We start from the raw sequence: 111,885 nt of genomic DNA, 5'->3' as shown, positions 1-111,885 counted from the left end.
TTGTATGCATAAATAAATAAATTTTTAAAAAATAAAATAAAGTCATCAAGCTATCACCAGCTACTGCGGCCTGAAACCCATCCCCAGCCAGGGAGGTGACCCACATGGCGCAGCAGACCTCTCCTGTCTCACCTGCTGCTCCCCTCAGCAGTGTATTTCAGTAGGTTTGCCTGTTCTGCTGCCCACTCTGTCTCTGGTGAATCCTCTCACACGCCCCCCCCCAACGCCCCCCCGGCTCAGGCCTACACCCCAGCTGTTGCATGAATAAAATAAATCTTAAAAACAAACAAACAAAAAACCCAAAACAAACCCCTGGTCCAGGAGATCCGATTAGGCAACAGAAAAACCTGAATTTTTATCATCAAATTCTGGGTCAGTATTTCCAGGGATAACATGTGACATAACACAGCAGCATCTGCTGATAACATCTCATTTCTACTAACATGGAAATGTGCTAAGGGCTTGACGCCAATTTGTTCCTGACACCCTGTGAGTCAACACCCATGCTGGAGATGGGCAAAGAGGCTCAAGGTCAGGAGCGTAACAGCTGGTGGAACTGGAGAGAACCAGTTTAATAGATCCCAGAGTTAGGACTCTAACAGACAACAAATCTGGAGATAAAATGACCATGCTAGGGCCTCCACGGTGGCGCAGCTGGGTTGCGAAGCCGGGTTGAGCGCTGGGTTGCGAAGCTGCCCGCAGCCTCTGCAGCTCCGGTTCGATCCCCGGCTGCTCCCCGGCCACTGGAGGAGGGTCCCACATGGCGTGCAGACCTCTCCTGCCGCCCGCTGCTCCCCTCAGCAGTGTACTTCGGTACTTCTGCCTGCTCTGCTCCCTGCTCTGGCTCTGGTGAATTCTCTCACCCTCCTGCGCTTCTGACTGTACCCAGTGCATGTATAAACAAAACAACAAACAAACAAACAAATAAATAAATAAAACATGCCTCTATTAAAAAAAAAATTAAAAAAAAAAATGACCATGCTACATCAGAGAGAAAGTTTCCCTGGGCCCTTGGGCTAAGCCCTGCTTTAATGGTTTTCTAAAAAAGGGGTAAGGGGCCTGGTGGCCTAGGTGTTTAGTCTCAGCACTACCACTGCTACAGCCTGATACCCCCATTAATCCCTTGCCAGTGAGCTACCCACATGGCGCCACAGACCTCTCCTGTCTCGCCTGTTGCTCCCTTCAGCAGTGTATTTCAGTAGATCTGCCTGTTCTGCTTCCTACTCTGTCTCTGGTGAATCCTCTCAGCCCCCGCACCCCTGGCCTACACCCCACTTGTTCTACACAGAAACAAACAAATAATATCTTTAAAAATAAGATACAAAAGGGGCAAGACAGGTCAGATCAGTGCTCCTGCTGCCAAACAAAGGAGCCAGGCAGATTTCCACACCAAGTCCAAACAAAAAGGCATTTTTCTTTTTCTTTTTTTTAAAAGATTTATTTATTTATACAAGAATTGGGGTACAATCAGAGGAGCAGGAGGGCGAGAGAATTCACCAGAGAGCGGGGAGCAGAACAGGCAGACGGACCAGAGACACTGCTGAGGGAAGCAGCGGGTGTGGCAGGAGATGTCTGCTATGCCATGTGGGATTCTCGCTGGCCAGCCAGGATCGAACCCACACTACAGAGACTGCAGACAGATTCATAGTGTGGCGCTCAACCCACTGCGTCACTGGGAAGCCCGGCATTTTCTTTTTTAAAATCTGTTTATTTATTTATGCATACAAGAGCTGGGCTGTAGGCCACAGGTGTTGTGTGTGTGGGGAGGGTTAGTGAGAGGATTCACCAGAGACAGAATGGGGGCAGAACAGGTAGACTGGCTGAAATACACTGCTGAAGAGAAATACACTCTTCAAACAAAAGAGGTCTGCTGCGCCATGTGAGTCAACTCCCTAGCGGGGATCGAACTCATGCTGCAGTGACTGCCAACAGCGTCATAGTGCTGAGACTTAACCCCCTGCACCACCAGTGAGGCCCACAAAAGGCATTTTCATGGAGAATAATCTCACACTTTCCCCAAAATTTCAAAGTAATAATTTCTTTCTACAACCTTAGCAAAGGAGAAATAGATTCTGGCCTAGCTAGATCTGGAGCGAGGAAGGGGGCGGGAGAGTGATGGGGAACAGGACATCACTAATTCCAGACTGGTAAACAGAAAGATGCTCACATGTTTGAGATGCACCACTGAGACAAGAAGGGAATGCCAGCAGATGTGTTAAGCCCACAGTAGGCTCTTTGAAATCAGTACCAGCCATGGCCATTACCCTCACATCTACTATCTACCTGGCCCCAAACAGCCTGGAGTACGGTAGCAGGGAAGGACTCCTTCAAGGAGGGGATTCACAGGCAACCTTGGCTTAAACCTTTCGGTCCCAGAACACAGGTGTGTATTATGTGGAGCAGGGACATGGTGGCTACAAGCAGACATGAAGTCACTGCAGGATGCCCATGCTCCAGGAACAAAATGCCCTTCTGATTTCATGGTCTGCGGGGCACTGTGTATCCTGGACTACAGTCCTCCGATGACTTCGCTTCTCATTCTCCACTGACGTATCAGCCATTGATCCTGCCTTTAAGGCTTTAGGTGACCTGTCCTCACTCCTCTCCTGACATCAATGTCCTGCCCTTCAGCATTTTCTGATTCTGAACCTGTTCTCACCTGAGGTCTTTGGATCATTCACCTCTGTATATGTGTGTGTCTGGCCCCTTGTCATGTATATGTCAGCTCAAATATCACATCCTAATGGACACCCAGTCTGAACACTCACTCTAGCCACCCAGTTACTCATTTTACTATCTATCTTGTTTCCTCAGTACTTGTCACTGCACGATACTGTCACACTTACATGTTTGTGTATGGCCCATCTCCATGACCAGAGCACCTGTTCCCGTGGCGCCTGGCCCACCCTCAGTATCAATCTGTTGCCTATATATATATATATATATATATATATATATATATATATATATATATAGGAGCCTGGGCTAAGAGGTTAGCTCTCTTCCTCTGGAGACGTGAGCGCTGCACAAATTCCAGCCATCTAAGGCATGTGGCAAGTGGTATTAGGTCCCAAACCCCTCTCTCACTCCTGAGAGTCACTTTGGTGCAGCTGTGGCTGAATAGCAGGCACACAAGCACACCTTCCAAAGCCTGGCCTCTTGCCTGCTCCCTTTCCTATGCTATGTCCCTGACTATCTCATCAGTATGGCAGTCCCATTTATTGGCGGTGGCTATGTTCTAAAAACCGCAAGGGACACCTGCAACAGCAGAAAGTAAGAAAACTATATATACACTGTTTTTTCCCTATACATACAAGAAAGTCTGATCTATAAATCAGACACAGTAAGATATCAGTAACTAATAATAAGACAATTGGGCCTCCCTGGTGGTGCAGGGGTTAAAGTCTCAGTACTATGAAGCTACTGGCAGCCACTGGAGCATAAGTTAGGTCCCCGGCCAGAGAGGTGACCCACATGGTGCAGCAGACCTCTCCTGCCTCGCCCACTGCTCCCCTCAGCAGTGTATTTCAGGAGATCCGTCTGTTCTGCTCCCCACTCTGTCTCTGGTGAATCCTCTTACCCCCTGTACCTCTGGCCCAGTTCTTGTATGCATAAATAAATCTTTTTTTAAAAAGGACAATTGCAATGAAATAGATATGCAATAAAAGATATATGAATGTGGTACTGCTCTCTCAAAAACCATATTGTACACAATATTTTCAGATTTCTGTTGACCAGGGATAACTAAAAACATGGAAAGTGAGACCACAGATAAGAAGGCAACCACTGTAAATGTGGGGATGTTAGGGATAACCAACTAGGGGTATAAATGGAAGGAGTCATGGTCAAGTCCCAGGTGAACCATAGGTCAAGAGCTAGAAGGAGGTGGGTAACTTAACCTCCTTGCAGGGACACACCATGGAGCAGCCTCCACCCAGGAACTGCAATTGCCTAGTCTACCACTCCCCTGCCTGATGTCTGGTGCGAATTTGGTCAAGGTCTGCAGCCTGAACAGATGGCCAGGACAGAACCCTTTCCTGGGGCAGATCCCTGAGGTCTAGGTGCCCCCAGCACCCTGAGGACCTTTTCTTTCTCTTCAGTCTGGAGAGAGGGGTCCAGAGTCTTCTGGGCGCATTGCCTGGCCCAGAAGCTGAACCATGAGACCCGAGTTCTGGTCTCCCTGTGATGCTCTAACTCAGGCTCCTGAGAAGTCTCCTTTCCCAGGCGGCTCAGTGATCCCTGGGATCCCTAGAGGGGCCTCATTCATGAACTGAGGCCATGAACTTGCTTGTAGATACAAGTGGACTTGGTGCCCTCAGTGGGCCTGAAAGCCTAAGTGACCACTCCTGTGGCCTGCCATAGTCACGCCTGGTTCATACCACCAGGACACTCAGAGGTAAGCAGGGGGATAAAGGAATGAAATTTTTTTTAGATTTATTTTTATTTATTTATGCACACAAAATCTGGGGTGTAGGCCAGAGGTGCAGGGGGTGCTGAGGGGAGCAGCGGAAGAGACGGGAGAGGTCTGCTGCACTAGGTGGGTCAGTGCCCTGGCCGGGGACTTGAACTCCGGCCTCAGTAGCTGGTGATAGCCTGATAGCGCCTGGACTTTAACCCCTGCGCCACCAGGGAGGCTAAGCGGATGAATGTTAAGGCCCCCAGGAGGAGAAGGGAATGCCTCCTATAAGCAAGCAGTTACCGCGTCTCTCATTTGAGCCTGACAGCCCTATAAAGCTGGTATGATTACCATCAACTTATAAATGAAGAAATCATGAAATAAAATATTAAAAAATAAATAAATGAAGAAATCCAAGACTCTAAAAGGTTGAAAAAGAATCCAAGCCTACATAAGGCCGCTGGCATAGCCAGCAATAAAACTGCCATGAAACGGGCTTGGACTGTAAGAACTGAGAACCAATATCAAGTAGCAAAAAAGAATATAGGTGGCAAAATGAGGTGAAGAACAGAGCCCAGGCCTTTTCTTTTCCTTCGGTATTAGCAAGCGCCATGCCCCTGAGGACAAAGAGCACCCACCTGCGCACATTCAGCAGGTCAAAACAAGCTTACACCATGGGGACAACTAAGAACTTGCATTTGCCCTCCCAAGTCACAGTGAAATGCCCCAGTCTCAGCCAGACCTGAACAAAGGATTCTTACAACAGGACACATTCCAACTGGAGCGTGAGAAGGGAGAAGAGGCTGTAAGGATCTGTGACCATGGTTATCATCCATGTTATCACATGGATGTGAATTCCTGCCACATACGGTCAAAGCAAGAGAGCTGCAGAATCTCAAAGCCAAGGGAGGGGTAACTGATTCAAATACAACCATAAACACAAATGGCCCAAGGGGGGTGGGGGGGGAAGTCCATCAGGTTCAACCCAAATCCATAGAAATCCTGACCAGCTTTCAACACCCATCCTGTGGGTAACTTTTTGGATTCTCTCTCTCTCCAAAAGGACTATTTCCTTCTCCGCCTGGGGACTGCTTCTTGGTCTCCCCCAGGAAGATGTCCTGACAGGTCCCACTCTAGGAGCAACTACTGGGTACTTAACAAAGGCGACCATGACGGGCTCAGTGAAAGGCTACAAGCCCAGGACAGGAAAGGGAAAGGCGGGCCACAAAATGCTGGTACGAGTCCCAGACACTGAGAAAAGAGCCAGCAGAGACCCCTACAGGAAGACAAAGAGCAGGTCATAGAAACCTGCAGCTATAGCCAACAGCAATGGTGATACGGAAGGGTGACAGCTTGACAGCATGACACACACACACATACACACACACACCCCACCCCTGCATCTCTGCTCAAAGGATCCCAGGCCTCCTTGGGCTCTCTAGCTGGAGGTACACCTTGCTCTGGGGTTCTTGCCAAGCACTGGAAAAGAGCAGACTCAAAGTCCATTCACAGTCTTTCCTCTTTGGTGCCCCAATCATTCAGGGGTTCTTGGTCCCTCTTCTGTACAGTCAAGAGCCCATATAGCCCCCTTAACTTAGCCTTCAAGCACAAAACTGCAATTGCATCCCAAGTGTTTTCTCCCTCTCTCTTGCTCACTACTGTGACCTGATTTCCCCAGCACCAGGAATGGGTGGAATTCATTTTGCTACCTCCAGCCTCAGCCCAGAGCCTGACATACAGAAAGTGTCCAAAGAATGCTTGCCGAATAAAAGGGGTCACTGGTGAGAAAGGAGGAAAAAATAATTTCAGCCAAGATTCTAATGCCTTAGCAAGAGAATCCTAGAATTTAAAAAAATTATTTATTTATTTATTTATACATACAAGCACTGGGTACAGTCAGAAGCGCGGGAGGGTAAGAAGAATTCACCAGAGCCAGAGCAGGGAGCAGAACCGGCAGACCGACGAAATCCGCTGCTGAGGGGAGCAGCGAACGTGGCAGGAGAGGTCTGTGCAACATGTGGGAACCTCGCCGGCCGGGGATCAAACTGGCGCTACAGAGGCTGTGGGCAGCTTCACAGCCCAGCGCGCAACCGCTGCGCCACCAGGGAGACCCGAGAATCCTAGAATTTTTTTTTTTTTTTAAATAGAGGCATGTTTTATTTATTTATTTGTTTGTTTGTTTGTTTGTTTATACAAGCACTGGGTACAGTCAGAAGCACGGGAGGGTGAGAGAATTCACCAGAGCCAGAGCGGGGAGCAGAGCAGGCAGAAGGACCGAAGTACACTGCTGAGGGGAGCAGCAGGCAGCAGGAGAGGTCTGCGTGCCATGTGGGACCCTCCTCTGGTGGCCGGGGAGTAGCCGGGGATCGAACCGGCGCCGCAGAGGCCGCAGGCAGCTTTGCAACCCAGCGCTCAACCGCTGCGCCACCGGGGAGGCCCAATCCTAGAATTTTTGATACAAGGTGCCTTACAGGTCCAGTAAGAATTCTGTCTCAATTTTAAGCTATTCATTTGATTTCAACTCACCAGCTGTAAAGACAGAAGAATAAAGTGTAATGTGGTTCAAAGAGGAGGGGTTCCTCCCTGGTGGCGTAAGGGGTTAAGTTACAGCACTATGAAACTATCCGAAGTCACTACAGCATGATTTTGATCCCTGGCCAGGGAGGTGACCCACATGGCCAGCAGACCTCTCCTGTCTCCCTGCTGCCCCGCTCCCCTCGGCAGTGTATTTCAGTAAATCTGCCTGTTCTGCTCCCCACTCTCTCTGGTGAGTCCTCTCTCTCTCTCTCTCTCTCTCTCTCTCTCACACACACACACACACACACACACACACCCTGCACCTCTGGCCTGCACATAACTCTTGTATGCATAAATAAATAAATCTTAAAAAAAAAAAAAAAGAGGAAAGCGGGGGAATGGTTGGGAACCCAGGAATCTTCCAACCCTGCCCCCATTCTTGTGCAGCCCCATCCCAACTCCTCTATGTCCGGCTCCATGTCCCACGTCAGCCACACATGAATAAAAGACGCTGGTGAACCTCAGGTTCTCCTCTTATCTCTGACACCCACACAGGCTGCCAAGTTCTAAAGAGGTCAAGAACTTCTGAGAATCAGAATGCCTAGCAATGGCTAGCAAACACCAGACAGAGAAGTTAAAGAGAACATCCAAATGGACTGGGATGAGAGGGAGAGACCTAAAACTCCTTCTACTCCTGAGTAACTGTTGAGAAGGAACAGTGTATTTTTGACCTTGAAGAAAAACTCTTGTGGTCAAACTACCTAGTATCTTGGAAGGTGCAAACTAATCCATAGCCATAAGCCTAGCTCACCTGAAACCTGTATCCTAGAAAGAACCAATCAGACCAGAGGACCCTGAAAAGCAACTGCTTCCAGCATTAAGAGACTTCATTACACGGATTCTATGTGTGCCCCATGGGGAGTCCTCCCTTCTTGCCCACCCCCATCAACAAACCTTGCGTCTACTTTAGAAACACGACTTCCATGAGCTTGGGGATTGGAACTAGGGTTGCATCCAGAGAGATCTCTGGGTCTGGGAGATCTGGAAAGATCCTTGTCTGTCCTTCTTCACCAGGGAGAATGACAGAGCAATTGAACTGCAGGAAAACTTCCAAGACAAGAGGCCAATGATCAGAAAAACATCACCTGGGCAAATAGTCAAGCGGAAAAGACTCCAGGGGTGGCAGCTTTCTGCATCATGGGCCTAATTCAACTCTTTTAAGAGACCTGACACCCTGCTTGCTGCTGGGGCCGGGTCTGCTGAGACTGAGCTGCTTCTGTTGTCCCTGCAAGAACTATAGCTAAGAAGATGCATTGGGTGAGAGAAATCATGGCATGGCAAGCTCCCTCTTCCCCATGTCCTGTGGTCTTTGGATTGGTGCCTTAATTTATCATCACTTACTCAGTAAGAACCTTTAAAAATCCTACAAGAGGAGTCCTCTCCTACCATATACACCCCTTCTCCCAGAACTCAATGCAGCCCACGGAGCCATCATCAAGGGCAACTTCCCAAGGCCCAACCAGCTCATATTCCTGGCTGCAGCTGTTGGGAAGTGAACAAGCAAGGGGGCGCCTGACTCTGGGGCCTACAGAGTCTGCATCTGAGTCCCACTTCCCAAATGTGTATTACCCCCGATTCACTTCCAGCCCAGGATCTTATTTGGCACTCTACTTCCCCTCCGTTAAACCTCACCTAACACCACCATTCTTAAGGAGTCATCCTGTCCAGCAGGGCAGTTCTCTGACTCGGGGAGGGGGCGGATGGGAGGATCAGGCTATGTCTCAACAGTCTGATAATGTGTTGCAGGCTCACACATCCAGCCTCACCTCCGCAGGTCCGGCCCTTCCTTCCTCCACCAACTGGGCCCGCCAACCCAACCAAAGGTGGGGCTGGTCACTGATAGAGAAGGGCGGGGTCTGAGCCTACGGTTCCTCCGCATCTCAGGCCCAGATCCTTCCAGGCTGGCCAGAGGTAAAGCCCCGCGTGGAACCCCCTCCGGATTCCCGGACCCAGCCCTCCACGAAGAAGAGAGAAGCCGTGCACGGGTTCCACAGAGTGGGGGTTAGGATTCGCACACTCCCCGCGGGCAGAGAAGCCAGGGAGCGTTCACCTACATCTCAGCCGGGCTCTGCTCCAGAATCAGGTGAGGAGCCTAAGCCTGGGCTGCGGAAGGCGGGCGGCCTTACCCAGTGCAGACTCCGGAGAGGTCCGGGCGGCGCCTGCCCATCCCCGGGTCCGTGCAGGCGGGCGGCAGAGCGAACGCGAGCGGGGCGGGCCCCAGCCAGCCCGCGGAGCTGGTGGAACGCGGGCAGCCCCGGCTAGGCCAGACGGGGCGGAGCCCGGGAGCGCCATCCGGGTGGTCCCGATCCGAGAAAAGAGCCCGGCCGCGGCGCAGCCCGGTGCACCCGCCCCGGGCCAGGGGCAGCCCCGCCGGGCGGCGGCAGCGTCTCTCGGGTTCCCCGCGGCCGCCGCCTCAGAGGACCGGCGGGAGGCGGAGCCGCGCGCGACACATGGCCCCGGCCCCGCGCGGCTTCTGGCCGCCGAGGGGGGGAGGGGAGGGGCCGCCCGGGGACCCACGGCGGAGGCTCCAGGCGGCCCGGAGCGCGGCTCCCGCGGCCCGGCCCCCTCCCCGGAGCGCTGGCCCCGACACTCACCCGAGGGGCTGGCACGATGGCGGCAGCAGCGGCGGCAACCCAGCGCGGTCTGCGACCGACTGTCCCTTCCCCCCTGCCTTCCTCGCCACCCCGTTGCACCCTGGGAAATGCAGTCTCACCTCACCCCTCTTTGGCTTAGGAAGCGAGGAGGAAACTACAGTTCCCGGCGTGCCACGCGCCGAGGCCCAGACTCGGCCCGCTGCGCGGGAGGTGAGGCTAACTAAGCCAGGGAGGCTGCCGGGGCGAGCCCCTGAGAATTGTGGTCTAGCGGAAGCCTCTGGAACACCCGAGGTTGGCGCCAGGCGAGGGTCAGGGCTCAGTTGTCACTAGGTCTCGACTGGTCCTGCCCCGCCCAGGCCGCGCAGCCGACCCGGACTGACCGCGCCCTCCTGGCAGCCGGATCTCGCCCCAGTGGCCGAGCGGCCCCTCCTCGGGCCCCTGGGGCTGCTTCCGCTCGCGAAGCCCCCTCCCACTGTGATTTCTGGCCGCCCCTCTGACTCCTACGAACCTTGTAAGGCCAGCCAGAGCGGTACCCACAGATTCTGCTGTCCTAACATTCCTGCGCCCTGCCGGGTACCGGTCGGGCCCAAAGCAAGTTCCGAGCAGGTGAGGCTTTTCCTTGGGCCAGAGACACACATGCTCAAGTAGGGCGCAGATGAAAATGAGATTATTGTAACACTGACATAGCTGGGGTCCCCAAAGCATTCCCTGACGTTTTGGGGTTTTGTTGTTGTTTTTACAGCAGGCAGGGCAGTTAGGAGCTGCATTTTTACTGCCAATGTTTTGGTTCACCGAAACTTTCCCTGTGATTTAAGTGACCAGGTTGTCAGTAATCTGCCTCCCACCATCCATTGCCCTTTCCCTTCAGTGCCCATTTCTCATCCTTGGCAACGCAAACATTTGCTGCCAGGCCTATCTAGGGCAAATACAACTTACTCAAGTAAATTTAAACAGTTAAAAGGCTTCATTCGGTAACTTCTTGCCTTCCCTCCTGGCCAGAGATCTCTCAGTACTTGTGTTCTTCCACAAGAGTTTTTGCTTTTTCACCAACTACCACCCCTATGACCCCACTGGATCTGGCTTGTAAGATCAGGCCAAATTTTTATTAAATGCCAGGTTGGTGTTACTTTGCCTGACTAGATGCTTCTCATTATGTAGGCGTTTAGGATCTCCCTTACCCTTTGCTGTCCTCCTCCCTCCAGAAAGCTAAAACACAGGTAGCCTGTGCAAACATAACCTCCAGATAACAGGTGAATCCTGGCCAGGGCCTGATCCTCACTCTACCCTAAGAACATTGCTGAGAGGTTCAAGTGAGCCAAAGCAAAAACAGTTCAAGTTCTTTCAACAAATGGGAGCTAAAGGATAAACTAATGAGCATGGCCTGGCTAGGAAACCCCTCAATCTCAGAAAAGAATAGTGGGAAAGACTGGGCCAATGGCTGCCAGCAAAGGGCTTCCTTTAGTCCTAGCTGATCTGGAAGGACATTGTTTTGCTTCCACTGACTGGTCAAAGCTAAGCCTAGAGAGGCAGTGATCCAGTCCCATTCCCAAGCAGGTACCTGCACAACCTGTGTTCCACTCCCCTCTTCCTTGTTCCTTAGTGCCAAGAGATCAGGAGGGAAGCAGAGACAAGGGGAAAGTTTTAGAGCCATTTCAGCTTGCTGCCCCTGGGGAAGTCCCCAAACTAATTCCTTAAGTGACAGAGGAGGAAGAGATAATTTATAAGCCCAGGAAGCGTCCATTTGCACTGTGACCCTATAGTCACAAGGATAGCTTTAAAGGCATTTGCCTCTCCCCATCAGCTGTGAGTTAAATTTCTGGGAGCTATAAATAAAAATGTCACCCTCATCCCTAAAATATCCAAACTAAAAGATAATACAGGCCCTCCCTGGTGGCGCAAGGGGTTAAGCACAGCCCTGTGAAGTTATCCGCAGCCTTTGCAGCACCAATTTGATCCCCAGCCGGAGCAACCCACATGGCGCAGCAGACTTCTGTCTCGCCCTCTGCTCCCCTCAGCAGTGTATTTCAGTCAGTCTGCCTGTTCTGTTCCCCACTCTGTTACTGGTGAATCATCTTAACTCCCCTCCCCCGCACCTCTGGCCTGTACCCAGTTCTTGTATGCATAAATAAATCTTCAAAAAAAAAAAAAGATAATGCAGTCAAGAAATGAGCTAAGGTTGTCACGAATTCCAACATCTACTCCTTAAAGCTCTCTGTGGACTCAGCTACTTGACACTGAAAGTGCCAAAAGTATCTGGTGAAAGAGTCTTTGTTACTGCAGGAGCCATGGCTCAAGTCTTTACTGATTTAAGCACTTGCCCATGTGTGCCCCCCAACACTGTCCTGGACCTTAGGGCTATATAATTAGCAAAATTCAACCACAGCTAAAAAATTCAAGAACAAATTAAAAACTCAAAGAGAAAAGGGTTGTCACAATTTAGTCTCGTTCTCAGTTGCTTCTTTTCCCTGTTGAAAGGATACAGGTAGATAGCCCATGGACAAACAGACCATTTAGTGCCATTTCCAAACTCTTGAGTTGATCTGGCCAGTGAGGACCTTAAGAGGTCAGAGCTGATGTTGTTTATGGGCATTTTCTGGAGAAATCTAGGCATTGAGGCAGGGTCAAACTAATCCTTGAGACCTGAGGCCAAGGCCTATTTCTCCACCTGCATGGACACTTAGCCGAATTTTTATAAAAATAAAATGCGAAACCCAAATAAAAACCTTACTTTCTGTTTAATTCGTTTTGTCAAACAAACACAGTGAAAACTTTAGTCTGACTAGTTGTACAGAAAATAGAATTTGTAACCAGTAGCAAACATAACAGGATAAACCTAAGTCTCTGGCAAGCTGGATTTTCGTCAGCATGTCACCTATATGCCGTCATAGACGGCTTCCTAGGGAGGGAGGTCCTAGGTGGCAGAGTCACAGACCTGTCAGTCCCCATCAGAATCACAGGCTGCACCTAGGAAGGAAAAGCATGAAAAGGAGGAGAACTGATATCACTTGGAGCTCATTACTACACACGAAAGAGTTTGTTTCTGATTGCTGGCCAACCTCAAGGTGTTATCCTCCCAAACCCATAGTCTTTGGGCATCCCACAGGGGAAATTTCAAGTTCAGAGGATCTGAGGCCTCTGCTTTACCAGAATCTGCAACATAAACTGGAGATGAGGGTGGGAAGGGGGTAGACAAAGTCATAATTGCTGGTGTCACCAGTGCAGAGTCGGAGGTCCCAGACCTCTGCTTCAAGAGGAAACGAGAGAGGGTGCCAGGTCACCAGCAAAAGAATCCAGCTGCCCTAAGCCTCAGTACTGTCAACCAGTGCCCCAGGAATAGAGGGGAGTTCAATCGCAGAGGCGGGAGTTGCCCCTAGGCTGAAAAGCGTGGGGGAGTCCCGCAACCACGGGGACCACCCATTCACATTCCGTGCTTCTTGCGGATAACAGCCATGGCCAGCAGCCGATCCTTCTCGCGGAGTTCTTCGCGTAGCTTGGCCTCAGTGAGACGAAGGTGGCGGATGCTACCCTTCATCTCCTTCATCTTCACCTCCATCAGCGCCAGGATGTCCCGCTGCTCGTTCAGCTTGCGCAGGAGCTCCTCCTCCGTGGTGCCTGACGACAAGGAGTATGAGTGGTCGGAGCCAGTATCAGGGAAGCCCTCTTCCCCCACCACCACCAACTGGGGGCCCATAGGGCACTCGGCGGCCTCCAGCCCGGCGGTAGCAGCCTCCAACTCCGAAGCGGCGGCCGCGGCTGCGCCCTCTGCGGCCGCGAACTCCACCTGCACCGTCAGGTCGATGGGCTTCACGTCTTCTCCAGTGGGAGTGGTGGGTGCCGGAGGCACGGATCCTGGCGCCTGGCTGCTGTCAACCGCGGCCTGAAGGGTGAGGAGCACCGCCGCAGAGGCAGACACCAGGTTCGGCTGCAGCTGGGCAGTCTGGGCAGTGGAAGCTGCCGGCGAAGCCTGCTGCTGCTGCTGCTGCTGCTGCTGTTGCTGCTGCTGTTGCCTGCGGCGAGCGGCTGCGGCCCCCGCGGGTCTGCGCGCTACTTTGCGCTCGTTGACGCCACGCAGTGGGAAGATGGTGGGGACGCGCACCGTGTAGGTCTTGCGGCCGCCCTGGAAGTGGACGCTGCAGAGACGGTGACCCGTGGTGGGCTGGAAAGTGGAGAAGCACCCACTGACGCCAGCACGGGACACGTTCTTGAGCCAGAGGCGCCGCAGCTCAGCGTCCTTGGGGAACGTGTAGAAGTGCAGTGCCTTGTCCCGATGCGAGTTGTTGTAGCAGCCCGGCACGCAGCATGTGAAGCCAGGCATGGCTGCGACGCGCGGCCCGGCACGGCCCACCGGCCTCCTGAGCCCTTCGACGGCCCGGTCGGTCAGCCGCCGCCCGCCCCTCGACGGGCGGCGCCGCGCGAGGCCTTGGGCGGCCTCCCACTCCTGCTGCCCAGCACTGCCGGCCTGGTCCGGCGCCCCGTGCCCAGAATACGCTTCCCACCAGCCCGCGCCGCACCACCGCCCGGCCGCCCGCCTGCGCTCGGGAGTCGGCCCGGGGGACGCCGCCAAGGACCGCCTGGGAAGGAGGACTACGCCCCCCACAATGCACCGCGCCAGAAGCCGCTCACTTCCGGAGCAGGGGCGTGCTTATTCCGGCCACTTTAAAGGGCACCGTGACGGTCTACGCAAAACTGATTCTTACGCCCACCCGGCTCATTCGTTGTGGATTAGAGAGGAGTATTCGGCTGGAACGCCGTCGCCTGGGCCGCCCTCCACAGGCACCCAGAATCCTGGGGAGTGGCGGGCGCGCCTCTCCAGTGCGCAAGCGCCGAGGTGCTCGCGGAAACTGCAAGTCCCATCATGCCTCGCGGCGGGCTCCGCGGCTCTGGCTTTTAGCGCCGCCTAAGGGAATGGCCGCGTTACTGCGGGCCGGGATCCGGGCGAGGTTTTGCCGCTTGCCGGAAGCGGTACCCCGGCCCCGAGCGGCGCCCAGGCGACTGCGTTCTGCGAAGGTGGGATGGAGGAGCTGAACCTCAGTACCCCGAAGGACCTTAGGAGCCCTTTGCTGTCTGTTGGCGACTCTCTCCTGACTCAGCAGCTACTTGCGTTGACTCATTTATTGACCTGAACTTAGTCACCAGCAGGCACCTCTGCTGTGTGCCGGGAGGGGCGCAGGGAGTTTGGAATCTTGCTGAAGCCAGACCTAGCCAGCCTCTCTCCTGGAGCCCGACTGACTGTACAGGGACAAGAGTTAGTCTTTGGAACAGTAGATGTGAATACACACGAATAGATATAAACCCTCCAATGAGAAAATGGAAGGGAGAGGCCTGAGAAGAACCAAAAAAAAAAAAAAAAAAGGCAAAAAAGACTGGGTTAGGGCCTCCCTGGTGGCGCAGGGGTTAAAGGCACAGCACTATCAAGCTACTGCCAGTCACTGCAGCACGAGTTTGATCCCCAGCCAGGGCACTGACCCACATGGCACATCAGACCTCTCCTGTCTCGCCTGCTGTTCCCCTCAGCAGTGTATTTCAGTCAGTATGCCTGTTTTGCTTCCCACAATGTCTGGTGAATCCTCTCCCCCCGCCCCACGCGCCTCCCGCACCTCTGGCCTGTACCCCAGTTCTTGTATGCATAAATAAATAAATCTTAAAAAAAAAAAAAAAAAAAAGCTTGGGTAGGGAGAAGTAGCCATTCTTGTCTTGGAACCAAGCTAAGACAGAAAGAGCTAGCAAGAGCCTGGAAGGGGAGGCCTGGGTAGTGGGATTTCTGAGGGATACCAAGCTGACCCCAGTTAAAATAAATGCGATTTTGCTCTGCAGGCAATTGGAAGCTGTTTGAAGAACCTTAAGTGAGAGGAGGGTTAACAGAAACCCTCTCCTTTCCCTCCACTTGCTCCAGGGGAATTACTTGCAAGCTAAGCCTCCTTTGCTCAGTTTCCCCTTTCTCCCATTTCTTCCTTCCACTTCATCCTTTTTCCTGACTTTCCCTCTTCCCTTTTATTCTTTCCAGATCCAGATCACTGGCTACAGGTATGAAATTGAAGCCTAGTATTTATTATTTCTAATTATTTCCTATAAAAACAAAATGGACCAGGGTATTTAAAAGCTTGCAAAAGAAATTAGACTCCAAGTTAACTGTTACTTTTTTTAGTTTGTTTTTTATTTAAAAGAGACCCATACTTAAAATATTTTAGAAAAACAACCACGAGGTGAACTAAAAGAAAGAAAGAAAGAAAAAAAAAAGAACTCTTTTTCTGGTCTTAATATCCAGACACTACCATTGTATTTCTGTTTATAACCAATGTGATCCTTATTTGTGTGGGGTTCAGAGAGTCATAACAGGAAAAGTTTTACTTCTGCTTGCCTGTGCAGATGAGGTCCACAACTTGAATCTCTTCAAATTCAGAAATGCATTCTCTAGTGTGTATAGCCCATGGTGAATGATGTGCATTCATTTGGTGAATCATTTATACAATGACATTTTATTTATACAATAACATTTTGTTAAATGTTTAAATTTTTATAAAATGTGTGCAGTAGAAATAAAATTCTGCAAAAGATCATTGTATCTTTTATATAATTTTCATTGTTATACAATTACTGGTATGTGTCTACTACTACCTGTCTTAAGATTTACTTTACTTGGAGCCTCCTTAGTGGTGCAGGGATTAAGTCTCAGCACTTTGATGCTATTGGCAGCCACTGTAGCTCCGGTTCAATCCCCTCCCTGGGAGCTAACCCACATGGAACCACAGACCTCTCCTGCCTCGCCCACAGTTCCCCTCAGTAGTATATTTCAGTACATCTGCCTGTTCTGCTCCCCACTCTGTCTCTGATGAATCTTCTCACCTCTCTGCACCTCTGGCCTACACCCCAGCTCTTGTGTGCATAAATAAATAAATCTTTAAAAAAAAATTGGAATACCTCACTTTCTCCCAGGTGCCATTGTCTTGCCCACCCTTTATCTTTACCTTGGGTGAAAGGCAAGAACCTTATCACATGTCTCCCTACACCCAATCTGGCCTCCATATACTCTGTTCTACACATTATTGCCAAGGAAAATATGATTATATAACACCTCTGCTTAAGTCTCTTCAGTGGTCTTTTATTACATTTAGAGTAATGCGCCCAAACTCTTCCACGCCCTGCGTGATCCCACATGGTCTCTTATGAGCCCTGTGCTTTGTTTGAAAATAGTTAAGTATCGGGCCTCCCCGGTGGCGCAGCGGTTGAGCGCCGGGTTGCGAAGCTGCCGCAGCTGGTTCGATCCCCTGCTGCTCCCCGGCCACTGGAGGAGGGTCCCACATGGCACGCAGACCTCTCTTGCCGCCCGCTGCTCCCCTCAGCAGTGTACTTCGCTCCTTCTGCCTGTTCTGCTCCCTGCTCTGGCTCTGGTGAATTCTCTCACCCTCCCGCGCTTCTGACTGTACCCAGTGCTTGTGTAAATAAATAAATAAATAAATAAATAAATAAATCTTAAAAAAAAAATAGTTAAGTATCTACTTTAACCAACTATTCTATGCAAATACAAAATAACACTGTGAACAAGTAAGCTCATGTCTCAGTTTTTGAAAGGATTTTTATGTTTTCTCCATGTTTTGCAGCCCAACACTTTACAAATAAATAAAACACAGTGCAGTATGTGGATAGTGACCATGGAAATGTGCCTGCAAAGGGCTAACAAGATAAATTACACGGAGGTCAGATCTATATGAAAAGGAATATTGATGGGCTTTTCTTCTGCAGTTTTCTTATTTTCAGAAACAAGGTCCAACTTTTTCTTTGCTCTATTTTTAAGCACAAGCATAAATATGCCCATGCCTGTTTGAGTTTCTGATTCTTTACACCCCATCTAGGAGCAGATTCTGGCAAAAGGACCCAGGTTCTAATTCTGTGCTGCTGAAAACATATGGGGTGGGGCTGGGAAAAATGAAAAATATAATGCAGTCTCCAGCATTAATAGAACCTTTAAGAGTCAGTGCCTCCCTGGTGGCGCAGCGGGTTGAGCACCATGTTGTGAAGCTGTCTGGAGCCTCTGCAGCGCGGGTTCAATTCCTGGACGGCTAGGGAGAAACCCACATGGCGTGCAAACCTCTTCTGCCTCGCCTGCTGCTCCCCTCAGCCGTGTCTTGGGTCCATCTGCCTGTTCCGCTCCCCGCTCGTCTCTGGTGAATTCTCTCACCCTCTCGCACCTCTGACTGTACCCCCGTTCTTGTATAAATAAATAAATCTTAAAAAAAAAAAAAAGAAGAACTTTTAAGAGCCAGAATTCATCTGCAATGTTTAGAGGTCTTAAGTTTTCTGCCCACCAGCTTCTGAACCTGTCAACTGGTCTCTTCTGAGAGATATAGACCCTACAGACAGAGCGGTCTTTGCAAATGGCAAACCTGAGTAGGTCACATAGAGGATAAAATTATGTTTTCCTGCCTGTGTGTCTCATCTTCAGAGAGGCAGATGGAAATGAAAGCCATTCTAATAATGGTGACTCTTATTTTATTGATGTTTTGGCTTACGATGTGTCAGGCCGTCAGCTGGGCATTATCTCATTGAATGTGGGTGTCCTCAATTTAACACGTGAGGCAATTAAGGCTTCCATTAGCTGCCCAAATTTGTTCGGGCTCACCCCCACGTAAGGATGCCTCCAAAGCCAGGTAGCAACTACCACAGCACTGCAGGACGCGATCTCCCTGCGCGGCGGGTGGGTGGGGGGCTAGAACTACAATTCCCGTGGGGCTGTGCGGCCGTCTCGCGAGAGTTGCTCAAACGCGACGGCGGGAAGGCGGAGGGCCGGAGCTACCCAAGCGGTTGAGTGGACGGGCGGCCGAGGCCATGGCGGACAGCTACGGCTCTGACAGCGAGCCCACGACGCGCACCCTGCTGCGCCACGTGCTGGATACAGCGGACCCACGCACCCCGCGGCTACGCCGGAGTGCTCGGGCTCGGTATGTGAGGAACTGGGGCGGGGGGCGGGGGGGGGCGGTGTTCTCTCTCCCACGTCCGTCGCCGGCGCTGTTTGGAAAGGGAGACAGGCCTGGAGAGGCGCAGACCCCAGGGCCCCGCGAGCTAGTTCCAGTAGTCTAGCCGTGCTCGGGTCGGCCCTCTGTGTCCTCACTCGGTACCGGGATGCTAAGACTCTTGGGTGAAGAGACTAGAGGTGAAAAATAGGCGCTCAGGAACCGGTCCCTTTGTCCCCAAACCAGAGTGTGTCCAGGTGTCTTCTGCCAAACACCTCCTTGGTGGTCCCACCTTGCCCTGCAGTGGCACCTTCTGTAGCTCCCAGCTGGAGAGCACAGCCTGGGAAGAAGTTGCGAGGCAGGGACTTGGAAATATGCTTTGCTGGAAGCAGGGAATTAATTTGGCGTGTCAGTGGGTGAGGACTGTGATGAGCTCATCGTGCAGATGCTGTGGAAGCTGGCATCTGCCGGAATGGGGCTGTATAGTTCTTTTATACTAGTGGGCAGCCATTCACTATACTTTTTTTTTTTTTTAAGATTTATTTATGTATACAAGAGCTGGAGTGTAGGCCAGAGGTGCGTGTGTGTGTGTGTGTGTGTGTGAGAGAGGGGGGGGGGGGAGGATTCACCAGAAACAGACTTGGGAACAGAACAGGCGGATCTACTGAAATACACTGCTGAGGGGAGCAGCCAGCGAGACAGAAGAGGTCTGCTGTGCCATGTGGGTCAGCTCCCTGGCTGGGGAATCGAACTCATGCTGCAGTGACTTCCTATAGCTTCATGCCGCTGAGTCTTAACCCCTTGTGCCACCAGGGAGGCCCCTCACTATGCTTGTAGACCTAGAAGTGATGAGGTGGTAGCTGTGCCCTGGGAACATTTATGTAGTTCTGGAATCTAAGAGGTATCGGACTCAAGAGTCTAGGACTGGGGTGAACCTTGTGGAGATTGCTGTCAGGCTCTGGTGGATACTTAAAAGATTTAGAAATACTTGGGCCTCCCTGGTGGCACAGCATGTTGAGCTCCGCACTATGAGGCTGTCCGCAGCCTCTGCAGCGCCTGTTAGATTCCCGGCCAGCCAGGGAGAATCCCACATGGCATGGCAGACCTCTCCTGTCTCGCCCACTGCTCCCCTCAGCAGTGCTTTTGGTGTCTGCCTGTTCTGCTCCCCACTCTATCTCTGGTGAATCCTCTCACTCTCCCGCACTTCTGGCCTATACCCCAGTTCTTGTATAAATAAAAATAAAATCTTTAAAAACAAAGATTTAGAAATACTTAAAGATCCTTCTAGATTGTTGTTCTAAAGTTGGGAATGGTACTCTTCCAGTCGCTCTTCTTGTTTGTGAGACTAACCTTAAAGTCACCGCTGCCAAAGTCAGCCTTCTTCAGCTCCTTTCTCTGGTTGGGTCATCATATTCCCTCTCTTTTCCTGTATTCCTTGGTCTTCCTTCATCTGCAGCATAGATCTGGGATGAGGGACTATGGGAGTGGCAAGTAGTTTCTGATCCTATAGTAAAAAGACTTCAGGCCAAGATCCTTGATGAAGGGACTCCTCTGCATCCTCTAGTTTCCCCTTTCTACATAATTCTCAGAGGCACTTGTGTTTACACAGTGCCCATGGAGCTCCACCTGAAACACCCTCCTTCAGGAGGTGGAGCAGCCAAACAAAGATGACTGCCAGGCAGAGTTCCCGGAGAACCAGGGTAAGTGTCCAGCCCAATGACTGTTTAAGGGATCTCGCTGCCTTTTGGCCGTATGGTCTAATCTTGCTCTGGAACCCACCTTGAGGGAATCTCAAGGCAAAACAGCACACTGATTGCTTGATGCTTTTACCCAAAGTCTGCTGGCAGATTGACACGTACTCAAGCCAGTGAGCACCTGGAGGAGCAGACACCACGAACTCTCCTGAAGAACATCCTGCTGACAGGTAAGTGAGCCCTGGTCTGATACTCAGAATGAGGGATACCACCAGTCATAGTATCCCTCATTTGGGGCAGTCTCCCTGCCAGCCTCACCCTCTCCTTGCTATTTCTGCAGCCCCAGAATCTTCCATTGTGATACCAGAACCAAAGGTGAAGCCAGTTCCAGCACCACAGATTGTTCAGCCCTCAAGACTAGAAAGTAGTCGGGACAGGTACAGAGTAAATTCCCTCTTTGGGCTGGGTTGTTGGGCAGCTCTTATCAGAGATCCTCTTGGGAGTCCCCAAACCCAGAAATTCCTGGCCTATCTGAGATCAGCTCTATCCTTGTAGCCTGGAACTGCAACTTCCTGAGCTTGAGCCCACCACAGTCCTAGCTCCAGGTCTGCTAGCTCCTGGCAGGAAGAAGCAGAGACTGAGATTATCAGTGTTTCAACAGGGAATGGACCAGGAAATGCCTCTCTCCCAAGGTGAAGTTCTATATAAATTCTGGGATCCCCTTCACCTGTCCTCTGAAGAGAAAGAGAAGACCAGAGGGAAGGTTCTTCTGGGCCTGGGTAATTCATCATGGTTTCTTTTTTTTGCATCCTCTTGCAGAGCCTCGTGGGAATGCAAATGCCTCCTCCCTCACCAGGTACTGTTGCCTATTCTAGGGGTTGATGGAGCGAAGGTGCTGACTGGGATGGAATCTGGTCATATAGTCAGTTATAACCTGGCAGCATGATGGCTGTGTTATAAGAGATGAGAACCCCGGGGCCGGTGGGGGGACTCTAGGAAGGTTGGAGGACAGGGTCTTAGGCACCTGACTTCCATTGTGCTTTCTCCTCCCACCAGCTCCCTCAACCTGACCTTTGCCACACCTCTCCAGCCGCAGTCAGTACAGAGGCCTGGTTTGGCCCGCAGACCTCTCACCCGTCGAGCTGTAGATGTGGGTGCATTTTTGCAGGATCTGAGAGATACTTCCTTCGCCTTGGCTCCTTCAGGTAAGGTTAAGATTTTCCTCTTCTGGCCTGTGAAGAAAGCTGTGCCCCCATTGCTCAGTGTATGGAGTCAAGGGCAATGAATAGGTCTGGTCTGTAGGTCTGTGAGGAGTTCTTTCCACAGGTTGTCCCTTGTCTGGGTAGAGCCCAGTCTTAGTTTCAGTGTCTTTTAGAACCCCATACCCTTGAGGAGATATAGGGCTGAGGGTAGGAGAAGTAAATGGTGTGATGATTAGATTTTTGGGAGGTTGAAAGAGACTAGCTTTCCTGGCAGAGCTGGAATCAGAGAGCCTGATTCCAGAAGATAAGTCAGGTTCACCAGAGTAAAGGAAGGGCTTCAAGGAGGAGAGGAGAATGAGAAGTGGAAAAAAGGCACAGGTGAGTGGTTTGGATGGGGCAAGCTGTGGAACCTGGGAATGCTCAGAAGCAGGCTAGGGAGCAGGAGCAGAAGCAAAGAGCTATGGAAGGGAGATAAGGCTTAAAGTGTTAGGTATTGTCTTTCCACTTGTGGAGGGGACTCATGGGTTCTAATACCCAGGGCCTAGTGACAGGGTACCAGCAGGGGTACAGAGTTCCAACTGGCCCTTGACTTCTAGGTGACAGCCTCAGAACTCCTGTTGCTGTTGCTGCCCTGCCAACGGACATGGTATTGGAGGACACCCAGCCCTTCTCCCAGCCTTTGGTTGGCCTTTCCCCCAGAGTGCCCCACTCCTTGCCGTGCCCCTCTCACCTGGGAGCTAAAGATGCTGAGAAGCCCGTTAGTCCCGGAACATCATGCAGCAGGCCTGGGCTGCAGAACAACAGTGAGTATGTGGGGCAGGTGACCTGGAGCCAAGCCTCACTGGGACGAGAGTTGGCACTGGTGGTTTGCCCTCTTTTTTTTTCTTTAAGATTTATTTATGCACGCAAGAACTGGGGTGTAGGCCAGAGGTGCAGGAGTGTGTGTGTGAGCGGACTCACCAGAGCAGAACAGACAGAACTACTGAAATACACTGAGAGCAGCAGGCGGGACAGGAGAGGTCTGCTGCACCATGTGGGTTGCTCCCTGGCTGGCTGGGGATCGAACCTGGCTGGTGATAGCTTGATAGCACTGAGACTTTAACCCCTGTGCCACTCAGGAGACTCCTGGTTTTGCCCTCTTTTTTTAAGATTTATTTATGTATATAAGAGCTGGATTATAGGCCAGACATGCCGGGTGGGGGGGTGGTGAGAGGATACACCAGAGATAGAGCAGGGAACAGAACAGGCAGATTGACTGAAATACACTGCTGAGGGGAGCAGCGGGTGAGACAGGAGAGGTCTGCCTTGCCATATGGGTTTCTTCCTGGCCGGCCCGGGATTGAACTCATGCTGCAGAGGCTGTGGATTGCTTTATAGTGCAGTGCTTAACCCCTTGCGCCACCAGGGAGGCCCTGGTTTTGCCCTTTTTAAGCCCATATGTGTGTAATCCCAGAACTTCCTCACTATTCGTTCCTTCTCCGTCAAACTTCAGAATCAGTATTGTGCTAAGAGGCCCCACACCAGTACCCTGGCACTGACTCTGGTCTTCTCTGCTCATTGGATGAGACTGAGTTTGATGACTTCATCTTCCCTTTCCAGAGCTACAGCCTCGGACTACTACTTCTCAAGCTTAAATTTTCTCCTTTGATTCAGCCCAGCTTCTGGCAGGAAAGGCAGAGGAGGCTGATGCCCTTGCTGTGAACTTCCCAAATACCAGCAATAGTGTCTCTGATGAAGATGGAGTAGAGCCTTTACAGGATGGAGTTGGTAAGGAGGCAGAAGAAAGGATGGGAGAAGGCTTAAGCCTGAGCAAAGTGAAGGAGGCCACAGTAGCACAAGAATCTCCTGGGGCAGAAGAACATGAGGGAGACACAGATATGACAGAACTGGAGGGATCCTGGGAGGCTGTTGAGGCCAAAGTGCCAGAAGAATGCCCAGGGAAGGAGGACACCACTGGCCGGACAGGTAAGGGACCCAGCGCAGGGCTGGGGGAAGGACCTGAGGAGTGAATGAAGGATAGCTGTGTTCAGTGTCTGACCTTGGAGGAGGGGCTTTTCTGAGTTCTGTCTCTTGGCACAGGGCCTGTTGAGCAATGAGGAGTCTCAGGGGTCTCTCACTGGGCTGGGTTAGCGAGAGCTTGGTGGGGGCCCTCAAGGAACAGGACAAAGAAGCTGTGAGCTTGTAGGGTTGGGTCAGATGGTCAGGCCTGAGCTCTCTAGTGAACTCTGACCTTCTTCTGCAGCGAGTCCAGAGTTGGTCTCCGGTATCATCCCCGAGTTTCTTCAGACCAGACAATGTCAGCTTCTTGAGCAAGCCGCACCGCCTAGCCCTGCAGTGTAAGATCTCACAATTTTGTTCCTCATGGGCCTCTTGGGGAGGGGCAGGCACTGCGGTTGTTATCACGCACCACAGCGTTTTGCCCCTTCAAAGCATGTACAGGTGATTTCTCAGTGGAGCTAGGCTAGGTGGGTCTCATTGAGAGCACATTTGTCGTCCCAGATACCTGCTTCCAAGGGCTTAGAGGAGCCTGGGTAAGGGGATATGCCTGGATTAATGTGTGCTCTGAGAAGGCTTCCTGAAGGAAGATACTAGAATGTGACAGGAAGCGATGGGTGGAGGGGAGGGCATGTCCATGCCAATCCTGAGCGTCATGGGTGAGCATGTACCAGTTTGTATGATGAGCTTAGACCAGGCCTGTAGTCTCACATGAAGAACCAGGGCCCTAGGGAAAGACCCCCGTCCCGGCTTCCCCCCAGCAGGTGGTCAGAGCTGTTAGGCTGGCCAAGTAGCATGTGTGCCCCAGTATTGGCAGGAGCCAGTGTCTTTGATTAGGGGTCTCTTAAGGCTGCAGTTCAGCTAACTGTCCACTCCTGCACCAGTTCATCTTCAGAGCCTCAGAAACCTCTGTCAGCCAAGCTTCCTCCCAGAGCCCGCGTCCCCAGGATCCGCAAAGATCCCCACAAGACTGGGTTGAGCCACTATGCAAAACTCTTTAGCTTCTATGCTAAGATGCCCATGGAGAAGAAGGCTTTTGAGATGGTGGAAAAATGGTGAGTCCTGGTACTTGGGGTGGGGAGAGGAGCTACCGAGATCATGAGCAGATAGTTCAGTCTGTTCTACCTGCCTTTTCGGCAGTCTGGACAAGTATTTCGAGCATCTCTGTGATGACCTGGAGGTATTTGCTGCTCATGCTGGCCGCAAGACTGTGAGGCCAGAGGACCTGGAGCTGCTGATGAGACGGTAAGTGGGCAAAAGCAGGGCGGTGTGGGGTAGGAGTGCGGCGCTGATTCTGTATCCTCTGCTGCAGGCAGGGCCTGGTCACCAACCAAGTCTCCCTGCATGTGCTCGTGGAGCGGCACCTGCCCCTGGAGTACCGGCAGCTCCTCATCCCTTGCGCCTTCAGTGGCAACGCTGTCTTCCCTGCCCAGTAGTGGCCGGACCTCAGTGCCTGTGCTGTCGCCACTTGGGACCATTTGGCCCCACATACCCTTCTGGGTGCCCTCCCCATCCCCCAGCATCAATAAATGTCACAAACAGAATATGCTGAGTTTGGTGTATATCCTGGGGCCCGCCGGGCAGAAGCCACCACTTCTCCCCTTGACTCCCAGCATAACCTGGAGAACAGCCTGGATTCAGACCAACAGTTTTATGCTAGAAGTCAGGGGTTAGCAGCATGTAGCACTCAGGCTACTCTCAGGGGCCCTAGCTCGCAGGGTCCTGTTCTCGAGGGCCCACGCGCCTGATGTCTGCCATGTGAAGCTGTTCCAGTGCAGTCTTGACATTGACCACAATGCCCTTCTCCTTCTCGCCCTCTTCTGGCAGTTCTGTCACAGGGATCTGCATGGCCTCGCTCAAATAGCTGTTCAGGGTCTGCTTGTCCAAGCTGGGATCAATGTTCATTAGGGCCTCACGGAGGCGGAACAGGGTCACATCCTCACGGCTGCCCCACAGGATAGAAAAAGAAAGGGCTTGACCCTTCCTCTCTGTACCCTACACCCCACGAGACCGCCAGACTTGAGCAGCATGTAGTGTCCGGCAGCGTGCCCAGAGCACAGGGGAGACCCAGGAGCCGGCCATGCCACCCTGTGGCCCAGCCTAGGTCTCGCCTCTGGCTGAGCGGGCTTGAGGGCCCCAGGTCACTCACAATTCCAGGCCCAGCTCCTGCTTCAGCTCCTGTAAGTACTCATCCTTTTCATCTAAGTACTGTTCCCGCAGCTTCTGCACAAAGAGTGTGCTCTGGCCTTCCTCGTCCTGGGAAGGGCCACAAGACAGTGGTTAGGGTTCAGCAGAAGTTAGGGTAGGGCTGGGCCGCCTCTGACACCCCCACACACCTCCATAAACAATGAGCGGTACTTGAGCAATTCTGTGTTGCTGCTGTCGGGTTGCCAGTCCCCTGCCTCCATCAACTGCTGAATTTTCTCGTCCTTCTTGAAGGGGAAGGTGCTCTTGAGGACAGTGCTGGGGGGTGACGTGAGTGCCAACATGGGCCTGGCCAAGTCCTGCCCACCCATCTCCCTGCACACCCCTGCCAGCCCCAGGAGCGCTCTGAAGGGTAGCCAACAATGAGGCTGTGACCCTTCCGCCAGGCTCCCCTTTTCTCTGCATACCTGGGTTCCTGGCCAAAGGCGATGCTGGCAGGATTTTGGGATGGGCAGGCCGACTTCTTACCTTAACTGCTCCATGGTTATTACTCCCTCGTTCTGACTGTCAATATTCGTCATCTCCTTCAGCAGCTGTGCTGTGATCTCCTTCTGCCTGATGTACACACTCTCTCGGTTCTACAGGGAGGGGAGCAATCACTGGCTTCCGCTCCCTAGAGTGGGGACAGAGCTGGCCTATGCTGGGGACACAGGGTGAAAGGCCAGGCCCACTCTTACCTTTCCCATCAAGACCTCATAGAACTGACTCATGATATCATTGGTGCGGAAAAGCTTGATATTTTCAAAAATAGTGTAGGCCCAGGCCATGGCATCACCAGGCCCAAAGCGACGCTCCAAGAAATTGTAGAAGAAATCTGAGAATTTCTGTTTCTGCAGGGTCTGGGGAAAGACTGGTCGGTCAACCTGCCCCATGGTCAGTTGACCTTCCTTGCCTCACCCTAGCACCTCGGACCGAAACGCCAGATGAGATCTGACCTGCTCCTCACTAAGACGTTCCTTCCAGACTTCCTTGATGAGGTTGACCACAGCCTTCCTGGTTGGCTTCATGTTTGTCACATTGCCTTCAAACCGAAGGAAAGGGGGGATGCTTTCCTCGTAGCCCTAGAAGGAAGAGTGCCAGCTCCTCTCTGGGACCCACCCTCAAACAGGGCAGAACCCCAGGGATTCTCAGCAGCCAGGCTTGGCTGTTCTGACTCTGACCCCAAACCTTCCCTCAAACTCTACCCCCCAGCCCAGGGACACCCCTACCAGACCAGAGAAGAAGTCTTTCTCCCGAAGCAGCCCCTCGCCTATCTCCTCCAAGAGTACGTCCACCAGCTGGTCACTGTTCTTGCCCTCCGCTAGCATGGTCCAGCGCTCCGTGCCTCCAGTCACCACCTCTGCAGGTGGGGAAAGAGAACTGGAGTCCAGATCACACATTTGAACAGTCCCTGGGCCCCCAGTGGCCACAGCTACCTTCACATTTGGTCCAGTCGGGCCGTGGCGTGGAGGTGCGCTGGATCTCCTGCAGCTCTGCATAAAACTGATCCCGCTCCTTCAGTGTGCTCATATGCAGCTGCAGCAGCATCTCATGCTCCTTGCAGACCTCTTCATAGTCCGCTCTCAGGCTGTCCAGCTGTGGGCAAGGAGGTTGGTCCTTGCTACTTACCGCACAACCCCGCCTGACCCTGCCTGCCCACCAGCACCTGCTCCTGCAGATCCTTATTGGTCTTCTCCTGCATTTCAAAGTCCCTCCTGGGCACCACATCTCCAAAGTTAGCCTTCATGGTGTTGAGTTCCATCTGCGTGCGGGTCAGGTCTTGCCGAGTCATCTTCAGAGCCAGTGTTAACTTCGTGGGGTCCTCTCCCCAGACGCCTGCCAGGGGGCCCGAGCAGCTGGCATCACCCTGGCTCTGGGGCCTGTAGCCCAGGGCAGGGTTAGAGCATCCCTTGGGGCATGTCCCAGGTCCTTCTGCTGTCCCTGCTTAGGAACCCCTGGTTCTGTCCCACAGCACTACCAGCTTAAAGTTTCAGGCTTCAACAGAGAAGCCCAGGGCGTGGGGTCCCAGTCCTGTCCTGCCCTCGGGGAATCTACGCTGCTGCCGCTGCCAGCAATGGTTTCCTACTTAAACAGTGGTTCTACGATCCCCAGTCCAGCTCAGAAGATCCATATCTCCCGTCATGGCTAGCTGAGAACTGAGCAGATGTTAGGAGAGATGAATGAATTGGGGTGAGTGGTGAGAGCCAGACTCCTCTCCAGTGCCCCCTGGGGAAAGGAAGCCTCTGGGGCTTACTTGGGGATTGGGCTAGTGACATGTCCTCCCGCTGGTATCGTAACTCATTCAGGTCTGCAATGAGGATCTTGCGGGCATCGCGCTCAGTGAGGTAGTGCAGGTACTCCTGAGCCAAGCTCTTCCTCAGTTTGGTCACCTGTTGGGAAAGGTGGCTGTGTGGTCAGGGGTTGCCTCTGGGGTTCATATGCAGCCAGTCACCACAGGGAACGGGACAGGTGCTGCGTGGCCTCATGAGGACATGAGAACAGGAAAAGGAGGAGGAGACTGGTTGGCCATTCTTGAGACTCCAGCAAAGTGCCAGCACTGCCACCCATGGAGAGGGGCCACTGAGGAGCAGGACTCTGGCGCACAGAGCCAGTGCTAAGCTGAGGAGGCGGCCAGAATGTGGAGGCAGCAGGGGTCTGCGGGGAAGTGGTGTCTCAGTGTTATTCCACGCAGAAGGGTGGAGGGAGTTAAGGGGTCACTTCAGTGCCAAAGGCCTTAGGTCCCTCCTAGGGTGGGGTGGCAGGAATACAGGGGTTTGGTCACCAGACTGCTCCCATTTACCTCACTCTGTAGTGCCATCTTCTCCTCATTTTTTCTGTCAACGAGTTTTAGCAAATTCATCTTCTCTCTCTTCAGCATGGAGATTTCGTATCTCTCTTCAGCCCTCATGGCCAGGATCCTCTCGTTGCAGTCCTCATTCATGGTGACCAGCTTGGCCTTCAGGGGCTCCAGAGTCCGAATCTTCTCCCTCTGTTGGGCTAGACAGGGACACGTGGCAGAGTTCCTCTGGGGTCATGGATGACAAACAGCCAGGAGACACTGATCCCAAGGTCAGTGAGTAGCTATGGCTCTTGCACACCCCAGGCGTCTGTGCATGCCTTGCACACAGTACGGCCCTTGCTTAAGGCCCCCTGCGCTTGCACATAAACCGGGGTTGGAGTCCAGATGAGGACCAGGGTCTCACCTGAGCCCTTCCCCCCTGCAGCCTTCAGTCCTGCTGCTGCCCCATGCCTGGCCCTGCCTAAGCCCTGGTGGGGGAGCCTCTTCACTTCTCAGAGGTACCCCCTCCCTCTTGAGTGTCACTCTCAATAGGAAAGGTGCTCTATTTCCTGCAGGTCCTGCCCCACCTGTGTCCTAAGGGCAAGCAGTGGTCGAGTGCCCCGTCACAGGACACCTATCACAGGACAGTGTACGTCAAAAGACTGAGTAGGGCTTGACGTCAAGGCCTGGTGTAGAGCTACTCCAGTTCTGCTGCTGAGTGCCCAGGTGAGGGAGCTACAGTCTTACCCAGCATCACCTCATAGGCATTCTTGATGGAGGAGAGCAATGGCTTGTATGTTTTGAAGTCCTCAATGAAGAACTCAAAGATCTCTCTGTAAGGCTGGCAAGAAAAGGGAACCCATCAGCTACTGGCCCATAGTTGCCAGCCTCAGTGGGACCTGAGTTTGCCTTTGCTTGACTTCAGTGTCCCAGCATGTGGCTACCAGGTGACCCACATTCAGATGAATGCCCCAGGCACCAGCTGGGCCCCTCAGTGCCATGGAACTGAGGGGCAGTTCTGTCCCTCTCAGCTGCTTCCCAGAGGTTTCTCCTGCTGCCATCTCTGAGGACTGGCAGATCCCAGGGTCAGCACCTCCCTCTCTGTGTGCAGGCACCGAGCTGTCTCTGGCTCTCCAGGCAGCCAGTCTCTTCTATGTGTTGCATCTCAGCTGGTCTCTCGCCAACACCCCTCACCATCTTATAGCCCTGTGAGAGCAGGAGGAGAGTGAAGGTTCTAGCTCCACATTCTGCCTACCAAGTAGAGGTGTGATTTCCTGTCTCACTTGCACACATGGGAAGTTCTCGTTGCCCTTGGCCCTCTCTGAGCTTCTATTCCTGGTGGGGGAGGTACCAGCGGCTGTGAGATGGTGTGTAAGGCCCATCCAAGTCCTGGCACACAGGTACTCAGCAAACATCAGGGATTCCCCCTCCTCACCCATGTTTGAGCAGGGAATTAGTGACTCCTTCCTCAATAGCTACTAGAATTTAGGCTGCATCTAGATCTCGATCTCTCTCTTTCTGGGATAATTGTCCAAGCTTGGGCTATTGTCCCTTGGATTGTGGGTACTCTGTGACCCTTGCTTGCCCAGCTGCCAAGATTCAGGCTCCCTTTGCTGATGCCCAGCAGCCCCAATGAGCGCTGAGGAGCACAGAACTGAAGGGGCAGAGACAGCATCCAGTCCTGGCCCGGGTAAGGAATATTGAACATCAGGAGAAGATCGGTTCCACATAGCCGGCTCACTGGCTATGTCATACTTCATGTTTCTCTTAAGTTTGAAGAGGAAGGGGAACTCAAAAGAGTCAGAGCTGGGCAAGGCTGGTCTCCTGAGTATCTGAAGTGCTCAGAACTGGTGAATAGCTTCCCCCCCACCGCCCCCCTCCCCTTCCCACAGTTATTCTGACCTGCAGCCTCAGCTCTTGGGCAGAATCCTTGCCCAGGTCCAGCAGGAGGAGCTCCTTGCGTAGGTAGTTCTCTAGCTGCTCCAGGTACCTGGGCTTGGCAGTGTTCAGGGGCTGTTGCTGCCAGCTACTGCAGGGAGAGTGGGCTGAGGTGTAATGGGCACCCCACAGTGTCCTAGCACCTGGGCCTGGGGCAGCACACCCCTGTTCAGCTTCGGGCCCACCGCAGCTTACCCTGCTCGCTTCCGGTAGTCCTCTGAACAGGGCTTCCGATTACACAGAATGGTCTGGCCACTGGTGTGTGTGGGCCATGGGGAGAGATCACCAGCGGAGAACTGATAGGACTGCAGAAAGGGACCGATGGGGTTACCATGGCAACATTGCTCCCCTTCCTGATGTTCCTGTCTATCCCCCCCCCCACTTCCTGATTTTATTTTTTTTATACAATTTCTATTTTTTTTTTTTTTAAAGATTTATCCATTCATGCATACAAGGGCTGGAGTAGAGGCCAGAGGTGTGGAGGGTGAGAGGACTCACCAGAGACAGAGTGGGGAACAGAACAGGCAGATCTGCTGAAATACACTGCTGAGGGGAGCAGAGGGCGAGTCAGGAGAGGTCTGCTGCGCCATGTGGGTAGCTCCCTGGCCAGGGATCGAACTCATACTGCAGAGGCTGTGAACAGCTTCATAGGCTGCGTCCCAACCCCCTGTACCCCCAGGCAGGCCCTATACAATTTCTTAATATGTTTCATAATTAAGACAGTGGGTCTTAGAGCGGTTTGGGTTAAATCCCAGATCTTATTAGATATGTGACCAGAGCTTTAACTTCTATTCAACCTTGAGATCTCAGGGGTCCTCCCTGTTGTTCTTTCCCGAGTGTGACACCCTGCACTTCCAATCATCACACTCCTAGCTTCTCTAAGTGATGGAGACTAGGTCTGTCTGGTTTGGTTTTTTTTAAAGATCTATTTTACTTATACATACAAGAACTGGGGTGTAGGCCAGAGGTGTGTGTGGTGGGTGAGAGGATTCACCAGAGACAGAGTGGGGAGCAGAACAGGTGGATTGACCGGCGTACACTGCTGAGGGTTGTAGCGGGTGAGACAGGAGAGGTCTGCGCCATGTGGGTCACTTCCCTGGCCGGGGATTGAACTCATGCTGCGGTGGCTGGCGATAGCTTGATAGTGTTCAGACTTAATCCTTTGCGCCATGAGGGAGGCCCCTAGGTCTGTCTTGTTTACCACTCCTTCCCCGGTGCCAGGCATGGAGTGGAAATCGGCAAATATTTGTTGAATAAATGAAAACATGGAGGATGGGGCATCAGAATTGTAGTAAAGAATTTAAAGCTCTTGGACCTCCCTCGTGGTGTAGCGGTTGTTGCGCTGCGAAGCTGTGCGCAGCCTCTGCAGTGCTGGTTCGATTCCCCGCCGACCAGGGAGAACCCCACACGGCGCAGCAGACCTTTCCTGTCTGGCCCGCTGCTCCCCTCAGCAGTGTATTTCAGTCAGTCTGCCTGTTCTGTTCCCCACTGTCTCTGGTGAATCCTCTCACCCCCTGCATCTCTGGCCTGTACCCCAGCTCTTGTATGCATAAATAAATAAATCTTAAAAAAAAAAAAATAGAAGTACCTCACCCTGGGGAATAAATGACAGGTTTTCCAAATAGCATGTCATCGGGTTCACTCTGCCGGGGGGGGGGGGGGGGGGGAGGAGGCGGTCACCCTGCTTTGTACTCTGCTCCTCCGCCTGGCTCTTAACAGCTGGGAAGGCCCCAGCCCAGGCTGGCTAGGGGTGCCTGAGAGCTGGGTTCTCTCTGCACTCCCCTGCAGGTAAAAACGGGACGGCTGCCTAAGCATGGACATTGCAGGGGAACAACGCCCCCTGGTGGTTCTGCCGCCACTGCATGAAAGAAAGAAGAGCCAGATCTCAGATGCAGGGACTAGGAGGCACCTGAGGGGGACCGGAGCAGGGCTCCCAAGTCATTGGATTTGGGGCTGGGGATGAGCTCAGTCTCCACAGAGCCCACACTTCTCCCCCTTCTTGCTCCCTGGAGTTAGGGTGCATATGTTGGGAGTTTGTAGCCTCACAAAGTGTGTGGCACATGTGGCCCCCAATTCTCCAGGGTGACATTCACACAAGGGAAACCACTAACCCAGCCAGCCCACAGTGCTCCACTGTGAGCTGGAGTTACAAATATGTTCACGTGTGCCCTTCCATTTTTGAGATTTGGACAATGACTGTCTATTGATTAAATAATAACAATCCTATGAGCATGTCAATAAAAGTACTTACTGAAACAACATTCATTTTTATAGAAACATTTTAAAAAACAGGAATGGAGAAAAGACCTTTCCTCGGGCTGGTGAAGAATCTCTACTCCCAGCCCAGTCAAGCCTGAACGCAGAGTATTTATGGAGCTGTTAACTTAGGGCAGCGATTCAAGTACCCTATCAAGCACTTAGTCCATAAAAACAAAAAGATCCAGCCACAGCCCTGGAGGATATTGGCAGATCTGCTGTGACAATCCTAGATCCTAGCTGGCATGTGGCAGTCTGTCTGGCTCATGGCAGGCTTGATGAAGAAATGAGGTCCAGAAAGTTGAGCTGCAGGGGAAGGGGCTGGTTGAGTCACACTCTGTCCAGGGATATCTGGGAAGACTTTCTATTTTTTTTTAAAGATTTATTTATTGATGCATACAAGAGCTGGGGTACAGGCCAGAGATGTGAGAGGTGAGAAGATTCACCAGAGACAGAGTGGGGAGCAGAACAGGCAGACTGACTGAAATACACTGCTGAGGGGAGCAGCAGGCCAGACACGAGAGGTCTGCTGCGCCATGTGGGTTGCTCCCTGGCTGGCTGGGGATCGAACTTGTGCTGCAGAGGCTTTGGATTGCTTCATAGTGCAGTGCTTAACCCATTGTGTCACCAGGGAGGCCCTTGGGAAGACTTTCTAGATCCCTTGTAGCCAGTGTATACCTCCCACCCCAGAGTCTGGTGGTCTGGCCTCTGGGCCAAATTACCTGACTGGGGAGAAAGTGCTCTGGGGGGCATGTTTCAAGTGATTGGTGTTTTGGGGTTGCAGAGAAGGGGGCAGATAGGGTCTGGGAGCTGATATTTGGGGTCCCAACAGGACAAAACCACTAACCAGCCCTTCCCGTTTCTGAGAAGTCTTGCGTTTTTGGAAGCTCTTGTGTCTTGGGAAGCTGGGGTCATCTCTGGTGACTCCGGAAGGCCACATCTGTGTTCTGCACAAGGAAGGGAAAGGCAGAGTTAGGGGCAGAGCTTTCCACCCTTCTCACTGCCACAAGAAATGGTGTTGTCTCCCCTGAGAGCCAGACTTTGGGCATTCCTAGCCCTGCCTCTAGATTCCCAGAGATCCTGTCAACCAGCTCATGGTCCTGGGCCTGAGCCATTTTCCTACATCATGAGTCTCACCCACTGCTGCTCCAGGAGGCTGGAGGACTCAGTGGGCCCACACTGCTACTCAGTGTGCAGCTGAAGCTACCATGTCAGTTTGGTGTGCGTGACTGACACATGTTGCAGCAGTCATACCGAAGGCAAGAAGCATAAGGTCTGGGGCTCGAGGGGCAGGGTGTGGTTCTCCAGTTTCAACTTACTGCCTGATAGGGTTGCAGAGGTTGACATCTTTCTAACAGGACCCCCCTTGGGCAAGTCATTAAATTTCTCAGCCTAGTCTCCACATAGGGAAATGGAGATGATCTTGCTTTTCCTATCTCAGAGTCGTCGTGAAGCTTAAATAAGAGTAAAAGAGATCATGCAAAAATAGTCTATAAACTGCAAAGAGCTGCACAGATGTGTTTTTTTTTAAGATTTATTTATTTATATATAGAAGAACTGGGGTACAGGCCAGAGTTGCAGGGGAGGGTGAGAGGATTCACCAGAGACAGAACGGGGAACAGAACAGGCAGACTGACTGAAATACACTGCTGAGGGGAGCAGCAGGCGAGTCAGGAGAGGTCCGCTGCGCCATGTGGGTAGCTCCCTGGCTGGCAATCGAACCTGTGCTGCAGCAGCTGTGGATATCTTCATAGGCTGTGTCTTAACCTCTTGTGCCACCAGGGAGGCTCTGCACAGATGTTTTTGATGACAGCAGGATGGGAAAGAAATGGATCCTATGGAGATTTTTAACACCTAGGTCTCTTGTGGGGGTGGGGGGGGCGATCCTTGCTCAGACTAGGATGGCACTTAGGGGCCACTGGAGAGGGATGCATATGGGGGCACAGATCCAGGTAGAATAAAAGGAGGAAGTAATTCCCGTAATGTGGTACAGGTGGCCCAGTGATTTATGCTGCCAGACAGCTGTGCCTTCATTCCCCTTGCTAGCTGGTGACCTTGGGCATATTTAACCTCCTGATCCTGTGTCTTTGTCCATAAAAATGCAAACAGGTCTACTCAAGCTCCAGGGAAGTTGAGAGCCACAACCAGAACCCTTATCCAGTTGGGAAATCTGTCCTTCAGGGCTCCTCAGTCCTCCTCCATGAAGCAGTGACACCCTAAACTCCCGTCTTCTATTGTCTCTCAATTGAACAAGTGTGAGCAAGCCATGTGGAATAAGTAGACAGTGTGGAAAAGGAAGGGGTTCTGTCCAGACAGTCATGAGTTTGAGACAGGATACAAAAGATGAATCCATCTGCTTCTGGAGTACCTTCTGTTAAGACCAATCAATTTTCTAAACTCTGTTCTTCTCCAATTCTGCTGGAACGACCACAAAGACAAGACAAGCAAGAAAACTATGGGAGGTCTCCCTGGTGGCCTAGGGGTTAAGTCTCAGCTTTACCACTGCAAAGGCCCACCACAGTGGTCTGAGTTCGATCCCCGGACAGGGAGCTAGCCCATATGGCACAGCAGACCTCTCCTGTCTTGCCCGCTGCTCCCCTTAGCAGTGCATTTCAGTAGATCTGCCTGTTCTCCCCACTCTGTCTCTGGTGAATCCTCTCATGCTCACTGCACCTCTGGCCTGCACCCTAGGTCTTCTACGCAAAAATAAATAAAATCTTCAAAAGAAAACTGTGGGGATCTCCGCAAATTCTGAGGGGTTGCCAAGTGGAAAAGCTCAGTAGGCAGTGGACATTAGTTCTGAATATCAAAGGGGGCAATAGTGAAAAACAGACTTGCAAATAACAATCATAATCTTTACTGTTATATTAGATATGTTACACCAATCCCCAGAGAGGAATGGGAACAGTGATTTAAATGTCTACTTCAAAAGTGGAGAAAGTTAAAAAAAAAAAGTGGAGAAAGTTTAAAAAAAAAAGTGGAGAAAGTTATTTAACTCATGACAAGTCAGTGCGTTTGTCAGGGGTTTGCCCTGGTATTGAGTGGATTCAAGTTGCTGAGTTCCAACTACTGTGCTAGGGCTGAGAGGCTGATAGAAAGCCGAGGAGGAAAAACCTGCCCCAGAGAAACACACATTAAAGGCTCCTTTTAAAGCGTCCTGCTAACATACCTGTAGAGCCTTCCCAACTGTTTCAGGGCAACCCCAATGTGAAATGGGATGGCCTGAGTGTGGGTCCTCACCCACGCGCTTATAACAAGACTCAACTGCAGGCACACACAAAAAAATTTAATAAAGGGTTTATTTACAAAAAAGGGAAATGAAAAAAGGAATAACTCAGGGAAAAAGAGATATAAATTGGGGAATGTGTGCTACCAGTTCTGCTGAGCTGAAAGCTGGTGAAAAACCAAGGGACCCCCCCAAGGCCCACATGTCTGGTCATATACCAAGCCTGACTGCTTAACTCCACCCTCAGTTTCCAGCAATCCTCCCTTCGGTGGTGGTGACACTGTGGGATTTGCAGTCTTTGGTGTCTTGGGTCTTTTTGGTCTGGGGTGGGGGTGGGGTTCATAAAACCTGTTCAGGTCATCCTTTCCCTCAACAGAATGATATTTTGTACTGCCACCAAATTCCACTTCAGCCATTATGTAATGTTTCCTTAAACTGTCTCTCAGAGTCTGCTTTATGTTTCTTCCAAATATTACTAGTTTCATAAAATCAATCCTGCTCTGGGTAGCTACATTCATTCTCAAGACTGCTTGGCTGGTTGTTTAGACTCACTTTAGGTCTGGATAAAATAATCAAATTGGCATTTAATTTAATTTCCTGACTTTTGTAGGCTTTTTTTTTTTTTAAGATTTACTTATTTTTGCATAGAAGAACTGGGGTGTAGGCCAGAGGTGCGAGGGGTGAGAGGATTCACCAGAGACAGTGGGGAACAGAACAAGCAGATCCACCAAAACACACTGCTGAGGGGAGCAGTGGGTGAGACAGGAGAGGTCTGTTGCATCATATGTGGGTAACTCCCTGGCGGGAGATCGATCTTGGGCTGTAGTAGTGATAATGCAGAGACTTAACCCCTAGGCCACCAGGGAGGCCCCTTTATTGACTTTTTTAAAGGCAGCAGACCATGAAGGATTAGAGTTTAGCTTTACTTCCCCACCCCCCACGGGGAATGGGAATAAAGGAAACTAGATTCATTAAATTTACTGAATGTCTATTTTATATATATATATATATATATATATATATGTGAGTTGCGAGGAGAGCTTCATATTTCCTGCCTAAATGTTCTCTACAATGTTTGTGAGGTAGGCTGTATCATCCCTAAAACTGAAATACAGGAACTAGGGCCTGAAACTTTAAGAGCCTTCTCTGAAGTTCCAAAACTTGAAAGATATTTAGCTAGTTTTTGTGTTTTAATCCGTACACTTTGTGGTTTTCCTGGCTAACAGAGTGTGTTGTCATATTTTGCAGTGACCTGAAACTAGCCCTCTGGATAAAGGCAGGAGCTCCCCTGAGGTCGTAGATGTGCCTGGGCTGCTTAGAGTCAGCCAGCAATTCAACAAGTATCTGTCATAAATCAGTGGGCGCAGAGACAGTTTATCCCTGTGGTTAACAGCTCAGGTTCATGAGTCTCACGTGGCTGGGTTGTGAAGTTGTGCGTGTGAAATCCTAGCTTCACCATTTACAAATATGTCTAAAACACATAATCTCTCCAGGCATCTATTCTTCCTGTGTAAATTGATAGTGCTACTTCATAAGAGTTGTTGGGAGGGTTAAATCTGGTATATAAAGCACTTGGAACATACTATATGCTCAATACAAGACAGGTGGTTGCTACTCATGATAAAGTGCGCCCGCTCTCTTGCTATCACATACTCTTTGGGCTGAAAAGTCAGATCCTGTTTCTGCATCACTGATCCTGTGGGGCTGGAGCCCCCGACCAACGGACAGCGGTAGGAGATGCCGAGGTACGGATTACGTACCATTTCTTTCTGCAAGTACTCAAGCCCTCCTCTCCGCCCTCAACCTTGCCAGCGCCTACCTCGACATAGTCACGGAATTGGACAACCGCGTCTTTGGCTTCAGGGAGGCCATATCTTTCAGGCAGTCGGGCAGCCAGCACTCACAGCCAGGAAAGCTGTGGTAGTGTACAGCTCGTCGTCATGGCGACCAGGCCCCCAGCAGCCTGGTGGTGAGGGCGGAGTCAGGGCTGCGCCACGCCCCCGATCCCAGTCAGCGCGGGCTGGGAGTAAGGCCAAGTAGCAAAGAAGGACGTCGATCCTAGTGCGAGGTCCCCTCAGAGTCTGTCCCTACAACGGATTTGACCCCAACTACCAGAACTGAGGCAGGGGGACAAGCAGAGGCTGTGGGGGAGGGAGGTGGACTGAGAGGCTGGAGCCGTATTGCCAGTGGGAATTGTAGTTTTCGGTGTCTCTATGTCTGGCTGTGTAGGCTTGTGACTGGGCAGATTTGGACTACATCTCCCAAGGTTCGTTGCCGGCCCGCGTTGGTCCGCCTCTGGCGAGCTCTGCATTATGGGATATGGAGTCGGAAATGTGGCGAGGCGTGGTAATGTCCAAAGAGAGGTGCCGGACTCGGACTCGGTTTCCCTGCGGCCCTGGTTGGCTCGCGGGCCATTGGCTGAGCGGGGCGGATCTGGTCCCGCTCCTCCCCGCCCCCAGTGACACAATAGCAGCTCCCTCCAAGATGGCGGCGGCGACGGCGGACCCGGGAGCTGGGAGCCCGCAGGCTGGAGACTCCTCCGGCGGGGGTGCTGGGGGCGGGCTGCCTTCCCCGGGGGAGCAGGAGCTGAGCCGGCGCCTGCAGCGCCTGTACCCCGCAGTCAACCAGCATGAGACGCCGCTGCCGCGCTCCTGGAGCCCCAAGGACAAGTACAACTACATCGGCCTCTCCCAGGGCAACCTCCGCGTCCACTACAAAGGTATGGGCCTGTTTAGCCCCGGGGTGGAGAAAAGGCCAGAGCATCTGCGGGGCGTCTGTGCTGCTCAGGCGCCTGCCCCATCACCTCTCTTCCCCGGCCGGGGTGCTCTGGGTTAGGCCTTAGCTCCTGCGGGGTGTCCAGGGTGGTGGGGTTGACCAGGCCAAGGACTGATTGCCTAGTCTGCTCTGCCCTGAGACACCCGATGTCAGGAGAACTGCAACAGGTGTCCAAACCCAGTGCTGAGCTGGATTTTCTACCCCGCGGGCCTTCCTGCTCGTTCTGGGGTAACTCCAACTCCAGCTGGGCTCTACACTACTGCTTAGTTTGGGTACTATCTGACGAAAGAGGGGTCGCATTCTCTCCATTAGCCAGACATCCATGGGCTTGGGCACTTGCCAGATATCCCGGACTGGGCCTAGTGTTCCGTGCTAAAGGTGGGAAGGGGTGGGTGGAGTCTTTCGGGACTACCTCCTCCTACCCTGGTCTCCCAGGTGGGCTGCCTATATTCTGGAGAGACTGCCAGCAGCACTCCGGAACCTCTCACATGCACCCACATTGCCTGCAGCCCCATTTGGTTTGCATGGGAGATAGTGTCTCTTGCAGGGCTGCTGTTCTCTGGAGGAGGTGAGCCAAAGGTGGGAGGTATATATGTTTGTTCAGTTGTCTAATTATTCCCTGGACTATGTAAAGTCTTCCTCTGGCTATGGAGGGGTGAAGTTGCCATGGAGCAGAGAAGAATGAGACTTCCATTTTTTTTCCCCTTCTGCTGATAGTTTTTCCTTGCTTTCTTCTATTAGGTCATGGCAAAAATCACAAAGATGCAGCCTCAGTGCGTGCCACCCACCCTATACCTGCTGCCTGTGGCATTTATTACTTTGAGGTGAAGATTGTCAGCAAAGGAAGAGATGGGTAAGTTGTCCTTCCTCCCCCCCCCCCCCCAACATGGACCTGGTCTCTGGAGCTGACTTTGACACCTGTGGTCGGAGTTCCAGGTCTATTGAGCATCTGAGCCACATGGATCTGTGCTGCAGAGGGTTGAATAGTGGACTATGTCTGTTACCTGACTGTGGTTATGTCCCAGTCAAAGTAGCAGCCCTTGATGGCAAGTAGGTACACTGCAGGTGAAGGAGAGACCTTCTTTCTTTATTGATGTAATGAAATACCTCCCAGGTCAGGAAACAAATTTACACTAACAATTCAGTGTTCTTCCACAATGGGATTTCCTCCACTTATTTGTGGTGTCTGTGAGTTTCCTCCTTTTCACACTCTTCTTGCATCCAGGGTTACTTTTTATGGCCTTTAGTCATGTAGAAGCTTCAAAGGGCTAGTAGAGTCTTTGCAGCATTCATCAAAGCTATGGCAGCTACTGGTCTGTCATCTCAGAGTAAACAGCATGCACATGGTCAGAATCAGGTGACCTTGCTACTCATAAACTTGTTTTTCAGTCCAGGACTTCAACACCAGTTGGACCAGCTTTAGGAAGGTCCTCATTAAAGTCGGCATTAGGGAGGATCCCTATTCTAGGGTCATCTAAGCAGACACAGGAAATCAGGGGAGAATTTTTGTTTTTCTTTTTCCCCCTTTCTCCCTTTTTACCCAGTGATTGTGACAAAGCAGGTATATAAGTTATGAAATAGCATGATTGCAGCTGCCTTGGGAAGAAGGGAATTTTGCCAGCCCTCCTCCCCCCGCCCCCCCAAGTTATCTTTGTGCCAACACCGTGTGTGTTTTGGAGTTTTCAGAATCCTTACTTTCTCCTAAGAACGGCCCCCCCTTGTGATGCATGTAAGGTGCCAAATGGCTGTGCCTCACAGCTCTGCCTTTTTCCTCAGTGGTGTTATAGTAGCCCTGCCTGGGAGGACTGTGTGGTGGTGGGTAGATCATGGGACTTTGCAGCAATAGACCAGCATCTCAGCTGCCCTTAACCCCAGAATCATGTGACACAACGTTGCATCTTTCATTTTTTTCCTCTAGTGCATTTACAGATAGGAAACTTAAAATTACTGAAGGGACTTAAAAGCTCCTCCTATTTTCCCTTTCCACAATCTCATAAGCACTCATATTTGATGTGCTTGAACTAGGGTGAATGAGAAGGGCCTCTTAAAACAAAACAAACAATGCAAAAATAGTTACAATGTTGCTGAATTGTTGGTGCTTTAGTGTCCTATTGCTCAAGAAACTGAAGGGTCGTTTTTCAAGCTTGAAGTGAGGAAAATGGATTGTTTTCTGGATGGTCCTTATCATAGATGACAGTTGAGCTAGTGAGAAAAAAGCCTTTCAAAAGGAGAGTGTTTAGCATAGTGATCTGGATTTCTCCATCTACTTTCAACATTTCAGTTGTAAGTGGATCTTGCTGGAAAAGGTCCCCGTGTCTTGTTTAGATTGCTTATCTATAGATGTGGCCTCCAAGTCTAAAGAATTGGGGCATCTTCTCCCAACCTCCATTCCCAGCACTTTTACATGTAGTGAATTTAGGCATTAAACTGACCTGGAACTCTTAATTTTAAAAAGTTCCCTGGTCCTGTGGGCCTGTGATGGCCTGCTTCGGTCGACCACTGTCAGATGGTAAATACATAGCCTCTCGCATCCTCTTTTTTGAATACATGACCGCCTTCTTATGACCAGGAGGTAGCCAGATGTTGTGGGACCAGGTGTGTTTTTGAGGAGGCCAAGGGCAGTTACAGGGCAGATGTTGATCAGCTTGTTTCCTGTTGATATTGGGGGTGTGTTTCTGACCTGGGCTTGGTCCATAACCCAGGTGTTAACCGGTTGTGTAGCTTTCCTGTACTATCTGGTTGTTTCATGGCATCTCTGAGGGTGATTGAGTAGATGATGATGTACCTGTTTTGTGAGTGAGCCTTCAGCCCTGGGGATATTTGGTGACCTGCCCTGGCTGCAGGGCTTAGGGTGTGCAGTAAAGTAACCTAACCTGTCAGATGCACATGCCTGGTCCCAGATGCGTCTTTCCGTGCTGCCGCCGCCTTTCCCCATTGCATTCCTTCCCTGAGTAGAGGAAAGGAATGTCTGGGTGGATTCTTAGGGGGACACTGTATTCTTGGGGGACAGAGCTGAAAGGTGCCTAGTGCTAAGTGGGGCCAGAGAAGTATGTTGTGCTCTGGGCTAGGCTTGATTGGCTAACTTACCATCCCACTCAATCTGTAGACTTGTCTCTGTAGATTGTAGATTTCATATGGGCCTCTTTTGTAAAAGGTGTTTATGAGCCCAGTTGTCAGTGTCATTGTTTTCCAGAAGACTTGTTCTGACAGTGTCTTTTGTAGAAGACTACACTGAGTGTAATTTGAAATTTCCATTTCAGGGTTCATAGACTATCTCTAAACCGACTATGTGCCAAGCCTGTGCTAGGTGGAGGGAGAGCACAGCTAAAGCCAACTTCGATCAGCTTGAGTCTGGTTGGTATCTAGCTTGACCAGGGGACTGGCCTTTCTGGTAACTCCCCAATATAAGAGAGAGTGAGAGAAGGTGGGGCTGTGCTTGTGCTAAGAGCTTGGCACAGATGGATGGGCTTTAGCTGCTTTTTGCCGAGTCATCAGAGCCGGGAACCCCAGAAGCATATCTGGTGGGGTGTAGAGATGTCAGAGCCTGGCTGGTGGTGCCAGGAGATAAGGACCATCTTGTGTTGATCTCGCTAAGACGCCAAGGAGGCCCTGAAGCTCAAGGTCTCAAAGGGAGATTTGCTCAACCAGAGTTCGTGGACCTGTGGGTGTCTCCAGCTCTTAGTGATGACACATGGAGGGTGTGGCTGGCCAGGCTGACAGATGCTCCAGTGTGACCCTCAAAATAGACTGTAACATCATCCCGGTGGCGGCAGCGTCCTGACATGTGATGGGTGACTCTACCCAAGAACAGCAGGCCTGGGCTAGAACACTGGATGGTGTTGAGGGGCTCTCCTCTGCTGCTGCTACCTAGGCCCCTGCCACCCTGCCTTGCTTGCACCTGAGGTGACTACTTGTGGCCAGGCCGCAGCGTGCTGGCTCATAGTTTTGCCCCAGCCCCAGGCCCCAGGAGCACAGGCAGGAAGTCTGCCTGGAGAGGAGGCAGATGTGCTGGGCACATGACCTGATGGCATAGACTGAAAGGGCCAGTGTGGTGTGTGCTGTACCCAGGGATAGCCCAAAGAGTAGACTTCCTCTCGTACCTGAGCGTTTGGGGCCAGCTTCATAGAAGAGGAGGGTGCTGAACAGAAAGGATGCGTTAACAGGCCCTAGGTGCGCAAAGCGGGAAACAGAGGTTCCGAGCGGACAAAACAGTTCGTAAAAAGGCATGGAACACAGAGCGTGAGGTGGGCAGTGGCCGGATGGGAAATATCTAGGATCATGGAGTTTTTTCCAGAGGGTTGGGGCAATGTAGGAGGGCTTTGGCTTTGCCCATGCCTTTGAGAGTGCAGACGGGAGAAAAGACTCCTCTGTTTTGGTTCAGTCAGGCCCCTTTGGCTGAGAGCCACGGACCCTGGTGTGGGCCAATGGCTTTAAGTCCTTGATTCCAGGCATGGTTTCCCACGGCAGTCCTCTTTTCTCTCTTGGCTACCTTTTCTCCCGTCTGGTAGGTGTGGAGGAGGGGTGCTGGAGACTGGTAGCCAGAGACTTCTTGGAGGTGAAAGACTGTGTATGCGGGTGTTCTTGGGTGTTTTGGTTCTGCCACATCCTTGAAAGACAGCACAGTCTATGATTTTGCCCGGAGACCCAGATTGTTGCTCACTCTGCTTAGACACCCGCCCCGTTCCTGGTCTGGTGTGCTGCCTGAACCCAGTCTCTTGCATCGTATGGTGCCCTTGAGAAGCCGGGCGCTCATCTGTGGACCTGCAGAAGGCCTTGTCCTGCCTGTCCTGAGAACTAGGTGCTGTTCTTGCCCAAGGCAAGTAGAGGTGGCGGTTGTGTCCTGTCTCCCTGCCTGCCCCCCAGGGCTGGTGGCCCCACAGGTAGATGCTGAGCGTTGGGCTGCATCTCTTCCCAGTAACCCGAGGCGCTGTCCCTGTGGACGTGAAATGTTCAGGCTCTGGAGCATCTCCGCGTGCTCTTTGGCTTACCTGTCTCGGGGGTAAAACCCCAGGTGTGTAGACGGGCATGCTGAGGGGCAGTTCTCGCGTGGGGTGAGAGAACTGGAGTCCGCATGTTGTCTTTTCTGGTAGGACTTGTTCCTGTGCTGCACACCTCCGGGCTTCCCTGCGTGTCACCACTGGGGCTGCGAGCTGAGTGTGTGGAGTGTGACTTCTTTCTTTGTAACTGGGGCCTTCGTCAAGGATTAGCTTCTAGAGAAATTCCTTAAGTTCACATCACATTACCTCCCTCATTCCTGTACCCATTTATTGATTTTGTTCTCTGAAATATTATGTCTTTTCTCTAGATGAGTCACTAGATGAGAGGGTTCCCTGTTTTAGGGGAAGCAGAGCCCCTGAGGCTGGAGCACAGGAGAATGCACTTGGCATCTGTGTGTGGCGGGTATGGGGTGCCATCCTCTTCTGGCGCCATGGGAAAGAGGCCCCAGGGTGGGCCTCTGTGGTCAGGGGACAATTAGAAAGAAGGGGCCCATCATTGGAGGAGGGATGGATGTCTCCCTGCCTCTCCAGAAATTCTGTCAAAACCCACATGAAGATGTCTCTGTAGCGCCTGTATCCTCGCTGCTTTGTTGTAAGTGAAGTGTGGAGTCCTAGCTCTGTTGCTAGAAGTGAGACTGGAGGACTTGGTGATGGAGCCCATCCCTCTGTCTTGACAGAACATGAAAAAAAGACACTCTGGACTGGGAAGGGAAGTGGGGAGATTGGGTAAGTCTTTCGCACCCTTCTTGTATATTCTTCCTTTCCTACCTCTCGAACCTTAGAGCTGGCTGGGGATTCCAGGGCCCTTTACTTTAGTTAGGGATGGCAGGTGTCAGGCTCAGAGCCAGTTCCCTCAGCTTGCTGCAGGCATCACTGCTTGGTAGCATCACTGCTGCTTGTCCAGGCAGAGCCCCCAGGGTCTTCTCCATGTGCTGCTGCTATGGGCCAGTGTTTGAGTATGAAGCAAACCCACTGCATGCAGGGTGGAGGCTGTGGGAAGATTAGAAGAGGTGGAGGGAGTTGAAGGGCAGTTGTACCCAGATGGCTGGAGGACTCAGCTTGTCTTTTCTGGAGGACATTGTGGAGAGGCTGCTGAGTCAAGAGGAAAGAGGCAGAGGGGATGGTTTGTTGAGTGGGACTGGTTATAACCCACTTTACAGAGTCAAGTGTCAGAAACTGGAATGGGTTATTTTATGGCAGATTCTGTTTTTTGTTGTTGTTTTTTAAAAAGATTTATTTATTTATTTATACCAGCACTGGGGTACAGTCAGAAGCGCAGGAGGGTGAGAGAATTCACCAGAGCCAGAGGGGAGAGCAGAGCAGGCAGAAGGACCGAAGTACACTGCTGAGGGGAGCAGTGGGGGGCAGGAGAGGTCTGTGCGCCATGTGGGTCCCTCACCGGTGGCCAGGGATCGAACCAGCGCTACAGAGGCTGCGGGCAGCTTCTCAACCCAGCGCTCAACCACTGCGCCACCGGCAATCTCTGTTGTAATAACAACTGTTGTTCTAGGAATTTATCAGTAGTTGTTAGCTTTTTTCCTTTTTAACCAAATGTATTTTTTTTTTTAAGATTTTCCCATTTATACAAGAACTGGGGTACAGGCCAGATGCGCGAGAGGGTGAGAGGGTTCACCAGAGACAGAGAGGGGAACAGAACAGGCAGACTGATGAAATACACTGCTGAGGGGAGCAGCGGGCAAGATGGGAGAAGTCCGCCTCGCCATGTGGGATTCTCGCCGGCCGGCCAGGATCAAACCCGCACTGCAGAGGCTACGGACAGCTTCACAGTGCGGCGCTCAACTGCCTGTGCCACCAGGGAGGCCCTTAACCGAATGTATTTTTATTTAAAAATGATTTATCTAGAAATCTTTTTTTTTTTTTAAGATTTATTTATGCATACAAGAACTGGGGTACAAACCAGAGGTGGGGGGTGTGATTCACCAGAGACAGAGTGGGGAACAGAACAGGTGGACTGACTGAAATACACTGCTGAGGGGAGCAGCGGGCAAGTCAGGAGAGGTCTACTGCGTCATGTGAATAGCTCCCTGGTCGGGGATCAAACTCGTACTGCAGTGGCTGTGAATAGCTTCATAGGTTGCGTCTTAACTCCTTGCGCCACCAGGGAGGCCTGAAATCTTTTTTTTTAAAGATTTATTTATACATACAAGATCTGGGGTACAGGCCAGAGGTGCAGAGGATGAGAGGATTCAGAGACAGAGTGGGGAACAGAACAGGAGGATGCACTGAAATACACTGCTGAGGGGAGCAGCGGGCGAGACAGGAGAGGTCGGCTGTGCCATGTGGGTTAGCTCCACGGCTGGGGATTGAACTCAAGCAGCAGTGGCTAGTAATAGCTTGACAGTGCTGAGACTTTAACTCCTGCATCACCAGGGAAGCCCTCCACTGTCTATTTTTAAAATGAACACCGTGTTAGGTGTTGAAAGATCTTATGTCTTCTATTACAGTTTTTAAAAAAATGATTTCTAGGGCCTCCCTGGTGGCGCATTAGGTTAAGTCTCAGCACTGTGAAGCTACTGGCAGCTACTGGAGCTACTGCAGTACAAGTTTTTTTTAAATATCTTTTTTTTTTTTAATAGAGGCATGTTTTATTTATTTATGTATTTGTTTGTTTTGTTTTGTTTTTGTTTTTATACATACACTGGGTACAGTCAGAAGCGCGGGAGGGTGAGAGAATTCACCAGAGCCAGAGCGGGGAGCAGAGCAGGCAGAAGGACTGAAGTACACTGCTGAGGGGAGCAGCGGGCGGCAGGAGAGGTCTGCGCGCCATGTGGGACCCTCCTCTGGTGGCCGGGGAGCAGCCGGGGATTGAACTGCTGCCACAGAGGCTGCGGGCAGCTTCGCAACCCAGCGCTCAACCGCTGCGCCACCGGGGAGGCCCTACTGCAGTACAAGTTTGATCCCTAGCGAGGGAGCTATCCACATGGCGCAGCAGACCTCTCCTGCCTGTCTCGCCTGCTGCTCCCCTCAGCAGTGTATTTCAGTGCATCCTCCTATTCTGCTCCCTACTCATCTCTGGTGAATCCTCTCAGCCCCCGTACCTTTGGCTTGCACCCCAGTTCTTGTACGCATAAATAAATTTAAAAAATTATAAAAATAGACAGTGGAGGGGAAGGAAATCAAGTTGTTTTTTTTTTTTTTAAAGATTTATTTATTTATGCACACAAGAGCTGGGGTACAGGCCAGAGATGTGGGGGGTGAGAGGGTCCACCAGAGACAGAGTGGGGAACAGAACCGGCAGACTGACTGAAATATACTGCTGAGGGGAGCAGTGGGCAAGACAAGAGAGGTCTGCTTCTCCAAGTGGGTTGCTCTCTGGCCGGCTGGGGATCGAACTTGTGCTGCAGAGGCTGCGGATTGCTTCATGGTGTGGTGCTTAACCCCTTGCGCCACCAGTGAGGCCCAATCGAGGTTTAAACAAATGCAGGCTCCTGCCATTAGGTGCTGTATCAGTAGAGGCTGGTAAAGAAAACAGATCATTCCAGTCATTTTAAGCAAAAGAGGTTAGCATGGGGAATCTGATGCTTTCAAGCTCATTGGGACTCAGGATTTCCATATAATAATGGGCTGTGTTACTTGAATAAAACTCCTTGTTGAAAGTAATGAAAGACGTTAAGTTACAAACCCATAAACTGGAGGCCAGTTACTCTAAGAACACACTTGTAACTAGAGAGTTACAGGTAATGTCTGAGCACCTCAGGGTACTGTCTGAGCACCTGAGGTTGTGTCCACACTCAGCTGTGCTCCAGCTCTATAATTACACAGGCCAGAGAGGTGGTTAGGGGCCAGAGCCTACCGGATGTGGGGTCTGGTGGGAACTCCCTTGCATGAAGCTGGGCTGCTTACTGGCTACATAACACCCTCTGGTAAAGGTTGCTCTATTTGGTTTTTGAATGTGGCAGACTTTGGAGAGTCCAGGTTTAGTACTTGAGCTTCTGTCCTTCAGGAAAGGACTCAAGAGTGTGTGAGACACTGCCTGGGGCTACCCAGGGCTGCTGCCTCTCTGGGTGTTCTGATGATGCCGGTGCCAGTGGATGCTTGAGGGTCTGCCGACCCACATTTCAGAACCACCTTCATCCCTGAAAGCACATCCTGACACAAGGCCCCTTTGCCTTCATGACTTTTCTTGCTTGGTGGGCACTGGGATGGCTTGCATTCGTCTCTGTAATGCCCTCCCTCTCAGTGGGGGGCCTGCACAAAGATGGCCTCAGTGGGTGACTGGGTGGCCTCTTGGCAGAGGGACAAGGTGGGGGTGTGGCTGCTGGAGGAGCTGCTTGTACACACAGCCACTATCATGATGGATTGTGGCTTTGAGCAGTCCTGCTGGACTGTGGAATAGAATCCCCAGCACTAAATATTAGCCCTCATTTCAGATCTAAATGTCAGTTGGTGTTTTTCCTGAAATGCCCCTTAGGGACCATTTTGTAACCACAGCCCCAGAGATCCCTTCTCTTGTGGAAGCTGTTGATTTCTTTATCCGGGGCAGGTTCTGATAGGAGTGAGGTTGCCAGCCTATCGAGCTGTGGTGGAGGTGTTAGTTGTCAAGATGCAATTTTCAGATGAGATTCCAGTAGCTCCTTGGGGGTCGGGGGCCGGGGCAGTGGTGATGGACCTCTTCACCCTCACGAGCCACCAGCCTTGAGGCTGAGGAACGCACAGCTTCTTTCCTCTTTCTCACTTCCTGTGGAGTTCTGAGGGTCTGGACACATCTGGTTGCTTAGCTTAAATTAAAATTTTTCAGGTCTCATAGCCATTGGTTCATGTATCTTATTCAACATTTATAAAAGTGCCTGTGGGGTTGCCAAATCTGTAAAATTCACCTTCCCTCCAAGAAGAAATTGATAGAAAGAAACAAACCCGAAACTATGCCTGTGTTCTTCACGCTTGTCATCTGTTGTGCGTTTTTGGTGAGGGGCTTCTTTCTTCTGGCCTTGCTGCAGGCCAGAATGCTCCACTGCTTCCCTCTGTGTTCCGTGCCAGCCTGTTTTTCTCATATAGAAAAGCCAGAGGAGGCCCAGGCTGGCATGCAGAACCACGGGAGTGTTCTTGGTGACTCTGAGTGTTTTAAAATAAATATAACAGAGTATTCCACTTGAACTCCTTTTAAGTGTACAATTTAGTGGTATTAATTATATTTACAAAGTTGTGCAACCATCATCACTACCTATTTCCAAAACTTTACCATCACCCCAAACAGACACTCTACCTTCGTTAGCAATAACTCCTCATTCTCTTCTCCTCCCAGCCCCTGATAGCCTCTCATTTCCTTTCTGTCTGTGAATTTGCAGATTCTAGGTCTTTCATATGAGTGGAATCATATAGTTTTTGTCTGACTTATTTTACTTGGCATAATGTTTTCAAGGTTTGTCTGTGGCTTGTATCAGAACTTCATTCCTCCTCATGGCAGAGTGGATATTCCACGTTTTGTTTGTCATTCATCTGTTGATGGGCAATTGGGTTGTTTCTATCTTTTGGCTATAGTGAATAATGGTGCAGTGAACATTGGCATACAGGTATCTGATTGAGGCAGCAGCCCTTCTGCCCACCTGCTACTATGCAGGTGCTCCCCGCTGCCAAACTTCACCCTTTGCAACGCGGCAGAGCAGCCCTCTTCCCAGGCCTGCCCACCTGTGGCTATGCAGATTCTCTCAGCAAACCTGTCCCTTTGGGGGCAGCTCTTTCTGCCTGCTTGTGTCTGTGCAAACATTCTTCACCTTTCCCTCCTTTTCATAATAAACCTGCCCTTTTGGATATTAAAAAAAAAAAAAAGATATTTGTTTGAGTCCCTCTTTTCAGTACTTTTAGGTATACACTTAAGAGTAGAATTGCTGGATCTTTCTATGTTTAGGTTTTGGAGGAACCATCAAAACGTGGTTCTGCAGAGAAAGTAGGGAGCAGAACAGGCAGATCTACTGAAAAGCAAAGTTTCAGTTGTACACACAAAAAGATACAATTTACCTTTGCTGCAGGTCAAAAAGGGGAAGTTTTCTTGCTTGCTGGCATGTCCAGAAGACCTGGATATCCTCTTGCAGCCATAATGGGGAAACAAGCAACTCCAGCCATCTGATAGATCTCCTGACTAGCCTGCCAAATTGTCAGAGCACATTGAAAATCCTCCCGTACCCCTCTGGTTCTTCTAGGCTGACAAATAATCAAACAAGCATCCGACAAATTGATAAGAGAAAAAAACAGAGAAGTTTAATAATATGTATATTTCCAGTCTACACTGGACAGACCCAGCATGACTGAGTACTTCTATCTTCTCACTCTCTTGAGGATGTCCTTTGATGCATAAAAGTTTTAATTTAGATGAAGTCCAGCTTATTTAATTTTTGTTTTATTGCTCATGCTTTTGGCATCATATCTAAATCTCTCTTGTCAAATCCAAGGTCATGAAATGTTCCCTCTGTATTTTCTAAGAATTTTATGGTTTTAGTTCTATGTTTTGATTACCAATCTATTTTAAGTTAATTGCTTTTACATGCTATGTAGAGATTCAGCTTTTTACTTTGCATGTGGAAATTGAGTAGTCCCAGCATCGATTGTTGAAGAAGCTATTCTTTCCCCCATTGAATGGACTTGGCACTCTTGTCCAGAGTAATTCTGCCATAGACACATGGGCTTCTTTGTGGACTTTCAGTTCTATTCCTTTGGCCTATATGTCTACCTTATGCTAGTACCACACTGTAGTTTGTGGTGAATTCTGAAATCAGGAAGTATAAATCCTTCAACTTTGTTCTTTTTCCCCCAAGGTTGTTTGAGCTGCTCAGGGTCCCTTGTAACTCCATTATTGGTTTTTCCATTTCTATGGAAAAGTCAGTTGGAGTATTGGTAGGGATTGCATTGACTCCGTAGACTGTTGCACAGAATATGACCAATACTCTGCATCATAAACAATATTAAGTCTTGGGGCCTCCCTGGTGGCGCAAGGGGTTAAGACGCAGCACTATGAGGCAATCTGCAGCCTCTGCAGCAGGAGTTAGATCCCTGGCCGGCCAGGGAGACATCCCACATGGCGCAGTAGACCTCTCCTGTCTTGCCCGCTGCTCCCCTCAGCAGTGTATTTCAGTCAGTCTGCTTGTTTTGTTCCCTTCTCTGTCTCTGGTGAATCCTCTCACCCCCCGCTTATCTGACCTGTACCCCAGCTCTTGTATGATTAATAAGTCTTAAAAAAAAATTAAGTTTTGCAGTCCATGAACATGGGATATCTTTCCATTTATGTATCTTTAATTTTTTTTTTTTATAAAAGATTTATTTATTTATACAAGCACTGGGTACAATCAGAAGTGTGGGAGGGTGAGAGAATTCACCAGAGCCGTAGTGGGGAATAGAACAGGCAGACTGACAAAATACACTGCTGAGGGGAGCAGTGGGCACGGCAGTAGAGGTCTGCGCGCCATGTGGGACCCTTGCCGGCGGCTGGGGATCGAACCAGCGCTGCAGAGGCTGCGGGCAGCTTTGCAGCCCAGGGCTCAACCGCTGCACCACCAGGGGAGGCCCTTCTTTAATTTCTTTTAACAATGTTTTAGTGTACAGGTCTTTCCTCTCCTTGGTTGAATTTATTCCAAAGTATTTTTGTCTTTTTTTGGTTTGTTTTTTGGATTTGATGCTATTGTAAATGGGGTTGTTTTCTTAATTTTCTTTTTATTTATTTATTTTTTGTATTTTTTTTTTTTTATAGAGGCATGTTTTTTATTTATTTGTTTGTTTGTTTTGTTTATACAAGCACTGGGTACAGTCAGAAGCGCGGGAGGGTGAGAGAATTCACCAGAGCCAGAGCGGGGAGCAGAGCAGGCAGAAGGACCGAAGCACACTGCTGAGGGGAGCAGCGGGCGGCAGGAGAGGTCTGCGGGCCATGTGGGACCCTCCTCCGGTGGCCAGGGAGCAGCCGGGGATTGAACCGGCGCCACAGAGGCCGCGGGCAGCTTCGCAACCCAGCGCTCAACCACTGCGCCACCGGGGAGGCCCACTTAATCTCCTTTTTAGATTGTGCAGTACTAATGTATAGAAATACAACTGCTTTTTGTGTGTTGATCTTAGATCCTGAAACTTTATTGAATTTGTTTACTAACTCTAATAGCTTTCTGTTTATTGTTTGGGGTTTTCTGTAAATAGATCATGACACTTGCTTACAGAGATCATTTTCTTTATTCCTTTTCAGTTTGTATGCCTTTATTTCTTTTCTTTTTCTCTCTTTTTCCTCTGTTTGTGTGTTTAATTGGTCTAGCTAGAACTACCACTAAGTGTTGAAAAGCAGTGACAAAAAGGTGGGCTTCTTGTCTGGTTTCTAATAGGAGGAGAACTTTCTGTATTCACCATTGGGTATGTTAGCTATGGGTTTTTCAGAAATTCCCTTAATCTTGTTGAGGAAGTTCCCTTTTATTCCTAGTTTTTTTGTGTTTTTACCATGAAGGGCTGTTGGATTTTGCCAATTACTCCTTCCCCTTCCATCCATGGAGATGATCATGTAGGATTTTTTACTTTGTTCTGTTAATGAGGTTTATTGATTGATTTTCTTGCATTGACCTATCCTAGCCTTTGTAAGATAAATCGCACTTGGTCTTGGTATGTAATCCTTTAAATATGTTTGTTACAATTTTGTTGAGAATTTTTGCATCTATATTCATAAGGTATATTAGGCTGTAATTTCCCTTTCTTTTTTTTTTTAAATTTTTTTTTTTTAATAGAGGCATGTTTTATTTATTTGTTTGTTTGTTTTGTTTATACAAGCACTGGGTACATTCAGAAGCGCGGGAGGGTGAGAGAATTCATCAGAGCCAGAGCAGGGAGCAGAGCGGGCAGAAAGACCGAAGCACACTGCTGAGGGGAGCAGCGGGCGGCAGGAGAGGTCTGCGCGCCATGTGGGACCCTCCTCCAGTGGCCGGGGAGCAGCCGGGGATCGAACCGGCGCCGCAGAGGCCGCGGGCAGCCTCGCAAGCCAGCGCTCAACCACTGCGCCACCGAGGAGGCCCATTTCCCTTTCTTTTGATGTCTTCTTGGTGGCCCTTTGAATGCTGCTGTAGGTCTACCCCATCTTGGACTTCAACACTGGGTACAGTGCATTTGCAACAATATAAAGACATTACTGTGCTAAAAATGAGTCTCTAGGTTAAAAGTGAGAAGGAAAGTCCGGCCTCTTCTTATAGGGAACCTGAGATGTGGGGTGAAATCTGAGTGCCACAGTCCTGTATTAGGCTAGGGTGTCTGAGACCAGGCTTTGAGTGTCCCTGCTGTGCAAGTTTCCTGTCACCTTAAAATTCTTCAGGTGCTTCCTTTCAGGAGGCAGGAAAGGAATGCTGCAGTAGAGAGGTTCCATGCTAGGAGTGCTCCATGCTATCTTGGGGCTGGGTGAGGATTACAGCAAAGGAGTGTTGGTTTGGAGGCCTGGTTCCTAAGGTCCTGTCTGTTGTCCACCAGCAGCCCTGCCTGGGGTATGGAAGAATCTCTAGTGACTGGGACCTGTACTGAACCTGTGTCGCTGTGGCAGGGTCTCCTGAATGTTTGCTCTGGGTTGCATTTCAGGTGCACCTGGTGTCATGTGAGCTGGACCCAAGCTTGCTGAGCCAGGATTCTGACCCTTCCCGGCTGTCTTTGAAGGTGTGCTCTTCTGATGCAGCCTCTGCCCGCCTGTCAAGACTCAGGGAACTGGGCGGTGGGGGGAGGGGTGGGGGCGCGAGGGCCACTGAGGAGCTGACCATGAAGGCCGGGTCCCTACCTGGGGTTCTCTAATCCTGGAAAGTTGCCTTAGGGCAATCCAGGGAGAGTCTTATAGGTGAGAGCCAACAACATCTTCAGTATGTGACCATCAGCTGACTCTTGAAATGATTTTTCTTTTGAAATGATTTTTCTATGACTAGCAAAGTAATTTGTGTTAATTGTAGAAAAGCTGGAAGACCAAGGTGAAAAAAGAAGAATCCAGGCTGACTGGAGTGTGCTCTCAGCTGTCCGCGTGACTGCAGCAGTTTCAGCAGACCGTTGCTTTTGTGGGAGAGTCAGCAGATGGGGTGGAAGGCAGCATGGGCCCCAGAAGTCACCAGGCCATTCCTTTTTTTTTTAAAGATTTTATTTATTTTTGCATAGAAGAACTGGGGTGTAGGCAGAGGTGTGGGGGAGGAGTGAGAGGATTCACCAGAGACAGAGTGGGGAGCAGCACAGGTAGATCCACTGAAATACACTGCTGAGGGGAACAGTGGGCGAGACAGCAGAGGTCTGCTGCACCATGTGGGTCACTTCCCTGGCCGGGGATCGAACTCATGTTGCAGTGGCTGCTGATAGCTTCATAGTGCTGGGACTTAACCCCTTGAGCCACCGGGGTGGCGGGGGCGAGGCCATTCTTAAGGCAGGTCATTTTCCAGGGCCCCAGTTTCCTGCTGCTGTCTGAAGAGCTCAGGGTGGACCTGGCTGTGGGGTCTGCTCTCAAGGCCTTGTTGCATCTGCTCTCCTCCATCCTGTGCCCTCATGGGTCTTGACCCAGCTTGTCCCCAGCAGCACTCACTTGCTAGTCTCTTCTCTCTGCAGCCTGACAGAGGCAGAGTCACTCAGCTGGGTCTAGCTTGCATTGTGGTTTTGGCAGTCAAAGGTAGTAACTGAGAAGGTGAAGGCCTAGTCATGGCCTCATTGCCACCAAGAGCTTGTCTGTTGTCCCTCTAGCCTTACCTCTGACAATGGTGTTTCATCATTTTACTGCCATGTAGAATAAAGAAATAAATCAGATGGATTTTCCTTTCTTTCACTCATGGGGTAAATAATTGAACCTGCCCCCAACTGCCTCAGATAAATCCTGCTGCTTGACAAGGAAGCTCTGGTGGAGATGGGAAATGCAGGGGAGCTAGGCTCTGTCTATTCTAGTCACCTGCTGGGAAGCGGGAGCCCGTTACCTCCCTTTAAGGTGACCGAGGCGGCCTGTGTCTATTAGTGTTCCTAGCGTTGCCTGACCTGTTGCCAAGAAGGAAGCAAATGCTCACCTTCTTTCTCTTCAGCAATCCCAAGTAAACAGGCCTTTCCCACAGCGCAGTGCTAGAAGAGTCTCCAGTGCATGAACTAGTGGACAGTGGGGCTGTCCAGTCATCCACCATCAGCCCTCTGGGCACTGCCCCGTGTGCCTTTGTCTGCCCCTGCTGAAGGCTGTGCTGAGGGATCCTGGGGCCCACCGTGATAGGTGAGGAAGCGGACTCTGAGAGCTATGTGAACGTGACCTTGGGTACGCGGTGACCTCAGTGACAAAGTGAGATTTGAACCTGGGTTTGTCTTACGTATTTCTTCTGATGTAGGTATGTTTCCCGTTAAGATATTTGCGCACAGTGACAGTGCCAGGGCTGGAGCACAGCTGGGGAGAGGCTGTCTGACTGGCTGAGCACTGAGGTTCAGAGATTCCAAGTGGGGCTCTGAGAATTGTGCTTTCCTTGTGACAGGTTGTGCTGGGCTAGTGAGCTCGCCATGCTCTGAAGAGCTCTTGGCTCCCTTTGTGCCTCTCCCTCCCCCCTGCTTCTCAACTTGCCCAGCCTTTGTCTTTGTCCAGTAGGATGATTTTGGTCACCTCCAGTTTTGCCTCATCAGCCCCTTTTCCAGATATCAGTTGTTTGATCAGCTGTGCCCTTTCTACAGCTGCCCGTTGACCTCCCATGAAGTCAGACTCCTTGAGCTAGCATGCAGACTGTGCATGAGTAGCTGGTTTCCTGCTCCAGCTTGGGCTGTTTTTAGGTCTGCCCAAGCTGCGACCCAGCCACACTAAACTTTTTTCAGCTTCTTGACCATGTGGTTGCTTTCTTGTTTCTGGGCCTCAGCACATTCTGCTGCTTCTTTTGGAATGTGCTCCTCTCTTTCCCCTCGGCTCCTTCACTGGGCCTTGGGTAGCCATCACTTCCTCTGGGAATCCCCTCTGCCCTGCCCCTGACTCGGCAGTGGAAACTCAGAGGCAGGGACTGAATCAGCCCTCACCCTTGCATCCCTACCACCGTACTGGGCCCAGAAGATCTCTGTGTAATAGGTGAATGACCACACTAGTTTTTAAAACGAGAAATTTAAATTCACTCATTTACTCTTTTTTTTTTTTTTTTTTTAGAGGCATGTTTTATTTATTTATTTATTTGTTTGCTTGTTTTGTTTTATACATGCACTGGGTACAGTCAGAAGCACGGGAGGGTGAGAGAATTCACCAGAGCCAGAGCGGGGAGCAGAACAGGCAGAAGGACCGAAGTACACTGCTGAGGGGAGCAGCGGGCGGCAGGAGAGGTCTGCGCGCCATGTGGGTCCCTCCTCCGGTGGCAGGGGAGCAGCCGGGGATCGAACCGGCGCCGCAGAGGCCGCGGGCAGCTTTGCAACCCAGCGCTCAACCGCTGCGCCACCGGGGAGGCCCTCACTCATTTACTCTTTTTTTTTTTTTTTTTTTAAATTTATTTTCCTTACTGTTTCTCTGTATTCTTGGCAACCTGTCAGGAAGCTGGAACCACATCAAGTTCAGAACTTTTTTTTTAAGATTTATTTATGCATACAAGAACTGGGGTACAGGCCAGAGGTGTGGGGGTGAGAGGATTCACCAGAGACAGTGGGGAGCAGAACAGGCATATCCACTGAAATACACTGCTGAGGGGAGCAGCGGGGAGACAGGAGAGGTCTGCTCTGCCATGTGGGTCAGCTCCCTGGCTAGGGATTGAACTCCGACTGTAGTGGACAGCTTCATAGTGCTGAGACTTATCCCCTTGCACCACCAGGGAGGTCCCTAAAGTTCAGAACTTGACAGAGTACTACTGCTACCCGTCACTCTTTGCTGGTGACTGAGAGGGAACCTCAGTCTTTTTGAGTGAATGAAGTGAATTTTCCCTCGTTGGTGATGCCCTAACTTTGTGATTTTAAGTCATTTAATCTCATGAAGTCCAGGGTCAGCAAGAGGGGAGAATCGTACGAGGGATGTTGTGGTTGAATTCAGAGCTCACTTACCTGTCCCATAATATACCTTATATCAGCTAAAAGCTGACATTTCCATTGAAGTGTGGCTAGGAGAGAGTTTTAGACTTTGGTGATAAAGTTCTTCACCAGCCTGCAAGTAGATAAACCCTAGGGGTTTCTTGAGTGTCTGTTATATGCCACCACTGCTGTGACTCTGTCCTTTTCCTCTGAGGGCTGGGGGCTCCTTCCTGTAACCCTGCATCCTGAGGTGGGTGGCATTGCATCTGTCCTGTCCACTGTGGCATAAGGCATAGTGTTGAAGCCTATAAACTGAGGCTTCTCCTGTGCTTGCATGTTTAGGTTGGGGGATTGATCTTTGGGGGTTATTAGTACTGAATAAGCACATATCGGGATGCTGGGTTCTTTTTTGTTTTGTTTTGTTTTTTGGCTAAAGATGACATCTTTGAACGAAAGGGGAGGTAGGGCCTCCCTGGTGGCACAAAGGGCTCAATCTCAACACTAAGAAGCTGTTGGCAGCCTCTGCAGTTTGATCCCCAGCCAGGGAGCTACCCACATGGTGCAGGAGACCACTTCTTCTTCTTTTTTTTTTTTTTTTTAATTTATAGAGGCATGTTTATTTATTTGTTTGTTTGTTTGTTTGTACATGCACTGGGTACAGTCAGAAGCGCGGGAGGCACCAGAGCCAGAGCAGGGAGCAGAGCAGGCAGAAGGACCGAAGTACACTGCTGAGGGGAGCAGCGGGCGGCAGGAGAGGTCTGCGCGCCATGTGGGACCCTCCTCCGGTGGCCGGGGAGCAGCCGGGGATCGAACTGGCGCCGCAGAGGCCGCGGGCAGCTTCACAACCCAGCGCTCAATCGCTGCGCCGCCGGGGAGGCCCAGGAGACCACTTCTGACCCGCCCGCTGCTCCCCTCAGCAGTGTATTTCAGTCCATCTGCCTTTTCTGCTCCCCACTCTGTCTCTAGTGAGTCCTCCCCCAACCCCCATACCTCTGGCCTATACCCCACCTCTTTTATGCATAAATAAAATAAAATAAAATAAAAAGGGCAGGTAAAGGTATTTATTGTCTCTTTGCATCCTTAATCCCTCAAGCTTGAAGAGAGGAAAAGACTATATACTAGCAAATGATAGTGGACTTGAACCTTTTATATTTTTTTGAGACAACTGTATTGATATGTATTTTACTGTTATAATAAAATTATGACATGAAATTTACCATTTCAACCATTCTAAGTATTCAGTTCATGGGCATTAAGGACATTCATGTTGTCGTGCAGCCGTCACCATTCAACTCCAACACTTTTTTAATCTTCTCACACTAAAGCTCCTAACCCGTTAAACAGTAACCCCCTATTCTCCCCTCCCGCTGCACCCTGGTCACCACCATTCTGCTCTCTGTCTAGTGAATTTGGCTACTCCAGGTGGCTTACATAAGTGGACTAATACAGTATTAGTTTTTTTGGACTGACTGACTTCACTTAGCATACATCCTCAAGGTTCATTCATTTTGTAACATTTGTGGAATTTCCTTCCTTCTCAAGATGTATAAGATTCAGTTGTACGTATAAACTCCATCTCTTTATCCATTCCTCAGTTGACACTTGAGTTGTTTTTACTTTTTTGCTCTTGTGACTGCTGCTGTGAATATGGGTGTATAAATAGCCATTCAAGTCCCTGCTTTCAGTTCTTTTGAGTATGTACTCAGAAGTGGAATTGCTGGATCACGTTGATTCTGTTTAGTTTTTAAATATAGAATTACCATATGATTAACTGCAGCACCGTTTTCCATTCCCACCATCAGTGCATGAAGATTCCACTTTTTCTCTATCCTTTCCAATACTTGTAATTTTTGCTTTGTTTTGTGTAATAGTCATCTAAAAGAGAGTGTGAAGTGTTATATCATTGTGATTTGGATCGCATTTCCCTTAGGATAAGTGGTGTTGAACATCTTTTCAAGTGTTTGTTGGACATTGTATCTCTATAGAGAAATATTTACTCAGGTCCTTTGCCCATTTTTAATTATTTTTGTTGTTGAGTTATAAGAGTTTTCTTAATGTGTTCATTGTGCATCCTTTGTGTATATATATATATATTTTTCAAGATTTGTTTATTATTTATGCATACAAAAGCTGGGGTGCAGGCCAGAGGTGTGGGAGGTGAGAGGATTCACCAGAGACAGAGTGGGGAACAGAACAGGCAGACTGGCTGAAATACACTGCTGAGGGGAGCAGTGGGCGAAACAGGGAGGTCTGCTTTACCATGTGGCTTGCTCCTTGGCTGGCCGGGGATCGAACTTGTGCTGCAGTGACTGGTGATAGCTTAATAGTGCTGTGTCTTTAACCCCTGCACCACCAGGGAAGTCCTAAAATATAATTTTTTTTATGTGTTTGTTGACTTTAATGTCTTGCAACTTTGCTGATTTGTCTATTAGCTCTAACTTTTTTTGTGGGAAGTATTTATGGTTTTCTACCTATAGGGTTAGGTCTTCTATGAACAGTTTTATTTCTTCCTTTCCAATTATTTCCTTTCTAATTCCTTTCCTTTCCTTCTTTTTTTTTTTTTTTTTTTTTTTTCCTAACTGCTTGGGGTAGAACTTCCAATAATACTCTATCGAGCAAAGGTGGCAAAAGTAGGAATCTTTGTTTTGTTCCTGTTCTTAAAGGAAAAGCTTTCAGTCTTTCATCATTGGGTGTGAGGTTAGTTGTGGGTTTTCATTTATGACATTTATTATCTTGAGGTAGTTTCGTTTTATTCCTAGTTTGTTGAGTGTTGTTGAACACTGTTAATACCCAATAGAAATGTAACATACCATACAATTCACCCATTTGAAGTGTACAATTCAGTGTTCCTTAATATAATCACACATTTCTTTTAGTTTCTTTTTTTTTTTAAGTTCTTCTTTTTTTTTAAATTCAAGCATACAAGAACCAGGGTACAGGTCAGAGGTGCGGGAGGGTGAGAGGACTCACTAGAGACAGAGTGGGGAACGACAGGCAGATGGGCCGAAAACACACTGCTGAGGGGAGCAGCGGGCGAGACAGGAGAGGTCTGTGGCGCCATGTGGGCATCTCTGGGGTGGGCTGGGATCGAACCCGCAGCTGCAGAGGCTGCGGGCAGCTTCACAGCTCTTGTGCTCAACCCACTGTGCCACTGGGGAGGCCCTATTCTTTTAGCTTCTTTCTTCTCTTTGTGTATCTCAGACTGTTTGAATAATAGTTTTCAAGATCATGAAGACTTGCTGGAAGGTGGTAGGCTGCATCTTTTTGATGTCTTGGGAGAGAATTTTGGAAAAGAATTAATATTGCCATGTTTGAAGAGTTGGGACTCATTTCCCTTGAACAGTAAGTTAGCATTATGAGTAAGCAACTTCGGCTCCTGTGTCACTGACGTCTGGAGGTGGCAAGGTACCTCTGTGGTCTTTCTGGCTGCTCTATCTTTAGCTCACCCACTTGGATTCTTCCATTGAGTCTGGGCCTTGTGTAGCTCTCAGCATGGCTCCCAGGCCTTCCATCAGTGAAGTACTACTCCACCTGTTGGGCAGAGCATCTATAGGGAGGTATAGAGGGCTAGATGCTAGAGCAGGAAGAGGCTTCCCCTATAGGGAGCCCTAAGCAACTCATGTTTTGGGTATACATGTCTTAGTAGTTCCCCATTCCTGTGGAAGGTTGTAGAACCAGACCCAGTCACTGGTGGATTACCTTGACCCCGTTGGCGTTGGCTGTCATTAGTCCATATCACCCTGGAGCACCTGTGCTGCAAACACATGTTCTCATCTTAGCTTCAGGAAACTTCTGTGCCAGGGATGGGATCACATGTAGCATTGGGCAGAGGCCCAGGCCTCTCTGAACAGGACAGAATAAGTGGTCTGGCTTGCAAGTCAGGGGAATCCCTGGCTCTGTTGTACTTGCGCATGCTGGGTTGATGACTGCAGGGCAGTCAGGTTTGTTTGCTGCTTTGTCAGCTGAGGCATTGAAGGGGTGGAGACCAACTTTTGGTTCCTCTGCATGTAAAGTGAAGAAACATTATTTGGGCTGCTCTTTTTCTGGGAAAATATTTAGATTTTAATGTAATAGGAATCTTTCCAGCAGACTACCCAGCTCTGCTCCTGATGGTCCTTGAAGGTCTCCTTCTGGCGGGAGTCAGCAGGCAGTTTGTGTCTCCAACTCCTTTGAACCATGTTAGTCCCTCTTTGAAGTGCTGTTCCTTGTCCTTCTCTCCTGTCCCTTCCTCCCCTTTCCCTTAACCTCTGCTGACCTACTTATCAGGATCATGTGCTGGGGTGTTTTTTCCTGGTTCCTGCCCAACATGATGGGGGTAGCTGGTTTCAGAGGAAGGCGGGTGGGTCAGAACTTTTCCTTCCAGCCTGGTCCTTTATTTTAGGTGGTAGAGACTGCTGCCCCAGCACCCACTAACTCACCAGGAAGTCTGTTCTCCCAAAGACTATTCCCATGTACCTTCAGTGGGGATATCCCCAAGCAGCCCTTACTCCCACTGGCCTTTGCTTGACCAGCCTGGATATATGGGGAGGAAGCGTGCTCACCCCTGGCTCCTTGTTACTCCACTGTGTTAAAGGTCAGTGGTCCAGCCAGACAGAGAAGGGCAGAGGGGTTTACTGTAGGGACAGGAGCACCAGGTTGTGGGGACGCTGGTAGTCTTCATGTTCCTGGCAGGATTACTTACAAAACAGACAGTAGCTATTGGGATGTAAATGTATAGTCACTTAGAAATGGTCAGAATAAGGTAAGTCTAGGTAGTTACTTTAGAAAACATTTTTTAATTGTGGTAAAATAGGCACAATGTAAAATTTACCTTTTTAGTCATTTTTTAAAAATATTTATTTATGCATACAAGAACTGGGGTAAAGGCCAGAGGTGCGGGGGGTGGTGAGAGGATTCACCAGAGACAGAGTGGGGAACAAAACAGGCGGATTGACTGAAATACACTGCTGAGGGGAGCAGCAGGCGAGTCAGTAGAGGTCTGCTGCGCCTTGTGGGTTGCTGCCTGGCTAGCCAGGGATCGAACTTGTGCTGCAGAGGCTGTGGACCTCTTCATAGGTTGCGTCTTAACCCCTTGCGCCAGCAGGGAGGCCCCGTTTTAGTCATTTTTAATTGTACAGCTAGTGGCATCGAGAACATTCACATTGTTACTCAACCATAGAGTTAGACCTCAGCCCTCTTGGCTGGTGTTCTCAGTATTTTCAGTTCTTCAGCTACCTGTTATGCTCAAATGTGGTTAATATCAGGCATCATGTGTGGGTTTCTACTCTTTTACTCTTGAATGGTGATGATTTGTTTTTCTTATTTCTAAGTTCTTGGGAAAATACCTCCATTATGTCTTTGCATACTACAAAGATTTAGGCTAAAAAAAAAGTGATTAATTTCCTTTTCTCTGTGTTCTTATGACATCTTCGACAGAGTTGCCCAACAAAAACCCCACCTTGCTCTGGGTGACTTAGTTGTTTAGGCACCTGGGGTAGGAGGAGTGGCAGGTGGCAGGGACTTCACCTGATACCTGCACTCCATGCACCCCTCCCCCCAGCTCTGGATGTCCTGAGAGTCCTCCTGTGAATGTATATAGAGAGCAAGAGTAATCAGTTGTGACCCATTCATGGAAGAACCCCCGTGTGAAGGGTCTTGATGATCCGATACTGTTTCAGCCTGGCTATGCTCTTACGTGTCCTGGTCCTGGCAGAATGGCCTGTGCCTGTGGGCTTGATCTTGCAGTGCTCTGCTGAGACCTACTTCGGATGGAGCTGCTTACTTTAAACTCTTCTTGGGAATAGATTCTGCTACCTTAACTGTAGCCAGAAACTAAGGGACTGGAAACTTTCCTCTGAAACTAAAGCCAGTGGTTCCTGGTTACAGATACAACCTCCTGTTTCTCCAGCTGTTTTAAGGCATTGAGATCACTTCTGTTTGGAAACCAAAATGTGAAGGTTCTCCAAGAACCATTAATATGCTCTAAAAGAGTCTACATTCATTGCTTTTCCTGTTTTTCTGTGCTTTACCAAGAAATATCTGAGCAGGGAGATACATAATTATTTTTTAACCAAAAGTTTTGTATGTGTGCTTTTTTTGAAGGTACATGGGAATAGGACTCTCAGCTCAAGGCGTCAACATGAACAGACTTCCTGGTGAGTCACTGGTTAAGAGAACATTTGTTATGCTCTCCTGATCCATGCTGTGATGAGAGGCATGGTGACAGCCTGAGGCTGCAGTGGACTTTGTTTGTTGACTGCTTACCCCAGGCCAAACTGTTGGGTGGAGGATACTGAAAGGTGACCATTGGGCCGGGATGGAGTGGGCTTCCATCCCAAAAATTAATTGGCTAGTGATTGTCATTCATGGAATTTGAACTGTTTACAGTCAAAACCAAGCGACCTGAGCTTGCTCCCAGTGGGGATACGCCTCGGGAGCCCTTGCTCTCATTGGCCTTTGCTTGACCAGCCTGGATATATGGAGAGGGAGACTACTGCCCCCCCGGCTCCCTGTTACTTCACCGTGTTAAAGATCAAAGTCTTGGAGTGGCCTCCCACGTGGAACTTGGTTGAGGCGATTTCTTAATAAATAGAACGTTGTGCACAAGACTTAGGCTGAAGTCAGCCTCAGATTTGTGGAATGCACTGGACTTTGCAGATTGGCCCTCTGACCACTACTTTCTGCCCAGTGGTTCATGCCCAGTCCTGGACTGGGCACAATTGAGGAGGCAGAAACTTCCCCCATAAGTTGATGGGTTCCAGAAGAAGGTCCTAAATCCATTTGTCCCTTGAGTGGCAGAAGTGACATGGTACAGGCTACCCCGACACTGTCATGGAGGCAGGCAGAGTCCCTGTGGTTTTGTCCTGGCCCTCTTTTCTTTGTGCTTACACACAAAATGCAGCTTTTTCCACGCAGGAAGCAGTACTTCAACCTTAAGTCTTTTCTAACCTGTTTAGTATTGATTGTAGATTTTCCCCTAATCGCTCATTTTAAATACTGAAATTTAGACTTGCTCAGGACCTAACTAGTTGTCAGGAATCTGACTTTTCTTTTGGCTTTGATCTGAGTGAAAACTGACCTTTTGTAAGTAATCAGGATGTGCGTGGCATGTTTGGCCTCTGTGTAGTGTGTGGTTGTGATATTTGCCATACAAGCCCCTGGCTTCAGCTGGCTACATGTGTCTACATTGTCTATGGCTTTGTCTCTATGAAAAGGCACTTTGAAAAATAATTTCCCATCAAGGGCAAGTTGGTTATTTATCTTTTTACTGCTTTAAATGTGCTCTTTGAACTTTTGCACTGCTCTGGTGGCAGAGAGAAGAGGCATCTCTAGGTTTATTATATAAAAGTAACTTTTAATCTGATATTGAATAATACTTTAAGCAATCCTAAATATTGGTTAAGTAAATTTTTGTTATTCTGTGTAAAGGAATACTATGCAGCCACAAAGAGGAGGTTCTTTTGGTGCTGATTTGGAGCCATATCTAGGATGTACTATTTTTTTTTTTGTTTGGTTAGTTTTGTTAATTTATTTTTTATTTTATTAACTCAATTTTTTTTCTTACATCATTGCAGCCCCCATAGTTCTCTCACCACCATATCACCTGTCAGCCATCACCATAGTCCCTTGTATTCTTCCCTTCCCTGTTTTGACTCCTCCTTTGCTGAATGCCTCAGATTTATGGTCAGCTTGCTAGTTTTGCCCTTTTCTTGACCTTTTGTTTGGTTTCTCTGTATTCCACATGTAAGAGATATCATCTGATGTCTATCTTTTTCCTTCTGACTTATTTTGGCTAGTATAATCCCTTCCAGCTTCTAGGATATACTATAAAGTAAAAAATATAAGGCATAGAAAAGTGTATAATATGCTACCAAATGTGCACACACAATAAAAGAGGGAAAACAAATATCTATATCTGCTTGGCATACTACAGAAAAACTGTAATATTAGCTCTCCCTTGGAAAAGGAAAGGGTGTCCGAGGTTAGGACCAGTAAGGACATTTTTTTCCTTTGTAAGCTTTTGAATGTTCTCTTTTGTGAATATATTATCTATTTAAAATATATATCAATAAAATTAAAACAAAATAAAACAACAAAAATGCCCCAAATACATCAAGAAGCCCGTATGCCTGACTTTCAGGTGGTCTTGGAATGCAGCCTTTTACCATGTGCTAGGCTTGGTATTCTGAGTTCTACTTGTTCATCCTATTAGTAAGAACCACTTTTGCGTGGCCCATTGGGTTCACGACCCTTGGAGTGGAGCAGATGAGATGCGAGGCTTTCAGGTCTGCCTGGACTGGTCTGGCCCTCTTTGAGATGAGGCCATATGGAACTGGCCTAGTCTGTTTGCCTTGTTCATAAGACATGGCTTTTCACCCCTCTGGTGGTTGGAGGCCAGCTGCTGGTCATGTGCTTTTGACATTGTTAACGTAACTTTATAGGGAAATCATTTTTGGCCCTTATGAAGTCCAACCCTACCCAGGCTCAGGAGGATGGCTTGTGGAAGGAAGGGCTTGGAGACTGCATGAGGTTCTATTCCCCACGTTAGCACATCAGGAGAGTTGGCACCTTTTTATGTCTTCCCTGGTGCATCTCTTTTTTGGCAAGAGAAAGGGGCCTCAGTGTTCTGTGTATTTTGCACCTGTCTTCATTTTCGCTCTGCCTGCCAGTTCTTGAGGCTTTTCCTTCCTGCCATATCTGATCATCTCCCTGATTACTCCTTAAGGAGGAAAGTAGGAATCAGATTGCGTCTAGATAGGGGTTCTCCTGAGGAAGGATGGAAGTTCCTGGCTTTCCTAGTATACTCAGCTGGCTGAATGGCTGGATATACCTAGCATAGGGGAGATAGAAGGGCACAGGGAAGGCACCCCTCTCGGGAATGGTAGGTTTCCCACTCTTCAGCCCAGGACAGGATTTGGAAGACCAGAATGCCCTTTGGTGCTTTCCATTTCCTGTGACCACTTTTTTTTTTTTTTTTTTTTGGTGGTGAGCATGCAGTCACCAAAAGCAGAAAGTATCATCCTTCATAAACAGTTGGACCTGAAACAATTAGCGCTTATTTTGGTGGAGAGGTAAGATGGAAGATGATGGCAGGCTCTAGTGCCTTTGTGCTAGCAGCTTCTGCTTTCCCTGAGGTCCTTGGTTGAGCAGAAGGTTATTTGTTTTGATATATGGGTGGGCAGGAGGTGGGGAGAGTAATGCATGGTGATGACTTTAATCTAAGAGGGTCTAGAATTTGAGACTTTGGTGTTAGCTTCAGATGAGTTGTTTTAGGGTGTCAGTTTACCATATTGATAGGTATAGGTGTGTTTGGTAATGTGTAGTGGTTAGGGTGGCTACTGTGGGTGGCTTCATGGTAGTGAAACCTGGCATTGAGGGGTAAATAGGGATTGTCAGGTGGCTATGGGTGGTGGTGCTGTGACTGAAGCCTGTGAGTGGATCCATAGTTGTCTAGTGTGGTGGGATATCTTCCTGGGGATAGTAAGGAGCCAGTGAGCCAGTGGAGTCTTGTGTTCCTCGTCATGGGGCCTGGACTTCTCTTTATTCACAGTGGGTGCTGCAGAGGTGTTGCGAGCACAGGCAAATTGTGATCAGATTTACTAATAAGCAACTAGTTCACACTCACTTGGTGAAGAGGGAAAAGGACCAGCGGGAACAAGGCTGGGCTGGGGCTCCTGGGCAGTAAGGACTGTAAGAGCTCAGACATGTTAGGCGACTGCAGGAGGCGGTAGATTATGGTTAAAAAAGAAGTCCTCTTCTTTGTCCTGAAATATTTAACTGGAAGCACTTAATCAGAAGTGGACAGATAAATTTCTAAATGTCTTATGGTTGTGTATGTTGAAATAACTCAGTATATCTGGTTTAGTTAAGAATAATCCTAACAGGCCATCAGGAGGTATTCCTTATTTTCATGGTGTCTATATAGACGACTTTCTATTTGCAAGTTTAGAAAAATTTATCAGTGAATCCATCTGGGCTAGTTGGTCTTTTGGGGACGATAGTTTTTGAAGATTTTCCTTTCCAACTCTTATTAGCTTGTTCAAATAACTTGTTTCTTTCTTTCTTTTTTTAAAGATTTATTTATTTATGCATACATGAACTGGGGTGTAGGCCAGTGGGGGTGAGAGGATTCACCAGAGACAGAGTAGGGAGCAGAACAGGTGGATCTACTGAAATACACTGCTGAAGGGAGCAGCGTCAAGACAGGAGAGGTCTTCTGCGCCATGTGGGTAGCGCCCTGGCTGGGACCAGTGGCTGGTGATATTATATATGTTTTTATTGTTCATTTACATATCTATTTTACATATTTGTTGCTAGAGGCTAAAAAGAATTTTGAAAATTACGTCAATAGGGTTTTGTGTTGAGCCAGTGGCTTTGGGTTGGAGGATTTAAGCATCTGTGGACCTGATGGCTGGTACTGGGTGTGGGAGACAAAGGGTAGTATTGTGGGGAGTCCCTGAGGGGTTTAAACAGAGGGTGGAAGGGCATACCCTTTTCGAATGGACGGGTACAAGCAGGTACAAGGCAGTTAAGAGACTCTCAGTGGCTTAGAAAAACATGGAGGTATCTTGGACTGGAGAGATGGGGTGAAGACAGGCTTAAGCCCCATGGGAGGCAGTTCCTCTTCTGGTGGTATGCTTCCAGAATTTTGCTAATAATTTGTTTCATGACTGCCTTCATTGATAAAATGGCCTTCTGGGCCTCCCTTGTGGCGCAAGGGGTTAAGCACCACACTATAAGCAATCCACAGCCTCGGCAGCACAAGTTTGATCCCCGGCCAGCCAGGGAGCAACCCACATAGCGCAGTAGACCTGTCCTGTCTCGTCCGCTGCTCCCCTCAACAGTGTATTTCAGTCAGTCTGCCTGTTCTGTTCCCCACTCTGTCTCTGGTGAATCCTCCCATCCCCCGCATTTCTGGCCTATAGCCCAGCTCTTGTATGCATCAATAAATAAATCTTTAAAAAAATAATATTTAAAAAAAAAAAATGGCTTTCTGGTGGCCATTTTATATCCAAGTCTTAGTGTTACTATAGAAGCAAGTGGGAGAGCATAAGTTGAGCAGCCCTTGTCTGAGACACTTCATAAAAGGTTTCATTTAAGCTTTGGCTTACCTGGCAGCTGCTGCTGCAGTCTTTGACCCTTAGTTCTGTCTTTTGTAATTCCTTGGAAGAGAGGTCTGTGCGGAAGAAGAGGCCTAACAGAGAACTGAGGCCTCTTAGGTCTTATGGTTCCTGATCTGGTCGCACTGACCTGAGAGAGGGTCTCTCTACCCCTTTCTCTCTGAAGTAAGTCCCCCCCCCCTTTTTTTTTTAAAGATTTACTTATTTATACATACAAGAACTGGGGTATAGGCCAGAGGTGTGGGGGGTGAGAGGATTCACTAGAGACAGAGTGGAAAGCAGAACGTGTGGATCTACTGAAATACACTGCCGAGGAGAGCAGCGGGGAGACAGGAGAGGTCTGCTGCGCCATGGGGGTCAGCTCCTTGGCCAGGGATCGCACTCGTGCTGCAGGGGTTGCGGACGGCTTCCTAGGCTGTGTCTTAATCCCTTGCGCCTCCAGGGAGGCCCCTGAAGTAAGTCCTTTTGACTACAGAGGATAGTCTCACTCTCCCTCCCTTTCCTTCTCCATCATGGCCACTTCATTTCTCTGGTTTCTTTTCGGTCTTGCTCCTGATTACACTGATGAGCTCATTGTAGTGAGTGTGGAGGATGTAGAGGCAGTGGAGGCAGTTCTCACCGCCCTTGAGGGGCCCAGAAGACTCTGATGTGTCCTGTGTGTGGTTACCTAAGCTTTGCCAGACCCTGAAAGTGCTGTTAAAGGGCAGTGGGTGGGCCCTCCAGGCTAGAGTATACAACCTTTTCTGTCTCTACTCCATCTGTGAGCCGATCACGCCTCCAGAAACCTCAGCACTCTGAGATCTAGCAGACAGTGAACCCACTTGCCTCGAACTGAGGTTATCTTCCTACAGAAACGAATCCTCAAGCGTTTGCTCTCTCTGTTGGCTATCACTGTCCACTCTGGCCTCCAGCTAAGACTCTTGAGTGTATTATTCCTGCCCTCCCTCTCTCTCGTCCTCTGGTTCTCCCACTCCCCACGGGTCCTAACTGTCGCCTTTCTCTCGTCCCACTGCCGTTCCCTCTCCATAGGGCTATTCCAGGGGCTCCTGATTGCTCTCTCTGTCCCCTTAGGCCTCTGCTCCCCGCCCCCCGTGTACACTCCGCCCAGGTGGCAGACTCTGCTGATCCTGCTCAGTCCCTTCCGTCCCCTCTGCCCTCCACACATGCCACACAGCAGCATATCTGTGTGAGGCCCGAACATGCTGCAAACGTCTCCACCTCTACTCCCTGGCAGATGCCCTTCTTACCCTGGGGGTGTCCTTCCTGCTTGTGTCTTCCTGTATGCCCCCACGTCACTCTGCCTGATTTTGTTAACCCTAATCATAGTCTGTGATGACACTTGACACTCTACTGTGTGTGACTCCCTCAAATTTATGCAGCTGTGTCCTCATTGGGTTGTGCTTTCCTTGGGACTCAGACCACATCTTTTTCTCCTCACACTCCCAGACTGAACCCAGCTGCAGATGGTAGCAGAGTGCCTCTTGGGGAAGCTGTGGCGCCAGACTTTCCTGGGCGCATGCGGGCTTGCCTTAGCTTGCATGATCAGAGGTTTCTGTTGGAGGATGTGGAAATTTTGATGTTTACCTTTTGTAAGGTGTTTTTGGCCTCCTTAAGCATGAAACCAAAGAACAGGTGTGGCCCAAAATAAGAATGACAGAATCCTTGGCTAAATGGCTTGGAAGCAAGGCGGGATGATCTGCGAGCAGGTGAGTTCCTGCAGCCCTGCCCTCCCCTCGGTGAGCTGGCAATGAATGGCAGGGGCTGGGCTCCCTGAGTTGGGGAAGCAGGAAGAAAAAGCCAGGGGTGTAGACAGATAGTAGGTGTGGACTTCTCCCCAGCTGAGGTGCTTTGAGGGCTGTGAGAGTAGGACCAAACTTCCTTCAGTGTCTTGTACCTCAGACAAGTATGAGACAGTATCTCTGGCTGTCTCATCTGCATCAGAGCTGGGCACTTGATAACCCCCTTCCCGCCACCTGGTGGAGGAGGCAAGTGCTCTGTTGGTGTGGCATATAGTACCCTAACTACAACCCCTCAAAGGTGAAGCCAGGCCCATCAAGGCCTACTGTCCAGGCACCGTTGGAAAAGAAGCAGCAGGAAGAACCTGAAGTGGGGAAAATGCGTCATGAGGCAGATAGATGCACCAGGCAACAAGGCCCTCAGTGGGAGGGATGACTGGGAAACTGTTGCTTTCCTTCCCCAGAGTGGTCATGTTCAAGCGCTCATCTTCCCCTTAGAGCTGACCTCTGAGTGGGCTGTTAGGAGCATCCTCCAGGGAATGTTTGTCTCTTGATCCCGGTAGCTGGCCCTGCTTCTACTGGGTGGGACACATTCTGCAAACAGCTGATATTTCACATCTTCATGTGCCAGGAACAGCAGATAGCAGAGATCAGGGCAAAACATTGGGGGTCTGTGCCAGGTTCACAAGGGCAGAAGTGAGCCCTTGCCATGTGGCAAGCACTGACAAGAAATTCCTCCCTCCCTGTCTTTCTAAGGGTAGATCACGTGCAGTGTAAGGTGTCTGCTGGGCGCAAATACCAGTAGTAGGTGGCTTTGCACAATGGATGTCTTAAAGGTTACTGACATGTAGGTGGATTCCAGTAGTCTGGATGTGCTGTTTGTCTGTACCCGTTAAATAGGGGCAGCTTCTGTCGCACTCCTTGTAAGCTGGGAACCCAGGTTGCTCGTGGCTGATAAGCAGCCTCTACATCCACCATTAGCTATCCCCTCTCTTTGGAGCATCTTTCCCCCCAGGATCTATTGCTTCACAGGTGTCTGCCAAGAGGCTGCTCTGTCCTTCTGTGGGGAAAGCCCTGCTTCTCTGGTATGTCTCCTCCTGGCTCCAGCAGAGGACCAGGGAGCAAACCCCAGCTGCCCTCCTTGACTGTTGGTGCCTTGCAAGCCTCCCCAGTCATTGCTGACTTGAGGCAGGTAAAGGGAAGGAGTCCACTGCTGGGGTTGGCCCTGCAGTTGAAGCTTAATGGGCACCTTCTCACAGCCCTCCCTGGGAGTGGGTGCACCTAGAGATTTTCTGTGGCCACTGTAGCAGCTGCCCAGCACCATGGCTGTGGGAGGATAGGTTGGGGTTTATGTCCCTGCTGCTGCCTGATCCCTGGCTGCCTCTCTCATTCACTCTCTCTTTACCTTTGGGAAATGGCCTGGGTCAGGGGTGGAGCGCAGCTTAGATACTCAGAGACCTTTATCTCTGGCAGCAGGTCATACGGGGCAGTACAGAACTACAGTACCGAACTACAGTACAGAGGGTGACTGAGCAGTTGGACCCAAGGGCCAGGTAGCCAACACCCTGTTGGTTCACATGGTGGTTATTGGTGTGGGGCTGCACGACCCCAGGGCCCCTATTGTGAGCTTGTTTTGTGTAAGAGGCTCTCTGCCTCCCTGCATCTGCTCCCTGGGCAGCAGCGCCCTTGGTCCTGTGACTAGCTGAGTGTGTGTTCCTTTCCCTTGGGCCTTTTCCCCACCCACATCAACCTCCCCGACTTACACCTGTGTTGCCCAACATCCTAGGCGGCTTGGCATCTTCTTCAAGTGAGGCAACTCAATGAGACCTGGAGATTATTATTCCTGGGCCTAGGGATTTCTTGTCTATAGTATCCTATTTTCTTCCAAAGAACAGCTCTCTACTCTCTGTAGCATGGAAGTGAAAAGTCTAGGTTTAAGTCTGTAATTTTCAGGACAAGTTCTTTTTTTTTTTTTTTTAAAGATTTATTTATGCAAGCACTGGGGGGTACAGGGCAGAGGTGCAGGAGGGTGAGAGAATTCACCAGAGACAGAGCAGGGAGCAGAACAGGCAGAAGGACCGAAATACACTGCTGAGGGGAGCAGCGGGTGCGACAGAAGAGGTCTGCCGCATCATGTGGGTTTCTCCCTGGCCAGCCGGATATCGAACCAGCGCTGCAGAGGCTGCGGACAGCATCACAGCGCTGCACTCAACCTGCTGCGCCACCAGGGAGGCACAGGACAAATTAAGTTCTTTGAGATAAGAGACTTCATTGACAGCAGAAGGGCTAGTTCTGAAACCTGGGTTTTCTGTCTCTGAAAACAGAGATTCTCAAATGTCCTCTGGTGTGGCTGGTGACTGAGGCCATATCAGAATGGAGCTGAGTTTGGGGACCAGTTACCGCGCAACTCCTTGCCTCCCTGGTGCTCTGCAGAGGCGCGTGTTTCCAGGGTCCTGGGAGGACTGACCCTCCTTTTCATCAGGGTCTTGTGCGTGCCCTTCTCTCGGATCCAGTGACAGACCCAGCTTGTCCTGTGGGAGCCGCAGTGTAGGTGGGTAGTCCCACCAGATGTACCAGCTGCAAATTGAGCCACGTTCCAGCAGACCCAGCTAGTGCCATCCTGGCTGCCCTGGGCCTCTCCTGGACATCAGTCTTTTCGGGGGTCAGGGAGGAGTCTGACCTGTGGAAGACCCCTTTTTATGCAGGTGCACAGAACGTCCTCACCCTGTCATGGCTTCTAGCTGTCCCCTAACTTGAGCCCTGCAGGTTTAAGACCCACCGGTGTCAGCCCCAATGTCAGCCAGCTACCTGCAGGGTGCCTTTTCCTCTGCCCTATTGTCTTGGCTCCTATGCTGAGCTACTGTGAAGAGAAGACCCCAGGGTGCTCCCTACCCCTGTGGCTGGGGGCTGCCAAAGGTATTGCTGTAGGCTTGTGTCGCTCTTGTTCGTTGGTCCCCAGGTTCTTGAGTACACAGTGCAATAGCCCTAAAAGGCCTTCTCTGATGCCAGCAGATACCTTTTACTGAATGAACAAATCGCTTTTTTTTCCTATTATCCCTTGTTAAGCTGCTCCAGGCATTGGGTCCTGTCAGGTGTGGGTTGTTTTTTTGTTTTTGTTTTTGTTTTTTTTTAATATTCAGTTACCTCCATTTCATCATGTATTTTTATTTTTTTTAAAGATTTATTCATGCATATATGAACTGGGGTACAGGCCAGAGGTGTGGGGGGTGAGAGGATTCACCAGAGACAGAGTGGGGAACAGAACAGGCAGATTGACTAAAATACACTGGCTGCTGAGGGGAGCAGCGGGTGAGACAGGAGAGGTCTGCTGCGCCATGTGGGTTGCTATCTGTGCCTCAGTGGCTACAGATAGCTTCATAGGCTGCATCTTAACCCCCTGTGCCACCAGGTAGGCCCCCCCCTCCATCAGGTTTTTTTAAAGTTATTTGAAGTTATGGGAAAAGCTTCTCTCCGATGCATTTCTGGGAAGGGATGATTCTGAGAAGCAGCCTGTGGGGTCCTCCAGGGCAAATATGCTCTCCACAGCAGTCGGGCTCAGGAAACTTCCTTGCCAACCCATCCCAGGACCTTCCCTCCATAGCCAGTCTCAAGAGTGACATTCTGAGCCAAGTGCTCTGAGGGCCAGGTGGCCTCCCCAGGAAACTGGGGGACAGTTAAGAGTGGAGCTGCCGTTTCTGTGCTGTTAGGGAAGGTGGGTGGTGACCAACTCCACCCCTGCCTGTTCTCTCAGCTTCGAAGGGAGCAGGAAGTCTGTTGCACCCAGATTTGCCCACTGATCTGGGGTTAGAGAGAGAGAGAGAGAGAGAGAGAGAGAGAGAGAGAGAGAGAAGGGAAACTTGAGTGCTTCCTGTGGGCTCATGTTCCCCTAGATTCTCATTTAGTCTAGGGAACTCAGAGGGGCTAAGAAGTGACAGAATTGAGATTCAAACCCAAGTCTCTGGCCTCAAAGTTCAGTGAGGTGACCCGGACACATCTGTGGGGGAGATGTGGCTATTTTGGTGATATTTCCAGCCCAGCTCTAGCTCAGCCTAACTTTGTGAGTAGGCATGGGCTGGGCTGTGCTAACATGCCAGTGATCCAGAACTTGGCAGTAGGCGTTCTCTCCATTCCAGCAACCCTGGGTCTGAGGCCCTTGATGTGTCCAGGCAACTAGGAGTGGCATGGGGTGGCCTCCCCTCGTGCTGGAGTCCCTGGCACTCCCCCCGGGGAGTTTCCTACCAGTAGGGCTCTGTGAAGGGGGATGTAGTGTCAGGAATGCTAAGATGATGAACCATTTCCTTGTCCACCCCCACACTCTGGGCCAGGGACTTCCGCTCTGAGTGAATGATGGAGGGAAAGCAGATGGTGCCAGGGCAGCCGAACTGGGCACTTGGGGCCTCCTGGCCTGAATGTGGCTTTGCTTCTTGCAGCCCTAGCATCTGATAGTTGTCTAACATGGCGGGGGATAGGCTTTTTTGTGTGGGTGCCAGGCTAGCTACCCATCCGTTCTCTCTGGGAGTGACAGGAATTAGTTTCTTTGGGGAGGAACAAATTCTTAGTTGAGTGGCACTCTGTCATAGTGCTGTCCCCATTTTCTGACCCAGGGCCACGTGGACCTGACTCCCCACAGGGCCTGACCCAGGCAGCTGTGCCTCTTGTTTTCTTCTGGCCTCAACTCCCATAACCTTCTGAGACAGCTGACTTGTGTCGAGGGTGACAGATCTCATTCCTGGGTTTATCACCCCTGCCTCATACCAGACCCACCCAGAGAGGGTGGCTGTTCGTGTTGCCTGGGTGCTGCTTAGAAAGTTGCTGACTTTGGTTCTAGGGTAGGAGCAGGGAAAGAGGGTGAGGTCGCGTTCTGAGGTGGAGGGTGGCGTGACTGGAGGGGGTGGTCATAGCTGCTGGACCCTCTTGATGGGAAGGGGGACTAGAGCCATGGAACCGGCAGGAATATTTGCATCACCCATCCTGTTGCATAGATGAGGAAGCTAAGACACAGAGGGGCTAGATGCCCAGGGTGGGTGGGCGGGCCCAGCCCTAGCGCCAACTCTGCAACCTGACTGCACGTCCCTTTCCAGGGCCCAGAGTGGCTACAGTATTAGCCTGTATAAGTGGAGGGATGATGCAAGCAGACAGCTCTAATTGCTTTTCTTGTCTTTAAAAAAAAAAAAGGAAATTATGAACTCGAAACTCCGTCAAGCCCCAGCATTGCCCACAGGCAATTTCACACTGTGGTGTCACCCAGTGAAAGATTCCTGCCAGACTGTGACTGCATTTCCCTTTACTTTTCAACAAACATTTCTAGGTATTATTCACAGTGAGCAAAAAGATGCTTATTGTGGCCCCTTTAGTCTGAGAAGTCTGCTTGCTTAGGGGAGAGAAACCTGTTTCTATCCACTTGGTCCAGCACTTGTCAGGCAGGGTAAACAGGGGTGCCAGGTCTTGGGGACTCAAAAGCTATCCAGAATTCTCTCTCCTTCCCCCCCCCCCCCCCGCCCCCCTTTCTGCCTGCCCTGCCTTCCCGTCATACTGGCTTTCTAGGTGAGGTTGGAACAATGGCATCCAAGAGCTTTGGGACCTGCTTTCCTCCCAGCAACTTTGTAGAAAAATTCCAGAAAGAGTTCTGATTGGTTCTGCTTGGGTCAGCCCAGCCTGGAGGAGCAGCAGCTGTAGGTTTAGCAGTCCCTGCTGGAACTGTTCGGGGGAAAGGGTGTCCTGAGCTAATTCCATGCAGGCTTTGTGGACGCCACCCCCACTGCAGATCAGGACATTGGGAAAGACAAATCCCGTCACCACCAAAGGGAAGGTGGCTGGAACCTGAGGGTGGAGTTAAGCAGCCAGGTGTGGTATAAAACCAGACACGTGGGCCTTGGGGGGTCCCTTTTGGCTCTCCCCTAGCTCGCGGCTCTTGGCCAGCTCTCAGAGTGCCATTGGGTTTCCAGGCCGGCGGATCGGGTAGGACGCATTTAAGATTTTATTTCCCTATTTTCTCCCTAAGTTGTACATTTCCTCATTTCCCCTTCCCTTGGAAAGAAACCTTTTATTAACCTTTTTTGTGTGCATGCAGTGGAGTATTAATAAGTCCCTTTAAAGCGTGCAGGTGAGGACCCACAGCCAGGCAACCCGTTTTATATCGGGGCTGCTCTGTAACAGAACCACAGGGTGGGCACAGAAGAGCTATTTTTTAAGAGGTGAATGCTATCACCCAAAGAAGGGGGCTGGCAGGTAACCCTTGATTCTCCTCTTTATTCTTGCAGCCTTGGGTGGGAGTGGGGATGCCAAAAGACTGCGTCTCTCCCTTCTCAAAGTCAGCAGGCCAGCCAGACACCAAACGGAACCGTGTTGGTCAGGCCCGCCACGCCTAGGGTAACCTGTTCGTGGTTACCTGAATTTTTTCTGATGGAGCCGAGTCTTGAGGGACTCATGCAATGATTTTGCTACTCTATTTTCAGAGCATCTTATTTTTCTCTCTGCCCCACATTAAAAGTGGCTTACCTGGAGGGCTTTCAGCAAGCATTACCTTCTCTGCCTGTCTCCTCCTCACCCCGCCGTGGGAGTGTAGGCAATCTACCAAGCATGGGTATCGGGTTTGGCACCTCGGGAAGGAGGAGGATGTGGCTTCATCCACCCACCTACGTGGTGGACAACTGAGTGTGTCTCAGGAAAAGAGTTTCTGAGAGCGGTGTCTTCAGGGCCCCCGACCATCACGTAGCCTCTCAGTACCTCATCCTCCTTGCCCTTCAGGTGGCGATTACCCTAACTGCTGACTGGTTTGGAGACTTGCGACTTTTCTGACAAGTAGGTCTTACAAGTAGGGCCCTTTGACAAACATGTCTAACTGCCCACCACCCCCGAAAGAAAAACCCATTTTATCGAGAAGGGAACTGAGATCTGAGGAGGCGAGTGCTTCCCAGGGTCTGTCATCTTGGAAGGACAATGTGACCAGGACCAGATTGCAGGGACCCTTCAGGCCACACTGGCTTTCCTGGCACTACAGCCGTGGTGTCTCATTTGAACAGAAGCCAAACCACCCCTGGTGGCACCCTAGCTTGAGACTGACAACAACAAACAGACTTACTCTAAAGTGTGCACTGGCTGCCAGGCCTTGACCTTACAGTTTTCCTCTTGTCTGCCCCACTCTCCAGAATGGCATTGGTGGTACCAGCTACTGTCTGCTATTAAACTTTTCAAGCCCTAGGGAGAGATTTTGTTAAGGTGGGTTAGTTGAATCTATGTAGAGTACCAATTTTGTGCCCTTTAATACCTTCTCACCTATCTTGGGCTTCAAGTGCCTTTCTCTTGTTTGTTCTTACCTTTCTAGACCTTAACTAGCCTGGCATTTTTTCGTAAGGGAAAAATGGAAAGCCACTGTGTCAGCACAGCACAGTAAGAAAATCCTCCAGTGACTGCATTTTAAGTTTTCTGTCTATACCACTATTTAGTAAGTGTTCCCCATCATGACCTTGCCATATCTGGGAGGAGCATAAAGTCACCCCACCTGCGTCATTTAGCCACCTGCCTGCTTAGTGTCTAACAAGGCAAACTTAATGTGTCCAGAAGATTTGTTTCTTCTGGCCATCTTCCTGTCTCTTAGTAAATGGTACCACTATCTATCCGCTTTTCCATGACAAAAACGTGGGAATCACCTTTATTTCCTCTTATACCATCAGTGAATCCTGTTGACTCTGCTCAGGGTGTTCCCTAAGTCTCCCTCACCTGTAGCTCCACTAGCCAGTGTTCCCTTTCTCACACCTGCTGAGTTCATTCCCTTTACTCCGAAGGTTCTTCCTTTATGTCTTGTCAAGCAGTCTTCTGCCTTAGGGGTCACCCTCAACAGGACTAACTTGACTATTCCATCTTGAGCAATCCCCACCCTCACCTCTATTTCTAGCCCTATCATTTGGCTTTGGCCCCCACGTTTGGCATCCCGATGTGACTCTCTGGGGAGGCCCACCAAGGTCGATGATGACAAAATAAAGGCATCAATTGAGTCAAACCCACATTCCACGGCACAAACAATTACAGAAACCCTGAACAGCCATCGCTGAAGCATTCATGACCATCTAAAAGGCTGGGATATGTAAGCAAGCTCGATATTACTATGTAAGGTTACATAATCTTACTTAAAAAAAAAAGATTTATTTCATTTATAATGCATACAAGAACTGGGGTGCAGGCTAAAGGTGCAGGGGCGTGAGCTGACACCATTTGGGTTAGCTCCCTGTCTGGGGATCGAACTCATGCCACAGTGGCTGGTAATAGCTTGATAGTGCTGAGACTTTAACCCCTGCACCACCAGGGAGGCCCTGTAAAGTTACGTTTTCACAGGTAGCGTGTCTCGGGATTAGACTTGGACATCTTTGGAAGGTCTTATTTAGAGTATCTACCACAGGCGTTGTAAACTTTCTTCCTTTGGGCAGATCTGTCTCAGTAAGTCCTCATTGAGGTGATGGTGAATCCTGAAATACATACATACATAATAAGATAAATAAAGATAAATAAAGATTTTTATTGAGCTCTTTAGGTTTTCTAAAATATTTAAAATCCATATTTCATTTTATAGCTGGAGCTAAAATCTTTACTTTCTATGGTAGTTTGTCAAAATAATTATATTTTATATGATTATTTCTATAAGCTATATAAATAATTATATACCTTATTTTTTGAAGAAAAGTATTCAAATCCTTAAATTTTTATTTGAAAATGTAAACCTCTGTTGTTTTGGTGATAAACTCCCATTACATTAGGACAAAAATATCTCCTAAATATCCTTGAGTTACTGACTAAATAGGAAATCGTTCTTCCGGGTGATTTCACCAGCTTTCATAAATCAAATGGTCATGTTATTGTATTTTCTAGAGTACTACTGCTTCAGTTTGAGAAATCCAAAAAAGAAAGAAAGAAAAAATTTCCAGCTTTTTTTTTTTTTTTTTTTAAATTTCCAGCTCTTACCATGTACCTTCTAGCAGTAAATTCTGTATAAAAGAGATGGTCGTTGGGCCTCCCCGGTGGCGTCGCGGTTGAGCGCTGGGTTGCGAAGCTGCCCGCGGCCTCTGCGGCGCCGGTTCGATCCCCGGCTGCTCCCCGGCCACCAGAGGAGGGTCCCACATGGCGCGCAGACCTCTCCTGCCGCCCGCTGCTCTCCTCAGCAGTGTACTTCGGTCCTTCTGCCTGCTCTGCTCCCCGCTCTGGCTCTGGTGAATTCTCTCACCCTCCCCGTGCTTCTGACTGTACCTAGTGCATGTATAAAACAAAACAAGCAAACAAACAAATAAATAAAACATGCCTCTAAAAAAAAAAAAAAAAAAAAAGAATACAATTTATAAAAAAAAAAAAAAAATAAAAGAGATGGTCGTCATCGGTATCACCTGCACACACCTGTTCCGCCTTTCATACTCCTGATGCCCTGTGCATGGGGGAGCTGGTGATGAGGTCATGCGACCCTTGCCCCAAGGGGCTCTCGTCCTTGGAGTAGGACAGTCCCAGGAATAGTAAATGGTGATTAAAGAGGTAGCAGGGAACGGGCCATTAGGATGGACCAGGGACATGGGCAGTGTGCGAGGAAAAGGATGTTATGGAAAACAAGGGGCAAGCTCTGAGAGTGGCTCACAAAGTGTTGACAAAGGGGAGAGCCTGATGGGCATCAGCAACCGTGGCATAGTTCTGGAAGAGCAAGCAACCCTCGTGTAGGATTCTTTGGGGAGGGCTGGAATGGGCAGTGGCTTTGCTGGACAGTGTTCCGCTTTAGCCACAGGGCCTCAGGAGGTGGTGAATAGTGGCACTGGCTTTAGCAAGGGCTGTGCTGGTCAGGCAACACTGAAGCAAACCCCACTCTGTCCCTGGTATCTCAGACAAGAGGCACTGTGATGGCTGAGTCTTCTTCTAGGGCTGGGTCTGGATCTTGTGCCATTGCTGGCCTGATGGCCCCTGGACTCACTGCAGGATGGAGATCCCAACACTCTGGATCCCTAAAAACAGTACATTCAACTACTCCCTTCTGGCGACAGGTAGAGACTTGGGGATGGTTTCATTGGCAAGGTGGTGAGACAGATCTGTGGCAAGAAAGATACGGATTTTGGAATCTGAAGAGGTGGGTTCAGAGCCCAGCTCAGGAACTTCTCAGCTGAGTGGACTGGTTAGCAACCCCCCCCCCCCCAGTTTCTTGGTGAGGCAGAGGTAGCATTACCTGTCGTGCCAAATACATAGGCTCCTTATGGCACTCCCCTAACAGGTTGCCACATCGTCAGGAACAGTGTCACATGCAGAAAGTCCCTAGACTCCTTCTGAGGACTCGGGGAGGGTAGGACTGCTGTCACTAGGGTGGCCGGTGGAGGTGCAGCCTGAGCCCAGGGAAACTGGTGGGCGTGCCTGGGGCCACCAAGCACAGGCTGAACCAAACCCGGAGAGGGGGTTGTCACGTCACTCCCTGCTGCTGTCCACCACTCTCCATCTGTGGTCTTCTCTTGACTAGGGGAGCAGCTGCCGCTGCCAGGAGCCAGGGCCCCTTGCATTGAAGCCTGAGGAGAGGGTTTGCCGGTGTTAGCCTCATTAGCCTGCCGCCTGGTGTGGGAATGGGCTTCACTGTGCCCAAGAAGAGCCATTTTCCTGCGATCAGATGATCTCTGTGCCCACCAGCAATAAAAATGCCCCTATGTACCCTGGGCTTAGTGGACACGGAAGCTGGTAGATGCCAGAACAGCATTTCCCCCCTAAGCCAGGCAGTCCCAGGGTCTCTGGAGAACTGAACAGTTTGGCCCTAGGTCTAGACCATGACCCTTCTGCCAGGTCCCATGCTAGCATCCTGCTGTGGTGTGGTGGGGAGATGCAGGAGGCGAGCAGCGGGGCTCTGAGCCTGCATCCATCCTGTGAGGCATTCAGCTTTGACCTGTTCCCTACTGGGAGCTGTGGGGAATCTGTTTGAACAGGAGCATTCCTGGGTGAAGAGACATGAACACTCAGGGTCCGACAGAGCCCGGGACAGGTGCTGTGGCCATGAGGGGCAGCTTACCTTTGAACAGGACAGAGTTTATTACTTTTTTTAAGATGATTTTTTTTTTTTTTTTTTTTTTTTTTTTAGCGTAGAAGAATTGGGATGTAGGCCAGAGGTGTGGAGGGAGGGGTGAGCAGATTCAGATTCACCAGGGACAGTGGGGCGCAGAACAGGTGGATGTACTGAAACACTTTGCTAAGGGGTGCAGGGGGCGAGACAGGAGACGTCTGCTGCGCCATATGTGGGTTAGCTTCCTGGCTGGGGACTGAACTCAGGCCACAGTGGTGATAGCAGAGACTTAACCCCCCCTAGGCCACCAGGGAGACCCACAGGTACTTGCAAAACACATGAAAAGGACAGAGTTTAGATTCCAGGGTTGAGTCAGCGCCTCCTCTCCAGTGATGACCTCTGTCTCCCTTCCTAACTCTTGGCACTGTCACCCGTTTTTTCTGATTCCCACACATTTTGCTTAAGGCCTGCCCATTGCCGGCCATCCTCACCCCGCCACCACACACACAGGTGCTCTGGAAACCCTGTCCTCCTTCCTGAGTCACTTAGACCCTTGAGCATCCTGCTGAATGAACTTTCTTTCCTAGAGGAGAGCTGCCCGACCCCACCATGGCTGAGCGGTCTGCTCAAGTGTGTTGACGTGCACATCCTGCTCAGATCCCAAGGAGGCAGCAGAAGCTGAGGGAGCTGCTTAGAGGAGCTGCTTTGGGGAGTAGAGATGCCTGCCAGCCTGGTGGGCTCCATTCCTGCCCCTTGGCTAGGTAGACAGGCCCCTCCGCAGCCCTCCGCCTCCTGTCCCACCTTCACCTGTATTCTCCCTCCTGGATTGACCTTAGCTCTTGTCCCCATGTAAAACCTTGGTACACTTCAGAGGTCTCCCTTCCGCTCTCACCATTTCTGTTCATCTTTGTATTAGATGTCCAAGTCAGTGCCATGAGGCAGGAAAAAGAAATGAAAGGTGTGCAGGTGGGGAAGAAAGAAAGAAAACTGTCTTCATTCCCAGACAATGTGTAAATCTCCCAGTCTTCACAAAGGTTATCAGAGCTAATTGAAGAGTTTAACAATGTTACAGCATAGCAGCTGAATATATAAATATCAAACATATGTATTATTTAACAGTTTCATTAAGATAGCATTTATATACCACAGAGTCCACCTGTTTCTTATTTTTTTCTTTTTTTTTTTTTAAAGATTTATTTATACAAGCACTGGGTACAGTCAGAAGCACGGGAGGGCGAGAGAATTCACCAGAGTCAGAGCGGAGAGCAGAGCAGAGCAGGCAGACTGACGAAATGCACTGCTGAGGGGAGCAGCGGGCGGCAGGAGAGGTCTGCGCACCATGTGGGACCCTCACCCGGTGGCCGGGGATCGAACTGGCGCTGCAGAGGCTGCAGGCAGTTCACAACCCAGCGCTCAACCGCTGCGCCACCGGGGAGGCCCCAGAGTCCACCCATGTAAAGTGTACAGCTCAATGTTTTTTAGTTTCTTTATGGAGTTGGATAGCCATCATGATAATCTAATCTTAGAACATTTCATGACCCTGAAAAGAAACCTTGACTCCATCCTTCCACCCTGAAATTGAAATACTTAGAGATAAATGTGTCAAAAAATTGGTGAGGAAAATTAAAGACCTAAATAAATGGAGAAGTAAGTCATGCTCATGGATTGGAATAATCAATGTTGTTAGGCATTTTTATTCTCTCTAAATTGATCTTTCTAGATTTAACATAATCTCAATCAAAGTCCAGCAGGCATGGGCTTCCTGGTTGCGCAAGGGGTTAAGACACAATCTATGAAGCTATCCGCAGCCACTGCAGCATCAGTTTGATCCCCGGACAGGGAGCTACCCACATGGCACAGCAGACTTCTTCTGTTGCGCCCGTTGCTCCCCTAAGCAGTGTATTTCAGTCAGTCTGCCTATTCTGTTCCCCACTCTGTCTCTGGTGAATCCTCTCCCCACACACACACACCTCTGGCCTGTACCTCAGTTCTGGTATGCATAAATAAATAAAAATAAAAAAAGTCCATCAGGCCTTTGAAAGACACTGTTAAGAAAATAAAAAAGACAAGCCATAGGCTGGGAGGAAATATTTGCAAAACACTTAAAAAATATATATATATTTTAAAAAAGATTTATTTATTTATGCATACAAGAGCTGGAATCCAGGTCAGAGGTGTGGGTGGGATGGGGTGAAAGGATTCACCAGAGACAGAGTGGGGAGCAGAACAGGCAGATCTACTGAAATCCACTGCTAGGGGGAGCAGCAGGTGAGACAGGAGAGGTCTGCTGCACTGTGTTGGTTAGCTCTCTGGCCGGGGATCAAACTTGTGCTGTAGAGTCTGGCAATAGCTTCATAGTGCTGAGATTTAACCCCTTGTTCCACCAGGGAAGCCCCAAAATACATGAAAAGTATTTATATCCAAAATATATTTAGAATCTAACAATTTACTAAAATATACAACCAAATTTAAAAAGAATAAATCAAATATCTGAATAGACAGTTCAATATTTTGTCTAATACACTAAAGATAAGTATATGAAAAATGTTCAATGTTCTTATTATTGGGGATATGCAAAATAAATCAGAATGATATTAAAACCTCTAAAATGACCTACTAAAATGACTTTAAAAAGTAAAAACAGAAGCACTTGATAATACTTAATGCTGGTGAAAATGTTCAACTCGTTCCTTGCTGCTGGGCATGCAAACTAGTAGCCATTGTGAAGTGCTACTCGCCAGTGAAAAGAAACAAGGGGAGGGGACCTCTTCTGTTCCCCACTCTGTCTCTGATGAGTCCTCTCACACCCACATCTCTGGCCTATACCCCAGTTCTTGTATGCATAAATAAATAATCTTTAAAAAAGAAAAGAAACAAGGGCCTCTCTGGTGACGCAAGGAGTTAAGTCTCAGCATGATGAAGCTATCTGCAGCCACTGCAGCACAAGATCGATCCCTGGCCAGGAAGGTGACCCACACAGCACAGCAGACCTCTCCTGTCTTGCCCGCAGCTCCCCTCAGCAGTGTATTTCAGTCAGCCCGCCTGTTCTGCTCCCCACTCTGTCTCTGGTGAATCCTCTTACCCCCTGTATCTCTGGCCTACACTCCAGCTCCTGTATGCATAAATAAATAGATCTTAAAGAAAAGAAAAGCTATTGGTACATCTGACCGTGTGGATGGATCTCCGTGCATTATGGCTAATTGAAAGAAGCCAGACCCAAGACATTCTGTATTGTGTGATTCCATTTATGTGGCATTCTGAAAAAGTCAGAACCATTGGTTCAAACAAATCAGATCAGTGATGGCCTGGACTGGGGTAGGTCAAGTAGGACTGACTGCAGAGTCCCCAGGGAACTTTTTGCAGTCATGAAAATGTTCTTTACCATGTGGCGCAGCAGTTGAGGCTGGGCTGCGAAGCTGCCCGCAGCCTCTGCAGCGCTGGTTTGATCCCGGCTGCCGGCGAGAGTCCCACATGGTGCGACAGACCTCTCCTGCCGCACCCGCTGCTCCCCTCAGCAGTGTATTTCGTCGGTCTGCCTGTTCTGTTCCCCGCTCTGGCTCTGGTGAATTCTCTCACTCTCTGTACCCAGTGCTTGTATAAATAAATTAAAAAAAAAAAAAGAAAATGTTCTTTACCATGATTTGATGGTAGTAAAATTGTTTTTCACATTTGTTAAAACTTACTGAACTGATAAGTTAAAAAGGGAGACTCTTATTAGATGTAAATCATAATTCAATTTTAAAATAATTTGTAAAAACCCATCATGATAGGCCTCAGAAGTCTGTTCAAGCCCTTCTCCACACTGCTTTGCTCACCACCTGGTGGCACTGCCTTCAGTGGTCTGTGTCAGCTCTTTAGGAGGGGGCCTGCTGGACTCACTGCTCGTTTGGTGCAGCCGGAGCCCGTCCAACCCAGCTCTGTGAGAGGCCTGGTGCTGGCTGAGGTGTGGTAGCTGAGGGGGAAGAGAGACTCAGGCTTGTATGGGCTCCTGTAACTGTTTTGCTCCTTTCTTGAGAAGGTCTGCTCAATCATTGCTGCTTTCTTTCTTCTGCTGCAGGTTGGGACAAGCATTCCTACGGCTATCACGGTGATGACGGGCATTCCTTCTGCTCCTCAGGGACTGGCCAGCCCTATGGTCCCACATTCACCACGGGAGATGTGATTGGCTGCTGTGTCAACCTCATCAATGGCACCTGCTTCTACACCAAGAATGGCCACAGCCTGGGTGGGTGCATAGGGGACCTTGGAAGGTGTGTCCTGTGGCCCCACTTTGATTGATGAGACACCCAAAGGCAGACCAAAGCAATGTGAAAGAGCCTCTGCTGAACTCTGGGGAACCACAGCCATTTCCAGACATTAGAGCCATGCAAGGTGAAGGGAGGGTAACAACCTCTGCCTTTGTTAATCCAGCCACTCAGCAGCATTTATCAATCCCATGGTGGGTGTTGAGAGAGGTAGGTGCTAGCCAAGCCCCTGACCTTTGTGGCACTTGTTGGAATAGCATTTGGGGTTCATGATAAGTTCGAGGGGCCTGAGTACATAGTTGACAGTGGTGCCTGTAGCTTGGGCCCAGACTTTGGCCATTCTGATACTCATGTTCCTACTTGCTATGGAGGTCCAATGCGGGCTGTACGAGTGCAGGAGGTAAATGAACAGGCTGGAGTCAGATAGGGCCTGGTCTCTTCTGGTCTCTTTGTGATTTATTTATTTGTTTTTAAAAATATTTCTTTATTCTTTACAAGAACTGGGGTGGAAGCCAGAGATGTTGGGGGTGAGAGGATTCACCAGAGAGAGTGGGGAGCAGATCAAGCAGATCTACTGAAATACACTGCTGAGGGGAGCAGCAGGCGGGACAGGAAAGATCTTCTGCACCATGTGGGTTGCTTCCTGGCTGGCTGGGGATCGAACTCTTGCTGCCGTGGCTGGCGATAGCTTGATAGTGCTGTCTTTAAAAACCCTGCACCACCAGGGAGGCCCTCTCTTTGTGATTTATAGGGAGCAACCTATAAACAACCAAAGACTCTTTGTATCTTGCTCAAAAGGTCCCTTTGGTGAGATTGCAAATGATGGATTGACTGGGGTAAGGGCAGATGAGGAGGCGGGTGATGTGAAGCAAGGCAGTGGTGTTAGGTGCAGGAAGTGGGGAAAAGACCTGACAATAGAGGTCCAGGGTGGCCCAGCAGGACTCAGCGACAGTTGGGGTGCACTAGCAAGAAGGGAGGATTGGGAAATGGTTGAATCAGTGGTGCTGTGAGCCAGGGGGAGCAGCCGTCAGTGGAGGGTGATGGGCACCCCATAGGATCCCTTTGAGGAGCAGTCTTCCATATATAGTGATTCAGAGTTAGAATTTGAGATGGGGGGTGGACTCTGGCTTTGCTGAAGCCTTTTCCTACTAAGGCTGATTGGTATTTGGCCATTGAGTGAGAGGAGCCTTTGGCCACAGTCATCTAGAGGTGGTGCCTAACTCTTGGTCCAGCCTCGCTGGGTTTGCACAAGTCTGATTTGGCAGAACCCAACCAGGCAGGCCATCACAGGGAGGGGAATTAGGCATTTTACTTAGATTCAAGTCCTGGGAGACTCCCTTCCCCGGGCTTGTGAAGGTTAAAAAAAAATGACTGCCACGTTCCACAACTCTCCTTGACTTCTCCACATGAACCTGGGCATAACCAGGGGACTTGAATCAAGTTTGTTGGTGGGCTAAGTTGCCAGGAGTCAGCATTCCTCAGTTGGGCAGCCTGATACCACAGCCCAGAGTGGGCAACTGAGGGCATAGCACAGACCCTGCTGCGCTCACCTGGAGACTCACTCCTATGAGATCCATGCCACCCAGCTGATAGCCAGCTGCTAAGGAGTCAGCACCTAGAGGGCAAGACTAGGCCCTTAAGATGGCGCCTCACTCCCCATCTGCTTTTACAGCTATTTGGTTTTTCTGCTCTCAGAGTCTCAGATGCCACTGTCGTAGGCGCCTATTCTTTATCCTACCACCCTTCACACGTCCCCTTGCAGCCAGGACCAGTGCTGCCCGACTGCTCTGGATATCTGCCCTGTTCACACCCTCCAGCTTGTCTACACTTTGCTCAGAGCATGGCACCTGCTATAGGATGCAAGGTTTGGGGCATACCCAACTGTCCCCTCTGTCCCTGCACCTGAACCTCCCTCTTCTGGGCCCTAAATGTATACCAGAGCCCATGAGCTCTTTGTCCATCAGGTCCCTAGGCCCATAAGGAGCTCATGACACAGCTCGGGCTGTGTGTTGTTGGCCAGTTGTCTGTGCCGTCTCATTAGCTGGAGTTGTCAGGCCTTCGAACGCCAGGCTTGCAGCTATTTTCCTGTCATAGGGATGGGCTCCAGGGCAGTCTCAGCAGGTACTTGATGGCAGGATGAATGAGCAAATGAATGGAGACAGGAGAATGGTTTCTCATCCACAAGTAGCTAGTGCAGGTTGTTTTTATACAATTCTGCGTCTCTTTAAATCCAGGCTGCTGATCCCTGACCCGTGTTTGGCTCGGGCACTTCTTATCAGCAAGTTTGAATGTCCTGTTTTTATCTTGGATCTCTGCCTGGACCTTCTTCCCTAGGCCAACCCAGATCTTGCTGTCACAATGGCCTTTCAGAGGCTCTCAGAGACATGCAGGGCCAGGGGGAGTAGTGTTGCCCTCGTCTAGTGCAACCGGGGGTGGAGTAGCCTCTTTCCTCATCCTCCTGGAAGCACCCCAAGGCCTTCTCCTTCCTGAGTGCCATTGTGATGGAGAGCCAGGCAAGCTGGTGGGGGGCAGAAGAGGGGGGTGGAGGAGGGTCACCCCCTGCCCAGAAGCATGGCAGTTGCCTCACCCCATGGCACAACTGCGGCCAATTTGTATCTAGATCTCAGAGTTCATGAAGCAGCTTCCAGAGTATCTCAGTTTCTTCTTTCTTCCTTGAGAAAGAAGTGTTAGCCTTGTGTTTTTTTTTTCCCCTCAGATGGACTCAGAGAGGTTGGGTAACTTGGCAAAAGTCACATTGCAGATAACAGATGAGTCTGGGCTCCCCCTTTGCCCAGTGGTGTATCGGCCTCCTTTGTAAGCAGGAGTCTGGCAGCAACAGCCTGACGACAGAGAGCTGTGAGGGCAGCTACTGTGCAGACCTGAGGGTGGACATGGCGGTCTCCTCATGGGTGGGGAGGGGCTTCCAGGCTCCCCGCTGCCAGCTCTGTGACGGCTGGTGCTGAGTGTGGGCCTCAGAAACTCCCCCTGGCCACAGATCACGGAATGTATGGGGTCTCCTCACGGAGGAGCAGAATAGCCCAGCAAAGAATATAAGCAATGTCTGTACCTTGTTTTTTTAATCTGTAAACTAGTGTAAACTAGTCTGATGAGGTAACGATGGGAAAGGACCTGGCATATGCAGGAGGACGCCATCAGTCGGTACTGGATCAAGAGAAGGACCAGGCCTGAAGAGGCCTCAGAGAGAGATTGTTTGAGTTAAGTCCTTCCTGACAGGCTTTCCCTGAGAGCGCAGAAGAGTTGTGGACAAATACCCAAGTGTCTGACTTCACTCCCAGCCTGGTCACCCAGAAGGACAGCCAGGGTCGAAAACCACCAGGCCTGGTCTGAGCTTGGCTTCCACCACAGGGCGATATTGTGAGCTGCCCCTCCTCAGCCATTGTGACGGGCCCTCTGTGGGCCTGCAGAGGTGCAGGAGACCAAATAAACTTATGACTTTTCCTTTCCCTCCACAGGTATAGCCTTCACAGACCTCCCGGTAAGTACTGCTGGTGGGTCTCTCCCATTCAGGCTTTTGGGGACTCGGTGGGATGGGACAGGGTGGTACCTGCAAGTGCAGAGTATGGCGCCTGGCCTCTCCCCAGCCAGGCATGTATGTGGTGCTGACAGCTTGAGGGTCATGCTAGGGAGTATCTGCTGGCCTCCTTTCTCCAGTGTCAAGGCCCGGTCTTCCTCCATGACTTTTTTTTTTTTTTTAAGATTTATTTTTATTTATTTATACAAGCACTGGGTACGTCAGAAGCGCGGGAGGGTGAGAGAATTCACCAGAGCCAGAGCGGGGAGCAGAGCAGGCGGAGGGACCGAAGCACACTGCTAAGGGGAGCAGCGGGCAGCAGGAGAGGTCTGTGCGCCATGTGGGACCCTCCTCCGGTGGCCGGGGAGCAGCCGGGGATCGAACTGGCGCCGCAGAGGCTGCAGGCAGCTTCGCAACCCAGCGCTCAACCGCTGCGCCACCGGGGAGGCCCCCTCCATGACTCTTAGCAGGTGACAGTGATATATCGCATTTCCAAAGGCCTCTGTGGGGGTGAGGGCAGTTTGGGTGAAGATGTCAGTAACTCCGTGACTTAGCCAGTCTGAACCAGCTCTGTGTGGCTTACAACCAGTGCACTGTGGTACAGAGAGCTGCTCTTGTACTGTTAGGGAGCCCAGCCTCCGTGCCTCCCCAACAGAGATCCCTGAGGAAAGGCAGTGCCCTAGGGACAGAGCCTCCACCACAGAGGGTGCCCCCGAGCCAGGGAGGTGAACTTTGTGGGGGCTTTCTCTTAGAAAAGAGTGAGGCTTAGATCAGGGCTCAGCTCCACCTCCTGCACCCTAATCCTTCTTTATTGTGAGTCATCACAGGCCTCATCACATGTAGGGCCTCCACCCAGCATGCTGTGGCCTGGCCAGGCTCAATGTGCCCTGGGTCGGCTCTGAAAGGAGGGAAGGTTTGCTGACTCTGGTGGCAGTTTCAGATCCTGGAAACCCCAGCATTGCCCTTGGAAAAACCCTTGTGATCTGAGGAACCCTCTGAAGCCCAGATTCCCACATCCTGGGTCCTGTCTGTGTATCAGAATCCATCCCTCTGACCTGGAGGCCCCAGAGAGAGGCTATTATCCTAGGCAGTGAACAGTCTGGCCCCCGCTGGAAGCATAGTTGTGCAGAGGTGACATGGAGCAAGCAAATGTGAATATAGGCAGGATGTTGCCAAGTGACAGGATATTGGTGCCCCAAGTTGGGTCGGGGGTTGCCACTGAGTGCAGTGAGGGTCAGGGGAAGCTTGCTGGAAGGGGTGGACTGCGGACTGGAGGACAAGAAGGTGAAGACACATGATACTCAGGAATGACACGTGACTCAGTGACAGTGAAGGGGAGGCTAGTCATGGCAGGGAGCCCCACCGGGAGGGACGTGCCCCAAGCCTCACTGCCTGAAAGATCCCCCTCCCAGTGAGCCTCTGATGACAGGGAGCCTTTGTCAGCATCCAAGGAAACACATCACCTAACCATCTGGCCACAGTGTCCCCTTCCCCCTCCTCTCTGACATGTCTTCCCCTATCTCTTCCTGCCCCCTCAGATTCCCTTTTTTTGTGGCACAGGGATCCCTGGCCCTGGATCTCTGAGGGGAACACTGCACCCTTGCACAGATCCTCGCGGCACACTTGCATGGCCGTGGAGCCTGGCCTGCCTCTGCCCTGGCCGAGTCCCAAAGGAGGGCCTAAGGCTTTGGGGACACTGTAGCCTCTGATACAAGGGGATTCATTTGTGCCTGGCTGGCTTTTCTTTTGTTTTCTCTCCTAAAGCTTTGGGGAATAGTGTCTCTGACAGAGGTGGGCAGGATGGGCTTAGCCCTGCCTCCCCAGCCTTGCTGCAGCTCTCTCGGAGCCAGAGCGCCGGCCTGTTAGAGCCAGTGCCTTCCCCTCTGTGCTGGGGAGAGAGGAGAGGTGGGCGGCAAGGCCCTGTGCCACATTGCTCTCAAGGCCCGACTGACATTTCATTCTCCTCCTCAGGCCAACCTCTACCCCACCGTAGGCCTGCAGACACCCGGGGAGATTGTGGACGCCAACTTTGGGCAGCAGCCTTTCCTGTTTGACATTGAGGACTACATGCGGGAGTGGCGGGCCAAGGTCCAGGGCACCGTCCACTGCTTCCCCATCAGTGCCCGGCTTGGCGAGTGGCAGGCGGTGCTGCAGAAGTGAGTGCCTTGCCCCCGCCCTTACCCAGTCCTGCCCTGTGGGCCCAGTGCCTCATTCTGCTACTGGCCCCTGCACTGCTACAGGCTGCTCTAGCGGGTAGTGTTCCTTCAGGGAAGCCCTCCCAGGGTGATGCCACCTGCTGCTCTCAGGCTTCCTTCTTACCGATGGACAGCTCCTGCTCACTTTGGCCAAGCACCCCTGCTGGGGACCTTGCCCCTCAGCTGGAGTGGAACGCTCCAGTGTGTCACACCCTGGCAGGCTTTCCTGCCCTCGGTCATTCTGTAGAGGATATGCTAGGGTGCCCTGTGGTCTTTTCCTCTGTGGACTTTTTTTTTTTTTTTTAAAGCCATAGTCATGCTGTGACTCTGGTCAGATGTCACCTCTCAGAGTCAGCATCCAGCTAAGTCCCAGTCATCCATGGCAGTGGTGGCAGGAAGAGAGTCTTTTCTAGCACCAGCCAGGCTGGCTGTTGGCTGACTCTTTCCCAGACTTCTCTGGAAGCCTGTGTGGCTGAGAGTCCCGAGGGCAACCAGCTGTGGGTCTCTCTTCTACTTGCCAGCTGCAGGTCTGAGTTAGACAATGACCCGTACCCACTGTGCCAGGAAGCAGGTTAGCTTGTCAGCTCAACTCCCAAGAGTGGGCAGAGAAGGGCTGGACTTTCACTATTCCTGGTCATTCATTGCCCTGTAAAGGCGTGGGGGTGCCAGTATACCTTGGCACCAGGCACAGGGTCCCTTGGTTGGGGTGCACACCAGGATCTTTGTGCAGCCTGCCTTTCCTGTCTTAAGGGATTGAAGTTGAGGCAGGCCCCCCAGAGCGCTAAGGCAGGGGCAAGGTGGCCACACCCTTCTCAAGAGTAGCTTGCTTGCCCTTGTTCCCAGTCCCAGAGCCAGTGAGAAGCTCGCCTCAGAGGGCCAGCACAGTGCCCGTCTGTCTCCAGAGCACATTACTGGGACAGCGAGGAGAGAGGTAGAGCTGCCCCAGCTGTGTGTGGGAGGGACGGACACTGCCTCTTGGGCCTGGGCTTAGCACACGGCTGTACTTACATGCATGTGAGTATCTGTGTGCTTGTGTGTGTTCATATGTAGTATTTGCCAAGGCCTGCATATAACTTGTACTCTGTGATGTCACATAATTTCACTTTATGAAGGTTCTTAACTGCCGTTATCTGGGAGACAAATTGCCCAAGGGCCCTAGACTGACTCCCCTTGGTGGGAGGTCTAAGTTATTTCCTCTCTTTGCTTGTGTAGATAACCTCTGTTATGTAGTTTTTCATATTTAACCTTATTATTTCCTTGGTGTCCATTCCAGAAGTGGAATTACTGCACCACAGGGACTGTGCATTTCCGCAGCATCCGATGTGCATAGGGACTCACCTGAACCATGTTTTGTCACCAATTTTTGCCCTTGTGTTTATACTAATAACTCTGTTACTCAGAATTTAACATTACAAATAATGTAATTTCATGATAAGAAATGGTATTTACTGACTTCTTGCTTGGTGCCCAGCACTCTATGTGTATCATCTCATTTACCCCTTAGAGCCTGGGCGCACACAGCTGAACTTCTGTGCCTCCCACCGACAGCCCCTCAGACCTTTGTGTTTGGCCATTATACTAATGACATCAGACACATGCACACACCGGGGGTCCCCTCTGTGCTCATCAGATATGAGGGTTCACCCACATTCACAAGTGCCACTACTTAGCCAGCTCTTAGTGGGATTAAGTGACCTCGGGGCATCAGTTTCCATGCGCCATTTCCCTAATACTGTACCTGTTGACCTTGCCGTTGCCTGCTATGTTAGCCCCTGTTTTGTGGAGTAATTTGGGTGGTGGGCGAGTTCCCCATCACGCTCGAGTGCCAGGGACAGGTTCACCTGGTGAGCTGGAATGTTTCTGCAGGGTGTGCAGGCAGCCACCAGGAGTGCCCATGTCTGTGGAAGGGGCGCTTGTGGCATGCATCATCTCTGTCTGGGCAGCTGCCAGACTGCTTGGCTGGCTGCCGTTAGAGAGACTGTCAGCTGTCTCTGGGCTTGCCGCAGTTCCCAGGAGGCAGTGCTTCCTTGAGGAGATGGTGTGTGCTGGTGTGTGTACTTTTGTTATCACACTTGTCCACTTGTGGGCAGCATATCGCAGAGAAACTGCGGCCACTCCAAGCCTCAAGCTCAGAGATGGTGACCAGCCCCTCCCTGGCCTGACCGCAGGAGCAGTGGGGCAAGTGTTCACTTTGTTTCAGTCCCTTTATTCTCTTTCTGTGGCGGTTACACCTCCAAAATGTGTTCAGGGAAGACCTTGTGGGGAGATAGTCTGTGCTATCAGGTGGTCAGTGAGAAAGGCAGTTCTTGAGTATCAACTTGAGCATTTCCTTTCTTCTAGCATGGTCTCGTCTTACCTGGTGCATCATGGGTATTGTGCCACGGCCACGGCTTTTGCCCGAATGACTGAAACCCCGATTCAGGAAGAACAAGCATCCATAAAGAACAGACAAAGTAAGGTTGATTCTCCTCTTCCCTCTCCTTCTTTCCCTCACATGCCCCTGCTTTCTGGCTCCTGCTAGCCTTGGTTAACCTGTTGGGAGTCCCTTTAGTTCTGGTCCTCACCACCAGGAGACCAGCCTGCAGCCCCATCCCTCCCCCAGGCCCTGCTCTGCCCCTCTCAAGATAAGGCTGCCCAGATTGCTGTCCACCCCCATGGGAATACCTTGCAGCCTCCCTCTCGCACACTCTGATGGCCTGGCACGGATGGATCCCTTTACTCCATGTTTATTTCCTTCCCCTGAATCCTGGATTCCTCTCTGCCTCTTGTGTGGTCTACCAGGAAGTGTGTGTTTGCATCTCATTAGAACCACGACCTGCCTTTGCTGCCGCTTACTCTGCCTTAGTATTTCTTCTTGTTCCGGGCCAGAGAGGGCCTTGAAGTGGTCACAGGGTGAAAGCTGATGCTCAGTGGCTGCTGTGGTAGCACCTCCCTTTACTCCCCACTTCTGCTCCCACCCTTTGCGGGCAACAAAGGAAGGAGCCAAATGAAGCTCTCCTGGTATTCCTACTGGCCTGCGTACTATTTAGGGCTCTTTTATGGAAGGAGGATGCTGGGAAGGAGGAACCAGAACCTCAAAAGGAGATCAGAGAAGAGGAGAGGGAGGGAGAGTGGAAGTGTGTAAACGTGTGTATCTGTGTGTGCCTGCTTGCGTCTCTCTGAGCCTGTTGTCTCTGTGTATGTGCATGTGTCTGTCTCCCAGAGGAGCTACACCCAGACAGACAGACGGAAAGGGATCCCAGATTTGGGATTCATGAATGAGAGAAGCTCTGACCCGGAAGTCACTCCCAGCAAGTTGCACCAGGCCCGGGGCAAGGGCAAGATGCTGATGGCCTGTCAACATCAGAGATGCCAATGTGAGGCGGGTGACCTCCTCCCCCAGTGGGGAGCACGCTGCAGCCCCTGAGGATTGCCAAGACATGGCCAGTGCACTCCCATTCCACTCCCCTGTGAGGTCTGGGAAGAGAGAAGTCTTCTCTGTCTGAAAAAGAAGCCTTTAGAACGTTCAAGCTGCCTGGGTGCTTGTCCCCACAGCCAGGACCCCTTCTCTGCTCAGGACCCTGGCTACTTGGGACCATAGGAGCAGGCCTCCAAATTAGCGCTCCTGCCTCTGGGCTGAGAGACCCCCTCTGTTTTCCCCTCTGTGAGGACTCCTGACACTTGACCTGTTATGGAACTGGACTGCCAGGTTCTTCCTTCAGCTTCCTCCATGAGCATCTCAACCAGACATGCCACTCTGAGCCAGCCCACCTACCAGCTGCTCCGCGTGCAGGCATGTGCCCTGCAGCGCCCCTCACTCACTGCCATGCTTTTGTTCTCTACAGAGATCCAGAAACTGGTGCTGGAGGGCCGTGTGGGTGAGGCTATTGAGACCACACAGCGCTTCTACCCAGGGCTGCTGGAGCACAACCCCAACTTGCTCTTCATGCTCAAGTAAGTTGTGGGTACCCCCAGCTCCCTGCTAGCCCGGCCCCTCTCAGCTGGTGGTGGGAGCATACAATCCGGACCAAGCCCAGAGCATTGCCGCTCTGCTCCCTCTGCAGGTGCCGACAGTTTGTGGAGATGGTGAATGGGACCGACAGTGAGGTCCGCAGCTTGAGCTCCCGAAGCCCCAAGTCCCAGGACAGCTACCCTGGCTCCCCCAGCCTCAGCCCCCGCCACGGCCCCAGTAGTTCCCACATGCACATCACAGGTCAGCCACTCTCCAGAGGGCTCTGGGAAGAACTGGTGTGGAGAAGGCCACTCACATGCCCTTCACTGGGCTGGGCTCAGGGCTCACTGCTGGGTTTGGGGGAAGGGAATTGGGGCCACTATGGTTATTCCAGGGGCCCCACTGGATGGCAGCCTACATCACTTCTGACTGTCCCTCCAACTTCCAGGAGCAGACAGTCCCAGCTGTAGCAATGGCGTCGCATCCACAAAGAGCAAACAGAACCACAGTAAATACCCTGCACCCAGCTCCTCTTCCTCCTCCTCCTCGTCCTCGTCCTCCTCGTCCCCCTCCTCCGTCAATTACTCAGAGTCCAACTCAACAGATTCCACCAAGTCCCAGCCCCACAGCAGCACCAGTAACCAGGAGACCAGGTACCTGTCCTCTTCTGCTTCCTCCTCCCACCTTGTGTCCTGCACCAGCTGGACCCTCTGCAGTCTGTTCTTTGAGTACCCTCTTTCCTGCACCTGCCACCCCCATTGAGGTGTGTGCCTGGAAAAGTAGCTACTGAACCCCCAGCAGGGATGGACTCCAGCTTCTAACCCTGCCTGTGATTCAGCTGTTACTTTCCCTGGCCGTGGTTTTCTCCAGTGGTGCCAAGAATATGATTTCCTCCAAGGAGATCAGGCCTGTGAGAAACTCCAGGGTCTACACTGAAGGAGCTTTCCCTCGGCTTCACCTGTGGCCAGCCAAGTTGGCTGGTGGGGAATTTAGGCTGCAGACTACATGTGGCTTTCAGCAGCCTCCAAGCATACTCAGGGCTGACCTGGGTTTGACTCCCAGGGATGCCCATCGGGACTCACCAGGCCCACTCAGTGAGAGTGGAGAGATGTGTAGAAGGGGCGTGCCAACTTGTGTCATGGAGGGAGGGTCACAGAAGTCACACTAGAACAAGAGTGGGACTCTTAGTTGCTGGCCAGCGGGGACAGCTGGGATCACATGAGGGCAAGTAGTGGAGCCTAGCAAGCCTGAGCTGCCCTGTCGCACTTCTAGGGGCCTCGGTTTCCTCACAGCTGCCCAGGTGAAGCCTGAGGGGAGGTCTGACCAGGCTGCTTGGCTAACTCCCCTCCTACCCCTTCTCCCCAGTGACAGTGAGATGGAGATGGAGGCAGAGCATTACCCCAATGGGGTGCTGGAGAGCATGTCCACACGCATTGTCAATGGCGCCTACAAGCATGAGGACCTGCAGACGGATGAATCCAGCATGGGTAAGTGCCATGCCCTTGTGTGACCTGGCTCTTCCCTTGGTGGGCAATACTTGGTCCAGGTGCCTTCTTCCCCTTGGGAAGAGGTTGGGATGGTCAGAGAACTTCTAGCCAACCTTGTCCACTACCTCCTTAGCCAGTGATGAATGGGGGCTTGAGGCGGGAAGGCCCAGGCCTGCTGCTAGACCAGACCTCTGCGTTTGAAGCTAGAGGGAGTTGGTGAAAGTGAGCTCTGAGGAGCACCCATGTATCTGAACAGGGTGGGAGGAGAGAGAGGTGCTGAACCCCATCTGACATGTAGACCACAAGTTAGGAGCACTGTGAGGTGTCAGACTGCAGGGAGGAAGCCCTCGGGTAAGGACTGAGGTCTTTCTTCCCTGCCTCAGGACCTCCTGATGGCAGAATCTCTCTTCTCTCAGCCCTCACCTACCTCTGGCAGAAGCTACAGCTCTCTCCCACCCTACCCCCATGTCCTTCTTGCCATGCTGTCTTTGGGAAAACCCACCCCCTCCCCAGTTCCTCCTCTTCTCACCTCTCCTGATGTATTCTCTCCTGGGCTCTGGCTATAGATGATGGGCACCCCCGGCGGCAGCTCTGTGGAGGTAACCAGGCTGCCACAGAAAGGATTATCCTGTTTGGCCGTGAGTTGCAGGCCCTGAGTGAACAGCTGGGCCGAGAGTATGGCAAGAATCTGGCCCACACAGAGATGCTGCAGGTACAGGACAAGCCAGGCCCTCCTGCAGAGCAGGCGCTCCTCTGATGGTGGTGGGCCGGGTGACCCTGGGAGGGCCCTGAGGGCAGCGGCAAGAGGACAAAGCAGACTCTAGTCAAATCTGCGATGGAAAGTGGGACATCCAGGGTCTACCCCACCCCTCTTAAGCTCTGGGAGGCCATGACACTGTTTGGCCTGCAGTCAGGGTGTATTGCCCCTTACTGGTACCATGCAAGGCCCTTTGCTCCTCTGAAGCCATGGAGGTACGTGTGTGTTACGTTCCACAAACCCCTCACAAGTGCCCTCCCTGTCCCTTAGGATGCCTTTAGCCTGCTGGCATACTCAGACCCCTGGAGCTGCCCTGTTGGCCAGCAGCTTGACCCCATCCAGAGGGAGCCTGTGTGCGCTGCCCTCAATAGCGCCATTTTAGGTAAGTGGATGTCACAGAAACAGAAGCTGACTCACGAGTGCCTGGGGTGGCCCATTGGCTCTCTCTCTAGGAAGAGCTGATGTTTGTTCAAATCAGGGTGGTGAATTATGCCCAGGAGCACTCTAGTGGCCATTAGTGTCTTGGGATTCCATTACTGAAGAGTGAGGAAGGAGCCTCACTCTGTCCGGGTGAGATGATAGGCCATAAGCTATGGCTGCAGGCTCAGGCCATGACCACTCTAAAGAAAGCCCAGGTCCTCTTATTTCCGGCAGGCCATGGCCTGGTGGCTGGAACACACTCAACAGACACATGAACACTATACTCTTCCATGAGATTCTGTTTAGTCCTCCACTTTCCGCTCCCGAGGAAACTTTGACTTAGGCCAAACTATGGACTGGACAGTGACCAGGCCTTATCTTTATTCCACAGAGTCTCAGAACCTGCCAAAGCAGCCCCCTCTGATGCTCGCCCTGGGCCAGGCATCTGAATGTCTACGGCTCATGGCCCAAGCGGGCCTGGGATCTTGCTCCTTTGCCAGAGTTGACGACTACTTGCACTAGCTGACCGTGCTGGCCGGCCCCACCTGGCTCCCTCGGCCTCAGGGCTGGAGCAGCCCTGCCCTCCGTAGGCATCTGGTGCAGGGACCTGGAAGCCATGGGCAGAGTCCACTCCTCCTACCTGGCCTCTCCTGCCTTTCTCCTTCCCTCCCCCTTCCCTCTCCCCTCCCCGCCCCCCTTCTTTCATTCCCTCCTTCCTCTCTGCTTACCCTCAGGCCCTCTCTCTCCCCTTCACGTGCAGCGGCCTATGACACAGTATTGGCTGGTTAGTCTCATGTAGCGCCTTCTACTTTGAAAGGGAGGTTTTATTTTGTGGAGGGGTTGGGGTTTTTTAATCTTTTTTTTTTTTCCTCCTGACTGAGCCACCAGTATTTATCTCTGGAGAGTTTGTGCTGAGCTGGTTTCTGCTAATTTAGTGATGAAGCCTATCAAGTTGGTGATAGCTTATTATTTTCTTAAGTAAAAAAAAAAACAAAAAGTGAGATTATATATATAAATATATATATTAAAAAAAGACAGTATTTATCGTAGTGTTAGTGATTCAGCACCTCTTGGGTGAGGCTGTCCAAACACCATATGTTTTTGAGTACGACTCACAAAAAAAGAATCATCTCTGTCACCTTAGCCAATGATTTGTTTATTTCAGGCTTCCCCTTCACTGCGCCACAGGCCCAGCTACAGTCTGGGGAGGCCGAGTAGGCTTTGCAGGGCCACTGAGTGGGCAGGTTAGGCTAAGTTGGTCTGTAGCATTTCGAGAGGTATGGGTCCCTGGGCCCTGAGAACTGGGCTGAGCAGAGAACTGCAGGGCTGAGGGTCCAGAGAAGTTACAAGTTGCCCCAGGGCTATACCGCAGAGGAAGGGAGTAGAGGGTCCTTGGCCAGCACGCTGTCTACCATTCTACCTTGCCTCTCACTGCCTGCCTTGCCCTTCCCCTCTTCCCTTTTCAACATCCTGCCTTCCTTTATTAAGATGGCCAAATAATTCATTGACTCTAAATTCATTGCCTGGAAACTGCCTGCCTTCGACCCTAGAGCTGCAGGAGGAGGTCTGCATTCGCAGGACAGAGCCCTTGAACAGGGGCTGCCTTCTTCCTGCCCGGATCTTCACTGTCGGCACAGCCTGATGGAATCGACTCTTGCTGTTGAGAAGCCAGGACCTTGTGGAGGCAGATTCTTGGGCCGCTGGATGCTGGAGTGGATGGAACCCTTGACCCCCTAGGCCAGGCAGCCCTGCAGCTGGGCCCTAGCTGTCTTAGGAAAAAATTATGAGTATTTGCTGACCAGAGGAAGGGACCTCCGTGGGCTTTACAAACATCCCACCGGTCTTTTCAGATGGATCTTCATGGCTGGTGGGGAAAAACAGTCCAGGTACTGCCATCAGGGAATTGAAAGGAGGAGCTGAGATGGCTGCTGGGATGTGGGCGGGCCGTCGGAGACTGATTGCCCCTGAGGAGAGGAGCATCAGGAGGGCCTGGGATGTGACACACAAGCAGCCCCTGCAAAGGGGCAAGGCCAGAAGTTGGACTTCCGGTCCCTGCCTGCATCTGAGCTGGGCGAGCTCCTGCCTTCTTGTCAGTGGATGCGGGAATGGTTGGTATGGCCTGAGCTATTCAGTACCCACCAGACCTCTCCAGACCTGCAGCCGGACAAGAGAAATGATTGAGTCAGACAAACTGCTGGTGACAGGGTCAAGGCCCTGGCCCTGTACCGTCCCAGAGTTCTCCTTGGGACATGCTTCTATAGGCTGCTGCATTTTCTTGATCCCCACTAGGACCCCAGCTGGCAGCCCACAGACCCTGGCCCCTTGGGGAGGTGTTATCCCGTCTGTGAAGGAGAGTCACTCCGGGCGAAGCTGGGGATGTCTTGCCTCCACACTCAGAGCTGGAAACATCAGACTGTTAAATGGTCACAGCTGAGTAGGATTGGGAGTTAAGACCTGAGGCTTTTGCAGCTGGAATGGGGTTGAGGGAATGTCTTCTCCACCAATCCTCTCCTCTTACAGATAAAGAAACAGGCCCAGTAGATGAAGTGACTTGGCCAAAGTCACACAGCAGGTTAGCAGCCAGGACTAACCTCCTCCCTCAGACTTGGGCCACACTGTTTAGTTTAAACATTGAAAAGTGGGTGAGGGGGTTAGACTGGTGAGATCCCCCAGCAGTGTCTGAGCAGCTGGTACCTTCAGGGGTGTGTTAAGGGTGGGGAGGGGTGCCTGGGCTTGGTTTGTGGAGCGGCTGAGAGAGGGCCCAGGAGAGCTCGGGACAGCTGTGTGCTGCTTGGGGTTGGGTGTCCGCCTGACTTGCACTCAGTACCCATGGCCACCTCCCCATTTTCTGTGCCTTATCTCACTGTTTCAGCTGAGTCCAAGTTGTTTACTCTGTTCCTCTCCAGAGGGGCTCTCTGTCCCAGTTGGACAGCTTACCTTTGGGACATAAGCCTTTGCCCCAAAAGCCGTGGAGAGGACCAAAACCAAGCTGCTTGAGCCCACTGTCTTGCTGATAGTCCAGGCCCGCCTGCCAGCCAGAGGAGCCCCTTATGCACACCCAGTCCTCCCAGCCTGCTTCCGGGAGCCTCGAGTAGAGAAGGCACTTGGGAAGAAAACCCAGAGGAAGGACTGGACCTGACTCACGGGACCAGGAGGAAGACTTGGCTCTGTGGGGTCGTTCAGTCCTGGGGAGCAGTCTTCCCTATTCACCTTTTCCCCTTGTGGCACCCAATGTTCACTGCTTGCAGAGCAGAAACTGGCAGACCACACGAAGATCAGAGCCCCTCCTCCTCATCCACGTGGGTCTACGGCTGGGTCAGAACACACCAAGAGCCGGAGATGCGGGGACTGCCAGGCCACCCAGCACCTTCCCACCCTTAAGTAAGCACAAAGAAGATGAGGCAGACAACTGTCAGAGCAGGAAGTTCCTTTGGTTGCTCACAACTCAGGTATGCACGCTGTGTGGCAGCCGGGCAGCAGAGCCCCACTCGACCGCCAGGCCCACGCACCTGGACTCGGGGACTCTGGCTGCTTCAGGCGCCACCTCTTTGCATAGGGTGTTCCTCCATTCGTAACTACAGCTGAAACACACGTCCTCCACATTGTGCACACTGGTTCTGCCTTTGTCCTCGCAAGTTGATACTTGGCATTCGCATGAAACTTGTGGGTGTGGGAGGGTCCAGAGAGAATTCTAACACAAAACAACCTATTAAATTGTACTTGAGAGATGAAAAAAAAACTGTTGTATTTTGACAGAATTATTTTTATTAAAATACACCTCCATGAGCAGAGTCATGAGTGTCTGGTCTCTATTTTGGGTCTTGACTTAGGGTTGGCAGCCCCATGTGGCGTACTGTCCTGCAGGGCTTGACCCCTTCTCAGCCCACCTGTCAAATGCCCAGGCCTCTGGTGCCTCCTCCAGGACCCTCAAAACTGCAGGAGTTTGTAGGACCTCAAAGGGGAAAAGTACTTAGCTTCAATTTTCTCCCCCAAAGCAAATTTCATCATAGGCAAATTCAACCTCAGAAAGGTGGACCACAGGACCTTCCCCCTCAAAATAAGATTTTTATCCACTTCAAATACAGACACTGGACTACTGGAAATAACCCTTCTGAGGTGTAGTGAAATCTGGAGAAAAAGCGCTTGTTCTTAATCCTAGTTCTGCTGTTTACTAACTGAGTGTCCTTGGAAAATTAACCTTTCTCAACCCGTTTCCCCGCCCTTAAAATATTGTTAATCCTTCTACCCCGTGGAGGTACAGAATTACAGCATGCAGAAGGCCGTGCCTGGCACACAGGGACACAGCACATGTAAGTGCCCTTCCTCTATGAGAATGTTCCTTGATGGCTGCTGTACCTCATACCTCAGCCTCATTCTTTCTGCCCTGCTCGTAGGCACCAAGATTTTATTTAGAGGTGGGAGATAGTAGATTATGCTGATGTCCACCTGGAGGTGGGACCAGAAATACGGAGGCAGAGAAACCAGTTAGAGAAGACCACTGCAGTAGGCCAGACACAAGAGGGCTGGTTTGAGAAATACTTAGGAGATAAAACGTTAGCACTCAGGATGATGTAAGGGAGAAGGAGAAGCCTAGGCAGGGCCTTCCTGGTGGCCTAGGGGTTAAGTCTCCGCTATCACTGCTGCCGTCTGAGTTCAATTCCCAGCCAGGGAGCTGACCCACATGGTGCAGCAGACCTCTCTTGTCTTGTTGGCTGTTCCCCTCTGCAGTGTATTTGAGTGGGTCTTCCTGTTCTGCTCCCCACTCTGTCTTGGTGAAACCTCTCACCCCCTGCACCTCTGGCCTGCACCCTAGTTCTTTTATGCAAAAATAAAACATTAAAAAATAAAAGTGCTGACTTAAAAAAGCCTAAGCAAATGCAGGTTTTTGGCCGGGGTGACAGGTGGATAATTGTGCCACTAAAGCTGAACGTCACTGGAGTGGGGAAATTTGCGAGAGCGTAAGTAACTACATCTGAGAGGGAGATGGTTCCTGGAGCTGGAAAAGGGTTCTGTGATCCAGTAAGTAAGATACTGTCCTGGGTGCTCACAGTGACTATGACCAGCTCATCAAAAGCTCTAAAAGTCTCATGTTAAGGGCCTCCCTGGTGGCGCAGCGGTTGAGCGCTGGGTTGCGAAGCTGCCCGCAGCCTCCGCAGCGCCGGTTCAATCCCCAGCCACCACCAGGTGAGGGTCCCACATGGCGCGCAGACCTCTTCTGCCGCCCACTGCTTGCCTCAGCAGTGTACTTCGTCAGTCTGCCTGCTCTGCTCTCCCCTCTGGCTCTGGTGAATTCTCTTACTCTCCTGCGCTTCTGACTGTACCCAGTGCTTGTATAAGTAAATAAATAAATATTTTTAAAAAGTCTAATGTTAAGATGTTATATTAACCCAGCAAATTCCAAATTTACATCACTCAGACATTTTACAGAACTCTCAGAGTGTGGAGAGAAGAGCGGGGTATTAGATTAAGCACAAAAGTCCTGGTCCCAGGGCCTCCCCTGGTGGCGCAGCGGTTGAGCGCTGGGCTGCGAAGCTGCCCGCAGCCTCTGCAGTGCTGGTCCAGATCCCTGGCCACCTGGCGAGGGTCCCACATGGCACGCAGACCTCTACTGCCCCCCGCAGCTCCCCTCAGCAGTGTACTTAGGTCCTTCTGTCTGTTCTGCTCCCCACTCTGGCTCTGGTGAATTCTCTCACCCTCCCGTGCTTCTGACTGTACCCAGTGCTTGTATGAATAAATAAATCAATCTTAAAAAAAAAAAAGTCCTGGTCCCATAAGCCAGAGTAGATGCAGCTAGACTAAGTGGCTCTCACCTCAGCGATTTGGGGGGACATGTGGAAACCATCCGGAGATATCTTTAATTTTTTTTAATTTTTAAAAATATTTATTTATGCATACAAGAGATGGGGTACAGGCCAGAGATGTGGGGGGTGAGAGGATTCACCAGAGACAGAGGGGAACAGAACAGGCGGACTGACTGAAATACACTGCTGAGGGGACCAGTGGGCGAGACAGGAGAGGTCTGCTGCGCCATGTGGGTTGCTCCCTGGCCAGCTGGGGCTCAAACTCGTGCTGCAGAGGCTGCAGACTGCTTCATAGTGCAGTGCTTAACCCCTTGTGCCACGAGGGAGGCCCACTTGAATTTTTTTAAAGATTTATTTATTTATACAAGAATTGGGGTACAGGCCAGAGGCACGGGAGCGTGAGAGGATTCACCGGAGACAGAGTGGCAAACAGAACAGGCAGACTGACTGAAATACACTGCTGAGGGGAGCAGCAGGTAAGACGAGAGGTCTGTCGTGCCATGTGGGTTTCTCCCTGGCCAGCCGGGAATCGAACCCGCACTGAGGAGGCTGCAGACAGATTCACAGCGCGGCGCTCAACCCGCTGCGCCACCGTGGAGACACCTTTAGTAGTCACACCTGGGGTTAGGATGCTACTGGAATCTAGTGGGTAGCAGTCAGGATGCTGCTTAAACATCCTGGAAAGCATAGCCTGAAGTTAATATCTTATCACTCATAAAATTGACAGGAAGTTCTGACGTCTCTTGCCAAAGCAGGAGAGCCCTGCTGGTCAGCAGGTCTTAGGGGAATCCAGCTCAGCTCAACTGACAAGTCCTGTCATCACAGGCTGCTGGCCAGAGAAGGCTGGGGCACCGGATGCCAACTGAGTAGGGGTCTGGACTCAGCAGGAGAATCAGACAAGCAGGGGCGGAGGATCCTTAGGCAGAAATAACCCCGGTCACGCGTTTCAACACAGCCTGTCTGACAGCAGGTCGCACAGGTTTCACCGCTCGGGTGGGCAGCCAGGTGAGCTCAAGGGTCGCTTGCAAAATGGCATTTACTTGTGGGGGACACTGGTTCCAGTAAAGAGATGGGAGAGGTCCGGGGGAGGGGGCCGAGAGCACTGAGACCCCAAGAGCAGTGCTACCTAAGGGAAAAGTCAAAAACCATCCAGGGGGGCAGCAGCTCCGCAGGCGGCTGGGAGATGGGAGCGCCGAGCCGGGAAGCCCGGCGAGCTCCAGCGAACGGGCGTTTTGCCAAGACAGGACGTTGCCCAACACCTGACCTTCCTTCCTTCCAGGACAACCAAGGTCCGCCACAGACCCCAGAACCTCTTCGCTCTGGATGCGGGGCGCAGGCCCGGCAGAGGCCGCGGCCGGAAACGCGCGCCCGGCGTCCGCGGCCCGGCCACTTAGCCCCGCCCCTACCAAAGCGCGCATGCGCGGCTCCGGCCCCGCCCCTCGCGGCCCCGCCCCCGGCAGGGAGCATGCGCGGGTCTCCCGCCGGGCCCGCCCCTCCCTTTCCAGAGCCGCCGGTTCCTTAGAAACCGGGCGGCGCGTTCCCGGTGGCGGCGCGCTGGACTCCGGGCCTCGGACGCCCCCGCCAGCCTCCTCCTCTGCCGGCGGGTGACCGCTGAGACCCGTCCGGGCCCAGGGTCGCCCGTGAGGCGCGGGGCTAGCGATGCCAGCGGGCCAGGTGAGAGGCGGCGGCGCCGGTGAGGATGCAGGAGGGCGGGCGGCGGGCGGGCGCGGGCAGGGCCTCCGCCGCCCCGGCGCCCGGGGTCGGGGGCGGGGACGCGGGAGCCCGCGCGGCCGGGGGCCGGTCCAGCTGCCGGCAGCCGCGCGGAGGTCGAGGGTCGCCGCCGCAGTTCTGCCTCCCGTCGCAGCTATAGGACCTGCAAGTTTGGTCGTAGAATTGGAGAATTTTGGCTGCTGGACGCACCTGGGCCATGGCCCGTCCGTTTATTGGGTGCTGGGACCTAGGCTCCTGCCCGGTGCAGAGCAGGCTTCCCACCTGTGTGAGGACGGGCGCTTTGTGGATGAGGATGTGAGGTGCGGAAACCTCAAACAAAGGGCTCCCGAGGTGGCTGGTCCATCCTCTTTCAGAGTGAGACAGGACTTTGGGTGGGTGAAGCTTTATTTGAGGAAAGGATGTTCAGGTGGCAGGTAGGAGAAGAGATACCCCACAAGGTGCGATGGCTCTGCTAGACCCCGAGTGCCCACTGACCACATCTCCAAGGCCCTGGCCTACCTTTGAAGCTCAGGAAGGAAGTGGATGGGCTTGAGACAAAAGGTGAAGTAGGTATTCCCATTCCATGGTGAGGAAGGAAGAAGGGGGGGGGAGATAGCGGAGCTTGTGAAGGTTGTGTGAAGAGTTTACCTTCCAAACTACAGCAGATTCTAAAGAATAGGACAACAGTACAAAAGTTTAAAGCTGCATTGGAAAGACACCAAGGAAGGTTGTAAACCATCTTATTTATGTTCATTGTTCCCATCGTGTCATGTTGAGGGCAAGATACGTGAGGAAGAAAGTGTGTGCCTTTTGATTATCCAGAATCCCAGGCCAGGCACCATCCCGAGAACCTTCTTCATAAGCCACAGGGCACAGAAGCCCTGGAAGGAAGAGCTCTTAGCCTGTCACCCCCTTCAGCTGAAGAAAACAACTGTTTAAATTAGAAAAGACACCTAACAATGTGTTACTGTGATAGGGGGAGATAAGGGAAAGATGGTTGTCATAGGAGTTGGGGAAGCTATATTCATTCTTGATAAGGAAACTTGTTTTCTTCTGAAAAGCTATCCCAGGAAAGTTTTAAGGCCATCAACATTAAAGAAAATATGAGAAAAATGACTGTTTTAGGGCTAGAAATGTAGAGAATCTGTGCCAGGGGGTGAAAATTTTCAGCAGACAGTTCTATAGGGGGAATCCCCAATTTACAGATAAAGATTCTATTGTATAATGTTATAATGCAGTTACTTCAGTAATTTTTTTTTATCATTAAAAAGGATTCTATAGTGAAAGACTTATCACTTGGTTGTTTTGCTCCTATAGAATGATCGGTCTGTATCTGATGGAATATTTTTATTTGCTAGGAAAATTCAGATACATGATTTCTGTAGTAATAAAGAACCCACTATTTGAAGGATTAATAATGGGGCCAAAAAGTCCCCCTGCCCTCCCAAAATAAAAACACTTAAAGATTGGAGAAAAGAAGTGTGTGATTTTTTTTTTTTTGAAGATTTACTTATTTATTTATACAAGCACCGGCTATAGTCAGAAGTGTGGGAGGGTGAGAGGATTCACCAGAGCCAAAGTGGGGAACAGAACAGGCAGACTGACGAAGTACACTGCTGAGGGGAGCAGCGGGCGCAGCAGGAGAGGTCTGCTACGCCATGTGGGACCCTCGCCAGGGGCCTGGGATCGAACCAGTGCTGCAGAGGCTGCAGACAGCTTCACAGCACAGTGCTCAACCGCCTGCGCCACCAGGGGAGGTCCAAGAAGTGTGTGATTTTTAAGTGATGGTCCCTGAGTCTGACATCAAAGTCACTTTGTTAGCCTAGGGCAGTGCTTGATAAAAACTCCTTTTCAATGTGTATTAGACTTTGTAGCATTCCCTTCACCCCAGGGTAGTGAGTGGTAAAAGATACATTGAAGGCATGGTAATGTTAATGGGTCAAATTAGTTTAAAGCTTAGAGAAAGTTTAGAGAAAGTTTTTCTCATAAATCAAGGCCAGACCATAACAATGGGTATTGTGGTTTCCCTTCATTGATTATTCTTGCATCTTTGGAAATATTTTCTATAAATACCTCAAGAGATATAATGGGGCATTATCGTAAGACTCTGTAATCTATGGGGGAAATCAGCACTATAGACCAAATCCTGGCAGAAAAAGCCTGTGCAAATTATTGTATTCTATGTAGAAATCCTCATTACTTTAGCTTTGGCCCAAATAGAAAACAGAAGAATAGTCCAAAATCAAGATAAGATGGAAGAGAGCAGGGCTGAATGGGTGTGGGGTGTGGGAAGGTGCTTTGAATGTAAGTGTGAATACTTGCCAAGTGCACAGTTGGAGAGCTCCTACTTAAATGTGCTGAGTATGCCTCGTGGATTTTTTTTTTATTATTCATTTATACAAGAACTGGGGTACAGGCCAGATGCGCGGGAGGGTGAGAGGATTCACCAGAGACAGAGCGGGGAACAGGCAGACTGATGAAATACACTGCTGAGGGGAGCAGCGGGCAAGACAGGAGAGGTCTGCCACGCCATGTGGGACCCTCGCTGGCAGGCCAGAATCGAACCGGTGCTGCAGAGGCTGCAGACAGCCCCACAACGCCATCCCCACAACGCCGTGCTCAACCGCCTGCGCCACCAGGGGAGGCCCTGCCTCATGGGTTTGTCTGCATTTTTCAAACTCCTACTGCCAGAAAGTCACTTGGTTTCAGAGGAGATAGACTCCTGGACTTTCAGTATTTCTTCATTTCCATGGCAGTGAAACCTTTGACAAATAATTGCTTAACAGTCACTTCATTTTTGCTGCAGCTGAGGGCGGTTATCAAATCTGGCCTGTGATAAAGCAATCAACGGTATTTAACAAGTCAACGTACCAGATAAACCAGTAGTGCCAAGGAGATCTCCTTTCACTGTACTGATTTTCTATTAATAAAGTAAGAGGAGACATGTACTGGGGATGCAGTTCCATCTGATGTAAGAAGTTGTAATGCAGACGTCAGTTCAGAAAACACAGGAGTCAGAGAGATCACTACTTAGAAGAGCTTTTAGGTGCCTGACAAATCACTCAAGCATACTTAGCGTGTAAGAGGTTCACTTCTGGGATAAATACACTGTTATTTGGCAGAATAATAGCATCCAGGGAAAAATGGGGGATTTTGCTATTTTAGAGGATTCCTATATAGTATAGTAGTGGGACCTTATTTTTCTTGGAAAAGTAGCAGCTCTGTATTAGTAAACTACAGAAGGGTCTAATAGTCCCAATTACTTGGAAAAATGTAGATGTCAGGTGTTTTATAACATGAGGAATGAAAAATGAAATAAGCTTAGGCTCATAAAATTCAGAAGTGTAAGAGATACTAAGAAAAACCTAAAAGCACGAGACTTTCCTCCCCTATAACACTTAGGAATTAGTCATTAGGTCTGGAGTGAGCTCACTACAGTTCCGTCTCTTCAAGCCAAGACAAAGGAAATGAGAAATGGAGTAAATATTTCTAACCTCATGGTGACAAGAATGAACACTTAGGAAACAGGGATTACACATAAGAAGGAAGAGGTGACGTTCCTACAGAGCTTATACACACTCATTCTCTTAAGGACTTGTTCTTTAGTTCCTGCTCTCAGGAGGGAAGTTAGTTGCAAATAGTACTTTTGTTCTAGGTACTATCAGTTCTAAAAGTAGCCAGTGACAAAATGCCACATTCTTCGGGACCTAAAATAGCCTTGGATTTGCTGGGGGGAGAGAGCTCTCTCTGCCTGCCACTTCTCAGAGTCATTCCCAAGAGCTTCTGTAAGGGTTTCTCACCATCCTCTCCCATGAACTCAGGGTTCGGAAGACAAGAGGCCTGTGATGAATGGGATCTGAGTCCGCGTCCAGTCTTCCTTCTGGCCTGGGATAACTCTGCCACCCTCAAGCTATCATCTCTGTTTTTCATGAGAATAAGTAGCGACAAAATAGAACCAGAAACACTTTTACTTGGCCTTGAGATTTACCATTTCACTTTACAACCTCAAGATCTTTATTATTTACTTTCATAGTTATATTTTACTTAGAATGATAACTAATCAAACCATGAAACTCCTTGACCATAGTTTGTTTCTTTTTTTTAAAAGATTTATGTATTTATGCATACAAGAACTGGGGTACAGGCCAGAGGTGTAGGGGGTGAGAGGATTCACCAGAGACAGAGTGGGGAGCAGAACAGGAGGATGCACATAAATACACTGCTGAGGGCAGCAGAAGGTGAGACAGGAGAGGTCTGCTGCGCCGTATGGGTATCTCCCTCGCCAGGGATCGAACTCTTGCTGCAGTGGCTGTGCATAGCTTCACAGGTTGCGTCTTAACCCCTTGTGCCACCAGGGAGGCCCTCAACCATAATTTCTTAACCTGTATCGTTTATAACAGAAGAAAACATGAAAATGACATAAATGTTTAACTAGAGAAATGAAAAGTCGGTTCATATAGCCAGTGAAATATGTAAGACTTAAAACTGATGACATGAAAAATGCTTGGATCAAAATAGTAAGTGAAAAAAATCAGATACAAAATTGTGAATATAGCTTGATCACAAGTGCATGGAATAAATGTAAAAGGTAGCAAGAAAAAAAGGATGTAAGAGCACACAGTAACTATCTATAATGAGTATATATTTTGAAAAGCAAGTCCTCTTAAAAAATTCTTGCTGGTGGTATAAAGAATGATACTGAGGGCCTCCCCGGTGGCGCAGCGGTTGAGCGCTGGGTTGCGAAGCTGCCCGCAGCCTCTGCAACGCCGGTTCAATCCCCAGCTGCTCCCCGGCCACCGGAGGAGGGTCCCACATGGCGTGCAGACCTCTCCTGCCCCCCGCTGCTCCCCTCAGCAGTGTGCTTCGGTCCTTCTGCCTGCTCTGCTCCCGGCTCTGGCTCTGGTGAATTCTGTCACCCTCCCGTGCTTCTGACTGTACCCAGTGCTTGTATAAATAAATAAAAATAAATCTTTAAAAAAAAAAAAAAAAAGAATGATACTGAACTTGTTTTCTCTCTGCTGCATGTCCTCACTCTGTGTCTATATTTAAAGGGGACTGAGCCAGGGAGAAGCTTGGCAGGGGCCAGCCAGTGCTGGTGTTTCCCCTCTTGAGTGTCATTGAACCAAAGAGAAATGCACTTGCCTCGATAATGAGCTTACATGTGCATAACTAAGAGGTGACTGTACAGATCTTACGTGACTTTCTAAGACTGCTGTTTTTCTTTCTTTTTTGGGGGGGAGGAGTCCTTGTTGATAGATGGTATTGACCCTTAGGGTCTCTTTGTGTTCGTTGATGGATGGTTTTGTGGCACAGTGTCCCAAAGCATATTATAGGATCTTCCCTGTGGTTAATGGTTTCTGCAGCTGGGTGGTGGTTCCTGCTAGGAAATAGTTATCAACTCTGAGAGGCCTCTTTGAGGTGGCTCTTGGATCACGTGAGATGGTGTGTTTGTCCTGCCAAGCATCCTCTGATTATCAGGAAAACAGGGATGATGGAGAGGTCGGCCTTACTTCCTGTTAATTTTCAGTCTTTTGCATTTCTGTCCTGTGACAGGAGCTAAGGGGACATAGCTTATATTTTAGAGCATTGACGGAAATGACTGAATGACAGAATCTTATCTGATGTTATTTTTCAAATTAAATCATTGTTCTTAAATGATTGTTTTGGATCCCCCAGCCCTTGCTTTTGGTCATGGTGGTTATTCTCTTTAAATTATTGTCTTTGTTTCTCCTTCCTTCCAAGCTTAATATCCCCGATATGCTAAGTTTTGGGTTGAAATAACATTTAAATGTCTTTAAGTAATTTTCAAATTATTCTAGAAATGTTACCAAAATACCCTAAAGGGTGAATTTTCAGGGACCTGTTCTCTCCCTAGTGCCATATAAATCCCAGGCTTCATCCTAAGAGGAGCTTAGAGTCCAATAGTGAGAGGAAACATGGTACATCATTTAAATAATAAAAAATAATTAAATCGTTAAATAGTAGTTGGAACATACTAAAATAAATGGCATTTTCAGGTCAGCATAGCCCACGAGTGCCCTGTGTTTTATAACCATCTGCCTTCATCACACATTAACAAAAAGAAAGTGAAAAAGAAGTGGTGTGGCAGCAACTGTCCTGAGATTAGATCATTTTAAATCTCACATTTAACACCTAGGAGATTGTTAAATCACACTTGAGTGTGGTCTTGGCCTCATTGTAAGGCAGTTTTCTGTGTACACTTAAGAGGTACTTGTGAAGGACATCGGGCATTTCCTGGTGACCGGAAGCTGGGTAACCCAGGGCGAGGGAACTCCCTCAAGGTTGCTGTGCTCCTGAGTGCCCTGTCATATCCTGCACCTGAAATCCACAAGGCAGGCAGATAGGTGTCTCTTGCTGCCATAAAAATAGCAGTTTTCCAGGAGCAGAGTGATTGCATCCATATAGAAGGCGGCAAACACAGAGAAAACTTGAGCAGATTCAGTCTGCTCGTTGAAAAGTCTGTATAATTCAGAACTCCTCCCCTTCTTGGGACCGCAGGCAATCTCTCTAGGGCTAGCTACTTCATATGCTCTGTGCCAGATTCATCTTGGTTCAGCTCTGGGTGTAGCAAGAAATGAAAACTAATCTCTAGGAACCTGGTCTGCCTGACTCCCTGCTGTGTTCCCAGAGGCCGGCATTACACCTTGGGGTGCTTACAGATAATGCAGAATGAATGAGGAAACTGATACCGGAATTGTCAGGCCTAGTCTCCCAGCCAGGAACGGATTCCAGGCTGCAGGGCAGCGCTGAGCCCCAGCCGCTAGACCCCCCAAGGGTTGGTGTCTCTCGAAGCCGCAGCAGGAACTTCGCAGACGCTCAGGCAAGCAAGCGAGAAGAGGCAGTTTGTTTAGAGAAAGAAAAAGTTTATTGAGGAGAAAAAGAACAGAAATAAAGTGGGACTCCCAGACCAGGGAACCAGGCCTGGGAGGGGCAAGGAAGCCAAAGTGGAGTCGTGTCTCAGGGAATATATACTTTCTTTCCCTGATTATTCTAAAGCTCCACCAGTCTCTTTGTGATTGGTCAGTTCTCCGCTGTCTCACTTAATTTGCTACTGAATGGGGGATCTTCACATTCCTTATCTAACAGGTCTGTCTTTCCCCATTTGTTGCATCTTTATCTTTATGGCCTAGTCTTCCGGGAGAGCATCTCCATACCTTATCTTTAGCACCTGAAGAAAACCAGGACCATCCTTAACAAGATTGTCTGTGGTCCTAGGATGTTTGTTTTTCCCAGTGGAATTGGTTACATTTTCTTGGTTGTCCTTATCTCTGAAACCTCCCTAAATTCTTCAGAGGTCCCCTCCTGCACTGTCCCTAAAACTGCCTAATAACCCTAGCTTGCCCTGTCTCAAAAGGACTGTCTGGTGACTTGATAATATTTAAAGAGAGTGAAGAGGGGATCACAGGAGGAGGTTCATGTTTGACAGGAAAGATGAGCTTGGTTTGGGAGAAACTGGTAGGTCAGCGGG

The 111,885-nt window shown here is 50.4% G+C and overlaps 4 protein-coding genes across 6 annotated transcripts; 2 read left to right on the top strand and 2 right to left on the bottom strand.

The window, feature by feature from the left end:
• Positions 1-12,985: 12,985 nt before the first annotated feature.
• Positions 12,986-13,882, bottom strand: THAP11 (THAP domain containing 11; the record flags this gene model as incomplete). Its single annotated transcript, XM_084256785.1, has 1 exon — positions 12,986-13,882. One exon carries the CDS (start codon positions 13,880-13,882, stop codon positions 12,986-12,988), a length of 897 nt encoding a protein of 298 aa, XP_084112911.1.
• Positions 13,883-18,390: 4,508 nt separating this feature from the next.
• CENPT (centromere protein T) lies at positions 18,391-24,842 on the top strand (the record flags this gene model as incomplete). The annotated part of the gene is made up of 13 exons (XM_084257694.1): positions 18,391-18,503; positions 20,125-20,215; positions 20,352-20,439; positions 20,550-20,646; positions 20,765-20,901; positions 21,029-21,065; positions 21,266-21,414; positions 22,008-22,231; positions 23,070-23,376; positions 23,654-23,747; positions 24,291-24,461; positions 24,547-24,651; positions 24,719-24,842. The coding sequence occupies 13 exons, from the start codon at positions 18,391-18,393 to the stop codon at positions 24,840-24,842; spliced, it is 1,737 nt and encodes a 578-aa protein (XP_084113820.1).
• Positions 24,843-24,916: 74 nt separating this feature from the next.
• TSNAXIP1 (translin associated factor X interacting protein 1) lies at positions 24,917-38,204 on the bottom strand (the record flags this gene model as incomplete). The annotated part of the gene is given in 17 exon segments (XM_084256554.1): positions 24,917-25,351; positions 25,556-25,662; positions 25,743-25,869; positions 26,080-26,189; positions 26,289-26,441; positions 26,547-26,672; positions 26,820-26,950; positions 27,027-27,186; positions 27,257-27,426; positions 27,845-27,980; positions 28,391-28,587; positions 29,117-29,210; positions 30,272-30,398; positions 30,503-30,729; positions 37,694-37,752; positions 38,069-38,099; positions 38,103-38,204. Coding segments are annotated over 17 exon segments (2,295 nt in total). The 3' UTR covers positions 24,917-25,113.
• A 54-nt stretch (positions 38,205-38,258) lies between these two features.
• On the top strand, positions 38,259-97,407 carry RANBP10 (RAN binding protein 10; the record flags this gene model as incomplete). Of its 3 annotated transcripts, none has more annotated exons than XM_084256822.1 (14): positions 38,259-38,508; positions 39,306-39,417; positions 62,564-62,616; positions 84,377-84,544; positions 88,037-88,059; positions 90,067-90,251; positions 92,631-92,743; positions 94,115-94,223; positions 94,334-94,482; positions 94,670-94,874; positions 95,587-95,708; positions 96,275-96,420; positions 96,736-96,847; positions 97,277-97,407. In XM_084256822.1, the coding sequence occupies 14 exons, from the start codon at positions 38,274-38,276 to the stop codon at positions 97,405-97,407; spliced, it is 1,863 nt and encodes a 620-aa protein (XP_084112948.1). The 3 variants fall into 3 exon arrangements, with proteins under 3 accessions (XP_084112948.1, XP_084112949.1, XP_084112950.1); XM_084256823.1 differs by having other exon boundaries at positions 38,274-38,508; positions 94,670-94,908; positions 95,522-95,708; XM_084256824.1 differs by lacking the exon at positions 84,377-84,544 and having other exon boundaries at positions 38,274-38,508; positions 94,670-94,908; positions 95,522-95,708.
• Positions 97,408-111,885: the final 14,478 nt, after the last annotated feature.

The sequence above is a fragment of the Talpa europaea genome (genome assembly GCF_964194135.1).
Source record: "Talpa europaea genome assembly, chromosome: 16".
Taxonomy (NCBI): Eukaryota; Metazoa; Chordata; class Mammalia; order Eulipotyphla; family Talpidae; genus Talpa; species Talpa europaea.
The sequence above is the reverse complement of the archived record's forward strand: the minus strand, read 5'-3'. Positions and strand labels throughout refer to the sequence as shown.